The sequence below is a fragment of the Phocoena phocoena genome, chromosome 1, assembly GCF_963924675.1.
Source record: "Phocoena phocoena chromosome 1, mPhoPho1.1, whole genome shotgun sequence".
Lineage (NCBI taxonomy): Eukaryota > Metazoa > Chordata > Mammalia > Artiodactyla > Phocoenidae > Phocoena > Phocoena phocoena.
The window spans coordinates 107,736,892-107,876,254 of record NC_089219.1 but is presented as its reverse complement, the minus strand read 5'-3'; the positions used below and the strand labels follow the sequence as shown (position 1 = coordinate 107,876,254).

At 44.2% G+C, this 139,363-nt stretch overlaps 7 protein-coding genes and 1 pseudogene across 10 annotated transcripts; 5 read left to right on the top strand and 3 right to left on the bottom strand.

Moving 5' to 3' along the window:
• LOC136137061 (gonadotropin-releasing hormone II receptor-like) overlaps positions 1-3,445 on the bottom strand; it is a 4,654-nt pseudogene extending 1,209 nt beyond the window's left edge.
• A 690-nt stretch (positions 3,446-4,135) lies between these two features.
• On the top strand, positions 4,136-9,013 carry PEX11B (peroxisomal biogenesis factor 11 beta). 2 transcript variants are annotated; one of them, XM_065890959.1, is made up of 4 exons: positions 4,136-4,191; positions 5,009-5,124; positions 5,530-5,731; positions 8,608-9,013. In XM_065890959.1, exons 1-4 carry the CDS (start codon positions 4,136-4,138, stop codon positions 9,011-9,013), a joined length of 780 nt encoding a protein of 259 aa, XP_065747031.1. The 2 variants fall into 2 exon arrangements, with proteins under 2 accessions (XP_065747031.1, XP_065747041.1); XM_065890969.1 differs by lacking the exon at positions 4,136-4,191 and adding an exon at positions 4,367-4,380.
• A 1,754-nt stretch (positions 9,014-10,767) lies between these two features.
• ITGA10 (integrin subunit alpha 10) lies at positions 10,768-26,571 on the top strand. Of its 2 annotated transcripts, XM_065876428.1 has the most exons (30): positions 10,768-10,819; positions 12,334-12,445; positions 12,645-12,754; positions 13,350-13,441; positions 13,668-13,782; positions 14,496-14,623; positions 14,795-14,943; positions 15,595-15,745; positions 15,949-16,114; positions 16,253-16,326; positions 16,558-16,702; positions 16,931-17,079; positions 17,302-17,445; positions 17,582-17,785; positions 18,088-18,218; positions 18,952-19,118; positions 19,215-19,357; positions 19,794-19,907; positions 20,104-20,189; positions 20,344-20,485; positions 20,635-20,727; positions 20,878-20,954; positions 21,117-21,206; positions 21,645-21,729; positions 21,900-22,013; positions 22,274-22,354; positions 22,502-22,615; positions 24,175-24,270; positions 24,547-24,660; positions 24,958-26,571. In XM_065876428.1, the coding sequence occupies exons 1-30, from the start codon at positions 10,768-10,770 to the stop codon at positions 25,021-25,023; spliced, it is 3,504 nt and encodes a 1,167-aa protein (XP_065732500.1). In that variant the 3' UTR covers positions 25,024-26,571. The 2 variants fall into 2 exon arrangements, with proteins under 2 accessions (XP_065732500.1, XP_065732507.1); XM_065876435.1 differs by lacking the exons at positions 12,334-12,445; positions 12,645-12,754; positions 13,350-13,441; positions 13,668-13,782 and having other exon boundaries at positions 24,958-25,023.
• Positions 26,572-28,960: 2,389 nt separating this feature from the next.
• ANKRD35 (ankyrin repeat domain 35) lies at positions 28,961-44,648 on the top strand. Of its 2 annotated transcripts, XM_065883529.1 has the most exons (15): positions 28,961-28,999; positions 34,368-34,498; positions 35,279-35,367; positions 35,739-35,803; positions 36,625-36,682; positions 36,875-36,945; positions 37,287-37,393; positions 38,030-38,214; positions 38,841-38,878; positions 39,044-40,261; positions 40,340-41,137; positions 42,824-42,913; positions 43,163-43,228; positions 43,809-43,909; positions 44,450-44,648. In XM_065883529.1, the coding sequence occupies exons 1-14, from the start codon at positions 28,961-28,963 to the stop codon at positions 43,869-43,871; spliced, it is 3,018 nt and encodes a 1,005-aa protein (XP_065739601.1). In that variant the 3' UTR covers positions 43,872-43,909; positions 44,450-44,648. The 2 variants fall into 2 exon arrangements, with proteins under 2 accessions (XP_065739601.1, XP_065739610.1); XM_065883538.1 differs by lacking the exons at positions 34,368-34,498; positions 35,279-35,367; positions 44,450-44,648 and having other exon boundaries at positions 28,961-28,993; positions 35,777-35,803; positions 43,809-43,871.
• Positions 44,649-49,431: 4,783 nt separating this feature from the next.
• Positions 49,432-58,268, top strand: PIAS3 (protein inhibitor of activated STAT 3). The gene is made up of 14 exons (XM_065893882.1): positions 49,432-49,455; positions 51,397-51,814; positions 51,974-52,058; positions 52,295-52,345; positions 52,573-52,663; positions 53,166-53,300; positions 53,520-53,625; positions 54,199-54,272; positions 54,407-54,567; positions 55,551-55,684; positions 55,765-55,933; positions 56,082-56,215; positions 56,474-56,511; positions 57,077-58,268. Exons 1-14 carry the CDS (start codon positions 49,432-49,434, stop codon positions 57,341-57,343), a joined length of 1,887 nt encoding a protein of 628 aa, XP_065749954.1. The 3' UTR covers positions 57,344-58,268.
• Positions 58,269-58,301: 33 nt separating this feature from the next.
• On the bottom strand, positions 58,302-60,822 carry NUDT17 (nudix hydrolase 17). The gene is made up of 8 exons (XM_065894055.1): positions 60,634-60,822; positions 60,250-60,433; positions 59,981-60,006; positions 59,751-59,843; positions 59,417-59,515; positions 59,052-59,188; positions 58,531-58,683; positions 58,302-58,419 (listed from the first exon to the last, which is right to left on the bottom strand). The coding sequence occupies exons 1-8, from the start codon at positions 60,820-60,822 to the stop codon at positions 58,302-58,304; spliced, it is 999 nt and encodes a 332-aa protein (XP_065750127.1).
• A 2,120-nt stretch (positions 60,823-62,942) lies between these two features.
• POLR3C (RNA polymerase III subunit C) lies at positions 62,943-77,726 on the bottom strand. The gene is made up of 15 exons (XM_065878792.1): positions 77,216-77,726; positions 76,042-76,208; positions 74,851-75,106; positions 74,555-74,740; positions 73,422-73,510; positions 69,930-70,034; positions 69,708-69,800; positions 67,488-67,568; positions 67,198-67,249; positions 66,783-66,843; positions 66,194-66,344; positions 65,341-65,442; positions 65,177-65,226; positions 64,597-64,746; positions 62,943-63,104 (listed from the first exon to the last, which is right to left on the bottom strand). Exons 2-15 carry the CDS (start codon positions 76,186-76,188, stop codon positions 63,023-63,025), a joined length of 1,605 nt encoding a protein of 534 aa, XP_065734864.1. The 5' UTR covers positions 76,189-76,208; positions 77,216-77,726; the 3' UTR covers positions 62,943-63,022.
• RNF115 (ring finger protein 115) lies at positions 77,726-136,992 on the top strand. Its single transcript, XM_065878805.1, has 9 exons — positions 77,726-77,827; positions 97,368-97,426; positions 101,317-101,359; positions 109,821-110,032; positions 130,685-130,735; positions 131,912-131,984; positions 132,915-133,008; positions 135,542-135,657; positions 136,861-136,992. Exons 1-9 carry the CDS (start codon positions 77,726-77,728, stop codon positions 136,990-136,992), a joined length of 882 nt encoding a protein of 293 aa, XP_065734877.1.
• Positions 136,993-139,363: the final 2,371 nt, after the last annotated feature.

Below are 139,363 nucleotides of genomic sequence, written 5' to 3'. Positions count from 1 at the left end.
TTTTTAATGAGATTGTTGAGAAAACTTGGGAGTTAATACAGTGCATAATTCCAATTTGTTCTTAATTTCCTGCAGTGCTGAGTAATGGTACATCCATGGTGCCATATTTAAAAGGTTAGGAATGTATCTTGAAAATGCCTATCTTCCTCTTAGGCTATGTTTGTTAAATCTGGGACTTAAAGAACCCTGTCTTCTCAAGTACTGTTCTAACATTGCATTTTATCAAAGGATATCTCTACCACCTCACCAACATTTTTTTGTTTTCCTCACCAACATTTTAAGCTGAACTTATTTTCCTGATGTGTCTGTGATTCTGTGGAAAAAAGAAATCTTGTGTAAAATGGGTGCTGCTAAAATTTCAGGCCATTTTGCAGTCACTGTAAAGTGACCTGTAGTAATAGTCATGTGTACAACTATAACGGTGAAACAGCGTTAAATAATAAAATGTAACATTTTCCAAGTGCTGTTGGCTGCCCTTTCTCCTTTTTGGTAAACTGGGTTTTTGGTTTGAATCAGTAATGAGTATTTTTCAGTTGAGAGCTTCAGGGTTAGTACCTGAGTTTCAGGTAAAGTAGATTAAGTCACTACTAGTTTGATAAAAGGCAAGCTTAGTAGGTATCAAATTTCTAGATACAAGGAAGGTATTTGGAAAGTGATTTCAGCAGGCATGAGGGACTTTTAGGAAAGGTGAATAGTATGAGCCACAGACATACAATTTTATGAACTGCTTGGAGTTATGATCAGGCTATTCTGAGCTAGTTGGGAAGTGGTCTTCCCTCTTCCCCTATCTTTTTTTTTTTTTTTTTTTTTTGCGGTAGGCGGGCCTGTCACTGTTGGTGCCTCTACCGTTTTCCCCTATCTTGAGTCCATATGTTTCTGGCCGTTTTCTTGGGGGCTGGGGGCAAGATTTTGCACCATGCCTAGAAATACTTGACAGGTTGTGAGAAGGGGTTTAAAAATAGACAGGACTTCCCTGGTGGCGTAGAAGACTCCACGCTCCCAGTGCAGGGGGCAGGGTTCGATCCCTGGTCAGGCAACTAGATCCCACATGCATGCCACAATTAAGAGTTCGAATGCCACAACTAAGGGGCCCGCCTGCCGCTACTAAGACCTGGCACAACCTGATTAATTAATTAATTAATTTAAAAAATAGGCAAGTCTCCTGGACTTATGTTTTGGTCCATAGCCCTACCTCTGACTCTCCTTTCCCTATTTTATGTGCAATTTACCTGCTGTAGAAGTCTTTACCTCTGATACTTGAAAACTTGAGTCTACAAAAATAATTTCTAACTACACCAATATTCCCTTTACCATACTAACAATTTTTTATTGACACTAATATTTTAAATGCAACATATGGGCAATGCAGAATTTATACAAGAGGTCGCTAATTTAGAGCCCAAAATAACACCTTTCGCACCTGAATCATGTTACCGTCAGTTTGCTATTGAAGCAAATAGAGATTGCATTGTTGTCGTTGGATTGTCAGGCTCTAAGAAAGGATGAAATGCATCTCCTATTCCATAATCTTGTGGCCTATATGTTTCAAGTGATTTATCCAAAGTCATCCAGCTAGTTAGTGGTAGAGCCTAGACTCAGGAAAAACAGAGCAAAGTAATACAAACGAACAAAAAAAGCAATCCTAATTCTAATTCCCAGTCCACATCTAAAATTTGCTTCATATAAACCCAACTAATTCCTTTTGCACTGAGGCAACATGCTGCTTTTTAAAACTTTGGGTAGCAGAGGTCCTGTTTGCAACATATTGTTGGAAGCAATATTTTTTTGTTTGTCTTAGAAGTGCAGTCAGACTAAACTGTTTTAACTTATATTTCTAATATTTGAGGATTTAAGGATCAAATCTTAAATCTGACTCTGTAATGCATTATTCCAGAGACTGAAATTTTAGCCCTCTCCCTGACAATCCTAACCCTAGACTCAGAGATGCTGCTTTACACCCTCCTCCCAGATGGTGGTAGTGGTTTTGGGTTTTTTTTGAAGAAATTGCTTAGCTTTTTTTTTCTAGATTTCTAGTTCATTTTCAATATTGAGATTTGATTACTTGGTACTCAAGTTCAGATCCTCCCTTTTGTTCCAGTTTTGACACCCACAATAAAGCCAGAGTAAAAAATACAAATCTGATTATATCATTCTCCACCTTTTACTTTGGTGTCTCTCCACTGCCCTCAGGATAAAGTACAAGCTTAATATTTGTGATCTGGTTCTTCCTTCCCCTCCAGGCTCATTACTCACCATTTTCTAGTCCTCAACTTTAGCTGCAGCTTCTTTGAGATCATCCACCCTCCACCTTCTCCAGCATTCCTCCTGCTGTAATTTGTCTTAACACCTATCTTTCAAGAATCAAATTGTAACATCTCTGGGAAGTCAGGACGCTTTCCCTGACTGTCCAAGAGTGGGTCTTGGACAGTTCTTTAGCTCCTTATGCTTACCTTTAGCATAATGCTTAACTGCACGCTGTATTGTAATTGCGTACTAATTTGACTCTGCACTAGTCTATAAATTTCTTGAAGGCAGGACTTTGTTGCTCTATCCTTGATAGAGCATTTGAACGCACCTGGGGGATGCACATTAGTTTCTGAATTGATGAATGAATGTACCACAAAGTTTTACCCAAAGCCCCTGATTTCACTGTCTTCTTAATGTCTTCCCGTATATGTTTCCACCATGCCCTAGAGTTTTTCTGCAATAATCTGAAGAAGGTGGGACTCGGAGGAGGCAAAGAGGTGGAAGCCAAGTGTAGTAAAAACAAAGGCTCTTAACAGAAGTACAAATTAACATGCAATGATCTTAACTTGCAAGAGAGATAGCAGAGGCCCCACGCTGAGGATTAACGGTGACCACGGCCAAGCACACCCCTTGAATCCGAAGGCTCCTGTTGTGTACCCAAATTCTTGTCCAGTCTAGCCCTGAGTTCCGACAAGTCACTCACCTTCCAGGCAAGCGGGAAAACGAGTACCCAGGCTGCTCCCAGAAGTTTCCTTCCAGTTGAGCGGGGTTCAAGCGGGTGGAGTACGGCTTCCTGGCGGTCGAGCCCAATGACCACAGGCAGGAAAGCTGCGGCATACATGGCCGTTAGTTCAGGAACATGAGTGTCCGACACGCGATGTCCCCGGCCAGCCATTGAACAGTGATATTCCTGGTGGCATAACTATATCTATGGTCATAACCACAAAAGTGACCAGTAAGTCGGCAGCTGCTAAATGGGCAAAGAGTCGTCTTACCGGAGAGGGGCGGAGCTGGCTGGGTTGCGGCCGTGTCACTGACAACAGCACGGCCAGGTTCCTCCAGCCGAAGAAACAAACAGCGCAACACTCACTCCCACTCGGACCTTGGCGGCAGCTGAGAAGGTGAGCAGCTCTGCGCCCTCCACCTCTACTCCTGATCCCGCTGCTGACCCCCAAGGGGTGCCGTTGCCTGCCGACATGGTGACCTGGAAGGGAAAGGGGTAGGGGGATGAAGTGTGGGTTTGAAGAGGTTAGCTGCGTCCACTGTTTCTTCTCTCTCCTTTTAAGGATATGAGTTGGGTATTTTGCGAATTTCGTCCACTAAAGCCTCTGTCTCTGGAGACTCTCCGTCTGTATTCTGGAGGTCACCTGTTCAACTGTCAGGGTCCTGCAGGGAACAGGGATCTGGTGCTGGCTTCTACTTCCATAGACTTCTTTAGCCCCTAGAGCCCTGGATTCGGTCGTAGCGTGCGAGTGAGTGTGTGTGTGTTGGGGGTGTTCTGCTGGAAACACCCCAGGGTTGGGGGCAACCCTATCCTAGCGGCCCTGGCGGGAGCACTGCAGCGCAGTCTCGCTACGCCCGGACTCCTGCAAGCCCCGCCCTTGGTCCAGAATATTTAAAGAAGAATGTGCCTCTGGAGGTGTGCTTGGGAAACAGAGATCATCTGATTAGAGGACAAGGCGACGGAGACACGCACAAAAAACACGCAGGTGTAGGCCCAGAGACAAGGGCTTCTCGTTCTGAAGTTCCGCTTCAGGGACCGGCTCCACTCCCTTTATTTTCGGACGATGTTTGTCCCTCGCGCGGCACCGTTGGGTCGTCCAGGAGGCGTGACTAGGGGCGGGAAGTGGGGCGGGAGCGAAGCTGTGGAGTCGGGGCTGCCGCTGTCATGGACGCCTGGGTCCGCTTCAGCGCTCAGAGCCAGGCCCGGGAGCGGCTGTGTAGGTGCGGCCCAAATAGGAATGGGGGGAGGGCGGGCAGAGGAAGACCTTCTTGAGGCGAGGTCAGTTCACACTACGGGGGTCATAAAGGGTCAGATCGGGCTACGGGGGCCCGGACGGACCGAGGGGCTGATTTGAGCCGGCCGTGAGGCCATGGTTCGTTTCTGCTCGCGGGAAAGATGGGGAAACTGAGGCACGAGTGGGCCGGCGGGGAGGCCAATCAGGGTTGCGTGTTCACGTAAGACCAGCACTTTCCTCACTGGGCGATGGTGGAATGAGGAGCGTTCGCCCCGTGGCAGATAGCGACCTGGACTCTTCCCAGAGCGGAGGAGGCACTCCGAAGTTCCCGTGTCCCCTCACCCTACTGTCACCCGCTAGCTCCTCTGCCTCCGCCTTGCCTTCTAGTCTCGATTCATCTCAAGGGTCTGGAAAATCTCTTAGTTCACCTATTTTGAAGAATAACCTGTCCTCCAACTCTCCACCACTCCCTCACATATCACATACATGCTCACACTGTTGCGCTTGTGATGGACCCCCTGCCGCCTTCATTGTTCTCTTCAGGCCTTACATTATCAGATCTCTTATTTCCTGAATTCGAAGTAGTGCTTCCCAACCCCTTCTAGGCTCCTTTTTATTCTTACGCCTGTCTCTTCCCCTGGCCTGGAGGAGAAACAGTGAGATATGGCCATGAAGAGGAGGAAAGGGAATGGTCTCAAACAGGGGAAGGGGGAGTCCATACTTGCCTTTTGAAGTACATTTTTGAGGGGGAGAGGAGGGAGGTCTCCACCTTACCTTACCTCTCTCTCCTCTCTCTCCTCCAGGGCCGCCCAGTATGCTTGCTCCCTTCTTGGCCATGCACTGCAGAAACATGGGGCCAGTTCTGAGTTACAGAAACAGATTCGACAACTGGAGGGTCATCTGAGCCTAGGGAGAAAGCGTAAGTAATTGTGCCTTTCCTTTTATTACCTCAACACTTCCTCCATCCCCAGCTATTCTTCCTTAGTCCCTCCTTGTTTTTGACCTTCTCTGCCGATTCTCCCTCATTTGCCTCTACCCGTATCCTCTGCAAGCCTCCCGGTTGAGGTGAGAGAGCAGGTGTAAGAGTAATGAAGGATTGGAAAGAATGAGGCAAATTTGAGAAAACTAAACTGGGACACAAATTAATAAAAATTGGACGTAAAAAAAATTGAACTATTTCTACTCTTTTTTAAAAAAATTGTTCATTATTGTTCCTGTTACTTGCTCGACTTTCACTCTCTTGCTTTCTCTCTTTTTCTGTGTCTTGCTCTCTGTTTGCCTCTCTACTTTCAAATCCTTCCTTTTCTTTGCTAATCCCCACAAGTTCTACGCCTCGGTAACTCAGCAGATGCCCTTGAGTCAGCCAAACGAGCTGTGCACCTATCAGATGTTGTCCTGAGATTCTGCATCACTGTTAGTCACCTCAATAGAGCCTTGTACTTCGCCTGTGACAATGTCCTGTGGGCTGGAAAGTCTGGACTTGCTCCCCGTGTGGATCAGGAGAAGTGGGCCCAGCGTTCATTCAGGTTTGATATCCTTTTATCCTACAAGACCTATCATATTCTCCATACTGCATAGCTTGCCTTTCATGAGAGAATGATCTTTTAGGGCCTTCCCATAATATACACATCCTAATCACTTGGCTTCTAACCTTCATTTAGATCTTAAACCATCAGAGAATAATGAATGGGGGCAGATGGAAGACAGATGCTCTTTCATGATGAATGACTAAGATTGGACAAGACTAGATATTCATTACATTGCTTTAATTCCGCTTTTGTCTATACCACAGGTTTATGCCCCTCACTGCTTACTCGTTCATTCATTCATTCTAAAAATACTTAGTAGCTGCTTACTATGAGCCAGGGAATAAAGCAAAGAGCCAAAGAGCTATGATTCCTGCTCTCATGAAGCTTCTAGTCTAGTAGGGGAGTCAGATATTAAAACAAATAATCGCCAAACCAAATATTTGTGGGAAGTACAGGGTGTTATGAGATACATAACAGGGGAAGCTAATTTAGATCGAAAGGTCAGAGAAGAACTCTTAGAGAAAATTAAATTTTATTTCAGACCTGATGTCTGAGTAGAAGTTATACAAAGCAAACAGTAGCAGAGAAGACCATTCCAAACAGAAAATAGCTCATTCTAAGGCTTTGAACCAAGAAAAACTTCATGGAATTAGAGCAGTAGAAAGAAAGCCAGTGTGGTGGATGGTATTGAGTAAGGGCATAAGTTCAAACTGGACAGGTAGACATGGGCCAGATCATTCATGCAAGGACTTCTCGGTAATGGTAGGATTTTTTTCATTTAGTTTTGTTTAAATTTTATCCTAAGTACAATGGGTTCTAAGTAGGGGTGTGACATGATTCAAATTGCATTTAAAGAAGATCCCTCTGGCTGTAGTGCGGAAAATGGATTGCAGTAATGCTAAAGAGGAGAAGATGCCCTAATATGGCCAAGAAATGATGTTGGCTTGGACTAAGGAGCAGGCTGTAATGAAGGTGGAAAGGAATATGATTTGGGAATAAAATGATCTCTATACATATTATTTGTTTCCCTATGATTTGCTTTGTTATTTTATATTAGCATCTTTCCATCTCCACTTATGTCTCTCTTTTCTTTTCATCTTTCTCAGTGATTACAGTTATAACAAGACTTATGGTGTATGAAGGGTGGGGGCAGAGGCATGGCTGGAGTGGTATGGAAAAGCAACTCCCTAGAAGAGTTTATATGCCATGTTTATACTTTTATTCAGTAAATATTTATTCGGAAAAAAAAAATTTATTCGGCTCTTACTATGTGCTAGGCACTGGTCTAGACAAAGGGATACAGTGGTAAAGACAAACAACATCCCTGCTCCTATGGAGCTTACATTGTAATTGGAGGGGACAACGAAACAATAAATAAGAAAAACATCAGAGAGTGGTAAGTGCTGTGCAGGAAATTAAAATAGGGTCATGTGATAGACAGTAAATGGTTTGCTACTTTAGAATTGAGGGTCAGAGAAGTCTTCTCTGAAGAGGTGACATGTAAGCTCTGACCTAAAGTGCAAGGAAGAGCCAGCCATTTGAAGATTTTGGAGAGAGATTATTCCAGGTTGAGGGATGAGGTAGTGTAAAGGTCCTAAAGCAGGAACAAGCTTAATGGGATCAAAATATAGAAAGAAACCAGTGTGGCTGGAGCATAGTGATTGAAGGAAAGAATGGTACAAGATGGAATTAGAGAGGCAGGATCAGATGTTGAGTTCTGTAAGCCTGTCTAAGGTATTTTATTCTAAATGTGATAGGAAGGAAACCATGGAGAGTTTTAAGAAAGGGTATAATGTGATTTACGTTTATGCCAGCTACTATATGAAACTAGATTCTTGGGGGTGGGGGACAAGAGTGGCAGTGGAGAAACCAGTTAAAAGACTAAAGTAGTAGTTCAAGCAAGATATGATGGTAGCTTAGACTGTGGTGGTGGAGTACAATAGATGTGGATTCAGGATATGTATTAGAGGTAGGACAGTTATATTGAATACAGACCACTGTTGTCAGAATGGATTAAAAATCAAAAAACGTAGACTGTTCTTAAGGAATTTATAATCTAACACATTTGGCAAGCTTGGTGTCGTTTTTTTATTTGTTTTCTTTTAACAAAAGTATTGGATTTAAATGGTCTATGTGTTTGAGTCTTTGAAACAACTGAAGGTGTTTTTTTTAATATAAATTTATTTATTTTATTATTTTATTTTATTTATTTATTGTTTCTGGCTGCGTTGGGTCTTCATTGCTGTGTGCGGGATTTTCTCTGGTTGGGGCGAGTGGGGGCTACTCTTCATTGCGGTTCACGGGCTTCTCATTGCTGTGGCTTCTCTTGTTGCAGAACACGGGCTCTAGGCGCGCAGGCTTCAGTAGTTGTGGCATGTGGGCTCAGTAGTTGTGGCTCGAGGGCTCTAGAGCACAGGCTCAGTAGTTGTGGCACACGGGCTTAGTTACTCCGCGCATGTGGGATCTTCCCGGATCAGGGATTGAACCTGTGTCCCCTGCACTGGCAGGCGGATTCTCAACCACGGCATCACCAGGGAAGTCCTGAAGGTGTTGTTTTAAAAAATTTTGCATTATTGTAGTTCAAGTTGAATGTGTGTATGCTAATGGGTTGCCAAGTGGAAAAGTGAAATATGAGGTTGATCTTGGAATATTTCGTGATGCTCATTATTGTAAGCCAGAATCTTAAGGTACACATAAACTCATTAGTTACAGAAAGGTGGAAGGACATTTCTAATAGTGGGTGATAACATTCACTTCTGGTATTCTAATATGTAATCCTTTTGCACTATGGGGGAAAGAAGTTTAAATATTCTGTTGGATATGCTAAGTGGGTATATGTATCTGTACTGACCTTTCTCCCCTGTGTATCCCAGGTACTATCTGTTTTCCCTCATCATGAACTTGAGTCGTGATGCTTATGAGATTCGCCTACTGATGGAACAAGAGTCTTCAGCTTGTAGTCGACGACTGAAGGGTTCTGGAGGAGGAGTCCCAGGAGGAATTGAAACTGGGGGACCTGGGGGTCCAGGGGCTCCAGGAGGAGGTCTGCCTCAGGTGGCTCTGAAGCTTCGGCTCCGAGTCTTGCTCCTGGCTCGGGTCCTTCGAGGTCATCCCCCTCTCCTGCTGGATGTGGTCAGAAATGCCTGTGATCTCTTCATTCCACTGGACAAACTAGGCCTCTGGCGCTGTGGTCCTGGAATTGTGGGACTTTGTGGCCTCGTGTCCTCCATCCTGTCTATTCTCACCCTAATCTGCCCTTGGCTCCGACTCAAGCCCTGATATTCTGGTACAGGATAAGGAGGGGATCTGAATTGGTGAGATGGAATTTTAGATTGTCCCCGTGTACCGGCCTCATTCTAACTCCACTCCTTGGTTAAAGCTAAAATCCAGAGATTTGGGAGTAAGAGGGAGGAGCTTTGGGGAAGATGAGGTGAGGAGAGGTGACTTGTGAAGTCACTTGGATGATTCACATGTTCAGATCTGCTGGAGCTTTTGTTCTTTTCCTCCTTCATTGCATTGTCTGTGTCTCTCTTGACTCTTTTTACTGTCTCTTAAGTCTATTTAAGATTCTGTCTCTGTATCTCTTTTGTACCTTCTCAGTCCCCTGTCATAGGAATTTAATCAGCAGGATTACTTTTTGGTTTGGGAGGTAGAAGGTATGGTCTATAAGGTTCTAACTGCCTTCTTCTTTTTCCTCACAAAGGTGACTTGTGGCTGTTATTTTCCCCTTCAGACATGGGTTTTAAGATTATTACTAGTCAGGTATATTCCTAGGCGTTGAATATGGGGTGTTGAGTCCATTTCATTGAGCAAGGAGATTTAATTAAATCCAGATTTAATTTTGAAGGCTTGATGTCCCAGTGGACTCTTCCCACATGCACCAGAAGTAGTTTCATGCTTCCTTTTCCTCTCTCATGTCTACCTCACCAAGCTTTCTCATGATTTGCCCTTACCTTTCCCTCCACTCACACCTGCAGGTTTCTGCTTACACTTTGATTTCAGGGCCTTGTTCTAGCCTTTCCATACCCCTTCTTTGCCTATCCAGAATGATGCTATGTTTAGCATCTTGTTGTAAATACTGTATAGTGATTCTGTGTAAATAGCTGAGGCCCAAGCCCATGATGGATAGCAAAGCCTTCCAGGTTAGCAAATTAAAGATCAATTTGCTCATTGATGTTTGGTCTGGTCCCATGTGTTCTGGTCATCTGAGGCCCCTGTTTCTGTCACTATGGTTTGGGTTTTCCATAGGATTAGCCACTGGCATCATTACCCACAGACTTTTATTGAGCATCTACAGTATGTAGGGCATAATACTAAGTGGTAGAGATACAGAAAGCTAAGAGGCTCCATGGTCCCAACTTCAGAAGTTTATAGCTTAGCTGAGGAGATGGGGGTCTAATGTTAAAGTAATAATACTGGTTCCACAAAGCATACCCCATACCAGTTCATGGTTTATAGTTCCTCCAAAAACTATAATGCCATAAGGCAGCATAGGCTAAGAGTCACAAACAGAACTAAGTGGAATGGAGATGGTAAGTCTTGGTTTGTGGGTGGGCTGTGTCTTCACATGTTGGGACTCTGAGTAGGTGGGGAAATGATATCACTGTTATCAGCTCTTTCATTTTCCATATTCCAGGTTGAGATAAATAAGGTTAGGAGGTAAAAAGAATCTATCTCCCGCTCCTACCTTCTATTCCAAACCTGAGGAAAGCATTATTGCTAGGCAACAACAAAGGATAGAAAAAAGAGGAAGAGAAAGAAAGGACAGAAAGTCAAGAATTGTGTTCTTCGGATACTGAGATGATGCCTCCAGGGGGCAGCACCAAGGCAGAGAAATACACTAAAATCGCTCATTCCTCCTTTCCTTGGTCTGGGGCTCCCCACACTTCCCCACCATTACTCCTCCCATTCCTTCCAACTTTATTTTTAGCTGCCAGTGGGAGGGGGCAGGATAGGAGGGAAAGTACAGAAAACAGAGAAGGAGAGGGACAGAGGCACAGAGGACTTCTCACGCAGACAGAGAACATCCAGACATGGAGTTCCCCCTCATCCCCCACCTGTTCTTGCCTCTGATGTTCCTGACAGGTGAGGGAGGTTAACTTCTTGGTTTCTGGTGGGAACGAAAGATATATGGATTGTTTAGCATTGGGATCTTTATGGTTAAAATTCTTTGGGAGTTAGGTTAAGAGGTTAACTGATTCTATGTTTCGCGTGTGTGTGTGTGTGTGTGTGTGTGTGTGTGTGTGTGGTGTGTGCGTACACATCCGCATGGGTTTGCATTCTTTTGCCCACACATATGACTGCCTGGCAAGGGCTGAAGCTGTCCAGTGCCTTGTGTAATATTTGTGTCCAATTAAATAAAACCTTGTCCTAAGCCCTGGAAGACTGAGACAACCAAAAAGAAACATGATGTGAACTTCCACATGGCTAGTCTGATTACTATTATCCCCCTCCCTACTTCTCCCTGCCCTTGGTGGTCTCTGGGTTCCTGAGACATAACTGACTAACTGTGTGGTCAGAACTCTGGGTTTATCTAACCAACGTGCTACAGTTCCTGGTCATACAGCCTTGCCAGTTTCCTGGATGCAAAAAGGCTCACATACAAAACACTTTCCTGAAAATGAGCTTGGTTTGAGACAGAGCTATAGCCATTGGTGAAAGTGGTGGTGGGGTGGCCTGAGTGGGGGTTACTTGAAGGAACAAGTCACAGGGAAAGAACCATGGGAGGGACAAGAGGCCTGGAATTTTTCCTCATCAGTGCCCTGTAATCTTCGTTTCCTAAAATACCAGCTCTGATTTTAAACAGATTGGGGTTGGGAGGGAAGAGTCAGCAAGAACATGATTGAGGGGGTCTTTAGAGTGGGCTGAGAGTTAAGGAAGAAATGCAAGTAGGCAGGGGGCAGTTGGGAGGGGGGATGAATTACAAAGGAAGTAGATCGTGAGAAACTTTGGGAGTGATGGGACCCTTGGAAAGGATGTATGGCAAACCATGGATGTAGGCAAGTGGCTCCACCCAGTTAATTACCACTGAGGTTTCCAGGGCTGGAATCAGCCAGAGACCTAGACATTGGAGAAAGAGAGTGAGAGTGTAACAATGATACTGGGAGTCAAGAAGAGACAGGAAGAGAAGAAGAGACCCAGACATGCAGTGTTCACTAACCTCTTGTTTTCCCTATGGTCCTGGGTTTGGGGAGAATTTGTAAGGAATAGTTGTTCTGGGGCTGCAGAAAGGCCTTCTCCCTCTTTTGACCCTCAACGCTTGGAGAGGAGGATGTGTAGGAGGAATGATGTAGAAAAGGGGAACTTGACCCTTCCAGACATGTCTGTAAATGAAATTTGGGGGATAGGAATGGAAATACATCTGTGCAACAGCATGGCAGAGGGCCACAGGTTAGACATCTGGACCCAAACACAGGAAGAAAACCATCCTTGCTTGGAGTATATGACATTCACAGAGTCCAGGGCAGCTTATGAGTAAAAAGAAGGGAGATAGGCTGAGATCAAAAAGTTCCCTCCACGGTTTCTCTCTGGTTGTACCTCTGGGCATTCATTAGGTTCTCTGGCTGATTCCTGCTAACCTTATGATCCTGGCCCCCCAGGTCTCTGCTCCCCCTTTAACCTGGACGTGCATCACCCACGCCTATTTCCAGGGCCACCGGAGGCTGAATTTGGATACAGTGTCTTACAACATGTTGGGGGTGGACGCCGATGGTGAGGAGGAAACCAGGGGGCCGTGGGATTGGGACTGTGATAGAGCTGTTAAAGGGGAGGCAAGGTAGATGGAAATACAAACTAATCTGGTTCTTTGGAAATGGCTGGGGCTCTAGACTTGCCGTCACCATGCCCTTTCCCTCTGGCCTATCTCAAGTGTCATATTTACGCTATGCTTGTATTCATTTCCTCCTCCCAGGATGTTGGTGGGTGCGCCCTGGGATGGGCCTTCAGGCGACCGAAGGGGGGATGTTTATCGCTGCCCTGTAGGGGGCTCCCACAATGCCCCATGTGCCAAGGGCCACTTGGGTAAGAAGACTCCTCACTCTTCCACTCCTAACCCCTAACCTTGATACACTAGTAGCTTTGACCCCTTACACGTCACTTTTTTTTTGTTTTTAAGTTTTTTGGAGCATAGTTGATTTACAATGTTGTGTTAGTTTCAGGTGTACAGCAAAGTGATTTAGTTATACATATACATATATTCATTCTTTTTCAGATTCTTTTCCCATATAGGTTATTATAGAATACTGAGTAGAGTTCCCTGTGCTATACAGTAGGTCCTTGTTGATTATCTATTTTATATATAGTAGGGTGTCTATGTTAATCCCAAGCTCCTAATTTATCCCTCCCCGCTCCATGTTTCCCCTTTGGTAGCCATAAGTTTGTTTTCAAAATCTGTGAGTCTGTTTCTGTTTTGTAAATAAGTTCATAGATAACATTAAAAAAAATTAGACTCCACATATGAGTGATATCACACCTTACTTCTTTACCTCCATATCCCACGTACTCCTCTTCCTGACTTGATCCGGACCTCTTCTCATCCTCTTCCAAAATCATCCTGAACTCAGTCACCCCATCTGTGACCCCATGATCTCATGCTCTTCCACTCCACTCCAACCAGGTGACTATCCACTGGGAAATTCATCTCGTCCTGCTGTGAATATGCACCTGGGGATGTCTCTACTGGAGACAGTTGGTGATGGGGGATTCATGGTAAGCTGAGGAAAGGGTGGTGGCGGGGTATCTGACGGTTTGTGGTAGAGAAAAGGGTGGTATGATAAGGGAAACTGGTCTATGTGGAGGGGTCAAGGAGTTAAAAACCCTAGAAAGCAAGGAGGGGGGTCTTGGGGAGTGGTCTCAATGCCTCTTTTGACAAAGAGCATGTTCTGAGGGTGCCCTCCCAAGCCTGGGAGTAACTCTTTCCTCTACCCATCCCCAGGCTTGTGCCCCTCTCTGGTCTCGTGCTTGTGGCTCATCTGTCTTCAGTTCTGGGATATGTGCCCGTGTAGATGCTTCGTTCCGGCCCCAGGGAAGCCTGGCACCCACTGTACAACGTGAGCCAGGAGAAGGGCCTGAGGACTCAGTCCCTAGAACGGGGTGCAGGGTGGGAAAAAGATGGGGCCACAGGGTATGATGCTTGACAGGGGAACTGCATGGCTTATCCTCACTGCTACGTAACATGTCCACAAAAGCTCCATGTTTCCTAACAGATGAGAATTCAGACTCTTTACCAGGTCGTCAAGACTCCATGAACTGATTTAATCAACTTCAAAAACTCAGCTCTCACTATATCCCTTCATACCCTGCACCTTGGCTATAGCCTTCACCTCACCATTCTCCTATGTGTCATCTATTTTTATACCTCCATCTCTTTTTGTTTAAAGTGTTCTCCACCCAAATGCCTTCCTGTTTTGTCTCCTCTCCTCAAACATCTCCAGTCTTCAGTATCTTCTCAGTCCCTGGCTCCTTTGATTCTCCACCATCAGGACTGACCCTCCTTTTTTCTCTCACATCATAGAGTGGTGCTATGTTTCTACTAGCGCTTGATTCCTTCTTCTTTGTTTTTTTAGTCAATTGTATATATGCCCATCTTCTCTTTTATTCATTTTTATATTTACCCAGGACCTGGCACACTATCTTCCTTATATGTAAAAGTGCCTAATAAATGTTTGAATTAAGTGTGCCCTCCTGTGACCTCTTCCCTTGTTGTCCCCATGCCCAATGTCCTTTACCCCTCTGTTCCCCATCACCATACCCCTCCTCCTAGGCTGTCCCACATACATGGATGTCGTCATTGTGTTGGATGGCTCCAACAGCATCTACCCCTGGTCTGAAGTTCAGACCTTCCTGCGAAGACTAGTAGGGAGATTATTTATTGACCCGGAGCAGATACAGGTAAGAGAAGGCAACATGGATGGGCTTGGAGGGGGAGAGACAGGGAGAGAGGAGATAAATGTAGGTAGCATCTTCAGTAGTATCCAGGTGCTTGTCTCCCCTCCCTCGCATACCTTCTCCACCCCCCACCCCCATACACACACTCCATTAGAGTGCACACTTTATTCTCAGGTGGGACTGGTACAGTATGGGGAGAGCTCTGTACACGAGTGGTCCCTGGGAGATTTCCGAACCAAAGAAGAAGTGGTGAGAGCAGCAAGGAACCTGAGCCGGCGGGAGGGACGAGAAACAAAGACTGCTCAAGCAATAATGATGGCCTGGTGAGGCACTGGGAAGGGGGGTGTGGGAAGCCAGAAGGGTTAGGGGAGGCTTTGGAGTGCAGTGTGTACATCCCAAGATGTCTTGCCAGCTTATTTTTTTTTTGCACGCTAATGTAGGTGGGGGAAGGCTAAATTGGCTGTCATCGCACTCATTGCATTTCTACAAATTGTCTGTGTCTGTGTCTCTCCATGCTTCTGCTTTATTTATCTCTGCAGACAGAATTCTGTCTGTCTATATACCTCCACTCCCACTTTGCTCTTGGCCCTCGGGTTTTCCACCACTCATGTCCTAGCCCATTTTCCAAATGTGACAAAACTCATCTCTGGGAAGACTCCTCTGACCTGACCATTCTCCTTTATTCTATGTTCCCTTAATATTTGTCCTCCTAAATACAATATTTGCTGAATGAATCTATGAGTGAATGGATTTTATACTTACTTGCATTGATGATATGCTGCTCTATATGTTCTATGACATTCAGACATTTGAGCTCTTACTGTATGCCAGTCTCTACGCTAGACAGTTGGGGAGATGGGCTAAAAGGCAGGAGGCCTGGCGTCGGTGAACTGCCGACAGTGTTAAGTACTGTGTGTATGTGTATCTATCTGCACACATCTGATCACACCTCACTCCTTTCTCTCTCTTCTCAGCACAGAAGGATTCAGTCAGTCCCATGGGGGCCGACCAGAGGCTGCCAGGCTACTGGTGGTTGTCACTGATGGAGAGTCACATGATGGAGAGGAACTTCCTACAGCACTAAAGGCCTGCGAAGCTGGCAGAGTGACACGCTATGGGATTGCGGTGAGAACAGCTCTGGATCTGGAATGATAGAAGGGATTGGGGAGGGTGACACTGAGGACTGGGAACTTAAGGAAAACGGGCATTGACCACTTCCCAGACATCAGCCGTATTCCCTTTCTTCTCTTTAGTTGGCTGTGTCCTGTACAGCTTTACCATCTCACAGCACACAGCTAGCAGACCCCACCTTTATCTCCTGACCCCAGGTCCTTGGTCACTACCTCCGGCGGCAGCGAGACCCCAGCGCTTTCCTGCGGGAAATCAGAGCTATTGCCAGTGATCCAGACGAGAGATTCTTCTTCAATGTCACAGATGAAGCAGCACTGACTGACATTGTGGATGCATTAGGGGACCGGATTTTTGGCCTTGAGGGTAATGATTACCCTGGAGAAACAGAAGACAGGGTAGGGGGAATTCTGGGGTATAGGTGGGCTTCTGGAATAAGTTCAGAAGGTCAAAGGGGAAACCGTCTTCCCTTATATTGCCTTATGATGTTTTCTCACACTCAAGGGTCCCACGGAGAAAATGAAAGCTCCTTTGGGCTGGAAATGTCTCAGATTGGTTTCTCTACTCATCGGCTAAAGGTTGGACAGACTCTGACCCCTCTCAACATCTGACTCCTTCCAGCCTCTAACTCAGACAGCTTCAACCCCAGGGCTCTTCTGGATTCCTCCTTTAACCAATGTCCATGCTGACCTTCCTATACCTCACCAACTGACCCCAGCATGCCCTCAGTGACCCTCTCACTCCTGGAGAGCTTTTTCTTCTTATTCCCCACTGTCTTTTCAGCGACCCCATCTGGTTCTGCCCTACAGGATGGGATTCTCTTCGGGATGGTAGGGGCTTATGACTGGGGGGGCTCAGTGTTATGGCTTGAAGAAGGTCGCCGCCTCTTCCCGCCACGGACGGCCCTGGAAGATGAGTTCCCCCCTGCGTTGCAGAACCATGCAGCCTACCTGGGTGAGTAGCAGAGAGCTGCAAAGGATTAGACGGTGGAGGGGGAAAAAAAAATGCTTCCTCAGTGGGGGGGTGGGATGGAGGGTATAAGGTACTCACTCTTAACTCATGCAGTTTCTCACTGATCTCCTGCTACCTTCCTTTGGGACCCCCTTCTGTGCCTTTAGGGAAACCTCCTACTCTGACCCCATATTCTTTCCCTTTCACCCCCGATTCCTTGTCCACTTCTAGGTTACTCAGTTTCCTCCATGCTTTTGCGGGGTGGACGCCGCCTCTTTCTCTCAGGAGCTCCTCGGTTTAGACATCGAGGAAAGGTCATCGCCTTCCAGCTTAAGAAAGATGGGGCTGTGAGGGTCGCCCAGAGCCTCCACGGGGAGCAGGTAGGGCATCCAAGGGAGGGTGAGACCCTTGGCTCCTGAGGGACCTTCAAGCTGTGGGGGGAAGAGAGTGAAGGGACAAGAGAGGGGCCTTAAAAGTCTGTGTTGAGTTCTGGTTGGCAGAGTCTGTCAGGGATGTGAGGACCAGATTGGCAGGTGCTTCCCACTTGTCCATAATCTTGCCTTCCCTTCCCTCTGGGGTCACCACTACCCACTGCTCTCCAGATTGGCTCGTACTTTGGCAGTGAGCTCTGCCCATTGGATACGGATGGGGATGGAACAACTGACGTCTTGCTTGTGGCTGCCCCCATGTTCCTGGGGCCCCAGAACAAGGAGACAGGACGTGTTTATGTGTATCTGGTGGGCCAGGTGAGACTTGCTGGGATACCCTAGAACTTGTCTGTGGGGGGCAAAGGGAGTGAGGGAAGGCACACACATTTGAGGGCTGGCTGAGAGGTTGGGACTGTCAAATCAGCATCTTCTGCCTTCTCCTCACCTCCACCAGCAGTCCTTGCTGACACTCCAGGGAACACTTCAGCCAGAACCCCCGCAGGATGCTCGGTTTGGCTTTGCCATGGCTGCCCTTCCTGATCTGAACCAAGATGGTTTTGCTGATGTGGCTATGGGAGCGCCCCTGGAGGATGGGCACCGTGGAGCACTGTACCTCTATCACGGGACCCAGAGTGGAGTCAAGCCCTGTCCTGCCCAGGTCAGGAGTGCCCCGACGAGGCAGGGGCATGGTGGGAGGAAGGGGAAAGGAGGTGCACCCTTTGGTTATCATTGCTCCCCTGGGCTTGAGACCCAAACTGAACAAGTGCCTTTTTTATCAGTAGTCAAAAAGGTGAGGCGGTGGGGTAGGAAACATGTTGCTGTATACTAGAGACTCCTGAACACAGGCAAGTTTCTCTCATTCCTCCTCATGCCTGAGGGGAGAATTAGAAAAAGCCAGGTGGGAGGCCTGGGAAACCAGTTGTGTGAGTCTCTGCTCAGTGTCTCCTCTCTCCCTCTCAGCGGATTGCTGCTGTCTCCATGCCACAGGCCCTCAGCTACTTTGGCCGAAGTGTGGATGGCCGGTTAGATCTGGATGGAGATGACCTGGTAGATGTTGCTGTGGGTGCCCAAGGGGCAGCCATCCTGCTCAGGTGAGTGGCCCCAGCTCAGGTAGCAGTAGACAGCATGGCATAGCTGTTAAAAGCAAGGGCTTTGGAATCACAAAGTTACATTTGGCTTTCTTGATCAACTTACTCTGTGCCTCCGTTTCCTAGTTTATAAAATGGGAATAATAATCGTACCTGCCTTAGAGGTTTGTTGTGAGGATTAAACGCTATAATCTGTGAAAAGATCTAAACACAGTGCCTAGCACACGGCAAGTGCTGATTAAATGTTAGCTATTGGGACTTGCCTGGTGGTGCAGTGGTTAAGAATCCGCCTGCCAATGCAGGGGACAAGGGTTCGATCCCTGGTACAGGAGGATCCCACATGCCGCGGAGCAACTAAGCCCATGCACCACAACTACTGAGCCCGCGTACCACAACTACCGAAACCCACACACCTAGAACCCATGCTCCGCAATGGGAGAGGCCACCGCAATGAGAAGCCCATGCACCAAGGCCAAGAGTAGTCCCTGCTCGCCGCAGCTAGAGAGAAAGGCCACACGCAGCAGTGAAGACCCAGGCAGCCAAAAATAAAAATAAATTAATTTAAAAAAATGTTAGCTGTTATCTTACTTCTGTCAGAAGGTTCAGGGGAGGCGGACACATGTGTCCCCTAGCTCCTTATTCTTTCCTTTGACCTCAGGGAGGCAGACACTGGGGACTGCCTTTCTCAAAGGGTTTTCTTCCCTCTGCTAGACTTTCTTTCCCACCCTGTTCCCAGCTCCCGGCCCATTGTCCACCTGGCCCCTTCACTGGATGTGACCCCGCCGGCCATCAGTGTGGTTCAGAGGGACTGCAAGCGACGCAGCCAGGAGGCAGCCTGCCTATCCGCAGCCCTTTGCTTCCAAGTGACCTCCCGCACTCCCGGTCGCTGGGATCGCCAATTCCGTGAGTGACTCGAGTGCATGCTAGGCAGCTCTCAACCCCTTGCCTGCCATGGTCTTGGGACCCCGCTCCACCTACACTCTTGCCTGCCCCATTCAGATGTGCGGTTCACAGCATCGCTGGATGAGTGGACAGCTGGGGCCCGTGCAGCGTTTGACGGCTCTGGCCAGAGGCTGTCCCCTCGGCGGCTCCGGCTCAGTGTGGGGACTATCACTTGTGAGCCGCTGCACTTCCATGTGCTGGTGAGGAGGGGGCAGGAACTGCTTTGCATCAGGGCCTGGGAGTGAGAAGAAGGCTGGATCAGAGGGAGGACGTTCTGCTGGATCGGCAAGAAAGCCAGAGTCAGCAAAGTGAGAAAGATCAGACTGTGGAGTCAGGCTGATCTGGGTTTGAATCCTGCTCTGCCGTTTACCACCTGTGAATTCTGGGAACTCATGTAACCTGCAAACCTTAGTTTCCTTGCCTGAAAAGGGGGGATGATAATAACAACTACAAAATAGGAGTTAGGAGTTAGCTGTCTTAGAATTAAATGTAATAGTATTGATAAAACCTTAGGACAGTGCCCAGCGCACAGAAAGTGCTCAGTAAATATCACCATAATTATCACATTCTGCTAGGATTCCTGGGTCGTATCCCTAATCCTGGCTCCCCATGATCCTTGACTCTGGTTTCTCTTAGGATACATCAGATTACCTCCGGCCAGTGGCCTTGACTGTGACCTTTGCTTTGGACAACACCACAAAGCCAGGGCCTGTGCTGGATGAGGGCTCACCTACCTCCATACGAAAGCTGGTCAGAAGTGCCAAGCCCTGCCCTGCCCTGGGTCCCAACACTGCCCTTCTCAGTGAATTCAAGAGAAAGCGGAGGGAGGAGACATGAGATCACAGTGAAATCTAACTTGGGCACCCACTCTTTTCACTTTTCCCTCAATCCCATTCCTTTCTCCCACACCTTCCTCTCAGCCCTCAGCCCCTTCTCTCTCCTCTAGGTCCCCTTCTCGAAGGACTGTGGCCCTGACAATGAATGTGTCACAGATCTGGTACTTCGAGCTAATATGAACATCAGAGGCTCCAGGTGGGATGGACATGAACTGGCCAAATGGGGGTGACCCGAGACAGATCAGAAGGGACTTGAAGGGAGATGGAGGGTTGTTTCTTGCCCAGGAAGACAGAAGTGAGGCTTCTGGCGCTCCTTCAACTCTGGTCTCTCTTTTATCCACGACTCCTAGGAAGGATCCATTCGTGGTTCGAGGTGGTCGGCGGAAAGTGCTGGTGTCAGCAACTCTGAAGAACAGGAAGGAAAATGCCTACAACACTAGCCTGAGTCTCAACTTCTCCAGAAACCTTCACCTATCCAGTTTTACTCCTCAGGTGCCCTTGGGGGAGGGAATTTGGGAGGAGGACAGTTGGGGTATTGTCTGTGAGGGGCCCTAGGGAAAGGCTTGCTGTGTTTAGAGGCTGCAGGCAAGAGGGCAGTTGCAGCCCCACCCTAGCCTCCACCCCGCTTCCTCTGCTCTCAGGGGGACGGCCCAGTGAAGGTGGAGTGTGCAGCCCCTTCCCCTCATGCCCGCCTCTGCAGCGTGGGGCATCCTGTCTTCCAGGCTGGAGCCAAGGTGAGCTGGGGCCCAGGATGAGAAAGGGCCTCTGAGAGATCAGGGGCTGGAATCTGCAGGGCCTGGGAGTTTAGGAAAGGAGGCACACAAGGGCTCCTGTTCCTCTGTATTGTCCCATGAGGAGAAATCTACCATGTCCCTCTCCCCCAGGTGACCTTTCTGCTAGAGTTTGAGTTTAGCTGCTCCTTCCTCCTGAGCCAGGTCCTTGTGAGTCTGACTGCCACCAGGTGAGAACAATGGGCATTTCCTCCCAGGCCTCTCCTGTTGGGTCTTGGTGGTGGTGGTGGTGTGTGGGTGGGAGCAGGGGTGGAAACAGCGTGACTCCTTTACTCTAGAGAGGGGTGTCTGAGACAGGGCTGGGATGCGAGCCTCTTCCCCTGACCCTACAGCAATAGCCTGGAGAGAAATGGCACGCTTCATGATAACACAGCCCAGACCTCAGCCTACATCCAGTATGAGCCTCACCTCCTATTCTCTAGGTATGGCTCAGCCCCCCACTGAGACCCCATTCTGACCCCAGACTCATACTCTTTATGTTTCCCCCCTCTCCCTCCATGTGCTTCAGTGTTCCCAAACACCAAACCCTTAGGGCTGCTCTATCTTTTTGCCCTCAGTCCCACTCATGCTGAAGCTTCTCTTAAGCATCTTTCTTTCTTAGGTATAGTACTTATGCATCCTAGTTGTAGGGCTTTGCTGGGCCCTGGGGGTTGGAGCTGGTGTGATGGGATATGGGGTGTGGCCATAAAGTTTGTACCAAGTCTATGTCATGTCTCATTTCTGTCTTCTCTATGTACCCCCATCTCTTTATCCATGTGCTGGCCCTACCTTCCCTGAATCCATGTCTGTGTGCTGATCATGTGCCCCTGTGTCTGTGTCATGGCTGTGACCATGTGCTTCCTGACTTGGTGTCCACGCAGTGAGTCCACTCTGCACCGCTATGAGGTTCACCCATATGGGACCCTCCCAGTGGGCCCTGGCCCTGAATTCAAAACCACTCTTAGGGTGAGAAGCTGGAGGGACCTTGGCATAAGCAGAGGGAGGGGGAGGAGTTCCTGGGAAAAGGATGGGAGGAGTCTCTCTTAGATTTCTGTGGTATTGAGGGTAAAGGGGAACAGATGAGGAAGAGTCTTTCTCTGTCTCTCACCTCTTCCCATTTCCAATCCTCCTTTTAGGTTCAGAACCTTGGCTGCTATGTGGTCAGTGGCCTCATCATCTCAGCCCTCCTTCCAGCTGTGGCCCATGGGGGCAATTACTTCCTGTCACTGTCTCAAGTCATCACTAACAATGTGAGTCTGGGCTAGGGGCGTATGGAACCCTGCCATCTTGATTTGGTGGACTCACCCAGCTCCCAGCATCCTGGGTCACTGCTCTCAGGGCTCCTCCCTCCCTGGGGGCGCCTTTCTTTCACATATGTCGCTTCGTTGAGAAGAAAGAAAGGGATCACCCAGGGAAGAACTACAAGAGTGTGGGTGGTGTGCTCCTGCTCAGCCTGGAGTGGCCGGCCTCTCACCATCAAGAGGGTCCCTCAAGTTGGATCTTCCTCTAGGCAAGCTGCACAGTGCAGAACCTGACTGAGCCCCCAGAGCCCCCTGTGCGTCCAGAGGAGCTTCAGCACACAAGCTGGCTGGTATGAGTCACAAGAGGGTGAAGAAGGTGTACAGAGTGGGAATGCAGGGGGGGAGCAGTAGAGTTTGGAGCCTTGGGCTGGAGAGTAGAGTGGGGAGTGAGGGATATTTCCGCCCCAGCGTCCTGATGTGTCTCTCTCTTCTGGTAGAATGGGAACAACTCCCGGTGTCAGGTCATGAGGTGCCACCTTGGGCGACTGGCAAAGGGGACTGAGGTCTCTGTTGGACTACTGAGGCTGGTTCACAATGAATTTTTCCGAAGGGTAAACTTTTCCTTTTCCACTGCTTTCCCCTGCTGCTCCTATCTGGGACTTTAGCATAGCCTTTTCCGGTAGACAGACTCGTGTTCAAGTTCGAGCTTTGCCTCCTACTCACAAAGTTATTTAATTTTTCTAAGTTTCTTTCTCCCCATCTCTAAAATGGGGAAGAAAAGACCTACTTCATAGATAGGGTTGTTGTAAAGACTAAGTGAATAATGAGATGAACTCACTAGAAGCTAGTTACTATTCTTGTATTTTCTTCCATTTATCATCTCTTAGTGTTATATCAATAATCAACCGACATTATGCGGGCCTCTCTCTGTTGTGGCCTCTCCCGTTGCTGAGCACAGGCTCCGGACGCGCAGGCTCAGCGGCCATGGCTCACGGGCCCGGCTGCTCCGCGGCATGTGGGATCTTCCCGGACTGGGGCACGAACCCGTGTCCCCTGCATCGGCAGGTGGACTCTCAACCACTGCGCCACCAGGGAAGCCCCAACCAACATTTATAGGATACCTAAATTCAATCAACCCATCAAATGCCTGCTATATAAAAAGCCCTCTATTAGGTAGACACTGAGGAGAATATCCCCAACATTTAGCACCATGCCTAACTCATTGTAGTGATTTAATACATTTTTATTAAATGAATGAGTAAATAGTTGATATTACATGCAGGGTAAGCATGGAGGGTAGTGGGAAGTGATATTGTATAGTGAAAGAGATCTAGATTATCAAAGATCTTTAAAGCCAGGAAGATGAAATAGAACCTAATATGACAGGCAGTCAGGAGTCATGTGAGTTCCTGAGCAGGGAAATGACCTCTTAATTATAACAGCTGTTTAGTACTAGGGGTTTATATTGTGCTTTCCCATGTTCCGTATACTTTGAATTACACAAGATCCCTGGGATGTAGGCATCTTTCAGGGAAGTTAAGTCTGACAGGCCATCCTTCCCTAACTCTGGTTCTCTCCTTATCTCTCTTTGGTATCCTTTTTTCATTCATTTATTTATTCTTTTAACAAAGATTTCTTGAGAAACTAGGGAAACATAAATTACTAACACACAACCCTTGACCTCAAGGATCTTATAGTTCAGAGGTGAAAGACAGAGAAGTAAACAATATTATAACCTGATCCAGGGTGATGGGGGTTAGGAGGGAACACTTTCCTACTTCCCAGAGGGGATGACATCTAAAGGAAGGGTAGGAGTTAGCCAAAGAAAGAGGAGTTGAATGCATTTCAGGTAGAGCAAACAGAGTATATGAAGGGCCATAGGCTTTCCATCTGTTACCCTTCTTTTCTTTCCCCATCAGTCTCCAACCTTTTCCTCTGGTTTTGAACATCCTGGAAGTTGTGCCCCTCAGCCTCATCTTTGCCATTAGGGTTCTGAGAGCCTTATCACCACCTGATGATGGCTCACTTTATTTTTTTTTAATTTTTTTTGAATTTTATTTATTTTTTTATACAGCAGATTCTTATTAGTTATCCTTTTTATACATATATTAATCAATCCCAATCTCCCAGTTCAGATGATGGCTCACTTTAAATGTCTTTCCATTCACAGGCCAAATTCAAGTCTCTGACAGTGGTCAGCACCTTCGAGCTGGGAACTGAGGAGGGCAGTGTCCTACAGCTGACTGAAGCCTCCCGTTGGAGTGAGGTGGGGCTGGAGACTGAGTCTGAGAACTGTGGAACTAGTAAGAGTGGCAGTGGCCTAAGGGCACCTGTGAGATTTTTCAGAACAGAGGTGTCTTCATTTGGCAGCAGTCAGGGAGTCAGAAGTGATAAATCAGAATGGTGGGGTCCCACTGCCTCCATTCCTACCTCAGTCTCTTTCCTTTTAGTCTTCTATTTTGCGGCTGGCTTTGCTACAATGTTGGGTGAGGCTAGCTGGGCAAAACGGTGCAAATAAAAAACAACTCTCCTTCCTATGCAGAGCCTCCTGGAGGTAATTCAGTCCCGCCCTGTCCTCATCTCCCTGTGGATCCTCATTGGCAGTGTCCTGGGAGGGCTGCTTCTGCTTGCTCTCCTTGTCTTCTGCCTTTGGAAGGTAAGCACTGCTGTCGTGGGGAGTACGGGGCATGGTGCTCACAAATTAAGGAATCCTTGATTATAGCCGGGAGAACCGGATTTGTGCTGGGCAGCTAAGCAGGCTGTGGGTGTCATGCCCAGATCTCCTTCACTCTCCTCCACAAACGTTGGTTGAATTAAACTAAGCCAAATAAAATAAATTTGAATCTCAGTTTTGGAAGCAGAACAAAATTGAAGACTTCAGATACATCTGAGGGCTGTTGGCCGGGTCCCCAGGCAGGGCATTTGGTGAAGACTCTTATCTCTTTCCCTACAGCTTGGCTTCTTTGCCCGTAAGAAAATCCCTGAGGAAGAAAAAAGAGAAGAGAAATTGGAGCAATGAATGTAGAATAAAGCCCTAGAAAGTCCTCCCTGGCAGCTTCTCCAAAAGACTTGCATAACAGCAGAGGTTTGGGGGCTCAGATGGGACAGGAAGAAGCCTCTGGACGATCTCCCCAGACCTGCAGCCTGACTTGACCTTTGAGTCATGAGGATGCTGCTGGCAAGGGATGAGGCCTTACCTCAGACGAGAAGGGCTGGCACTAAACACTCCCACCCTGTGCTTCCCTCCTTACCATCCTGGTTCCAGAGCCAACACTGGGACCTTAGTGTAGGGTCCTTTTTTCCCCATCCCCAGGAATTAAGAATTTTTTGCCTAGGTCCCTGACTTCTTTCAGTTTCCCTCTACATCCTCCCTCACAATTTGGAAAGGACGAGGGTTATCTTCCTCCATTTCCCACCTCTCACCTTCCTGCCTTCTCCCCACTCCACAGGAGAGAGCTGACGTTGGCTTGAACGAAGTAAAGTCAACATCTGCTGCTTTCCTGTGGAGTCTGGTGATTCAGAGGGCCGGATGGGGAGAGTCAACAGGAAAAAAGGAGGGAGGAGGAAAAGCCACAAGAGACATTCTGTACAATTCCAAGGAACAGAGAAGCCTTTAGACAGGCAACTGCCATCCCCCTGAAACCTGAGACTTTCGTGGTGCACTCGCCCGCCCTCAGGTGCTGGTGAAACGGAGCTGCCCCAGGCCTTCTGGGCAAGGGTTTCCCAACTCTCCAGCCTTCCCTGGGAGCAAAGCCAGAGCTGGGTGCCCGATTCTCTGGAGCCAGGGGCCCCCACGTGGCTAGAGCTGGAATAACAGAGAAGACTGGATACCCTAGGCAGTCTTCTCCTCTCTCAGGCCTCACACACTCATGAGCACTCCTTGGAGCCTCCTTACAGAAACTAGAGAGAAGGGAGAGAAGGGAGTTGATGGTGGGAAACCCTTTCACCTTACTAGATTTGGGGAGCAGCAGCCCCATGGGGTCTGAATTAAGGAAGAAGCTCAAGTAGGTTGCAAGAGGTCTCTGGGAAGCAAGCCCTTACTTACTTGGCACTGTTTATATAGCACAAATAGCTCCTAGGAAATGTTTCTGGGGCATCTCCTGTCATGCCTTGTAGGGCTTCTCTGGTACAATCAGTTGGACAAGCCCTTGCTTGATGTTTACTGGAAATTCTCAAGTTAGTTTCTATCTCTGGACCACCCCACCACCTGACTCCCATTTTTTGGTCATGGCCAGTAAAGAGAAGTGGATTCTCATTGACAACTGGGTAACATACAGTTCTCTGTAATCAAGACTTTGGACACCAAAGTTAGTTACTGGTCTCCAGAGGGCAGCTCTGACAGCCATTTGAAGAATCAGCACCCATTCAGAGCTGAGAAGAGAGGGGACCCGATTGGGCAGTTGACTAGCCGCCACAGACTCTGTCCTCCAGGGCTGTTCTTGAGATCTGGTCACAGTGTTTATTTTGGCATGTCTCTGGCCTTTTGCAGACAGCATTGTCTCTGTTTCCTAGCAGGGTAGACAGTATATCAGATGGTCAGAACAAATAAAGTTCAGTGTCAAATGACTTCTGGCTCTCTTTGAGTTCCCTGGGATATAGACTGCTCACAAACGGTGAGAGGTGGAGTCTCGGTTTACCTTGAGACCTTATACAATTGAGTCCCTGGAAGGCAAGGTTATGAAGTATTTGAAATGTTTTCTGTGACTCTCCCACTGGAGATGTACTCTAGCCTCCTGCAATCCTCACCTACTTAAATGAGCGTAGAGTGTAAAATGTGTAGGTTTGGTAAACACATAGGCCTATACTGAAATCCCAGGTCTGCCATTTATGAGCTAAGTGGCTTTGGGCAAGTCATAACTACCCTGAGGCTCAGATAAAAAGCTGTGTAGAGCAGTGGTTAAGAATGAAGACAGACTTGGGTTTAAATCTAAGCTCTACCACTTAAATCCTGCTTGACCTTGAACAGATTCAACTTCTCAATGTCTTGACTTTCTTGACTTTAAACTTATTAGGGTTGTGAGGACTAAATGAGATGATTCAAGTAAAGTGAACATATAGTAAGTACTTAAAAAATGGTAACTATTGTTATAGTTACCTGGCCTATTAGGCTGGGACAACCATTCTGTGCCAAGCTGGTGAGTTATTTTGTGGCAGGAGGATCCATGGTGGCCCTTAGTACAATTCATATAGGCTATAGTTTGATCAACATTTATGCAGCACACTTGTTTCTGGGGCAAGGGCTGAGGCCATGGTTATGTTGACAGATTTCCCCTCTTTATCCCCAGTCAGCCTGCAAAGGGAGATGGGTATCCTTGAGGACTGGTTCATCTAATTCTCTCTCCACATGATTAAAAAAGCACTTTTAATATTTTTCTCCACCTAGAGATCCCTGTCTTCTCTCTTCCTCAGCGCCAGAATGGGACTTTCTCTAACCCCAACCTGTTCTTCAAAAAGCCTGTTACCTCTTTCTTCCTTTGAAGCAGAGCCAGTTTGAGAAGCAACTGTAGAAACACCAGGCTCTCCTCAGACACACAGGTGTTGCTTTCTTCTCATCGTTGCTCCTTTGTTCCTTTATTCATTCTTTTGTTCATTCACTCATCAGACATTAAGCACCTAATATGTGCTAGGTAATTTGAATAATATAAAATGCAACTCCTACCATCAAAGAGCCCAGTCTAGTAGGGGAAACAAACATGTAAACATATAATGGAAAATACAGAGAGCTGGTTGCTAGACGACATATCAGTATTAGAAATGTGTCGCACACAAGAGGCACACTTTTTTAGGTGAGGTTGGAGGGACTTTAAAAGTTTACAGAAAAAAAAAAAAAGTCTTGAGGGGCCACCAAGTGTGAGAGGAGGCATTCCAGGGAGGATTAATCACCAGTCGGGAAGGGAACTGTAGTAGATTGGAGCAGCCTGAGCATTAGACTGTGAAAGTAGTGAGAGATGAGACTTGAACAGGCAGAGTGCAGCTCCTGATGAGCCTAGTAAGCTAAGTTAAGAACTCTGACCTTTATCCTGTAGGCTTTCATATGCATTTGAGTGTGCTCTCTCTGGCTGAAGGGAGGAGAAAAGAGAGACGGGTAGACTGACTGTTCAAGCACGAATTGCTGAGAATCTGAATTTAAAGGGCAGTGGAAATAATGAAGACGGTTTTGTGCGTATTTTTGTGGAAGGGAATGCTTAGAATAAAAAAAGTCGCTCCTCTCCCTGTGCCCTTTACTAACGTAGAGGTGCGTTGGGATATCAGGCCTGGTCCCCTTTCTCCACGTTGCGGTGGGTCGTGCATCATCCACGCTCGGTCCTTTGCTCGGCACTACAATCTCCTCCCGTTTCCAAACTGCTCTCTTCAAATCCTTCTTTGTGCCCGGGTTTTTGGCCGCGGAATGGGGGGAGGAAGCAGAGGTAACTAAGTCGGCAAATATCTCTGGATAGAATCAAATCTTCGTCACCAGTGATTAAATGCGACAGTTTCTAAGAGGCGTGCACACCGGGAGACTCCTGCGGCTGCGCTCCGGGGGACGGGGCTGAGGCGGGGCTGAGGCGGGGCTTGGGGTGGAGCCGCAGCCTGGAACTGCGGGGAGGGGCGGGGCGGGGCAGGGGGAGGAGTTTTAGCCGGATCCCGGGTCTGGGGACCTGAGGTCCCTTTTACGATTGAGCAGGTCGGAGCTGGGGGCGGGTTCGGTTTGGGAGGGTGAGGTTTGAGACCAAGCCTAGGCGGAGACTGTAGGATTTTTGTCTCCGCAACGGCGGAGTGAGGCTGGGCCAGGGGCGGAGTGTTAAGACCAGCCCTCGGATTCTTGCCTCTGATTGAACGGGGTGGCCCCCCCTGGGGCGGGTCCCGGTTTGCTTTTGACAGCTCTCTTACACAGCTGCAGACGAGTCCGGTGGGTTCAGGAACCTGTGACCCCGCTCTCCGCGCGTCCCCGTCCCCCCGTGGCCCCGGCCCCGGCTATGAAGCGCATCTTCTCCTGCTCCAGCTCACAGGTGGCGGTATGTGCTACAATGTCTGGGAGGATGGGCATGGGGCTGGGGTCCAAGCCCTGTGGTGACAGAAGTCCTGAGTCCCATCTCCACGCACCGTCGCCTTTTCTCTTTATCGGTCTTTCTAGCTCTTCCGCTCCCGCAGTGCAGCCCTCCCGCCCTGCCTTCCTCGAGACCCTGTCTCCCACAAGGTCCTTTCCCTTGGCCCTTTCTTGTCCTCCAAGCATCTACACCCCCAACTAATGATATGTTTCCGGCAGCCCCTGCCCCCTCCCAAAGGCTATGTTCTCTACTTCTTCTCTGTTTCCCATAACTGAACTACCTTCAAGTATCTGTCCTATCCCCAGCCCCTGCTCAGCCCCAAGCCCCTTTCTGTCTCCCAAGTACTGCCCCACGCCCCATTTACCAGCCCTGCCTTGTCCTCACAAGCCTGCCCTCCTATATGGCCTAATCCTTGCTCTCAGTCCAGCAAGTACTTCCAGCCCCGTGCCTTCCCCTAGCACTTCCTCATAGAGTCTTCTCTGTCCTTGCCCCCATCTCACCCCATGCCACTTCCACTTCCATTCTCTCATCACCACCACTGGCTCTCAGACATCACTCCAAACCTCTTTCCAGTCGGTGCTCTGACAGCAGCAGCCTTCTCCTGTTCTCCCCTTCAAGCTCTGCTCCTCTCTGTCCAGTGGCTGTTCAACTCCCCGACCTCCTTCTGCCTGCTCTCTGCAGGTTAATCTTGCAGTCCGGCCTGGCCGGCCCAACAGGCACTGCCAGAGGAGGACAGTTGCCTGGCTGCTCCCCAAGGAATGGGTAAATTGCCTGCAGAATCCACTCTGGCCAGTTCACTGCAGTGCCTGGTCATCATACTGGTTCTTGGGCCACTCAAGGCCTTCTGCCTGCTTCTCCCCACAATCTTCCTTCATTCTAGACCCTCACCCAGTTGTTTAGGGCCTATATACTCTCTGCTTCCTTTGACTGAGCTGGGGAACGGTAATGGTGAGAGGCGAAGAGGATAAAATGGATTCACTCTGAGAGTTCCCAGTAGAAGTCACTGTCCTCCCCATGTTCTCCCAGAACAAAACACAGGGAGGAAGACTACAGAAGGGAGTGGCTAAGGGAGGGTATAGCTTCTTCTTCTCTGAAGATCTCTTACAGAGAGACCCCCTATCTAGGGATGAAATTTTGTGTGGAGACTGGGATGACAGTTCATTTTGAAGTGAAGTAGCCAACTACCTGTAGTAATATTGCTTAGCCTAACTTGACGTTGTGGTGTCATTCATTGAGCAAACGTGAGAAATGCTCAGCTCACCCTGCACGGGCAGGCCACAGAAGCCTGGAAGTGACCTACGAGGCAAGAGTAGGAACTCTGTTGAGGCCTGTTCTCATCCCACTTAATGTTTGCTTCCGCACTTAGTTTCCACACATTAATCAACCAGTCAAAAGGCATTTACCGAATGACTACTAAAGGTACCAGAAACTGAGGCTATCTGGAATGTCTTAACTCAGGATTTTCTTATTCATATGGACTCTTTCTTAGTTACTGAAAGTCCTCCACATTGCCCTGCCCTTTCAGGTTTGTGGAGTCTGCTTGCTCCTTAGGAATCGGGAAACTATCTCATTCATCCTGATTCTCCAATTGTTGGTCAATACCTACTTTCCAGGATGCTGGGATGAACAATGGGCTGAATGTTGGAATTCTAAAGCATTCCTCTGTCCTTCTTCATCCCAGCTCTACAGAGGTTGGCCATGAAGAATTTCTACCCATTCTAAACTCTTCTTAGTACAAGATTATAGGTAGTAAATTAGGTGAATTTAGAACTACTTAGCTGGAAAGAAAAGTGTTTCCTCAGTCAGGGTATGGATCCAACGAGATTGAAAATAGACCAGTTTAAGCTGTAAATTGTTCCCTCTTGAAACTTCCCCACACTTCTCATGATAAATTCCTCCACTCCCTGGGTGGCTAACCGCTCTGAACCAGTTTGTCAGAGAAATAGTGTGACAGCCTTCCTGACCGCCCCCAAAGCCTGGCTTCCCAGTCATGGCAGAAGATTGCCCCTTTCCATCCCCGCTCCCACCCCTGGATCCAGATTGCACCCTCAGATTGAGATAAGGACTGAAGGATCTGTGACCATTTAAAAATTAATCTAAGTCATCCAGAATACGTATAGGAAGTTTAAGAAACAAAAAAACAAAAGCCAGCTCCTATAATCTCATTTTGATCTAGTCAAGTAGAGGATACCTTTGAGGGTGCCTTACATAGGCAGCTTACTCTGCGTATGTAGGAAGTAAGTCAGAAAATAGCTTTAAACAGTAGGCACTGGATCAGCTTAGAGGAATGTCAATTGCATTTTAAAAATTGAGAGACAGCTCCTGGTTCCTCCAGGGCAGCATTTCCATTTCCATTCACCTGTCCTACAGAGGTACCCACTCTCTCTGCTGTTTCTCTCTCTACTGTTGGTGTGTTCCACCTTGATAGGATGGTAATAGACACATGGCCAGAGATAAGGAGAGGCTGCAATTACTTCTACAAAGCCACCCTCCCACCCCCCACCCGACCCCCGCCAATCCTACGGGAGATACAAAGCTTATCCTTGTTTTGAGTCTGCTGATTAATTTGGTGATTGCTCCCTTGAGGCTGTGATGGTTATCCTCTTTCCCAAGGTGCTGGGGTGAACAATAGACTGGATCTTGAGATTCGGAAGCATCCCTCTGTTCTTTTTTTTTTTTTTTTTTTTTGTACTTGCCATGTGGCCATGCGGGATCTTAGTTCCCCTACCAGGGATCGAACCCGTGCCCCCTGCATTGGGAGTGTAGAGTTTTAACCACTGGACTGCCAGGGAAGTTCCCCTCTGTTCTTCTTCACCCTAGCTCTGCAGAGGTTTGGCTGTGAAGAATTTCTACCTATTCTAAATTCTTCTTGGTATAACAAGATTATAGGAAGTAAATTGGGTGGATTTAGAACTATCTAGCTGGAAAGAGAATTATCTACCTTGCTAAGAAGCACCTTTACCATCTATACAGCTTGAGTGTCATACATTACCCGATATGATCAAGATCCCTTCCTCCCACTCCCCTGGATGGAGAATTCTGAGCCCAGGAACACCCAAAATGTGCCGAGCAAGGCTAGGAAGGATGGGGATTAGGGCTGACATTTATTGTGTACCTACTACGTGACAGACAGTTCTAGGTGCTTTATATAGTGTTACTTTATTAGCAAACTGAGGTTCAAAAAAGTTTTACATGCCTCAATTCACAAGGATAGAAAGTGTTAGAATCTGGATTTTAAATAGAGAACTTCAGATTGAGGTCAGCTGATGGTGGCGTCCTGTGGTGGAGGTGTAGTTCTAGCTGTCTGCTTTTTCTGAGGGTGATATGGCCCCCCATGGGGCATTGGATAACGTGTTATTACATCTCAGTCTGTTGGTATGTGGAGCAGTCATTTTGCTTATTATGTCCTTTGAGAATTAACCTGTTTGGAGACTCTTTTCCTTGTACAGAGTAGTGTCTGAAGGTGAATGGTTTTACCCTGGAGGTGGTCTTAGACTGTTTATTTGAAAATAAGTAAACCTTCCATAGCTCCGTAGTAAATGGCCTGGTGGTGAGAACTAGAGTAGGGCATCTGATGGCCTGGGTTCTAATCTCAATTTTACCACTATTTTGTGGTGTGACCCTGGACAGTTATCTAACCTCAGTGTGCTTCAGTTTCTTTTCTGTCAACTAGATAAAATAATATCAGCCCTAACTACTTTCTAGGGGTGTTGAGAGGGTAATTGAAATAGCACTTAAAAGGGCTACGAGGAATTACCTCACGAGTATTACCTCAGAATCCATCTACCTTAGATAATTTTATGGTTTAGGCATTTAAAGTCTTTCCTGTTCTTGATTAATAATTTGCCCTGGCTATGTATCTGAAAATGAGTTGGCTTCCATAGACCCCTTTTTTCCCCCACCTTCTCCTATAGCCTCTTCTTGTTGCAATTACACCTCATAAAATGCAATGTGCCGCCACCAGTCCCCCACTGCTTCCTGTTTTTTTTATAAGGATGCCATACACTTGTATAGCTTTTTACAGTTTACAGAGAGATTTTATATACGTTAGCTCATTTAATACTCACAGCATGATGAGGTAGTTATTATTTTCCTCATTTTATAGATGGGGAAACAGATTAGAGGTGTTCAATGACTTACTCTAGGTAGCTGAAGTATGTGAATTACTGAAGTAGCTGAACAAGGCCGTGAACTTAGGCCTGCTGACAAATATTCACCTAGGGCCCTTTTCACCATTCCACAGATTTTTGCATCCTTTCTTCCTTTCCTTTCCTTTCCTCTCTGGACCAAACCAGGCTTTTCCGTGCTTTCAGCTCTGGGTGTTTTTACACAGCTCTTTCATGTTCTGTGATACTTCAATTATTGTAATTACCCCACCACCTGAAAAAGTCAAGCTGGCATGGTAGAACAATGCGTGCCCAGGTATGGCTGTTGTCTGGGACAGCTGCTCCCTGCCAGGAAAATGAGGAGGGAGGGAAGGGTGGAGGAGGGGAGCTGTCTCCTCAAGCCGAGCTAGAGACCTGTCTTTGCCTTTTGGTTGTTGTTGCCGTGGAAGGGGAAAAAGGACTAGCCTCAGGGCATAGGTATGAGAAGGGAAAACGAAAACTCTGTGCCTCTGCTCCTAGTTTTGGGCCCCAAAGCCAATGGGTACAGATGCTCTGGATAGGTATTTGGACTCCTAGCTATGACCCAAAGCTAGGTGCCTTGATTTCTCAAATATCTGAGAACAAAGAAACAGAGGAGTACGGGGCTTGGGGCATTGAGAGGCAAGGTGAACCCAGTCCAGAGTGGTCAGTTTGGTTCAGTTTGCTCCAGCAAGACTTAAAGAGCAAAAGGGAAAGGAATCATGGCTACGATTGCTAGGAGGTTGTGCACCCATCAACAATAATCATAATGCTGATAAAAAGACACTTGAGGGCCGCGGAGCGGCTGGGCCCGTGAGCCATGGCCGCTGAGTCTGCGCGTCTGGAGCCTGTGCTCCGCAACGGGAGAGGCCACAACAGTTGAGAGGCCTGCGTACCGGAAAAAAAAAAAAAAGACATTTGAATTACTATGCATTCAGTCCTTAAAAATGATTTTTAATTCAGTAGTCCAAGCACCTTTTGGTCCAGGGCTGGCAAAAACGGGCAGTAGTCCCCAGTGGCATATGAGTTGGTGACTATTTAACTGGCCCACCTAGAAGGACTAAATGATCTAGACTGAGCGACTTGTGGAACATTGAAAGGATCTCAGGGATGTCCCTTTTCCCTTGCTTGGCATCCTAAACATGTTCTTCTTTTCTTTCTCCACTCTACCCCCGCCTCTTATATTCACGCAATCTGTGGCTCTGGACCAGGTGGAGAGATGGAACCGCCGTGATCAGAAGCTTCTGGAGGCAGTGCAGCGGGGGGACGTGGGATGTGTGGCTGCCCTGGCCTCCAGGAAATCTGCCCGACCCACCAAGCTAGACCCGAACGGCCAGTCCCCGTAAGTAAGCCTTCTTGATCCCCACCCTTGGTATGTGGCTCTCTTTAAAAACCCAAACCCCAGTATGATGTAAGACCAGGAAACGCCTACAACGTCAGAGCCCTTTTTTGTCTTAATTAGCAAGTATATCAATAAATCTTTGCTACATATCAAGTGCTGCAAAAGTGGGGGAAGAAGATATTGTCCCTGAGGTCCACACACCTCATGACCCACATCAACAAAATTGACCAAAAAAGGACATAAAGCCCATGAAACAAACGGAAAATTGAAACATACACTAAATAGAGTATTTCTTCATTGTACAAATAGGAGGGTGTGTATGCTTGAGAAATTAGGAGTGCAGTGGTGGCCATGAGAGTCATGTGGCTGGAAGGAGTGATTAGAACAAGAGGGATATTAGCCCTTGTCTCTTCCCAAGTCAGCCTGCAAATGTCCAGCCCTCTGCTCTGGCCCACTCTGTGACACTTCCAGTCTGCTAAGTGTCCTGTGCTGAGTTACAGGTAATTATGTGTTCCCTGGACGCCCCTGCAGTACGCTGAGATTGCTTGAGACCTGTAGCTCTTATTCCTACCTTTGCTCCCAGCCTCCTCTGAAGTTTTAACAGTAGGCCATTTATATAGGCTTCTCTTTCTCAGAAAGTCAGGCTACGGGAGCTTCCCTCTCTGCTTTTGGGATTGGCTTCGGGGTGACGGAGCTTAGTAGGCAGTGCTTATTAAGGTTCTCCCATTCCTCATCCCCTGCTCCCTTCATCCTTCTGCCTCTCGGCGTTGATTCTGGCAGGTTTCATCTGGCAGCCTCCAAAGGCCTGACAGAATGTCTGACTATACTCCTTGCGAATGGGGCTGACATCGACAGCAAGAATGAGGGTGGTGAGTTAGACTAAAGCACTGGGTCATGCTGCTTGCTTTTCCCTTTACAGCAGCAGTCGGGGGGTGGGGGGCTAGTGCTGGGCCCTGCTGGAGGTTCCAACTGTAGCCCTCCTGCTTCTCTCCTCATAAGTTCTGGCCAGTCTCCTTCCAGGGGTTCTGCTCCCTGCAAGCTGGGCCTACCTCACCCCCATTCCCACCTCCACCGCAGGTACCAGGCACTTGGGGAACAGGAATTTCTGGCCCCATGTGGCTGAGAGCCTCTCTCTCTAATCTCCCTCTGATTATATGTGCGTCTCTTGCCTTCCCTCCCTGTGAGTCATCGGTATGCTTGGGGCCACCCACCCTCCCTCTCCCCTTCTTTCGCTTCCCAGGGAGCACCGCCCTGCACTCGGCCACCATTTCCTGCCAGCCACAATGTGTCAAGGTCCTGCTGCAGGTAAGAGCAACCTCTGATACTACTCCTGTGAAAGGAAGAGGAGGACCCAGGGACGCCTTACTCTGTCTTGTGCTCACAAGCAATATTTGGTCAAATGTACCCCTCTCATTCCCAATAAGAGAGCTAGTAATCACTTATTCATTAGTTCGCCAACATTTGTTTAACACCTGCTACGTGCAGACACCCTGCTTAATGCTGCCCTTGAGGGCATGTCGTAAAGCAGCGTTGCCAGGGACTGACTGCCAGTCAGTTGATATGCATGTATTGAGCTCAGCCACTGGCAGAGGCACTGCAGAGACTAACTGCTGTGATGATGGGCTGGTGGAAGGATGGCAGAGGTGTTCACATTAAACCCAAAGCCTGCTGTCTGTTTTGAGGAGTTTGTGGTGTAGGAGTACAAAGAGAAATATACATGTGAAATGACATATGGACAATTCAGAAATAAGTCTCCCAAAGTTCAAAGGCACAGTTCAACAGGCCACTGTGCAAATGGATGTTGTGCTTTGTTCTTCCTGGCCCTTTCCAAGTTTCCCAGTTATGATCCTAAAATACCAGACATAGACTCAGTTGTCATTTTCCCTAACATGTTTATTTACCTATAATATGATTTTTCTTAGGCCCTAGGTTTATGAACCAGGGCTGAAATTCAAGGCTGCCTATCATCTGCAAGGAATAAATTGGACTTGCCTAGTAGGTAGCCAAAGTCATGGCCCTCCTGCCCCTCCCCACAGTAATGTGAAAGCTGGTGACCCAACAGGGGGTTATGGGATGAGAATGTTAACACCACGCTCCATGCTGCTTCCCTTTGTGGCTGTTTGCAGCATGGTGCCAATGAAGATGCTGTAGATGTGGAAAATCGTACTCCATTGCACTGGGCAGGTGTGTGCCAGGGGACTGGTGGGAAACAGGGCTGCAGGGACCAGAGGATGGGGAGGGAGCGGGGGATAACATTTGGTGGGAAGAGCAGGCCAGAGCTGACTGCTGAAATGGTCGGAGGGAATGCTGCGTCATGGTCTGACTAGGTGTCCTTCCTGCTTCCCCTTAACCCGATCATCCCGCAACCCTCCGTAGCCTTCTCTGGCTGTGCCTCAAGTGTGCTCCTCCTGTGTGATCACGAAGCCTTCCTGGATGTCCTGGATAATGTGAGTGTCAGCTGGGCAGCTGGGCAGGGCCCTACATGGGGAGACTGCTGCTTTCTCTGAACTTAATTATGGTCATTAATTATGGAACTTAAGCCAAGTTCCATGACCAGGGGTTGTGTAGCACCACCTCCTCTTCCTTCTCCCCATGCCCTTCCTCCTCTTCCACACAGAGAGGTTAAGGTTTATCTTCTGGAGAGCTTCTAACCCTCTGAGAAGGAGTATTTAGCCCCAGGATTGGGGCTTTTTCCTGGAGAGGTGCGGGAACAGGAGAGTTGGTTGCATTGTGTCAAAGCCCTGGTTCCCCCGGTTCCTCGTGAACCCCCTTCCCACAATCTGTGCAGGATGGACGTACACCCCTGATGATTGCATCGCTGGGTGGTCACGCAGCTATCTGCTCACAGCTACTGCAGAGAGGCGCCCGGGTTAATGTCACTGACAAGAATGACAAGTGAGCCTTCCCCGTCTTCCCACCCCAAATCCCAACCCTGACCAATCTAGAAAGGAGCCACTGGGCAAAGTGTGTGTGTGTGTGTGTGTGTGTGTGTGTGTGTGTGTATTGGGGAAGAAGGCAGGTTGGTCTCTGTTTTCTTGGGAACCTCTCTGCTTCTCAGTGGTGGTTCAGAAGAGCACTGCTTGTTGCTTCACTCTTTTCCTCTTGGTGAGTTGAGAACGTTTTCCTTATACTTTCCTATTCTGTTGCTGACACTGCCATCTTCCTAGCATAGGTGACTCTGGAAGTAGAATCAATACCTCTGGATCCACTAGTTTAATTTACTGGTTTTCGAACTATCTTCTAAGCAATGGAATACTTTTTCCCCCGTAAAGAATTTATGCAGAACCTCAATCTATAAAGCAGATGGAAGTGGAGCCCTTCCAACTGGCCCCCTGCTTTCTGATGCTACAGCTCCAAGGAATGACATTTGAAAAGTTCTGGTCTGGCCTCATGCTTTGTCACTGGCTGGTGTTGGTCTGTGGTGCTCCTGACCACACTGAGTGAGAGCTGACCTTGTGAGTGGATTTTTTGAAACCGGGACTCCTGGGTTCCATGAGAAAAGCTTATGCTCAGATTTGTCCCAACCCATAGATCGGCTCTGATCCTGGCCTGTGAAAAAGGCAGCACTGAGGTGGCTGAACTGCTCCTGAGCTATGGAGCAGATGCAGGGGTGGTGGACAGCACAGGGCATGATGCTTTGCGTTATGCTCTACGCACACAAGACAAGATGCTGTGGAGGCTGCTGCAGCGGGCCCTGAACCGGCAGGGGCTGGGAGGTAAAGCCAATACCCTTTTGTAACTTCAAGATGCTCCTCGATAGCCTTAGAATCAGAGAAGCGTCTTAGAATCCCCTTTGTTTCCATGGCAATAATAATTGTCACTTTAGTTGAGAGTTTACTTATTTACTGCTGCTGCTATGAGATGACTCCAAATTCCCAAAAGCACGGTCACAAAGTTCTTCAAAGCAGCCTTGTCTTTCACTGAAGGTAACTCTGGCTAGTACTGTTGCTAGCATTTATGAGTTGCAGTTGTACATCTATTTATGTGATTTGATGGTCAATCTCTCTCTCTCCCCTACTAGACGGTAACCCCCTCAGATGACAGGCCATCTCTGTTTCGCTCACCATTGAGGTCCTGGCGCCTATAACAGTGCCTGGCACAGTGTCCAATAAATAAGTGAGTGAATGAAATGAATGAGCTGGCATATCTCTGAGATAGGAAACGAAGGTTGCTGGACAGCTAGGGAGTCATCAAATAGGGGTGGCTTTCCCTATTCGACATGTGTGGTAAAGGATTAACACTGAGGGGCCACTCCTTTCAGAGAAAGTCTGAAGGCAGAGTGTGGGCTAGAAGCACGTGGGCCCTGTCTCCTCTCTCATTTTCCCCATGTCTTTTCATGTAGGTCAGGGGTTAGTTCAACACCCAGATCTTGCATCCCAGGTAAGACCCTAAGCGCCTTCTCCTTTTGCTTCTGACCCACCCCAGGCTTTCCCGCTGGGATATCTCCCGGGCAGTGATCACCGGGGCATCGAGACAGTCTAAGAGAAGAAAGGCCCTCTTGGACTAGCTGCCTGGGTATACTTCACTGTTCCTTTTTCTCCATAGGCCTCTCCATCTGAGCCTCGGGTGGGTTCTCCACCTAAGAGCCCATGGAGGGCAGAGCCTGAGGAGGAGCAGGAGGAAGAAGAGGATGAAGATCCCTGTTCAGAGGAGTGGAAGTGGAAGTACGAAGAGGAGCAGAGGAAAGTTTCCCAGTTGGAGCAGGAGCTGCTGCGAAGTACGGAAGAGTGTAAGGCTCAATCTGCAGCTTATCTGGGCCTGGAGAGCCAGATTCAAGAACAGGTTCGGGAGCTGGGGATCCTCCTATCACAAGAGCCCGGAGCTCCGGGAGACCTGCGCTCTAGTCTCCGGCCTGGAGGAGATGGCATGGAGCAGGGTTGTACCCTCGACCTGCTGGCTAAGTGCATACAAGAGCTAAAGAAGCAGCAACAGGCAGCAGCCGCAGCTGCAGCAAGGCCAGTATTAGCTTCCAAGAAGGCTGAGGATTCAGCTGGAGGGATGATCCAGTATGACGCCCACGGAAGGTCCCAACCAGAAGAACAGGAGCCACCCCACAGCCCAAGGTCTGAGACCACTGGGAGATCCACAGGACAGCAACCGACCGCCAGTGGTGGGCAGGCCCTTGGCCCTGATCACACTGACCAACTGCATGCTGGCCAGAAGCCCAGGCCCCAGGCCCCAGGGGCTGAACCAACAGGCACAGTGGCTGAACCAGTGCACACAGCAGCCATGAACCAGCTCCTGCTACAGCTGAGGGAGGAACTGGCTGCGGTGTGGCGAGAAAAGGATGCAGCCCGGGGGGTTTTATCAAGACCAGACCTGGAGGGAGCTGTGGGGACGTCCCGGGCTGAGGCTGCAGCAGCAGCCTGGGAGAAGATGGAGGCCAGGTTGGAGCGGGTGCTGGTGAGGCTGGATAGGGCAAAAGCAGGATTACAGATGAAACCTGAGGTCCCTGCCCAGGAGCCCAGAGAGGGATCCCCAAAGGCCGGCCCAGGGGCCATCACCAAAGAGGGTGAAGGGAAGGAGGAAGGGGCTCCTGGGGCCTGGGGAGAGCCTCTAGGGATGCCTGGAGGGGAACAGATGCCAGGAGGAGGCCTGGCAGAGGGACAGCTGGAGAAGGAGGTGTCAGCACTGAGGCTGAGCGACAGTAACTTGCCGCAGGAGTTGGGGGAGCTGGGCCAGGAGCGGCAGTGGTTGCAGGGGGACCTGCCGTCCCTGAGCCAGCGGCTACAACGGGAGTGCGTGCCCAAGCCAGAGGCGCAGGTCCAGCTACAGCGGGAGTGCGTGCCCAAGTCAGAGGCGCTGGGCCAGCTACAGCAGGAGTGCGTGCCCAAGCCAGAGGTGCAGCTACAGCAGTTGCGGTGGAGCATGGGGCTGCTGACAGATGAACTGGCCCTGGAGAAGGAGGCCACCGAGAAGTTGCAGAAGCGCCTGGCCTCCCAGAGCAGAGGCCTCCGGGGACTCTGGGACTGCCTGCCCCCAGACTTGGTGGGCAGGGGGAGTGCACGGTGCCCAGCGGCCGATCGCCTGGAGGAGCTGCAGGCCTGCGTCAGCGCCCTGGTGGCCAGGCACCGCGAGGCCCAGCAGGTGCTGGCTCGGCTAGAAGAGGAAAACCAGCAGCTGCGGGGCTCCCCTGCCCGATGTGGGGAACCGGGCGCCTCCTCAGAGGCCTCAGCGTCCCCCCAAGTTGAAGCTCTGGAGCAAGACCTGGGGAAGCTGGAGGAAGAGCTGCGGGCGGTTCAGGCCACGATGAACGGGAAGAGCCAGGAGATCAGGAAGCTGAAGCAGCTGCTCTACCAAGCCACGGAGGAAGTGGCTGAGCTGAGGGCCCGGGAGGCGGCCGGTCTGCGGCAGCACGAGCAAACTCGGGGCTCACTGGTGGCCCAGGCCCGGGCTTGGGGCCAGGAGCTAAAGGCCCTGCTGGAAAAGTATAATACGGCCTGCCGGGAGATGGGACGGCTGCGGGAGGCGGTGGCCGAGGAGCGGCGCAGGAGCGGGGACCTGGCCGCGCGTGCGGCGGGGCAGGAGCGCCAGGCCAGCGAGCTGCGCGGGCGGTCAGAGCAGTTGGAGAAAACGGCGGAGCTGCTGAAAGAGAAGGTGGAGCATCTCATCGGGGCTGGCCGGGACAAGGAGGCCAAGGTGAGCAGACCAGGCAGCCGAAGGGAGCATCAGGGCAGGTTTCTGTGTGTTTAGGATTGGCTGACCGGAATCTATCTTTGGTTCGTCCGATTAATACCCCAAACAGAACACCAGTCATTTGCAAGGACAGCACTATGTTCTCCTGGGTCTGAGGGTGTCTGGGATTGAGATTGGAGGTGAGGTAAGTTATAAATACAAGAGAGAAGGGGGCTTAGGTATTAGAATTTGGGACGCAGGGTTCAGAAGCAGTGTGGTCAGGGCTACCACCATTGGGGTACTATGGTTTAATCGGCATTTTGACTTAGGTAATGTATTAGCCTGCGAAGATAGCGGATGCTGTGGTGAGTCGCTGTGGTTTTGCTAGGGTTCTGAGGAGGTGCCTGGTCTAGGGGTTGCTGACGGGTTAAGAGAAGTAGACTGGACTGTAGTCCCTTTCTCCCCTCCCACTTCAGTCAGAGTGGGCTCTACAAAAGATTTCCATTGGCAAAGAGGGTGCCAATGCAGAGAAAAACAGAAGTTTGAAAACCGTTGTGTTAGATACCCGAGTTTCCTAATGATTGCTCCAAAGGTGAATATAAGTCTACAGGCTTCCGACAGACATGTTTTACAAATTCAAAAACGTCAATTTACAAATGAGTTTAGTAATTGTAGAACTACCTGTGCAGTGAGTGAATTCAGACTTATCAAAGTTTGTGTACATGATCAAATTTAGAAGGATTAAAAAATATAGGGAATATATATTTTGTGGACTATAAAGGACATAAAATAGAAGGAATGTTATACAGAATAGGAATCAGTGTGGGGTGGGGCTAATTAAAGAAAGGAATTTTCTGTTGGTGTTGAAGGGGAAGATAAAAGACAAATGAGCAAAAAAAATAGTGTAGTGGGCTCCGAACTGAGGTTGTCTGCATTTGAATTTCAATTTCAAAACGAACTGATTGGGAATTCCCTGGCGGTCCAGTGGTTAGGACTCCTGGCTTCCACTGCAGAGTTTGATCCCTGGTCGGGGAACTAAGATCCCACAAGCTGCACGGTGTGGCCAAAAAAAAAAAAAAAACAAACCAAAACTGATTGATCTTGGGTGAGTTATCTAAGCCTCAGTTTTCTCATCTATAAAATGCGGATAATAACAGAGTTGTTGTGAGGATTACATTAAATAAGACATTATATTTAAAATAGGACAATTTTTGGTAAATGGCTGGTACTCAGTAGAAGTTAGCTAGTTTTATTATTCCTACTACCACTATTCCTATTACTGCTGGTTATCATTAACTGCATTTGTACCTCAGTCTCACAAACCACAGAAACTCATCTCCATTTCCCTCAGTGGTCAGTAGGCCAAAGTAGGTCAGGATCCAGTACAGAGTTAAGAGTGTGTCCCATGAATTCAAAGAGATCTTGGTTCAAATTATGATTTCTTCACTTATTAGCTGTATGATTTTGACAAATTACTTAACTCAGACACCTTATCTACAAAATGTGAATAATAATAGTTCCCTCAGAGAAGGATTGTTCGTCTCAGAACAGAAGAAGAGCTGTTTTGAGTATTAAGTGAGACAATGTGTGTAAAAGTTTCTGGCAGATATTAAATACCCAATAAAAGGAAACTCACCTTGACTTTGGGTGGTATTGGGGTGGGAAATGACTGGGGCCTCATTGGTTCCTTTTCTTTCCTTTTGACCTCAGATCAAGGAATTGTTGAAGAAGCTGGAGCAGCTTTCAGAGGAGATTCTAGCCGTTCGGGGAGAAAATGCTCACCTTGCCCGACAGCTGCAGGTATGTCTGGCCCTCGGGGGAATGGACACTGCTAGAGAAGAGGGTGCACAGTGGAAGTGATGTACCTGTGGGAGAGATTCTGGGGATTCCAGAGGCCTGGCTAGGCAGTGGTCTAGGCTGAGCCAGTGATGGGCCAAGGGAGCCTACCTGGCACAGCTGAGCACTTCACTTCATTGTTCCTCATGCTTGGGGGATGAGGGTGAGTGTGAGAGGCTGGGCACATGACCTCCCATTGATGCTCACTCCCAGGATTCCCAGAAGAACCACAAAGAGATCATCTCCACCTATAGGAATCATCTGCTGAATGCTGCTCAGGTGAGCCTGGGGGCAGGTAGAGGCAGAGAGCTGGCCAGGGGCCATTGCATTTGGCATCCCTTCTCTTACCTGCACAGACTCGTCTCTCAGGAAGCTGGACTTTAGATGTCCCAGTACCAGGTTTCCGGATATCATTAGGCAGATTGAGAGAAGTTATGTATGAATGTGAGGGGGAGAGGTGTTTGCCCCTCCTTTTCAATTCCCTGATTGACTGTAAGGCTTTTTCCTGTCCCCTGCGCCACTTCTCAGTGTCCTCCTGAGCCAGCTTATCCCTCGCCGAGGAAGAAGAGGTGGGTGGCTCGCTCCTTTATTAGGAATAATAATAACTACAAAGAATCGAACACTTACTGTGTACCCGGTGCTTTGCTCCATATTCACAGTTGTAACCTTCACAGCAGTTCTAAAAAGTCGGCATGATTATCTTCCTTGTGAAGATTAGGAAACAGCTGTTGAGAAGTTAAGTAGTATAAGTGAGGGCACTGAGTAAGTAGCATCCTACTCTACCATAGAAACTCTCCCTTTCCTGTCTCTCTCATTTCCTTTTCTTCATCTCCTTTTGTTTCTTTCATGCTGCCTCCAGGGCTACATGGAACAGGATGTGTACAATATCCTAGTGCGAATCCTCAGCATCCAGGAGGAGTGAGGCATCCTGTGCCCTGGTGAATATGGGATCTCTCTGTTGTGAGTTGTGGTCTGAGGGTGATGAGGGAAGGAGCTTGGGAGAAAGGAGGCTTAAGGATAGAAATTGGAGTCTCCTTTTGCCCCATGTGGTAGCTGACACCAGGGAGTCCTGTGGGGCATAGAGCGTTTGAGGTGAGGTCAATTGAGAAGACATGATATGGGGAATCACTGGGTGGAGTCAGAAATCAGTGAGCAGGTAGACTGAAGGGGTCTGACTTACGAGATGGAGACAGAAAAGAGGAGTTGAATGACTCTCCTAAGGTCTGGGGTAGAGAGATGCCGGTGAAAGATGAGTGATGGTGGGATAGCGGTGCACAGTTGTTTCCTAGTGTGGGACTCTACAGATTCCAGAATCTCTCCTTCACTCCCACACCACTCATTCAAAGTGTAGTCATCCTCCATCCTTCTCCCTGCCCCTATGCAGGCAGCCATCTTCTCCAGTCCAGATAGATGAGGATCATCTTTAGCATCTTGGCATGGGTGGGAGGAGACTGAGGGTATAGAAGTGTGTGCGTTTCATCCTTGAATTTCTTCTTTCAGGGAATAGAGCATCCCTGGTTGCCAGAGCCTCCAACAGGCTGTGGTGGGTGGTGGGTTGGCCACTACGGGTGTGTGGGTGGGGCTTCACCTGATGTTATGGACCCCAGACCTGAGAACCTGAACCCTGGACTCAGCATGGATGAGATCAGAGGAGGTGTGGATGGAAGCCAGCTCTGTGGAGAATAAAGCAGGAGGCAGGATGATGTCGGGTGTTGTTTTTTCTGCCTAAAGGGGCATGGGGGAAGGAATCTTTTTCATTCCTTTTTGATCACAAATGGCCCCATAAGTTAGCTGCTTTCAAACTTTGATTATGATCCATAGTAACAAATACATTTTACATCCTGTGTGTACATACCTGAAATAATATTTACCCTATTCTGTTCTATATTCCATCAAAAAATATTGGTTACAATACATCCACTAATGGGTCAAGACCCAGTTTGAAAAACAGCCCTCTGTAAAAATGGAGATTGACATTCTTCCTTTCTCTTTCTCAAATCTGCTTCTTACTGACTGACACACCTCTAATCTTTTTTCTCTACCTTGGGACTCCTCAGTCCACTACCTTTTTTAAGAAGGATAGATGGAGAGACCTAGATTTTCTTCAAGATGTACAATCTAAAATATTCTATCGGGCTTCCCTGGTGGCGTAGTGGTTGAGAGTCCGCCTGCCGATGCAGGTTCGTGCCCCGGTCCGGGAGGATCCCACATGCCGCAGAGCGGCTGGGCCCGTGAGCCATGGCCGCTGAGCCTGCGTCCAGAGCCTGTGCTCCACAACGGGAGAGGCCACAACAGTGAGAGGCCCGTGTACCGCAAAAAAAAAAAAAAAAAAAATTATATCGTGTGTTAAACCATGTGTCTAGATTTGAGGTGCATGGTCTTCTGTAGTCAGTGTTCTTTGCCCCAGGTGCAAAGAGGGATGAAAAGTCTGATCCCTGGAAGAGGGAAGAAAGGGATACTCAGCTTTGGCTTCTTCCCCCCAGTTCTGTTCTCAGACTGAAAAAGTGTATCTCTCTGGTCCACTTCCCCTGGGTCTCCTCCCCTTCCTGCCCCTTCACCAGCCAGATTGCTAGGTGAGAGTGAGGCAAGTGAGTTCCTCCAAAATCTGGAATTGCTGTTTGGTGGCCGCCACACTGATCCCTCCCAGTTCCTTCTCGCAGCCCACCCCCTGCTGGGTTATGCTGGGTCAGGCAGCAGCGGTTTGGCAGTGGAGACTGACTGGGCTGAGAGAAGAGTGGGGAGGGGCCGTCGTGGAAGGCAGGGGGCCACTGGAGAGCTGCAGAGCCTCGCTCCAGGGTCTGGCCAGGAAAAGAGCAGCTATGTAGATTAGGTCCTAAAGAAGATGAGGGTCAGCTTCGGGGTTTATGTGGATGGGCACAAGACTGCTTTAAGGTTGGGAGAATGAAGAGAGGAGGAATTGATGGGGACAAAGAAGGGTGCGGCTGCCAGAAGAGCATCAAAATGTCCAAGTCGTTTCTATTAAGGGGAAAAGAACCTCTCTTTTCCTTTCTACCCTTAGAGTTACCAAAGAATAGAAAAGGACTGTTACATTCCTTATTATATATGCAGTGTGGGGTGGGAAGAATGAAGAAACTGCTGAGAGAAGGGTCCAGAGAGGGGGAGATCATTTTGCTAAGTTCAAGTATGAGTCAGGAAACAGCTCTGGTAATGGAAGCCAGGCCCTTGGCTTCCTCTGGAGCTCCTGGAAGCTGATCCCAGGATGGCTGAGCTGTGGGAATGGTCAGTGATGTTAATGATAACACAGAAGTGGAACCTTCTTCAGCCCCTGGTCTTCCTAAACAATCTCCCTCTATACAACCCCATAAACTGTTACCCCAACACCCCCAAGCCCTGAAATTTTCCTTGATTTCATAAATAAATCTTTCTTTCTCAAAGTAACGCTAGTCTTCATGTTCCCCTCTTTCCTCCTGGGCTGTGTCTTCAAGTCGGACCTCAGTAGGGACTTACTACTCCTGCTTCACTTCCCCTTCATGCTCCAGCCTTCAGATGTGAGTGCCTGCGTGAGAGTAGGTGAAGCTCGGTGAGCCATGATGCAGTTCAGACCATGTTTTTGAATGCCCTCGATCTGAAACTTGGTTCTGATTTGCAGGTTCCCTCCTTTGTCTGGCAACATTACTTTATTAAACTGATATTTAAAGGGCCTACTAAGTGCCAGGCACTGGGGATAGAGAGAGCTTGCAGGCAGGATCAGACTCAGGCGCCCTGGTTGCTAGTTTTATGTTATCCTGTAGGGATGCTAGAACTTATAACTGCAATTAACTCTTTTTTTATTTTCCTTGTGAATTTGTTTTTATTGGGATATAGGGGATGGGTTGCGAAATATCTCCATGGGTTATGCCCCATCAGAGAAATGTCCATTCTAATCTCCCTGGAATAGCTTTTGGAACTTTTTCTTGGAGCTTCTGCTCTTGCTATCAGCAGCCTCTTTAGGTCCACTGCTGAGCGGCTCCTCCTTGGAAGAGAATTTCCTCTTTTTCTTGGGGACTCAAATTAACTATTAAAGGAGATCCCTCCTTTATGAAGTCACTAGGAATCAAGGTGAGGTTGATTTTTTTTTCTTTACATTTTTACAGCTTTATTTGGGTATAACTGACATACAATAAGCTGCATGTAAAGGGTACAGTTTGATAAATTTTGACATATGTATACACCCATAAAACCATCACACCATCAAGATGATGAACATATCCATCACTCCCACAGAGTTCCCCCATCTCTCTCTTTTTTTTAAATCCTCCCTCTTCTCCTTCCCCTGAAAATTCTAGAAGATACAAACTAGTCCATAGTAACTTTTGATATAGAGGACTTAACAGAACAAAAAATGAGCTCAGGGGGCTTCCCTGGTGGCACAGTGGTTGAGAGTCCGCCTCCCGATGCAGGGGACGCGGGTTCGTGCCCTGGTCCCGGAAGATCCCACATGCCGTGGAGCGGCTGGGTCCGTGAGCCATGGCCGCTGAGTCTGCGCGTCCGGAGCCTGTGCTCCTCAACAGGAGAGGCCACAACAGTGAGAGGCCCGCGTACCGCAAAAAAAAAAAAAAAGAGCTCAGGGCCTGATGAAGATTCAAGTGTTGGAGGGAGCAGTTGGGATTTAGAACCAAATACTGGAGCTTGAGGTTCCACCATTGCTGGCAGCAGAGCAGCAAGGAAAGAACCTGAGTGTCGGGAGAGGGCAGACATCCTCCCTAGGGACAAAATCCACATAGTTGGGTATGGTCCAGTTCAACAGGTACCTGGGGATGTTGGTATGCTGGCACCTTCGGTCTTACAGCCGTGGGGTCTCATGGGAAGGATTATACTGAAGGTTTAAGCTAAATGAGAGGATTACTCATATAATTTATTAAAGCACTCTTTTTGTATGCCAATTATTGGTTTAACCATCTTGCTGCTGCTAGACTGAGAACTCCTGCAAGGATTTTATGTCCTCACCACCTAACAATCTTTGAACAGCATTCAAATATTTATTGAACAAATGACATTATCACTTAGGTCCCAGCCGACTAAGTATAAAATGCTATGAATTTTTCCAGTACCTAGTTTGGGTAAACTGCTCTCACGTTGGTACTTTCAAGGGACCTGCCTGCGAGTGATTAGCTTAGTTGAGAATGGGGCCTCTGGAAGGTCTACAGCTTTGGAGGAAGGAGAGCAGGCAGTTCAGAGTGGCAGAAGGGTGCCCTTTTGGGGTGAGAAAACCTCCACTCTGTTCACTTTCAGCTACTTCAAAGCTGTGGGGTCTCTGGTGACAGTGCATTTGAGGTAGGGGGTAGGGGACCACAGGCAAAGTTAGGGTTTAGGTACACTTTGGATTTTAGCAGCTCATGCTTTCTTACCCTTAGGGAGAGAGACTGTAAGTAGGAACCTCTTTATGCGATCAGATTCCAGTTCCACACCATCTTATTTGCAGCATTCTTCCACCTCAAGCGCATACGCGACTTTGCAAGGGTCACAGCGGTAGTGAGAATGGGAGATAAAAGAACTTCTCTCCTGATCCACTCACTAGAGGAGTTAATCCCTCCCGGCCGGGCTCTGAGTCCCTGCCCCTCCCGTCTCAGGCTCCGCCCCCTCCCCACTTCTCCCGCGGTCCTGGCGGGCTTACCCAGGAGGGGGGCGGCCCCAGCCCCAGCGCTGGGCCGGGCGGAGCTCCCGCCCAGGCGGAGCTGCGGCTGCAGCGTCCAGCTGCCGGACCGACCTCCAGCCGGGCAGACTGCGGGAGCGGCGCCAGGCCCCCTCCCCCCACCTCTCCAGCCCACCCTCTGAGCCTCCCGAGCCCCCTCCCCGCTCCCTGCAACTGTGCTGGTAAGTCCCACTCTCCGCACCAAACTTTTTTGCTGCCGAGTTTGAGTCCTACCGCCGGACCACGAGATACAATGTAATTGGGGGGGGAGGGGGTGAATTGAGAATAGAATGAACTCTTCACGACACCATAGCGTCTCTAAAATGGATCAGATCTCCCCCATTTCCCGAATTGGTAGAACTCTTGAATTTAGATGGTTAAACTTGTAGATAAGGAGCTGAGGGTATTTCCTCCAACTTCGCTACCCCCTCCCCCCTTTCTCTGAGATTTAGCCCTTCCCGATACTTTCTCTCCATATTCCAAGTATCTTTGGCTCCCTAAAAGCTCATCCCTTCTCAACTCCGGCGTGGCAAAGCCCCCTCCCCCAGGTGCTTCGGGTCCACCTCCTTTCCCATTCCCCCTGGGACCCCGCGATCCTTCGGGCGGTACACTCCCTCCGGGTCTACCGGTCTGGCACACCGGCCAAAGACGTGCAGGGGCTGGGTTCGGCTGTGGAGGGAGGGGCTGAGGCTGGGTCCAAAACCCGGCGGGCGGGGCCGGGAAGGGGAGGTGTAGGGGGCCGGACTGGGCGGAGCAGGCGGCATTTGCGGCCGGCGCCGGGGTGGAGAGTTGTGCGCCGGTCCCTGGGCCTGAGCTCGGGCTCGGGCTCGGGCGCCTGCGATGTCTCAAGATGGCGGAGCTGGGCGAATTAAAGGTACCGGCCCCCTCCCCCATCCCCATCTGGACTGAGCCCGGCTGTACGCCGAGTCCGGGAAGCGACCGAGACTGGGTGCTGAGGGCTCGGGTGGGGGCCGGAGACGTGGCGGGGACTGCCTGCCGGGGTTGGTGAGAAGTGCCTGTGGGCGACGAAGGGGCTGCGGCGGGGCTCTGGGGGCGGGGCCGCGGGGCAGATATAGGGGTGGGGCCGAGGGGAATTGCAGCAGTTGGGGGCCGAGGCGCAGGGGGCGGGGACGCGGGGTAGAAGTCGGATTTGGTAGTAGGGGCAGATGTAGGAGTAGGGCCAGGAGGAAAAGCTGCTGTAGAGGCAAAGGGGGCGAGTCGATCAAGGGCCAGAGATGCGACAGTAGGGGGCAGATGTTGGATGTGACTGGGGGGCAGATTACGGGTAGGCTCCTCGGGGGAAAGGCGCTGAGAGGATAGAGGCTTTGGGGCTGCTATTGGGATCTGAGCCTTGGGAAGTACCAGTAGGCGGCTGAGATCTAGGGGGCGGGGCTGTGCGGGGCTAGATCGAGGGGTGGGGCAGAAGCATCCTGGAGGCTGAGAGGAAGGTCCTGCCTTAGTGAGCTGGTATCTTTGGGCAGAGGAGTGAAACTATGGGATAGAAAGGGAGAAGTTCTTGACAAAGCTAATGGAGAAATAAAGGCAGGACGGAGGAAATTAGGATGGGGAGAAAGGTAGAGGAGCAAGTTTTTAATCATATTCCTCAAAAGGGGCCCAAAGCCATAATGTCTCCTGTGAGGGGAAGAATTGTGGAGGGCTAGGAAGGCCTGCCCGTGGCAGGGTCTCCTAGAGATTCATAGAAGTGAGTCCTTTAAAGAGAGAGCTTACCACTACCAGAGACTTGAGGATAACCATATCCGAGGACATCTCACAGAACCTTTAAAAACCATGGGGTTCATCCCCCTGTCTCCTGGCTTTATTCTGCCTTTTGAAATGGAGCCATTTTCTTGGGAGGGCCTGAGGTCTAGTTACTGGGTCTAGCTGCCTAGGAGAGCATGGAATTCTGCACCCTGGCTCAGGGGCTGCTCACCTTCTCCTCACCCTCCCAGGGCCTCTGTTTAGAGCTTCCCTCTTCTCTCTTCCACCCCTGTGGAGGAGGGGGAGGATCACTTATTTTCTCTGGGTAGGAGAGAAGCAGGATATTAGTTCCTGGCAGATGGAGTAAACGGGTAAACAGGAAGGATACCTGGATTTCACAATTCGCTGTTAACCTCTCACCCCAAGTTTTGGTCCTGTTTCTCTCCCACAGAAATAGGACTGAGGGGTGGGTGGTTATGTAAATGACACTGAGAAAGGATTTGGGGGAGTTATGAGCATTGAACCCTGACCTGAAAACCCTGGCCACAAAAGCTTCAGAGGCTTGGGGAAAATAGCTGAGGTAGATCGAGGTGTTGGGAGGGGTGGGCCGTGGGGCACAATCCTCCAGCCACCTGGCCCCTTTCTTCTCTATGGGGCTGTCTGGCCTGAATCCTCTTCTCCCCCCTCCTTCTCCCTGTCTCCTATCCTCTTCCCAGGAGCTGGGATGGATCTGAGTGTCTGAGAAAGAGCAGGAGAGGAGATAAGCAGCTTACAGGAGGGTCCAGGCTCACCGCAGGGATGGGGGGAAAAGGCTGTAGTGGACTGAGAGGTGTGCTTTGGGGTGGCATGCTGTCTGCACCCTGCCCTCACCTGTTAAACTGCCAGGCACAGGGAGATAGGGCTGCTCAAGCCTGAGGTGATCTGAGGGTTGCTAAAATGGGACCTAGATGTCCGTTTGGCCAGCTTCGCTGTCTGGCAGTAATCCACTGGCTGCAAAGCACCTTTCTGATTAGCGCTGGAGGGAAAGTGCATTGCCCACCTACTAGCTCAGCCCCAGTGTCTTTGGCAGGACAGCCCTGTGCAAGGTAGGATTCTCATGCTTCTCTGGTCTCCACAGCACATGGTGATGAGTTTCCGGGTGTCTGAGCTCCAGGTGCTCCTCGGCTTCGCTGGCCGGAACAAGAGTGGACGGAAGCACGAGCTCCTGGCCAAGGCCCTGCACCTCCTCAAGTCCAGCTGCGCCCCCAGCGTCCAGATGAAGATCAAAGAGCTTTACCGCCGACGCTTTCCCCGGAAGACCCTGGGGCCTTCCGATCTTTCTCTGCTCTCTCTGCCCCCTGGCACCCCTCCTGTAGGCTCTCCTGGTCCTCTAGCTCCCATCCCCCCAGCCCTCTTGGCCCCTGGCACCCTGCTGGGCCCCAAGCGTGAAGTGGACATGCACCCCCCTCTGCCCCAGCCTGTGCACCCTGATGTCACCATGAAACCATTGCCCTTCTATGAAATCTACGGGGAGCTCATCCGGCCCACCACCCTCGGTATGGCTCTTTGTGATCCCTGGGTCTTCCTGGACTCCATGCCTCTTTCCCAAGCCTTTCTTAGGCTTTAGTCCTGTGGGATCAGCACCCTGGAATAGGGGCAACTTCTGTGGCTGCCTGTGCATGGGCTTGGGAATAACTGCCCCTTTGTGTCCTCAGCATCCACTTCTAGCCAGCGGTTTGAGGAAGCGCACTTCACCTTTGCCCTCACTCCCCAGCAAGTGCAGCAGATTCTCACATCCAGGTACATCTCTTTCAGTCGTCCTGCCTCATCCTTGGGTGGTTATCCTTAGACTCTGCTCTCTGACTTTCTCCTCTTCTGCCCTGCCCTCCTTCCTCTCCATCCTCCTGCACCTGCTTTGTCCCTCATTCTCTTGTATGTCCCTTCTCTATTCTCTGGACATCTAACTTTCTGTGTCTCTTTTCACCCCCGCCCTTCAGGGGCCACATACTGACATCTCTCCTCCCTCCCTCTTCCAGAGAGGTTCTGCCAGGAGCGAAATGTGATTATACCATACAGGTGCAGCTAAGGTGAGTTGACTCTCCCTCCCCTCAGGGCTCCCACTGAGGGTGGGAAGGAAGTAAGGGTATGACGGTTACTCTTAGGAGATACCCTGCTCTGCCATGTCCACCCCAGCCCTAGGATTCTTGTTTGGAAGCTGAAGGCTACAGATATCCATGACTGATTTTCTGAGGTTGCCTGCCTCTCTCTGCAAGAACTGCCTCCCACCCTTTCATCTTCTCTCATCTCTTACCAGGTTCTGTCTCTGTGAGACCAGCTGCCCCCAAGAGGATTACTTCCCCCCCAACCTCTTTGTCAAGGTCAATGGGAAACTGTGCCCCCTGCCGGTAAATGCTCTTCCCTTCTTCTGGCAGTAACCCCTTCCCTGTTTTAGTTCCTAAATGTTACATCTTTTACGAAAGAGACATGCCTGACATAGTAGGTGCTCACTTTACTGACGGAATCAATATAATCTAGAGAGTACCAAGATAGGGCTGAACAAGGGTTCTCTCAGAACCCAGAGGGGGGATATTAGTTCAACTCAAAGGTTCAGGAAAGATTCTCAGAAGTGATGACCCTAGAGCTGAGGGTTGGAAGAAGTGGGGTATCCCTACTCTTCCTCTTCAAGAACTCAGTGAGCAGGTTCCTATTTATCTGGTCAGTGAGTAAGTTCTCCTTTTTCCCCAGGAATGAACCCTGCTGCCAACCCTAGAGAGTGCCCCAGTTTTTTGAGTCACTGAATGGGCCCCCGTCTCACTCATCTCAGTGAGTGAGCTGACCTTCTCTCCAGAAAGCGAGTGGCCTAAGACAAGGTGTCTTAACCAGGCCCTCCCTCCCTCCCTCCCCCAGGGTTACCTTCCCCCTACCAAGAATGGGGCTGAGCCCAAGAGGCCCAGCCGCCCCATCAACATCACACCCCTGGCTCGACTCTCGGCCACTGTTCCCAACACCATCGTGGTCAACTGGTCGTCTGAGTTTGGACGGGTGAGCGTGGCTGAGGCTGGGGGCCTGGAGAAGCCTGCAGGGAGTGAGAGGGAATCATCTAGTGCATTGGGCTGGGGAAACATCTTTCTCTTCATGGGTCTCTCTGCATTAACTTGCTGTCTCTGGCCCTCACGTGACAAGGTGGGGGGCTGCTGGTGGTGGTGGTGGTCGTGGTGTACGAAGCAGAGGCTGATTGTCTCCCCCCGCACCTCCAAGTAGAATTACTCCTTGTCTGTGTACCTGGTGAGGCAGCTGACTGCAGGAACCCTTCTACAAAAACTCAGAGCAAAGGGCATCCGGAACCCAGACCATTCCCGGGCACTGAGTGAGTAACATCCCGTCCCTCTTCTCTCTGACCAGTATCCAATTCTTCCTGGCCCTCAAGCCTTTACAGTTAAAACTCATACCCCTCTTATGACAACTTACTTCACCTCTCACATGAACCCCAACCCGTGCCGTACCCCTGTCACCAATCTTTGTGGTTGAAAAGTGGGGCCACTTCAGGCATTGACACCCTTGCATTCCCAATTATACATCTGCTTTGCACCTCGCAGACCCTAACTCCAGCCCTGTTGGAATTTGGGTTCTCCAGACTGGAAAGTGTCTTTAAGTATCATCAACACTAACCCTCTTGTGATGCTTCAATTCCCTCTAGGTCATCTCTGCCAAAGTGTCACCCAGCTGTATTTAAGCATCTTCAGGGATGGGGAAATCTCTCCCCGCCACCTAGCCTTCGTAATGCAGATCCCAGACCACCCCCATGTGACATCCCATTGGCCCCCAAAGGCGCTCTACCCAGCCGCCTCTCAGCCAGAGCCATCTGCTTCTGGCCTCACCACCTCCCGGGCTTCTCTCCAGCCTTGCTGACCCCATGGCTCTGGCCCCACTCTTGTTTCAGTCAAGGAGAAGCTGACCGCTGACCCGGACAGTGAGGTGGCCACTACAAGTCTCCGGGTGTCACTCATGTGCCCGGTGGGTACAAGGGAGAAGAGAAGGGGGAGGAGTGGTGGGTTAAACCTCTAGACTCAGATGAGGGCTCCTAGGGCTAATAGAGTGAGGCTCTCTGGGACACGGGGACTCTGACCAGAGAACTTGTCTCTCCTCAGCTAGGGAAGATGCGCTTGACTGTCCCTTGTCGGGCCCTCACCTGCGCCCACCTGCAGAGCTTCGATGCTGCCCTTTATCTACAGATGAATGAGAAGAAGCCAACGTGGACATGTCCTGTGTGTGATAAGAAGGCTCCCTATGAATCTCTTATCATTGATGGGTAGGGCTGTTCTGCATTCAGCTTCCTTTTACCTAGGACATCCACTAGGACTGGCCCCTGCCCCCATATATAAATATATATCTGTAACTTACTTCCCCTCCCAACTCTTAACATATCTGTCTCTTTTATATAAATATTACCTATCTATTTATCTATCTCTCCCTCCAACATTGAGGACTTCACTACACACCGTACTAAGTACTTTGCATGCCTTATCTCATTGAGTCCTATGAGGTGCCAGTAATCCTGTGAGAGATAGGTACGGTCATTACAGGTGAGGAAGCTGAGACCTAGAGAGACCGAGTATCTTGCTCAAAGTTAGTGTTAGTAAGTGGCAGAGCCAGTGTATCAAACTGTTACATCAAACAATTACCTGACCTCTTACTGAACATAGCAATAAAGTTCTTTTGATCTAGCGACTCCTAACCTGCTTCCAGAGCCTACATTATGGTTCTTGTTCCCAGTGCCTCTTTTTTTTTTTTTGCGGTACGTGGGCCTCTCACTGCTGTGGCCTCTCCTGTTGCGGAGCACAGGCTCTGGAAGTGCAGGCTTAGCGGCCATGGCTCACGGGCCCAGCCGCTCCGTGGCATGTGGGATCTTCCCGGACTGGGGCACGAACTCGTGTCCCCTGCATCAGCAGGTGGACTCTCAACCACTGCGCCACCAGGGAAGCCCCCAGTGCCTCTTTTTGAGGTAGCTTATAGAGTTCTGTTATCTCTGCTCCTTCTGTTTTGTTCCTAGTACTACATGGAACACGTGCTTAGAATGTACTTATTTTAAAACTCAGCATTTAAAAATTTCAGAGCTCTTTTATGCACCTTACTTTATTTGATTCCAACAACTCAGAGAGGTCAGGAGGGTGGATAACATCCCTAATTTACAGGTGAGGAAACTGTGGTTCAGGAAGGTGAGTCCCAGAACTCCCTGGCTACTGTTGCAGCCATCTCCCAGCCACATGAATTCCTCTCTCTCCCCTCCCCTAGTTTATTCATGGAGATTCTTAATTCCTGCTCGGATTGTGATGAGATCCAGTTCATGGAAGATGGATCCTGGTGCCCAATGAAACCCAAGAAGGAGGCATCTGAGGTTTGCCCCCCGCCAGGGTATGGGCTGGATGGTGAGTGACCCCCTGTCCCCCAGTTGAGCTAAGTCTTGTATGTCCTCTTCTCTGAGACACAGTCTTCTTACCAACCACAGGCCTCCAGTATAGCCCAGTCCAAGAGGGCAATCCATCAGAGAATAAGAAGAAGGTTGAAGTTATTGACTTGACAATAGAAAGCTCATCAGACGAGGAGGACCTGCCCCCGACGAAGAAGCACTGTCCTGTCACTTCAGCTGCTATCCCAGCTCTACCTGGAAGCAAAGGGTATGAAGAAATAGGCTGAATCTATAGCAGAAGGGAGAGGAAGAAGTCAGGAACGCTTTCTGATCACTGGGCAAACTCGGGAGCAGAGAGGGGACTTGAGAGGCTGAGCTGGGTGAGGACATCTGTGATTCCTTCTGTCTCCTCACAGAGTCCTGACATCTGGTCACCAGCCATCTTCGGTGCTACGGAGCCCTGCTATGGGCACGCTGGGCGGGGATTTCCTGTCCAGTCTCCCACTACATGAGTACCCACCTGCCTTCCCACTGGGGGCTGATATACAAGGTATGACACTGATCACAAGGTGGGGCCGTGCACTGCCATATCCTCCCCCAAACCAGCTCACAACCCTTGCTCCTTTTCAGAGCTTTTTGGCTGTTTTGCAAAGGGCCACAATCCAAGGAACTTTGATATTGTGTGTGTGTGGGTGTGTGTGTGTGGGTGTGCGCGCACGCGTGTGTGGGTGTGCGCGCGTGTGTGGATGTGTGTGTGTGGTGAAGGGGTCAGACAGGAGGTTGATTTTAATTTTTCTTCTCCTACCAGGTTTAGATTTATTTTCTTTCCTTCAGACTGAGAGTCAGGTAAGTGGTCCCTTCTCCATCTCAGATCGCTGAAGCCTCCTTTCTAGGCACTGATGGGCCCCCTTACTCTCTCATTTTCCCCGGGGACCTTAATGTGCTTCTCCATGAAGGAAGGAAACTGGGGTACAGGCAGTTTATTTCCCTCCTAGGCCCCACTGGGATTTCTTCGGATTCTCACCCATGTCTTCCTCTGTCCTCTGTTACTTACTGTTCTGTCTGCATAGTTTTTAGTGTAGTTCTGTGCCTGTCTGCTCACCCCTCCCCACCCCCCCAAACCCATGTGCACTTGAGCACCATGACTGCCCCAGCCGGACATTCCACACATTTCAGACACCCACAGGGCCGAGAATCTAGCAAGCTGGTGGGGCTGTCTCCAGGCAGGGAAGAGGGGTGGGGTGTGGGGAAGTAGGGGAAGGAGTCAGAGGGAGGCTCTCCTGCTTCTCAGAGAATACTTTGGGATCCTGAGGGGTTTATTTATCCCATATGATATTTCTGAGATGAGTGACTGGGAGGCGGTTTGTAAAGTCAGGATAAAATCTTAAACCATGCTCTTGATTCCTCCCAGCACTATGGTCCGTCCGTCATCACCTCGCTAGACGAACAGGATGCCCTGGGCCACTTCTTCCAGTACCGAGGGACCCCTTCCCACTTCCTGGGCCCGCTAGGCCCCACGTTGGGGAGCTCTCACCGCAGCACCACTCCGGCACCCCCTCCTGGCCGTGTCAGTAGCATTGTGGCCCCTGGGGGAAACTTAAGGGAGGGGCATGGAGGACCCCTGCCCTCAGGTCCCTCTTTGACTGGCTGCCGGTCAGACATCATTTCCCTGGACTGAGTCCCCTGGATTGTGGAGCCTTCACCGCCTCGCAACACTGAGCAAGTATGCTGTGGAGTCTGGAACCCTGGCCCCTCTGACCCATCAGAAGGGCTTTGGTCAAGGCCAGAAAGATCTTCATGGACACCTGTTTTTGGCCTTATCTCCGCCTGACAAGGCTAGCACCCAAAGGGTTAATATTTAACCTCTTTTAAAGGACATTTGGGGTCTGTTTTTGGAAATGTTCTTTGATGTCCAGCCCATTCCTTTGGGTCTGTTAACCTAGGCAGTGGGAGGCAAATGGGATGGGATGTGAGTTGGGGAGAGGGCTGAATCCTCAGCCTTGACTGTCTAAAGCCTCGTGGGGAAGGGGCCCTTCTCGTGTCCCCCAGATGCCCTCTCTTCCCATTCCCCAAAGCCGGCTGTGTTCCTTCCCCATATCCATTGTCTCTTCACGTCCATTCCGTTCTCTTTGGCCAAACAGACAGCTGGAGTAACTGAGATAGGCAGACACGTGGACAGAGAACTCTATTTTGGGTTGCATATTTTTTGTGTGTAAACAAGAAAAACCAAAATACTCCAAAGATGACTTTCCCTGCCTCCTGCTTCCCAGTGTGACTGAGGAGGAGATAAGGCCTTAGCCCTGATCCCCAGGGGTTTGGGAGAAGGGCCTGGCCAATCGCCTGGGTCTCTCTATTTATATATTTAAGTAAGTTCACAATGATGCTTATGCTGACCAGCCTGGAGCCTGAGCTTCTAAAGGCCCATGGCCCTGTGGTTAGGTCTGGCTCATTCTGCACCTTTCCTGGGAGGTGGGAGCACCCATGTGCTCTCTCCAGTCTCCCTTTTCAGGCTCCTCTAGGGCCTAGGATCTATGTTGTAATTTTACTTTCTATTCCCACAGTTGTAGCAAAGTTCTTACCCATAATAAAGGTTGTGGATGTTCTGTGAGTGTCACGGAGGTGGGCTGGGGAGGGGATTAAGCACTTTGCTTTCCAGATCCTGGTTTGTGGGGGGTGGGATGGGCCACGTTCTGTTCTTCCCTTGCAGGCTCTGGGTCCGAGTGAGCTCCACTTCCACATGGTAGGGGTGTCACACTGAGGATTTCCAAGGGCAGTTCTTTCTTCCTTTCTTTCCCCCACACCCATAAAAACACTAGACCATTCAGCCCAACACTGTGGAGTCCTTAAGTCCTTCCTCATCCTTACCTGCCCAGATGCTGTAGCCAGAGCCTGAGGGCAAACTTGGTCCCCGTGCTGACCCTCTCTTTGCTATCTGCCGTGGCTGGTGTCGTCCGCAGCAGTGTGGACGTGGGCAAGACCAGAGGTCGAGCTCCTCCATTCTCTTCTAGTTCCACCGCACTGCAGAATGACAGCTCCTGTCTGGGCTGTGCCTTGTGGCTTAGCCCACTTCTGTATCCATAAGGTCATCTGATCCTCCCAACCACCACAGGAGAGGGGTGGGTGGGTGTTAACCTCATTTTACAGAAAGGAGGGTTAAATGACTTGCCCCCATGAGACAGTAGGACTGAAACCCAGGTCTTCAGTGCTAGCCAGTTGGACAGGAACCCTTGGAGTATCATGGGCAATATCTTTAATCTCATGTGCTCTCTTCATTATCAGTTGACCCACTCCCTCCCTAAATCTCCCCCACAGCACAAAATTTCCTCTGAACTTCTCAGTGTGTATGTGTTGGTGTGTTGGAGGGTTAGGGAGAAGCTCCTACTTACAGGACAGAAGGCGGTAGGTCCTGGGGAAGATGTCTGGGTGTCTCTGTCCCATCCTCTGTGGCAGCCACCGCAGCTGCTACATCTGGTCGCAGCCACATGAGGGCGTTCACCTCTCTTGGGTTTGGTTGGATCCGGGCCTGGAGCCAGACATGTTGATCCCTTAGTCATGGCCTCTCTCAGAAGACCTGTTCTGGATCACAGCCTACCCACAGGTGGAGTGGAGAGACTTGGGGCAGGGACAAGGGGAGAGGCTACTGGATTTCTTGGTTATCTCTGACCTTCCCTCTCCCCCTCCTTAGTCATAGTCGGAACCAGTCTGTTTGGTTCTCCTAAGCCGCATTTCCTTCCTCTACTGCCAGCCCTACCTGTAGCTGCTGCTGTGACTCCTGGGAAATGACAAGTAGATAGAGAATGATGTGATGGTATTTGGGGAGACCCCAGCTCAGCCTAGGGGGGTAGGCAGACTAAGAGAGAAGAAAACAAAAATGAGAACTTCCTGTCCCTTTTTGGGGCTTTGTAAATGCAGCTGAGGAAGTGGAGAGTAGAAGTGGTGGAGGAGGGACATGGGTAAGGGTCGTGGGCTTGGGAACTCCAGACCACCCACACTCCATCGGGTCCCATGTGGTCAAGGCAAGTGTGGCTGTTCTCTGGGCTTTGGTGGGTTAGAAGCTGTTAAGGGCTCCCAGGTCCCTGTCTCACCTCCCATAACCCCAGAGGGACCCAAAAGAACTGGCCCTGGGGCAGCTGTAGTCCACTCTCCTCCCAAAGCTCTCGAAGTCCTCCGTCCAGCAGCTGGGAGTGAGGGGGCAGGAGGTCAGAGAGGCCACCGCCTGACTTCTCCAAGTCCTGTGTTTGCCCTTCCCTCAGCCCACACCCAAGGTGGTCCCTCCTTCAGGGCAGGGTGCAGGTTGGGTCAGTGGATTGGCTACCTCTTCATCAGGTTCCACGTGCCCACCTGCAACAACAGTGGGACCAGCAGGTGAATGGTGGTGTTCCTGGTCAGGGACGCTCACTCACTGTTTACACTGCCCCCTCCTCCAGTGGGCACAGATGCAGTTGTAGCCCCTTGTGATTATGGGACCTGTTGATACCACATTTCTGGGCCCACTTCTCTGTCTTTCTGAGACTGGGAATAGCACTGTTGGGTAAAGGGCAGATTTCTTTCCTGGACTTAGGGCCTTGCCCTCAGACCGCTCACCTGGGGGTACCCAGAGGTTGGGGGAAACGTTGAGAGTGCGTGTCCTTCGGGTCAGCAAGACAGTCTGATCGCTGGACTGCAGAACGACCGCCACAGCCAGATCCACACCTCGATTCGTGGGCAGCTCGGCCCCAGGAGCCCTGGGCTGCTGATCCAGGGCCGAAAAAGGGCAGAAAGGGGGTCGCTGGGGGGAGGGATCCGCTGGGGTTAATATCTCAGAAGCGAGGCGTGGCTTTCAAAAACTGGGCGACACCCAGATGGGGAAAGAGGCCACAGCAGGCGACTGGCCCCCAGGCCTCTCGCCTCCGGCCCCCACCCGATCCCAGTCCCTACCTTCGGCCCTTCACCCCCCGCCCCCGCCCCGTGCGCCCCCCGTCTCCGGACCTGGAGCGGAAGCCTGGCGGAGGCGCCTTGGAACGGCCTGTCTGAGAGGACGAGTTGTCCCCGCTTGAGGCCGCAGTACGTGGGCCACGGCCCGAGCCCCGGCCCGGCGCCCAGGAGGCCACACACGCTCTGCGCGAAGCTCACCGACTCTGGCCGTCCAGACAGGAGAAGCACCCTCGCCGCCGCCATAACGCGGCTCTGGGGTCTCTGCGGCCCACTCCGCGCCCTCTAGTGGCCCAGCGGGCTTCCCCTCGGAGCCTTCCGCCGGGTGGGAAGGAAGCCCGGCTTCCGGGAGTTCCCCCGGGAAATTTAGGCAGGACACTTGGGGATGAACCAGGGGTGTGATAGGTAAATGACAAAGGGGAACACCTCTAAATCCTCAGCTCCTCTTTTCCTCCCATGTTCTGTTTAGGAAAATGATCCCCAGACGGAGTGATTTCTGGATTCACGTGTCATCTCCCACCAGCCATGGGCGGAACGATAAGCACCCCTCCATGGCACTCTGCACACCTATCTGGTATAGCAGGTAACACCTCCAATTAGTGAATTACATCTGTCTCTTAGCCAGACACCCAAGAAACATTTTTGACACCTTCCCTTTTTTTTTTCTCGTTTAATTTATTTCTGGTTGTGTGGGGTCTTAGTTGCAGCATGTGGGATCTTTTGTTGCCGCCTGTGGGCTTCTCTATAGTTGTGGCATGCAGGTTCCTGAGCGCCAGGGGCCTAGTTGCCCCAGCATGTGGGATCTTAGTTCCCCAACCAGGGATGGAGCTGGGCGTCCCCTGCATCGGAAGGCGGATTCTTAACAACTGAACACCAGGGAAGTCCCACCTTCCCTTTCTTTCTTTTCACTCAAATGGCAACCAAGTGCAGCACATCTACTTCCTTAAACTTTCTCAAATCCATGTCTTAATCTCCAGCCACCGGTGCCCAGTTCAAGCCTTCCTCATATTCTGCCTGAGATACTATTACAAGTCTTTAAACAGTCCTGCCTCCACCAGTTCATTCTCTACAGTGCGGCCAGAGTGATCTTTCTAAAATACAGATCTGCTCACTTTGCTTCCCACTGCTCTCAGGATAAGATAAGCTACTTAACACAGCATCCTTGCTACACACCCACCAGTCCTTGCCCCTGCCTGTCAAGTCTGGCAGGACATAGGCCCTGTTTTTCAGTCACGTGTTATTCCCTGTTCCCCCAAGAAACAGGCTGTGCTTCCCCTCTGGGATCCTTTTTCCCTTCCACCTGGCAAATCCCCATCTTTCAAAATACGGATTGTGTCACCTTCTCTATGCTCCCTTTCCTGCCTGACCCTTTTCCCCTTTGCCTCTGTACGATACTTTCCCACTATAGCCGCCCCCCCCCCCCCCCAACACTTCCTTGTACTTACCTCTCCCTCCACTAGGCTGTATGCTCAAGGCTATTCATCTTTGCATCCCCAAGGCCTGGGGACATACCGGGCACATAACTGGTGCTCAGTAAATGATGGTAAGTGCCTTGAAGGCAGAGATGGTATTGTATTTATCTTTGTATATTATACCTAGTATAGTGGCTGGCAATTAATTGGCATTCAAATGTTTAATGAATTAGAACTAACACTGGTAAGAGGAAACTGAAGAGATTATAAAACAACACCTGCTTTAAATGAAACTGAAGCTGCTGGGACAAATTATGTCAACTAGATTGGTCATCTGTCCATGGTACTAGAAGAGAGAAGTTAGAATTGCCAGTTTTTAGGAACCATGGTGAAGAGGAAGGCAGTGATTTATTGAGTGCTTACCACATGCCAGGCATTGTGCTAAGTGTTTCACATACATAATTTCAGACGTGTTAGAAGCCCGGAGCTGGCAAATGTAACTTTTATCCATAGATTCTAGTGTGAATAGAATCCACCTGCTAGCCCTGAAAATAGCTTTTATCCCCCCTCTGTGGTAGTCTTTCACATTCCCTACATTGTGTGTGTGTGTGTGTGTGTGTGTGTGTTTTTAAGATTACAGTTTAACAAAGTAAAGAACAGGTGTAGCCTTTTGAAAATGGAACGAACAGCTTTGGGAGAAGTTTTTCTCACTGTCAGGGATGTTCAAACACAGCCTTAGCTGACTTCTTGGTGGGAGCTGATGCATGTGATAGACGATTAATCTAGTTGATTTAAGGTTCTTTCCTCTGCCAAGATTTGATGAGGGTAGAATATAGTGATGATTCCTAAACAGGATCAGCAAACTTAAAAAAATATGTCAAACTCTTTCTGGTGTATTCTGGGTGGTAGGGATAGAGAGAAGGTTTCAGTACAAGAATCTGGAACTTATCCTACTGCAAAGAATGCATCTAGGCACCTCCTTTATTCCTCCTTCCAATCCCCTCAGATCTTCTGAGGAAGACTCTTCTTCTGGGTCATTGTCTCTTCACGGTGCTCTCGATGTATGACTCCAGCAGGAAGATGGTTTCATCCACCTGGATCTCACAGGCATCCAACCTGAGTGAAAAAGTGAAAGCATTTGCCCACACTGAACATTCATTAGCATATTTAAGATTAGAGGCTGGAGTGGGTGTGGTCATGGAGAATTGCTTGGTTACTCCTGAAAGTACTGGGCGGAAAGCAAGAGAACCAATAGATCATTCCTCCTACTTACTGAGCATCTCTTATGTGCCAGGTACTGTGGAAATTGCTGAGGATTCAAAAGATAAGGCCTCTGTCCCAGGAGAAGTTACATTCTAACTTGCAATGAGGAGGAAGATAGCACATGTTAAAGGCGCAGGTGTAAAAGGACCTAGTGTGTTTTAAAATAGAAACTGAGAGTGGCTAAGGCTTAAAGTGATTAGGAATAGAAGGGAACACTTCATCAACCTGATAAAAGCCATCTATGAAAAACCCACACCTAGCATCATACTTCGTGGTGAAAGACAAAGCTTCCCTCCTGTGATCAGGAACAAGACAGGATGTCTGCTTTTACTTCCATTCAACATTTTACTGGAAGTTCTAGTCTGGAAATTAGACAAGAAACACAAATAAAAGGCATCCAGATTGAAAAGGAAGAAGTAAAGCTATTTCTAATTCACAGATGACATGATCTTATATACAGAAAAAGCTCAAAGGATCCACAGAAAAACCTACCACAGCTAATAAATGAATTTAGCAAAATTATAGGATATAAAATCAAAACACAAAAATCAGTTCTATTTCTATACACGGGCAATGAAAAATTCAAAAATGAAGTTTAAGAAAACACTAAAACAATTGCTTAGGAATAAATCTAACAAAAAAGTGCAAGACAAATACCAGAAACGACAAAACTCATTGAAAGAGACAAAGGAAGATCTAAGTAAATGGAAAGACCTTCCATGTTCATGAGTTGGAAGATTTAGTATCATTAAGAAAGCAATACTCCACAGAGTGATCTACAGATTCAAAGCAAAATCCCTATGAAGGTCAATGGTGAGCAGTGAAAGGAAATGAGGATGAAGATATAGGCTGTTATGAGACTGTGAAAGGCCTTATATGTTATGCCAAGGAGTCTGGTCTTTATACTGTAAACGAGGAGTCAATATAGCATTTAAAGCAGAAGAGTGATATTGTCAATCACTTTAAAGATACTAACTGTGAAAGCATTATAAGAAATGGTTTGAAGCAGGAGGTGATTTGCAAAGGTCTGGCAAAGAGGTGAGGAGGGCCTGCATGGGAAGCAAGATGAAAGGCCAGATTTGGGACACACTGAAGTAAAATCAGCAGCTTTGGTGAATGAGAGTGTGTGTGTGGGTGGGGGGCGGCTGGTGAGCGAGGAGAAGCTGAACATGTCTTCAGAGTTTTTAGCTTAGGGAAATAGGTGGATTAAATTCTGTTAATTGAGGTGGGGAAGAAGAGCGTGAGTTTCGGTTTCCTCACCTTAAGTTGGAGGGGTAGCAGGATATTAAGATGGATTTGTCTGCAAGGTATTTTGAAACATACGTCTGAAGTTTATGATGCTTACTTGTTGACATTACGTTTCAGGGTCTCTAGCTGCTGGCGTTCAGGGGCTGTGATCATCTCCTCTATTTCCTGTAGCTGTGCCTCCTCTGCACCTGTAGCCTGCATAGATGCAATGATGGCTTCTACCCTCTGAGACTTTTCCAGTAGACGCCTGTCAGACAAACGCAACTCTGAGGCATGTCCTCTAGCCTTGGAGATTCTTTTATCCCACAGCCCTGGGGCATAGCTCCCCCTTTTACCATGTTCCTGGTCAAAGTGGATAATGTCACTCTCTAAGGAAGGACATTCTCTACAAGCTTAATTAGAAACGTGACTTCACTCCTGAAACTCTTGCTGCCTCTCATTTGTACTTAAAGTTTGGTGCCAGTTTATACATTGCTCATAAATTTAATCTGCAAAATTATTTCACTGGGGACATACAAGAAAAGTGTATACTAATGCATCTTTATGCCAACGTAAGCCAATAATTCAGTGCAACCAGACTGGTCATTGTCTCTGTTGGTTTCCACTTCTACAGGAAATTTCCCCATAAGCCTTTTGGCCTTGTAAAATGTAATTACTCAACTGAAAATGTTACTCACTTGTTTTCTTTGGTTTCAAATTGCCTCCTTTCTATCAAGTTGGCTACACTCTGAGGGAAGAAAAGACAAGAAATGCACACAGTTCTATTTAAGCAGCTCAGGCAAAATGGCTAAAGGGGGCATGAGGGTGAGACATCTCTGTGGATGGACTGGGGAGGAGTTACCTTGTAGCATCTGTGCAGCAACATTCGGGCAGCTGACAGGATGTTCACAGTATATAAATAGAAGGTCCTGGATGGGGCATGGTCTGGTGTTTTGGGAATTTCCTATTTGTCCATAGAAAGAAAAATAAGACACTATACTTTTCTTCAGAACTGGCAAAGTAAACACCTGTCCCGTCTGGAGCTACTCAGCCCTCTCTTTCACTTATACTTTCACTCTTCCCCAGTCATACAGCATCTGTGTTTATGGTACAATCAGCCACATGGAGGGTTGGGCTGCCCTGTTTTTTCCATTTGACTGTCAACATCCTGAGTGGAGAAGAAAGAGAAGGCACTTAACATTTACTAAGCAACTCCTATGTGCCAGGTAGATTGTATCTGATCTTATAACAAGCCATATTGTCTCTGTTACCACCATCCATCACCATTTTGTAGATGGGAAAAAAGATGGTAGGTAATTTGCTCAGTGTAACTGGGTAAGAGGCAGAGCTGTGATTCTGACTCCAAAATCCATTCTATCTGTTTTCTCATAGGGTATACTACATGGGTCTGCATGTAGTGATGACCCGATAGATTTAATCTACAATAAACTTAAGGCTCGAGGAAAGGACAAATCACACGGACTAGGAGCTAAAGAAAAAAGGGTAGGGTGATTCTGGGGTAATTTCTTGGCTATGCCTCTTTCTTACTAGGCCAGTTAAAGCTCCACAGTTATCTTTCAAGTGCTTGCTATGTCTTTGTTAATCTTTTTTTTTTCTGTCTCAGAGCTGGATACAGTTTGTTTGGGGTTCAGAATGTTTGCTTCAGGAGTTCCTCTCATCCTAGGTCAGCTCTGTTGGTTGGTGATTACTGTTACCTGGAGTGATATGAAATTTTCTGAGAGCATTTTATAAAGCATATCCTTTGCCTCCTTTGCTGGAATCATTGCAAAGTCTTCTACCTGTTTCTGCTCCAGGTGTTTCTTTTGTAAAACTAAACGGAATATTCTGGCACAGCGAGACCCAAATCTGTAAAGGAATAAAGAAAGCAAATGGCATGCCGACGTAGATTAGCTTTAGCGCTTGTTCGGTTTCCATGTGTGGAGACAGGACCAGAGAGGAACAGCAATCAGAGAATTCCTTCATAACTCCACAGACTGATGACAATACTGCTAATCATAAGAGTCACCAACTGCTGACTCACTTGAATGCCTCAGTTCATGCATTTGTAAGTAAAGGCTTTAGGAAGGATGGTTAATTGGCATCACTGGGAATTAAGCATCAGGGTATTTAGGGTAAAGAGCTGTAGTAGGTGGGATCCATAGCAGTCCAGCGGAAAATGGGGCAAGATGTGCCAAGGTGTGTCTATATTGGTTACTGACATAATGACCAAGTCACTTGTTCAAATGGGGTGTGGAAAGGAAGTATCTATCTGACCCCCAACCCCAATCAGGGTGACCCCCTTACCTCTCTTGTATGACCGACTCCAGAGTGGCTGTGGCTAGAGATCCTAGAGCCTTATGTAGGTCTTTATGTAGAGGGTTAAGGTTACTCCGTAATGTTTTGGCCTGGTCATTGTGATCTTAGTTTTATCCCTGAGTCTTTAATTTAAAACTTAAATACTATTTTGTTTTTCACACTAGTCTCATTTGTGGTATGTAAGTATTTCGAAACCTTAATTAACTAAGGTGCTTAAGTCAGAGTTTTGCTTAACTAAAATTTGGTTCGTTAAAAGTCCCTTTCACTTCTTTATCATCAATGTTTTAGTTCAATTTTCTAACTTACTTAGTATACTAAATATCATCAAATCTTTTCTAAGTCACCATTCTGTTTCATAGTTCACGCTGCCTGACTGTAAGGAAATAACCACCCATAAGGATACTGATGACATACATTCCTCCACCACTGTCGCCAGACTTTCCAACAAACTCAAGCTATTAAAAAAAAGGAAAAAAAAAAAAAAGAGAGAGCTTGTGTTATTTGAATGGAAAGTCCAGTGATCCTGTTTCCAAAAGAGCAAATCTGGCCAAGAGTCTGCAGCAGGAAGCCCTCCTATCAGATGATGGTAGAGAAATTGTCTGAGCTGGCTAGGTAGAGAATGAGGCTACAGAAGACTGATAGCAGGCAAAAATTAATCGTAAATACAGCAGAAAAAAGAAAGAAAAGACTTACTGGATCATCTGCCAGCAGAGTGAGATACTGATCAAGAACTTGCTTAGAGATGTTATAGCCAACAGGTAGGGATCTGAATATCTGTGGAGCAAAAGATACAGTGAAAATGGGCCTGGGAACTTAGAACTGCTGACATTGCTGAAATAAAGATGTTCTAATTTTAGATATCACAAGTATAACAATGTCCAAAAGCACAGCAGCATTGTTGGTAAGAGTAAAAAACTAGAAACAATTCTCATGTCCAGTAATAAGGAATTCATTAAAATAAAGTACATCATGGCCATTAAGTGGAATATGATACAGCCATTATAAAGAATGAGGCAGATCTAAAAATACTGACATGAAAAGAAAGTTTACATATACTGTCATATGAAAGAAGCTAGTTTAGAACAGTACATAGAGTATAACCCCATATTTTTTTGTTGTTAAAAAATACAGGGCTTCCCTGGTGGCGCAGTGGTTGAGAATCTGCCTGCCAATGCAGGGGACACGGGTTTGAGCCCTGGTCTGGGAAGATCCCACGTACTGCGGAGCAACTGGGCCTGTGAGCCACAACTACTGAGCCTGCGCGTCTGGAGCCTGTGCTCCACAACAAGAGAGGCTGAGATAGTGAGAGGCCTGCGCACCGCGATGAAGAGTGGCCCCTGCTTGCCACAACTAGAGAAAGCCCTCGCACAGAAACGAAGACCCAACACAGCAAAAATAAATAAATCAATCTACATTTATGTGAGACTATACATATAAAAAAGTCTGAATAAAGATATGTACCAAACTACTGACAAGGATCTCTGGGGCTGGGATTATGCAAAACTATATATTTATTTAAACTGGGGTATGTTACATACAAGAAGCACAGATTTTAAGGGTACAGTTTGATGAGTATTGACAATTGTATATACCCACATAACTACCATCTGCAAGATACAGAACATGCCTGGCATTCCTGAAAGTTTGGGGAACTACAAGTTTAAAAAAATTATACATTTCTATGCTGTTTGAATACAGGTCATGTAATTACTTTTGTCATCAGAAAAATACTTGTATTTAAATTTTGTTATATAGTAAGTTAAAAAAATTTTAAATAATATAACTATATTTAATGTGGATAAATATTAGTATAATTACAAAAAATTAGTATAATTACAAATAAAACACTTGAAATATTAAATATTCAATAAATAAAACAATGAACAAAGCATTTAAAACAAATTTAAAATATACAAAATATATTGAAAAAAACAAATATAAGGGGCCATATAATGTCCTGAGTACCAAGGCTCAGATTCCAAACAGTAGATTCTTGGAACAATTATGAATAACTTATACTATATATATGTGTGTATATATACACACATATATATATATATATATATATATATATATATATATATATATATATATATATTGTATATATATATTGTATATATATATTGTATATATATATATATACAATATATATACAATATATATATTGTATATATATATATATACAATATATATATACAATATATATATTGTATATATATATTGTATATATATATATATATATATATATACAATGAAATACTACTCAGCCATGGATGGACCTTGAGATTATCATACTAAATGAAGTCAGAAAGACGAATACCACACAGTATCACTTCTATGTGGAATCTAAAATATGACACAAATGAACTTATCTACAAAATAGAAACAGACTCATAGACATAGAGAACACACTTGTGGTTGCCAAGGGGGAGGTGGGTGGGGGAAGAATGGATTGGGATTTTGGGATTAGCAGATGTAAACTATTATATATAGAATGGATAAACAACAAGGTCCTACTGTATAGCACATGGAACTATATTCAATATCCTGTGATAAACCATAATGGAAAAGAATATGGAAAAGAATGTATATATGTATAACTGAATTACTTTGTTATACAGCAGAAATTAACACAACACTGTAAATCAACTATACTTCAATAAAATAAATTAAAAATAAAAAAAAGAATTACTTATACTTTGACAAAGGTAATGGTTTAGGTTTTTAAAGGTTGAATTCCCAAGAGACCAAATATTTCAGTACCTACCACCTGAGAATAATCCCCATCCCTCCTCAAATAGCAAAAACCCTTCCTTTCAAGGTTCAGACCTCAACCTAATCTCAGGCTCTATGTATAATAATTATTATATCCAAGAGCCTGTCAGAAAACTAGTACAAGAACATGAAGCTCACCTCGTTGGAAGACAATGGCTGGGTGAAGGGGGCACTAGAGGAAGTGGTAATCTCACTCATCCGGAGCATGGTCCGCACGATCTCGCTGCTTGTCTGGGTTTGAAAAGTGAACTGGAAATCAGAATTCACTCTGCTGTGCTGGCTCTGGCTATATGCCAATGGCCACATCTGCAAATAAGTGAATATTCCTGATAGCCACTGTCCCACCCACTTAGATATCACCTGGTCCATCCTGTTGGCAACTGCACTGACAATGCCTTGGTCACGGAAGTGCTGGTGGAATCTGTCAAGGTTGGCCTGCCAATAAATCCCATCATCTGGAATGGGCTGAGGAGGAGAAAAAGATGAGAGAGAAACATTTAGATACAAGGAAGCATTTTCTAGTGAGAAGCTTGGATTTAACTGTTCACCGTTTCTTTTCCTATATAGTAGCAACTAAATTGGTTGGAGGTAAAAACCATTCAACCATGTGGATTTAGTGCCTCCACAATGACAAATTCACAACCCCCAACTTCAAACAGATTTTCTTTGCTTACCTCGAATCTTTGTCTATTTTAACTCTTTTCCAGTATTCTCAAATCTCCCATTTGCCCCTCCCTTCTCTCTCAGCAGATGACCTTGCTTCTTATTTCAGAGAGCAAATAGAAGCCATTAGGCCAGAACTCATTCAGTGTGGTGCACACATCCCCACCACATTTCTTTATTTAAAAAAAAATTTGAGCTTCTCAAAGAGTTGGTCATCCCAGCTGTATCCCCATCCACAGATTTATTCAACCTATTTCCACCGTTACACTGAAATGCCAAAGTTCCTGAGGAACCTGTTGCTAAGTTCAAAGAATACTGTCCAGTTCCAATCTTATTTGATCTTTCTAAAGCATATGACATGGTTGGACATTTTCTCCTTAACTCTATGTGGCCCCTTAGACTTTATGACACCATTCTTTCTTGGTGCTCCTTCTAACCACTCTGGCTACCCTTCCTCAGCCCCCACAGATTCCTTTTCCAGATCCCATCTATAAATACTGGTGTTCCCCAGGGTTCTGTCCACAGCCCTCTTTTCTTTTCACTCTACATATTCTACTTAGGTGATTTAATCTGCTCTCAAGGTTTCAACTGTTCCAAGTCTATTACTTAATTCTAGAACTCTCTATTAAGTTCCAGGTGCATAGACTCAACTGCCTACTTCCATCTGTGACTTAAAACTTTCAAGTTTTCAGCTAACTACACTACAACCAACCCAGTTTCTTAAGCTAGAGACTTGAATACCATCCCTAACCCCTTGCTCTCTCTCATCTACTATCCAATTACCCAGTTCTATCTATTCTTTTTTTAAAAATTTATTTTATTTATTTATTTTTGGCTGTGTGGGGTCTTTGTTGCTGCAAGTGGGCTTTCTCTAGCTGCGGTGAGTGGGGGCTACTCTTTGTTGCAGTGTGCGGGCTTCTCATTGCGGTGGCTTCTCTCGTTGCAGAGCACGGGCTCTAAGCGCGTGGGCTTCAGTAGTTGTGGCTCGCAGGCTCTAGAGTGCAGGCTCAGTAGTTGTGGTGCATGGGCTTATTTGCTCCGTGGCATGTGGGATCTTCCAGGACCAGGGCTTGAACCCATGTCCCCTGCACTGGCAGGCGGATTCTTAACCACTGCGCCACCAGGGAAGCCCCCTATCTATTCTTTATATTAATCAGAAGTCTACTTTTCTTTATCCTGACTGTCATTACCTTACTTCAGGCTCTACTCTTGACTCACCTGGTTACTACAGTAGCCTAACTGGTTTTCATTTTTCTTTTTCATATAGTGGACACTATAAAAAAGGGCAACTGGGTTTTCTGCATTTAATCTTGTTCCTTTTGCATCGTTCTCCCCATTTCTCATAGAGCAGTGCTTCTTTTTACCTTTTGGGCTCACAGTTCCCCTGAAGAAAGCTATGGAGTGCTCTATAGAAAAATGCACATAGTACAGGTGGACTCTCTGAAACGCATCCATGGAGTTGTACAAGTTATAAACCACTGTACTATAGTAATATTTCTAAAATGTAAATCTAGCCACTTCATTCACCTGCCTAAAATTCATCAATGACTCCCCATTGTCTTCAGGTTGAAGTCCAAACTTCTTAGTTAGTCAATCAAGAAATATTTATTGATGTCTTGCGAGTATTCCAGGTGCCAGGGACAAGACACTGTCCTTGAAGAGTTTATAGACTATTGGGAGTACAGAGACAAACACTTGTACAAATAATAAGTAATTTCAGCTACTTATAAATGCTGTGAAGATGAAATGCGAAAATGTGGTAGAGACTGGAGTAGAGGGTGGGCAATGGTGCTTGAGCTCTAAGAAAGTAGCATTTGAGCTGAGATCAGAATGATGAAAAAGAGGCAACTACATGAAGATCTGAGGGAAAAGTATTTGAAGCAGAAGAAATCCTAAGGGCAAAAGCCTGAAGACTAGAAAGAGTATGATACATTTGAAGGACGGAAAAAATGATAGAAGCTGGAACATAATGAATGACAGAGTAGGAAGAGCTGAGGTTGGAGAGCCTTGTCTCCAGCAGATCATGTAAAGACCCAGCTCGGGCTTCCTTGGTGGTGCAGTGGTTGAGAATCTGCCTGCCAATGCAGGGGACACGGGTTCGAGCCCTGGTCCGGGAAAATCCTACATGCCATGGAGCAACTAAGCCCGCGCACCACTGCTACTGAGCCTGCGCGTCTGGAGCCGGTGCTCCGCAACAAGAGAAGGCCACAACAGTGAGAGGCCCGCGCACCGCGATGAAGGGTGGCCCCCGCTCACCGCAACTAGAGAAAGCCCTCGCACAGAAACGAAGACCCAACACGGCCAAAAATAAATAAATAAATTCATTAAAAAAAAAAAAAAAAAAGACCCAGCTCATGTAAGGCTTCATAATCCACAGTAAAGAACTGGATTTCTTCTAAGAGTAATGGGAAGCTATTAAAGGAGTCAAAAATCAGTGATGTGTTGGGATTTTTTAAAAAGAACAATTTAGAAAGTCATTTTGGCTCTTAAGTAGGTATGAAAGCAGGTAGGGAGACCACTTAGGAGAGTGTTGGCAAAGTCTTGACTACAGTGATAATGGTTTGGACTAGGGTGATGGCAGTGGAAACGATAAGAAATAGTTGGATTTCAATTATTTTTAGAAATTGGATTGACAGGTTTTACTGTGAGATCAGATGGCTCCTAGGACTTTGGACTAAGCAAATGGTGTCCTGGGTGGTTGGCCTTGGTGGTGTCCCTAACTAAGATGAGGAAAGCTTAGGAGGGAGTAGATATCTGGGAGCAGGAAATCAATTACTCTGTTTTAGCCATACTACTTTTGAGATGCTTATCAGATGTTTTTACAGGGATGCTGAGAAGGCATTTGAATATAACAGCTCAGGTCTATACGTATCTTTCTAAACTCATTTATCACCACTCATCCCCATGGGTCTCTATGGTCCAGCCATACTGACCAATTTAAACTTTTTCTAGGCGCTTTTTCTGCCTAATCTATTACCTCTGTCCAATGACTGAAGTAAGTTAAGCCTCAGAAGGGACACAGCAACAGAGTTCACTCTTTGTTAGTCTATCCCTGGCCAATATTTAATGAAGTTCATAATCCTACTACTTCTCGATCCAAGAACGTTTAAGCTCTTTTGGGGCTTGTCATCTTAGTGCTCTTTCTGGCTTGCCTCAGGGTAAGGACTCCTAACCAAGAAGCCTCATTACCTCTTTGTTATCTGTGGTATGTTTTGGTCTCTTGGCCTTGGGCTCCCCAGTTGCATCTTCGTCAGATGATCTCCTCCTTTTACCTTTCCCTGCCAAACAAAACAGTTACACAGTTAGGCTACATCTCATATGATAACAGGAAATGACCGAAGGTGAAAGCAGGTGTCTCTATCCCAAAGACATCTGTAGCTACCTCTAGGTTAGAGATGTTGAGGAGACTAAGGAACTACAAGAAATTCAAGTTAATGATGAAGTCATCTGAAACTCAACAAGTTCAAAAAGAAATTCATAGTCTTTCTCCCTCAAACTGGTCCTGCTCCAATGCTTCCTTTCACAGTGAACGGTTCCATCATCCTCCCACATACTCAAGCCAGACACACAGATGTCAATCTTGATTTCTGTCTTCCTCACCCTTCCTATGTCTAATTTTTCACTGGTTTGTGAAAAATTGCCCCATCCTTTCTACAGACAGAAACATATTTAAAAAATGCAAATTAGATCATGTTACTTCCTTTAAAATCCTTTAGTAGTTTTCCTTTGCTCTTAGGATAAAGAACAGGTGCTTTACGAGGTCTTGCATGATCTAGCCCCTAACTGTCTGTCTAACCTTAACTTATGGCTCTCTTTCCTTTCCTCACTGTACTTTAACTATACTGATCTTCTTTTACTTTCTCAAATTCCTATTTTTTTCCTCACTACATACTATTCCTTTTGCCAAAAATGCTTATCCTCTGTACCCCTTCATACCTTACTTCACTGGTTGGCTCCTACTTCTGCTTCAAATCTTAGTTCAAATGCCACTTTCTCCAAGAAGCATGTGCCCAAGTCCCCAGGTAAATCTGGTCCCCTGTTATATATTTTCATAACATCCCATATTTTACCTTCATAGTACTTATCGCAGTTTGTTAGTTATATATCCATCAGGCTATTTGATTAATGTAAGCCTCCTATACTAGACTTAAGCCCCATACGGGCAGGGACCATAATGGTTTTTTCATCTCTTTATACCACAGTATCTGGCATAGAGTAAATCCTTGGTAACTGCTTAATTGATTGAGTCATTCATTTAACAATCATTAAGGAAGAATCTACAATTAGGTCAAATCACAGATCTAGGGGCCAAAATTCCTTACCTATCAAGCTCAGTTTAGGAACCAGGTACATATCCTTTTCACTGATGACAAGAGTGGGGGCAGGTGGCGGTGGCCCAGGGTCTGAATTCTCAGTGGCAGGCACCAAGGGGCAACGCTGCACGAAGTGTGTGTCTGCTAGTCGCACAAATGTGTTTGAGACCTCAGCATAGTCCATGGTCTTGCCATCTGTATGACAGGAGGAAAGAGGCAAGTGAGATGGCCTCAGATAGCTAAGGGTCCTCTCCTGCAGCCAGCCAATCTATGCTTTTGCGAACAGCTGTGGATACAGTACTGACCCTCCATAGTCTCTGTGAGCCGATCTGCTACTTTCTTCACGACAGCTGACATTGCCATCTTGCCATTCAACAGGAGCTCCTCAACAATCAGCTCGCCAGTGTCACTGTACAATGTTTTGGCAGTATAGATGTACCGGGGATACCTAAGCATTCGCAACACCCGGCTGCACTGGGCTTCATACTCTACCACACCACGTTTGTGCACCTGATATATCACCAGGTTATGCTGGATGAGGACACAAAGGGCTTTTTTTACCTAGAGAAAACACAGAAGAAAGAGAAGAAAAATCTGAAGATGCAGCTCATTATTGCTGGCAATTTTTGTCCAACAGTTTCCTAAACATCAGGAGATGGCCGGAATCTCTGTGTGTCTTCCCTCTCTCCATTGGAATAGCTAATAAGAAGCGAATGTCAATGGAAGAAGTCAGGAAGAGTCCTTGCTATGATGCTCATATTTCCTCTGATCTTTATCTTTCAAAGTACAATTTACTTCCCCTCTGTTATTCTTTTTTTTTTTAAATAAATAAATAAATAAATTTTTGGCTGCATTTGGGTCTTCCTGCTGCACGTGGGCATTCTCTAGTTGCAGTGAGTGGGGGCTACTCTTCGTTGTGGTGTGCGGGCTTCTCATTGTGGTGGCTTCTTTAGTTGCGGGGTGCGGGCTTTAGGCTCATGGGCTTCAGTGGTTGCGGCACGCGGGCTCGGCAGTTGTGGCTCGCGGGGACTAGAGCACAGGCTCAGTAGTTGTGGCGCACAGGCTTTGTTGCTCCGCGGCATGTGGGATCTTCCCGGATCAGGGCTCGAACCCATGTCCCCAGCATCAGCAGGCAGATTCTTAACCACTGCACCACCAGGGAAGTCCCATTCCCTCTATTATTCTTTTTTTTTTTTTTCCCTCTATTATTCTTATTCCTTAAACACAGTACTGAAATTAATAGACTCATGAATAAATGAAGTATGGCATATGGCAGAGGAGGAGCAAGATTTGCCTCAGAAGCCATGATGAGCCGCTTTGAGAAGCAGAACCCTGGGCACTATGTCTCATCATCTTTCCCCTCCCAAATAACACTATTCTGATCCTAGCACAGAGTTTGCTTTCTTTTCCATTTTGTGGGGTGGGGAGTAACAATATTCAAAGGTAGGTTAAAGAAATTAATGAAATGGAAGCAAATTACTGTGATCCAAACATACCTGATCCAATGATGTTCCTGTGTCATGGGCAATAACTCTTAGTGGCTGGCTGCCAGTTCTGATTAGGTGGACTCCAATTTTTTCTACGATCTCTCCAAAATGCTCTTGCAGCAACAAAGAACACAGTTTAATTTCTGCTTGAGTCATTGTGCTGAGGAGTCTCAGAGCTAGGAAAAAAAGAAAAAGAGGGTATGATGGGAAGTTTTTCTTTTATGTTGGGAGTAGAGCCGCTGAGTGTAAATTCATGTACTTTCTGGAGAGCAATTTGACAGCAGATATATCAAAAGCCTTAAAATCTTGCATATCTTTGACCTAATACTTTTGTTTTGGATATTCTGTTCCGAGGGAATAATAAAAACATGTCACTTTAGAATACTGATATTCTGGAAACAATCTCATAAGTGATTATTTCAATAAATTATGGTATACTCATATAATGGAATACTATGCCAACATTCACAATAAAGTATAATATGTATTAGTGTAGAAAATTGTTCATTACAAAGCAAAATGTAGAGGAAAGTTCAATTACTGTGGAAATAGCCCCACATGTATGCATGAAAAAAAAAGACTGGAAGACTATATATCAAGTTTATCTTTATGGGATCATGTGTGATTCTAGTTTTCTTTAAAGATCGGATGTAGATGGTTTTGCGATCTGTCACAGACCTCACATTCTATACTTCATTGTTTGGAAGAATTAAGACCACTATTCACAGACTATTGGGACTGAACAGGCAATGACAACTTTGCAAAATAAACTAAGAGGTAAATGAGAGCTTCTCAACAGGGTGTTTCAAATAGGGGATGAAGTATGTTGTTGGCAGGGCAGTATTTAATTCTGAAATTTCTATTCCTTGACAAAGTATACACAAAGAGAAACAGACATAGTCCACTGTATAATCACTTCCTTATTATCACAAGTGCTATCAAACACTGGTTTGTTCACTTATTTCTCCCAATTCCTCAGAAGCCAAGACTCTGCCTTTCAGTCTCACTATCCCCATCCACAGGTCTTTGGGGAAGCATCCCCAGACCCTCTGCCATCCCCGGAAAGTATTTCCAAGGAGTCCGGCTCCTGGCTCTTCACTTCTTTACCGCAGGTTCTTGTTCCGGACTGGGTCCCTGGGTCCAGAGACAGGGCCACCTCGTTCAGACCGCATTTTCCACTAACCTCTGGGTCAATGCCACGTAACGCCACCGACTTCCCCACTGCAGCTTCGTACAGCGCCCGCTAGCCGCCCGGGCAGAGGGGGAGCCCAAGGTCCTTTCGCGCAGGTGCACGGCCACCGAGGAGGACCGGCAAAGAGGCAAAACGTGTGCCGCTCTACCCCAGCGTTTCGGTGGTTTCCGGGGACGCTCTTTCTTTCTTCTCGCTGGGAGATTGGAGGACCGGCGAGGGGCTGTTTGAGGAGCCGGCGGGCGGGCCGCGGCTGGCGGACTCTCCTTCCTGCACCTCTTTGGTGCTGGGAGGCGGGCCTCGGGGTCGCTCTTTGCGCCGCCGCCTCTGTGGGCCGGGCGAACTCACGTGACCCGCGCTGGCTCTGAAGCGGCTGGCAGCACTAAGGAAGCGGCAGCGGCGGCGGCGGCGGCGGCGGCAGAGGCGGCGACAGCAGCTGGGAGGTAGCGACCTGGAGAGCGACCGGCCGGCTGCCCTCTCGGACGGCCGCGGCGAAAGAGAAAAATGGCGGAGGCCTCGGCGGCCGGGGCCGGCGCGGGCGCCGCGGTTGCCGCGCACCGGTTTTTCTGCCACTTTTGCAAGGGCGAGGTCAGCCCCAAACTACCGGTAAGAGCTCTGTGTCCTCTGCGCTCGGGCATCGGCCTGGATTCCTCTCCCCGATATCCCGGAACGGGTCTTAAGCTTCCCGCCCATCCCCGACTCCCCTGACATCGGTCTCCTAAGTACTTGCTGCCTCCCAGTCGCTGGCCCCAAACCCCGGGCGTCCCGGTCCTGGCTCCGTAACTCCCGCTCGCATGCTCCACCTGCCCCTCGCTCTCTCTCCCCTCTTGACCGGCCCTCCCCCTCCATTTTTTTTTTTTTTTTTTTGGTCTTCTTCAGCAAGTTCTCTACTGACATCCCCTCAGTTTTCTTGCACTCTTCTTCACCTTGTCTCCTTCCCACGATGACCTCTCTTTTTCTCCCACTCGATACTCTTTCCGCTGTTGCTTCTCACCTTTCTCTATTTCCTTTTCCACTTTTCACCAGATCCTCCCCTCCCCCATCCTTATTGAAGCAAAATAGCGGATTGCTGAGGATTGTCCTTATTCGGTTGTCTCTAGGGAAGAAAGGAGGAAGAAAGCACGGAAAGAAAGAGAGGGTTGGAAGGTAACTGGGATGGAGAGGGGGATTTTGCTATTCAGGGGTTTCCAGCGTTCTTGTGAAAGTGAAAACAGCAGTGAACTAATGACTTGCAGACTGTCTGCGCTCCCTATCACTGTTGAAGGAAATGGCTTTAGGAAGAAGGCAGAACATACTGTTTCAACTTGCTTATTTTAGTTGTCATGCTGCCAGTGTCTTTAGCACCACCTGCCTTACCCACCCCTCCTCCCCCGTTCTATCTCTTCACTTAATAGAAGAGATCTAGGACAGAATGCTGGGGACCGCATCATCTGATGTAAAATTGGTTTTCACCACTATCTGCCAGACTGTGTTAGCCCCTAGAGAGGTAGTGCTATGGCTGTGACAAAAAGTGCTTCTGCAGCGTGCTAGCCAGCTACAGCACGCCAGTCGCACAGGCTGCTTGGGGTTGGGTTATAGCTACCACAGGGAGACCCACCAGGGTGAGTGTTAATCCTACCTTTGGCCACATCTTTAGAACTAGTTATGTTTGTTCTTTTCCTTAGAAGTATCTGTGTTCAGCCTTAACACAGGGTGCCTGTCTAACAACTTGCCTCAGTGTTTATAGTGGCTCATACAATCTGTAAGAAAGCCTGCTAAAGTGTGTCTGTATGTCTTATTTCTTGGAAACACAAACGGAGTCCAGTGAAAAGTGCCTAAAAGTTATTTTAGCCTTTTCCACCTAAAGGTTGTGCGTTTTCAGGCTTTTACAGCATTTTCTTTTCTTCTCTTTTTGCCTGACCGCCAACTTCATAGTTGCAGTGTCATCTACATGCTGTTGTAGTTTTGCTTGCTGATTCGGCTGTGTTTGTGTCTGTGCTTTTTGCCATGCTTCAGTGCTGAGAAGAGCAGGTGCCTTGTTGTTTTTGTCAGCGGACATCAGAGCCTCCAGAATGCTCCCTTACTACTGAGAAGGAGTCTGGAATTCAGCCAGTATGTGTGTGACCAGTGACATGTTGAATGTGATGTCCTATTGAACAGTGTGGCCTCAGCTCTTCTGATCTTTAAGTTGCTGTTCACTGTTTGCCTTTAGGAGTGAGAAAACAGTCTAACTTTCCGCAACTTTTTATATCTTTTCTTCTTACCATCTCAAGTCCTCACTTCAAAGTGCTCTTGAAAAGGGATCATTTGAAAGACATTTTAGGTGTTTTTCTAAGCCTTAGTTTGATACATGGAGGGGCAGTTGTTGATTTTTTTTTTTTTTTTTTTTTTATGCGTTACGCGGGCCTCTCACTGTTGTGGCCTCTCCCGTTGCGGAGGACAGGCTCCGGACGCGCAGGCCCAGCGGCCATGGCTCACGGGCCCAGCCGCTCCGCGGCATGTGGGATCCTCCCAGACCGGGGCACGAACCCGCGTCCCCTGCATCGGCAGGCGGACTCTCAACCACTGTGCCACCAGGGAAGCCCCAGTTGTTGATCTTTTTAGACTGATTTATTATCTGTCATGCCTGATTTGTAAATTGAGGCCTAACACTATTAAGTGCAACTGAATACTTCCTGCAGACATACCAGGTTCTCTCAGCTGAATGTCCTGGAGGTGATACTGAGGAGTACGTGGTTCCTGCCCTTAAGCACCTCACAGTTTTGTTGGAAAAAGTAACAGCTAAGGTGAATGAGGATGGATAATAATGTGCTTTAGAATTCAGAGAGGGGGAGACATGGTAGCATTGGTGATGTGAGGTCGGGGAAGACAGATGAGATGGGATTTAAATTGAGTTTTGAAGGGTAGGTAGAGTTCAGACTGAGGAGACAGCATAGACTGAGGTAGAAAAGGAAGAGTGAGTTGAGGAAGAAGGGAGAAACATTTAGTAAATCATTGTTGCTATGCATTTTTAGGAAAGGTGCAGTGAGGTTAGGAATATAGTTTTGATTTGTGGATGAGCCAGTGAGTTTCATGTTTCATGGCCATTTCTGTATCCTTAACCCTAGACTGTCATCTTGAAAATGTTGATTGTAAGAATGACCAGGTTGGTAAGTGGCTGATTCAGTACAAATCAATCTCTGCTACTGAAAAACCAATTCAGCACTGGTTAGTCAGTAATATTATCATATATATTGGACAACATTGAAGTTTTTTAAAAATAATTTTTTATATAAACTTGGGATTCCCTCACTGTAAGTACTCAGCATTCATTAGGCATGCATTGTTTCTTGAACTGGATCAATGTTGTGGTAAACCTGAATGTCTTTCTGCAGATAGCCAGAATAAAGTTTTTCTTTGTCTGGGGTTAATTTACATCTCAAGAGGGTACTTTGGTGGTAGTTGGATCACAAGATCCCTTACCCAGGAGTGTCGCTCTCTCTGAACACCAGAGGCTGGTATTGAGATTTACATCAGCCTTTAGTGAGCTATTGCTAGGGAGGTTTCTTCACCCAGTCAGTGGGAGGAACTGCTTCAGAGCCATCTCATCTCTTGCCAGTTTATTCACCACATAAAGTCATAATTTTGTTCAGTGGGACTAGGTTGCAAGGTTTTACAATTCTTTATTTCTTTTCCCTTCCCCAGTCTTTAGGTTACAGCACTTCATGATACATTTGGAAGTATACAGGCAATAGCAATAGCTTGCTCAATGTCCATCCCTGAAACTACCCTTAGGTTTTTATTGTTTTTCTTGTCAGTCCTGCTACTCTGAAAGATTCACAGGCCCAGCTAACTTCAATGGCTGTTTTAAAAGTTTTTTTTTTTTTTTTTTTGCTTATAACTTCTGAGAGAGATTGGAGTGTGACTAATGCTATGTAGGTTAAGCCACATTTGGTTGAATTAATTTAATTTGATGAAATAACCTCCTTACTCCTAATCCTGATCTGTCCATCTCAGCTTTGTGTGTTTTTGATGTGGATCCTCCCAGATAAGAAGACAAAAGTTTCTTTTAGAAAGAAGATACTAAGAAATGAGGGGGAAATCATGAAGGGAATTTTAGAATGAAAATACATTCAGTGGTATTGTTATCATTAGGTTTCTAAAAAGCCTTTATTCTAGAAGTGAGTAATGATTTAGGAATTTATTTTTTAATTAACAGTGTTTTCCTATTTACAGTGGAAATGGTTTTAGTAAAATTTAGTGAATGTTAAACTTGGATTTTAAAATAAGAGATTTTGATTATATGGTCTGAAGCCCTAGTCTTTCAAGTTTGTATATATAACTGGGTAAAATGGCATTGTATATTTTTTGGTCATCAGATGACAAAGGAAACACTTAAGTAACTTAAAGTTATTTTGAAAATAAAGCAGAAGCTTCTACCTCACCTGACTATCCCATTGAGATAGCCAAGACTGATGGAGTTAACTATGTGACACTTAGGGATGACTGGGTAGTGCCACAGAGGGCTGTGTCATGGAATGTAAAGGTGTCATTCCATCTCCATAGTACCTTCCCCCACTTTCAAATCAAGGTCAGGGAATATTACCTTATGAGATTAAATCCTGTAGCGTCATTAAGCAGGTGAGATAAATCATATGCAGAGTAAACTACTTTTGGTACTGATGAAACTAGGGTGATTCTTAAGTGTTTTATGGAGATCAGAGTATCCAAAGCCAGAGAAGAGACCAGTGTAATTAAGGACTGCAAGCGTATTGCTCACCTCTGAGGCTTTGTCTGAAGGAAGTAGCTGGCTTCTCTCCCTCTCACATCTCCTTATTATATCACCTTTGATCTAATGAAATGTCATCCTTATCAATAAGTAATATTGGTTTGGTTCTTTACCATGTGCTATACAAGTCATTGTCATTGTGCTGTACTTGTAATGACTCTAATACAGGAAAACTTTCTAACCACCCCATAAGAGTAGGTAAAAAGTAGACTCCCTAAAGACTTTGTGATTCTTAAAACTCTAAGCTCACTGACCTTGCTTTTTAAAGTTGCATGATTCTTAGAAAGATCTTAGAACGGTGTCTAAGTAATGTTAGTAGTTTTGTTGAGCTGAGGGAACAAATTAGTGATTTGAGCTGGGTTTTATAGGTTTTAATAATTAGATTTCTTTTTTTAAAAATAAATTTATTTAATTTATTTATTTTTGGCTGCGTTGGGTCTTCATTGCTGCGCGCGGGCTTTCTCTAGTTGCGGCGAGCGAGGGCTACTCTTTGTTGTGGTGCATGGGCTTCTCATTGGCGGTGGCTTCTCTTGTTGCAGAGCACAGGCTCTAGGGCACATGGGCTTCAGTAGTTGTGGGGCATGGGGTTAGTTTCTCCGTGGCCTGTGGGATCTTCCTGGACCAGGGCTTGAACTCATGTCCCCTGCATTGGCAGGCAGATTCTTAACCACTGCGCCATCAGGGAAGTCCCAATAATTAGATTTCTTAAATTCTGCTATTGGTGACTTCAGTTAAAAAGTGTGCTTGATTATCTAGCATCTTTCTGGTGCTATATAGCAATTGCTTATTAAAAGTCTCTTGAATGATAGTCTCTTGACCCCGTAGTTACATTTAAAAAGTAGTGGTGTTAGTGGTATGAGATCTTTATCTAAAAGGCTTCAGTGGAAGAAAATGCAGGTACTACCATGTGAAGTTTGAACATATAGTGTCAGTAAGTATATTCCCTGCAAAGATCTAGAAATAAGGAATAGGTATTCTTACAGGTAGAATGCTAGTTCTGGTCTTGAAATTCTACTGATAAATAGACATGTATATCTTGGGTAAATCTGTGGGGTTTTTTTTTCAGTATGAGGAAGAACAAGAATCTTTAAACTCACTGCAGATGAAATTCCTTATATTTTTTGGGGAAGTACCAGCTGATTGCTAACACTTTGTGTTTCTTTATGTTTACTTGGCTTTTTATGACCTTTGCTTACGTCCAGGGAGAGGATGCTAAGGTCTTTCAGACAGCCATCTTATTAGAAGAGGAAAAAAAAAAGTGGATTGTTTCTTATTCTCTGTAGTCAAATTAGAAGGGGTCTGAGAATAAGAAGCCTTTGGATACTGACTTATTTTTATGTCTCCACAGCTTAATATTGATAAATAAAGGAGATAATGTAGAGTAGTGGCTCTCAACTGGGGGCAGTTTTGCGTTTTAGGAGGAAATTCGGCAACATCTGTAGACATTTTCTACAACTGGGTTGTTGTCACTAATGGGGGAAGGGAAGGGTTGTTTCTGGCATCTATTGGATAGAGGCCAAGGATGCTGCTAAACATGCTTCAATGGGCAGGACAGCCCCCCACAACGAAGAATTATCGGGCCCAAAATGTCTAGAGCGCTGAGGTTCAGGAGCCCTGGGTATAGAAGGATAAAGGGATAGTCATTGGCTTCTCGTGTCAGTCGTGCTTAAGGTTTTGTCCTGGGTTAGTTTTGATTTCGAATTTTGGGATCCTGTTGAGAATTTTCAGGAAGATAATTGAGACCATATAATTTTAGCCAAAGCCCTGATGGTTGGGATTGTTTAGAACAGGAGTTAAGTGGCTGCTATTCCATTATAGCAGTATCTCTTGGGGTCACTTTCTTTCCTTGTGGTTACTGAGACCAGAGCAACTGGATCACTCCTCTCAAGTTACACACTGTGGGGCAACTTCTAAAAGAAAAGTATCCAAATTTTTTGTCAGTTGGGAATTGAGGTGGTAACACCACATGTAACTTAGTACGACATCTGGAAATTCCAGTTTGAAAACAAAGCAAAAAGCAGACAAGTCTAACTTAGTTTTTCTGTAGCTCATCTTAGCATTAATCAAGTTTTACTTTCTGTGTTTCTTGCTCTTGAAAGTTTTCCTGAGCTTAGGAGATGTTGTGCTTAAACGTTGTTTCTTCAACCTCTCGGTCGAGTGGGTGAATTAAAGTTATCAATTCTTGTTCTAATACTAATTCTTCAAAGGGCTGGAGTTGAGTCATCTGACCCTCTCAGTTTATCTTAGTATATCCCACTGTAAAATACTACTGAGGTGTGCCTATTGAAAGCTTGAGTGGGTATTCGGAGAAATGGAGCTATGTAATCTTTGATTGAAAGGTTGTGTAGGAATGAGCAGTCCTTATTTCTAGAGAAATAAGGCCTTTACCATAGGAGAAACATTTTAGGTAGTTCTTATAGTTTCACATAAAGAAGTTTAGGTTAGATTCTGAAGGATTTTTAAAAAAATCTTTTAAGTTCAATTGTTAGCAGTTCAAGGTTCCTTAGAAGTCTCCAATGCATATATATAACAAATAGAAGTGGTGATTTTAAACTAGGCACACTTTTCTTGTATGTTAAATAGATTGCCCAGCTTCTTTTCCCAAAATAGGCCAGTTAGTTTTGTTTTCCTTGAAGAGCTGTTAAATTAGATAATCTCTCTCCTTGATGATTTCAATGGTGTCACAAGGAAGTTCTTAGTAGGCAAGGTATCCTATATTCACCTCTTTGCCACTTACTTTCATGTTGTGCAGATTTGAATAGACTTAAACCTAGAGGACCGTCTTCCAATAAAGGTTTTATTGTGTTCACTTTTCAGCATGCTTAGAATTTACATTCTCAGAAGAAAGAAAAAATCCCATAGTTATGTGTCCTTTCTTTTCTTTTTCTGGATTGACTAAAACCTATAGGTATCCTACAGTGATGCTGATCTTCTAGCCCGGTAGTTCTCATACCTGTCAGACCCAGTGCCCTCTTTTTATAATAAACATTTTGAAACACTACCTTTAATGAAATGAAATTCTTAGGTAATACAACTTCCTTACATATACATTTAAAAAATTCTCTAGATGTAAGATAAAGGATAAATAAAAAGAAAGTAACTCATGACAAAATAATATGCATTTCAATGTGTAAATACTCAGAAGTCCATTATAGGAAGATATATATAATGTAGTAGATATTGGCACCAAACACAGACATAACAGCTACCCAAGGAGATTAGCTATAAGGGTAATTATGCCTTAAATAGCCTGAGTGGTAAGCCCCCAGAATGGTGAACAATTCTTGATAAAGGTACAAATAAAGTATAATTTTCTCTTGTTTTATTCAGTAGTTGTTTTTCTGGACATACAGTGCATGGTGTTTATATGTATAATGGAGTTAGGTTCTAGACTTTGGTAATTATAAAGATATTTTTTATCTACTCAACTATCCATAGGAAGTTTAAGAATAGAGACATTTCTTTGTGCTGGAGTTTCTTATGCTTATGGACTCTGCCCACTAAATTAAGTAGCATTTCTTAATTGCTGTGGCAACACTTCAGTAGATGTCCAAAATGTCCCACAGATGATTGTATTATCCTCATTGAGAATGACTGCTAGTCACAGGAAAACATTTTCCTGTTTTATCACTCTTCTTTTCTCTTGCTTATTGTTCACTACTTTAGTGTAGTACTTTTAACATATTGCAAGATTCAGTCTTTGTCATTTAGACTTGATTTACTTTTCCTTTAGACAATTTCTCCTATATGCCTTTAAATTTCTCATTTCCTCACCACTCTTGTCATCATTTTTGACTAACTTGTTGACTGGAACTTAGCTGCTTCTAGTGAATCTTCTGTAATTTAAGTGGTAGTCAGAGGTACTTTATTCTCAAATGAACTTATGAAGCTGTTGATTCCCTGATTTTATTTTATAGTACCAGTTATTAGGTTCTGATCTTGTAATACAGTCACTGCTGAATGGTTAGAGGCATTCGTATTCCTAGTTAAGACAAGTTAGGTTGAGGAATGGAAATTTTGTACCTTAAGCCTGTTGGTTTGAAAAAAAAAATTACTGTTATTTTGATAGTTGATGTAGTGTGAAAACAATTTATAATGGTACATTTACTTTTTGTTTAATAATATGTAAAAGGCAAATTCAGCAAATTAGCTTTCACTGCTCTTCTTAATTTGCATGTTTTAGATTAAAAAGTGTTTGGAAGTAATATGAACAAGTGAGAATAAGGAAAGTATTTAATTCCCTAAAATTTTCAACTTTGTTTTCCTGATCACTAAAATTATTGGTTTATTATTCTGTGCCAAGTGTAGGTGCTGATTCAGTTAGGGAGTCCTGTTTTAATAATATACTAGCATTCTGGTTCTTTGGTTTTTTAAAATTAATTAATTTATTTTTATTTTTTGGCTGTGTTGGGTCTTCGTTTCTGTGCGAGGGCTTTCTCTAGTTGTGGCAAGCGGGGGCCACTCTTCATCATGGTGCGCGGGCCTCTCACTATGGCGGCCTCTCTTGTTGCTGAGCACAGGCTCCAGACGCGCAGGCTCAGTTGTTGTGGCTCACGGGCCTAGTTGCTCCACGGCATGTGGGATCCTCCCAGACCAGGGCTCGAACCCATGTCCCCTGCATTGGCAGGCAGATTCTCAACCACTGCGCCACCAGGGAAGCCCCTGGTTCTTTGTTTTTGAAATGCAAAATTTTATTTGAGCCAAATTGAGGATTATAATCCTGGAACAGACTCTCAGAAAGCTCTGAGAACTGTTCCCTACTAGCATTCTGTTTTAACATACAATCAGTATTAGATGAGCAGATTCAGAGTTCCCAAGGTTTTTAATAAGGTCAGTAGTGTAACATACGTCTTTCTCATCTTGCAACACTAGTGTTGTAAAAGGGTTCCAGAAGTATGTCTGTTTCTAATCCTGAGTGTGAATTATTTCTCTGAACTCAAATCTTTAGGGATTGTTCCCCTGGCTGTTAATCAGGAAGAAAACCAGTTTACAAAAACAAACAAAAAAAAACACCATTAGGCCACAGTTTTATACAAAGATACCTATATAATTTAAATATTGTTTGGAGAGCTGTGATTCAGTTCCAGGCCAATAGAACTGCCTTTATTTATGGTCTCACTCCCTAAGAATAGTAACATTCACAACCATCATCATTTTGTTCCTTCATTCCAGGCCGTGATTGAACATTGACATTATCAGGGACTCCAAATAGGAATGTATAATCAACCAACCTTCTTTAGTTCATTGTGTAACAAGGCAGAAAATCAGGTCACGAGACAAAGCGTTACTTGATATAAGCTTGATCAGATGGACAAGAAGCCAAATTTTCTAAGAAAAAAAAAAAGACTAAACTATAAGAATTATCAGAGAAAAAGTTAACACAGCATAGCCAGAAAAGATTTAGTTACAGTGTTCTTTGCTTGCTTACACTAAAGGCAGCAAAGAGGAGAACAACTCAGGGGCATAGATATAAAATGGTAAATGATACGAAAAGTTTGCCCTTAGTTCTGTTGTGTACCATCATAGTTTGGAGGAAAATTTTGTCTTACGTTCAGTTTAGGCTGATAGAATCTTCTTACATAAGCTGACAACATTCATTCAGCAAATATATTCTAAGCTCAAATTCCAAGCATTGTGCAGAAAGAAAAGCATGCTTGGTGGGGAAAGAAAAATAACCTGGGATTAAAAGTCACTGAAATCATGTACAAAGTTTATGTTGTAATAATAAAATCACACTTAGGGAAGTAAAGGCACATAAAACAAACTTCTGTGAATATCCTGATCTTAAGTACTTATCCTCAAAAGAAGAATTGAATGAGTGAGACTTCTTGTTTTCCTGAAGGAGAGTTAGGGGAGACAAGTAAATGAGGACAGCATTTGTGTTCTAGTTTCACAGATGGAGAAACAGGTCTTCCCAAAGACCATGAACTGGTGGAACTGGGAATAGAGCTCAGAAATTCTGTTACTGACCTGGGTCCTTTGACTTTTTAATCAATAGAAATTGATAAATTTCTATTTATCAGACGAGAAATTCAGGCAAGGCTTTATTGGGACTCCAGCATGAGAGAGTGAAAATAAGAAAACAGGTGCCCTTGCTCGCTTTCTGAGGTGGGGCCTAGCTGGTTCCTTAAATGAGGTGAGGGTAGGGGCGGGTTGGTCTGCCCACAGGTGGTGCCCTGTGTAGGGATCATGTGCTTTTTGTACCCAGCACCTCCAAAGAGTCAGTTGGTTTGTGGCCTTTTTGTATCTTACTGTTGATAATTGCCCCAACTGTGCCTCTGTGCAGTTATTTTTAGTTCCTTAGTTTGTCCAGGTGCAAGCACTCCAGTAGGGGGTTCCAGGTCACAGGTCCCAGCCTATCTCAGTTCTGTTATCTTTGTTTGGGGGCTCACTTGATGCTTTTGAAAAGGGAGGAAGTGCAGCCTGGCTTGTAAAGGGATGATCATAGGGGATTATGGAAAAAGTCTCTAGAAAAAAGTAGTGTCTTTGATGTTAGAGATGTGAGTTGGCATGAAATTCATGGTGTGGTGGGTTCTAGCCTAGGTAGGAACTGTGATGTATTTCACACAGTTTGTGTTCCTAATCCTTCTCGTTAGGAGTTTCTGAACAGTTTTGCCTTGTGATACTCAAAGAGAATGTGAACAATAGAACATGACTGACTTAATATTGTGATCTTAGATTTTGACTCTGTCAAATGACACAGGAAATAGGCTTCTCTTTTAGATAAAATAAAAAAAATAGACTTTGATCGTGACTGTATAGAAAAGCAAAGCTGTGGAATTAGGAAATAAATAGTAAGCCTTTATATTTCATATTCTGAATAAACATTGGATATAAATTTGTATAAAGTTCAAGGGTATGTAAATTTCACAGCATGGGACTTCACATAAATAAGTCCTGGCTTACAGGTCATTGCTCTACCAAGACCTCACATTTTGTGATAATTGATCCCTTGAAATATAAGAAGGAAAAGAAAATAATGCATTAAAACCACCCTTTCCCTTTCTCTCTTGTATTCCAAGTGCTTTGTGTCCTCCAGTTCTGTTCTTCTAAGTTGGTAAGCATCAGGGCTAAGCTGTACTTAGGGAGTTGTCCCTGATTCAGACTATTAATGGTGAAAGATATTTCTGCCTGTGGGTATTTTTAGGTGAAATAGACAGTGGAACATCTGAAGTAGTTCATTCAAGTGTACCTGCTACTGAGTGTCCTCACTTAGGTTGTATATAGTAAACATTCAGACCCTAGAGGAAAGCAGCTTAGTTTAGTGGAAACAACTGGGTTCCTGTTTCCAGTGATTCTGGGTAAGTAACTTAGGGTTGTTATACTTCTCTTTTACAGATAGGATGATAGAAATGACCTAATGAAATTTTTTGATAAGACTTAGTGATTGTGGGGACTACATACATTGGCAGTATTTGGGGGGAGGGGTTGGTGTGAAGATTTGATATATTCATGTTTAAGTAAAGGAGAGATATCCATAGTGCCAGACATATAATGGGCCCTTAATTCACTCTTATCCTTGGTTTTTCCCTCCCCCCCAACCTATATTATGCTTAAAATTTAAAACTCTGTTACCTCAACAGATGAATGGATAAAGAAGATGTGGCACATATATACAATGGAATATCACTCAGCCATAAAAAGAAACGAAATTGAGTTATTTGTAGTGAGGTGGATGGACCTAGAGACTGTCATACAGAGTGAAGTAAGTCAGAAAGAGAAAAACAAATACCATATGCTAACCCATATATATGGAATCTAAAAAAAAAAAAAAAGGTTCTGAAGAACCTAGGGGCAGGACAGGAATAAAGATGCAGACGTAGAGAATGGACTTGAGGACACGGGGAGGGGGAAGGGTAAGCTTGGACGAAGTGAGAGAGTGGCATGGACGTATATATACTACCAAATGTAAAATAGATAGCTAGTGGGAAGCAGCCGCATAGCACAGGGAGATCAGCTGGGTGCTTTGTGTGACCACCTAGAGGGGTGGGATAGGGAAGGTGGTAGGGAGATGCAAGAGGGAGGAGATAATGGGGATATATGTATATGTATAGCTGATTCACTTTGTTATACAGCAGAAACTAACACACCATTGTAAAGCAATTATACTCCAATAAAGATATTTAAAAAAACCAAACAAAACTCTGTTATATGAATATATGAGGATGATTCTAAGGCCAAGGCCTGGGTGTGGGAGGAGTGTAGAGTCAGAGAGAGACTGTGTTTGGTTCTGGTTTGATCTTCTTACAAATTCTCCTTAATTCATGGATGTTCACCCAAATTGAAGTTAATAGTACCTCTGAAGAAAAATTAGGAGAAATTGAAATGCCAAGTTAGCCATCTTTAGAAGTGATCCAAGAGATAAATACTTAAAATCCAATCTTAAAATCCAGTCCAGTCTGGTTGTAATCTCAGTGTAGGGCAGGACTAAATTGTGATTGTAAGTAAGAAAATACAGCCAAGTAATTGTATTATATTCTAACAGGAGAAAGAATTTGTCTATTAGAAGAGGGTGTGGGAATTGTGGGTCAACAGTGAAAGAACAGAAAAGGAGTCAGAGGCAAACATATGCTGTGTTCTTCTTGCCCAGAGGGAGAGGAAACCCAGGTCATTGATTTTTGAGGATGTGGTTTATGTTCATAGTGGGAATGGATATATTAGGCTATCCTAGCATGATGACACAAGCTATATATCCAGTTGCCTAGTGCTCTGATTCTCTGCTTATTTAGCAGGTGATTATAATCTGGAATAACTATAATAGCTATATTTATTAATTAAATGTCTACTATCTAATGTGGCAGTCACTGAGTTAAGTATTTTGCAAACATCTTAAACTTTACAGTAATACAGCATCAAAGCAAGCATCTCCATTTTACAGATGAGAAAATTGAGTCTCAGAAATGTAATGTGACTCTCCCAAGACTTCATATCTAATAAATAGAGACCTGAGATTAGAATTCAGGTCTCTGATTCCAAAAATCTTTCCTCTATGCGTATGCCTCTTTCCTCTATTTAGGTGGATTTATTTATTGAGGAAGACTGTGCTGAATTGTAAAAGTAAATGGGCCACTTGATAACTCTTTTTCATTGAAATTAAATGGGCATTCTGAGATGGCCTCTGAATTTGGTTTTATGTGACTCTTCCTCTAAGAGACAGATCTTCTCTAGGTGCTAAATTATATTTCTGAGCTTGTAAGATTGAAGGTTTCAGACCCAGGATGGTATGTTCATCAGGGTACTGCTCCCCTGTAAGGGAAGGAGGGGGCTGAAAGGCTGCTGAACCTCCCAAGTCCTTGTTTGGCCTTGACATAAACGTTTCCATTCAATCCTCAGCAAATTATAGTTCCTGTTCCCTTCTCTAAAAGAATAGTTATTTTCAATCAATGAAGTGTAATGAAAAGAATATGGAGTTTTGAATTCAAGAAAGACCAAGATTCAAAGCTCTTCTTCATCCTTTGGGCAATTTTCTGGTTTTCTGTTGCTGCCTAAAAAATCACCCCAAAATTTAGTGGCTTAAAACAGTATTATCTTTCATGTTCCTCTGGATTTACAGAGTTCAGCTGGTCAGTTCTCACTTGAGATCTTTCATGCATTTGTAGTCATACAGAACCTGGAGAGGGAGCCATCTGAAGACTCTATTGGGATGGACCTTCAAGATAGTTTTTCCCTTTTACAATCCAATCCTTCTCTGATGTCTTAGTGCTCCTCTACGCCAACAGAGTAGCCCAGACTTTTGTGGCTGCTCAGGGCTTTAAGAGTCAGGAAGCAGAAACTGTTAGGCAGTTAAGAGCATTGTCTGGAATTGACTCAGTATTCTACAGGTAAAGAAGTCACAGGGCCCTCCCGATTCAAAGAGGGTGGAGTGGAGAGTTACATTGCAGAACAGCATGCGGGTTGGGAGATTTTGTTGGCGCCATCTTTGGAAAATCAGATCTGCCACGGACAACTTCTTTCTTTCTTTCTTACAACTTCATGTTCTTATTTGTGTAGTAGAAATAACAGTGTTTTCCTCACAGAGTGGTTAACAGGAATAGCACAATGTCAAGCACGTAGGTGTTTCATAAATCTAAGTACCCTTTCCCCTTAATTCTCTAACATAATAGATTATTTCTAATCTACTTTTACTTTACACAGTTTTTTTGTGTGTGTGTGTGGTACACGGGCTTCTTACTGTTGTGGCCTCTCCCGTTGCGGAGCACAGGCTCCGGACACGCAGGCTCAGCGGCCATGGCTCACGGGCCCAGCCGCTCTGCGGCACGTGGGATCTTCCTGGACTGGGGCACGAACGCGTGTCCCCTGCAACGGCAGGCGGACTCTCAACCACTGCGCCACCAGGGAAGCCCCTTTACACAGTTGGTTAACACTTTCTTGACCTGTGTTTCTCAGACTGATGTAACTTAAAACAAAAGAAACCTTTTTCATGGAAAATTTCTAACATATTAAAAGTAGAGAGAGGGACTTCCCTGGTGGCACAGTGGTTAAGAATCTGCCTGCCAGTGCAGGGGACACGGGTTCAAGCCCTGGTCCAGGAAGTTCCCACATGCCACGGAGCAATGAAACTCATGTGCCACAACTACTGAGCCTGCGCTCTAGAGCCCGCGAGCCACAACGACTGAGCCCTCATGCCACAACTACCGAAGCCCATGCGCCTAGAGCCCAGGCTCCACAACAAGAGAAGCCACCACAATGAGAAGCCTGCGCATCACAATGAAGAGCAGCCCCCGCTTCCCGAAACTAGAGGAAGCCCGTGCACAACAATGAAGACCCAACGCAGCCAAAAATAAATAAATAAATTTATTTATTTATTTATTTATTTATTTATTTTTTTACTTTTTTTTTTTTTTTTTTTTTTTTTTTGCGGTACTTGGGCCTCTCGCAGTTGTGGCCTCTCCCGTTGCAGAGAACAGGCTCCAGACGCGCAGGCCCAGCGGCCATGGCTCACGGGCCCAGCCACTCCGCGGCATGTGGGATCCTCCCGGACCGGGGCACGAACCCGTGTCCCCTGCATCGGCAGGCGGACTCTCAACCACTGCGCCACCAGGGAAGCCCAATAAATTTATTTTTTAAAAAAAGTAGAATAGTATAAGAAGCCCACATGTACCTAGGTTCAGTAATTATCAACTCATGGCCAATATTCTTCATTCACCTCCACCCTTACATAACATCTCATCTCCAGATTAGTTTGAAGCAGTTGCTGGAAATCAGGGGGAAATTAGTGTGATTTCAGAAGAAAATGGCGGTAGTAAATACAATGCTATCAGGCCTTTAAAAAGAAAATCTAGAAACTGGAACTATAGTATCTTCAGAATGTTATTTTTGGGTTTTTAGGCTTCCAAGAGAATGGTTTTCTCAGACCAGACCTTTGTTCTGAGATCAGACTACTGAAGTATGTAGGAGACAAGTATGCATTTTTTACTCTGATAATTAGAGAATGACAGGCTTGTGAATTCTGAAAAGTTCTCCGTATTTCCTGTAATGTTGATTTTAGGAGGAATAGTTCATGGCTGAGAGGTTGGTTTGTTCTATAATAAGCTACTTTTATCAAGAATAATTCACAGAGCATTTGGAAGGAATTTTGGTTCTCTTCCCTGTAATCAAAATAGAATTACCTAGAAAGGTTTGATTGTGCTAGTAAATGGAAGGAGTACCTAGTGGCAGGAAGTAGCCACTAGGTACTCCTGTAATTATAGTACTTCTGTGATTTGGTTTATGCCTCTGAAGTGTCCTGTTCTGTGAAGGAGCTATCTATGATGGCTGACAGCCTGATTCCTAGAACCATGACTGGGATCATGAAGAGAGGATTTGTACATTTCTCTACTCTAAATCAGTGTGATTCTTGCTTCAAGTCTTTTTTGTCTTCCCAATTGTAGTATTTGCCTTTTGAAATTATTTTCTCTCTATCACAGCTCTAAACATTATTGGAAGTTTAGTATCAGTGTAGACCACCCTTTAAGTCTGAAGACCTTCATACCTACTCCACTTTAGCCAGCTACCCCCATAGCTGTATCTTGGACTTTGTGATCATCCAGAACATTGCTACTTCTGAAATCTTAGGCTTCACTCTCCATGAGCAGGCCACAACTTCTTAAGCTTCCAGCTCTTTTCTTTACTTCCACTCCAACCGTCCTCTAATTGTATTAGATTCTGGTACTTTGACTCCTAGTTGTGAGGTGTGTGGCAAGTAATTTCATGTTTGTTTATTCAATAAATATTTATTGAACACTTTTCTGTCCTAGGGATATAATGGTAAACAAAACTGACCTGGACCCTGCCTTTATGAAACTTAAAACTTATTGAATGGTGACAGACATTAAAAAAGCATTAAACAAATGTCTAATTACAAATTGTGATAAGTGCTATAAAGGAATGTAGTGGAATAACTGAGGACATGGAAAGGAGACGTGACCCATGAGCCGCCCCCCGCAGCAAACTGGGGGCTGGCGAATAAGCCAGAACTGCAAACAGTCCTGAATGCTTTGAGCCTCCCCCCCCCCCCCCCCCCCGCCAACCCCCGGCAAACCAGGGGCCTGCGAATAAGCATTGAGTGCTTTGGGCACTGATCCATGAGATGTCCTCAGTATAATCAGAGTGGTGGGAACACAAGGAAATGTCCTTGTGCTACTTTAGTATAATCAAAATAATGGTGGGAACCTTGTGCTGCTTTTGCGCTCAGGGACGAAGCACGGCATGTTTTCAAGAAAGCCCATTATTGCTTGTATAATCAATAGAAGCATATGTTGCTGCTTTGGCACTTCTGGAATGTTAAGAAAATAAGTCTTAAAATGTAAACATAGATAATGCTTTAATAAAAGCTACCACAGCAGGACAGACACCGCTGTTTTGCCTGAGCGAGCGGCAGCCCTCTACTGCTGTGCTTCGGCACAATTCATCTCGTGTGATGAGCTTACTTTGAGCCCTGTCATAAGATAAACTACAACAAAGGAATGAACAGGGTGCTATAGGAGAAAATAATAAGAGGAAACCACTTTAGATTGGATGATGAAAGAGGGACTTTCTGACATGACCTTAAAATGGAGACCTAAAGGACTAGAAGTCCCTTGCCATGCAAAAAGTTAGGGGAAGAGTGTTTCAGTCGTAGGAGCAGAATGTATGAAAGCTTGAGGTAGGAATGAGCTTGATGAGTTAGAAGAACTGAAAGGAGGTCCTTGTAGCTGGAATTCACTGAGGGAGGGTAGCCTGAAATGAGGTTGGCAAGTTAAACAGAGACCAGCTGAATTAGGGCTGTGTAAGGCATGTTTAAGAGTTTGATTTTATTCTAAGTGTTTTTGGAAATAGTTGAAAGGTTTTAAGATGGGAAATGATATATGGTCCATTTTATGTTTTAAAAAGATCATTCTGACTTCTTCATGCAGAACAGATGAGAAAAGACTAGAAGAGAAGCAGGACAACACTTAAGAGGGAAGTTATTCATTGTCTAGAGCCAGTGTTGCCTTGGGTTAAGATAGTAAGGCAGTGGGGCAAGGAGTAGGTTTGAGAAATGTGTTCATGGTAGGAGTGTCAGGATTTGATGGTTGTCTGTGGAAGGCAAGAGGGAGGTGTTAGGAACGACTCCCAGTTTTCTGGTATGAACAAACTGATAATGCCGCCTCTTGAGAGAGAGAGAGAGAGAGAGAGAGAGAGAGAGAGTGAGTGTGTGTGTGTGTGTGTGTGTGTAAGAGAGAGAAAGAGCATGAGAGAAAATACGTATGAGGATAAATGAATCTGGAATTCAGAAGAGTGGCCTGGGTTAGAGAGAGACATTTGGGAGTTGTTTCACATATGGGATATTTATTTATTTATTTTTATTTTTAATTTTTTTCATACAGGGGATTTTAAAGCAGTGGGAATGAGTGAGAGAGGAAGAGAAAAGAAAGACGAGGGCCTGGCACTGGGATGGTGACAAATCACATTTTGTAATTGGTATTTTTTTCTTTTTAACTTTAGAATAGATTTAAGGTTAGCCTTCTAAAGTCAATCTCACTTCCTTTCAGATAAACTTTCTTAGTGGGAGAGAAAGGAATGTAGTTACTGCTGCCTGGGAGGGTGGGGGATGAAGGAGTAGAGGGAGGGCCTCAGGGATTCATATCGTCTCCAGATTATTTCATTTCTGGAGTAGTTCACAGTATGCCCATTATGAGTGTTTCTCGTCTTTCATGTGTATAGAGGAGAGAAAAGGTTGAGAGATTTCTAATCCACAGGGAAAAGTTCATGGTAATGTGAAGTTTTCCACAGTCTGGTTCCAGCCTGCCCATTCATACTCATCATACCATTCCCCTCCAACCTCCATGCATGCTGTATTCTGTTGTTACAGTTTTTAACCCATAATTTCCTTTTTTATTGAGCAAACAGAGTACTGTTTTAAGTCTCTGTTTCAGATAAAGCCTTCCCTGATTCCATCAGGCAGACTTCGGTATTTGTTTATATTCCCAGTGTGCACTGATTAAAGAAAGTCTTTTATTAAATTTTACTGTTTCTTGCATTGACTGTCTCCTCACCAAACTAATCTCCTTGACAGAAGGGATTGGTCTTTTTTCTTTATATCTCTTTTAAGAAAGCATTTGAATATTTGAGTTACCATTCTGACTGTCTTTCTTTGAGTAGGCAAATACAGCTTACATTTCCTTCTGATAAGACAAACTTTCAGGTTTAGAAAATATAGAGAGCAAGAAAATAGTTGAAAATGTCTTTCCCAGATCTATTTTAATAGGTAGTTAAAATATACTTTTTTAAAACTATGGTAAGGCAGTCTCTAAATTATATTCTTTCTTATCAGCCCCAAAGCTTGATATTTAAAAGAAATATTTACTTATTTAAAAGAAAGAGTCATGGTAGTTAAGGAAATAGAAGCTGATCTAATGGGATTGTTCTGGTTATTTAAATGATCATTTCTATAGAATACCTGAGAACATTGTTTTATTTGGAACCACTGATAATCAAAAAGCAGATCAGAAATATTGTAAAACTTCACTGTAAATTCCTAGTCTACAAATTGATTTATTCTGTGATTCAGTTTATGTCTCCTGTATGTACATAGTAAAAAAAATACAGCAATTTCTGTACCCATGAATATTATAATCTTCTACTGCTCTGATATATGTAGTGGAACTTTTTCAGTAGATTTGAATAGAAAATTAGATAATGAATTCATTCCAGTTTAAAAAAAAAATAAAAAACTTTGACATTCTTCTTTTAGTTCTCAGTGGGAACTGCTTGTGAAGCCATTCTGTAGACATCTCATGGAATTCTTTATTTGCCAGAGTATAACAGAAAAAACTGTCCTGGGCGTCAGCAAGTACATACAACATTTCACAGCATCAGCTTGTGTACTGCATATTATTCTGAAACTATATGCTTAGCTTTCTGATGAACGACTTTTATTTGTCTTCCTTTCTTTTATAGGAATATATTTGTCCCAGATGTGAATCAGGCTTTATTGAAGAAATGACAGATGATTCCAGGTATTGTACAAGCTCATGAATAAATCAGGCATTCTGTTATCAGAATTGTTTTTCTCAGCATCAACTTAATGAATAGAAGGGAATTTGTTTTATAACATACTCTTTTGAGAGAGAGAGAAGAGAAGTGGCAGAGCGAAGGGGAAGAAAAATGGGAAGATTTGGAAAATGATGTGATAGTGGGTGTGATGAGATCTACTGTGGCATTCCTTGGAAACCTCTGTATCCATATCATAGTAAATCTGGTAAGTTTTCATATATTTTCTAAGAGTTTGGGGATCTCTTGGATTATTGGTTGGTTTTTAGTGACCACTCTGTGGCCTGAAGGTAAATTTCTGTTATACCTCTTTGGTGGGCTGGTGAGTGACTTCTGGCAAAGATATCTAGTAAGATAAACAGGCTGTTCTAGCCAGGGAAACCGAGTTGTTATTCTTGCGGAAGCCTTGGGTCCCTTGTCCTTATTAGGATTATTGCGGTCAAACTTATGCCATCTTGCCACTGTAATATCAGTTTGTTGGTAATGATTGATATTGGCTCTTGTTGCTTTTACTAATGGTATAAAACCTATAAAAAGGGGACATTATTTCTGAAAGTGACAGTGTTAAGTATTCCTTCTTGGTCAATATGATTAAAACTATGAAAGCTTAACAAAAAGTAGAATAGTGTTGATAGGAGGGCCTTTTTGGGGTAAATGTAATAATGCATTTGTTCTTTTTTGGCTATCTGGTTAAACATTGGTTGGACAACTGAAGAAATACTGACTGGGTAAAAAGAATCTGTAATCTGAAGCTTCTTTTAATCTTGGGATGACTTTGGGGCAGTAAAAAATAATGGCAGTAAATAATTCCTTTACTGTTGCTGTTGGCAGAATATAAAGTTGAAGGTCCCTTCCACAACCAGGAAAAACTACACATTTTACAGTATGTACAATTAGTTTAACTTTATTAATGATCAGTGATTATATATGTATAAATGAACTGGAGCTTCTAAGGCAATATATGGCATGGGATCTAGTTTGGTACAAACACTTAAGTGTTGATATAATAATCTTGGTTTTAAATAACACAATACCAATTCTAAATCTATAAAGATTAGCTTGATAGCAAAATCAGCAATTTTGTGTGGATGGCATGCTAACTTGGGATATCTCTTTATTTGTGCTATTATAATTGCATCTAATACTTATTTCAAGCAGGTATTCTCTGCATGCATTGAATGAAGAGCATATTGGTTGTTAGGGGGCGATTTTTTCAAAGTTTTTAAATACTAATCCTGCTTTCTTTAGCCCTGTATACAAAGTATGGTTATAAATGAGGTTTGTGAGTAACTGCAGGATGAATCTTTTCTAGCGGGGAACTATGAATTCTATGGATCCTGATCTCATTTGACTTAATTCTTTTCTTTGTGCCTTTGTAAGTCAAAGGTTGTCCCGTACAGGTGCTATTGGTACCAGACACTCAAATGCAAAGATTATGTCTTTTGAAATATCAGTGTTTTAAATAGTTGAAGAAATCTTTGTCTTAGAATCAGTCTTAGAGGTAGCATGGTATTCCCTTCTATAAAGTTCATAAACATTTGCTTATTTGAATACTTAGCAATTACAGTAGTAAGTAGTGGATGGTAAAAATTAATGAGAGCAAGTCCTTATGTAAATATTGGATAATGGGTTCCATTTGCTATTAGACTTTTCAGCTAGAGGGGCATCTTGTAAGTTTTCTTAAGCTTTGTAACATTTCTCAGAATGTTGTGGTTGTTATTATCCCTTCTCTATGATTAGCCTTATCATTCTTAAAATGCAAAGGAATTTTAAGGAAAGGGAATGCTGAGGGAGTTTCAGGGGGAGAAGAAGCCCAAAAGATAGAGTTGATAGCTTTAATTACCAAAGATGTTTGAATTCTTGAAACTATATGGTAAAGTCAGGAAAGAGCCCTGGAAGCCTATCTAGGTTTGAGTAATAAAATGGATACATAGTGGTAGTTCAATTATTTATTTAGCATAGATGTACTGGTACTTTTGGGCTTGTTCTACATTTGAAGTGTTTTTTACAAAAGATATTTTAACTTCTGAAGCAAATACAGTTGTTAAATGGTTTCTAATTAGAGAATAAGGCCTGAGAATGATGACATAGAGAATGGCGTTAGCCTCGTTGTTTCACTTTTGGTTGCAGACTAACTGGAGTGTGTTTGTTTCTTCAATGAGCTGAGTGCAGTGCCTGGATTGGTATTGTAATTCTGAAAATGAAAGTTATTTATAATAGTTTGTGGGCTTTATTTCATTGGGGTGAGTGTGTGCATGCTTGTGTGCTAGTGTGTGTACTTTGGTCCACATGTGTGTGTCTCTTGAAGTAAAAGTGATATCCAGCAGTTCTTGTGATACTTTCCATCCCGTTTCCGCCAAAGTGTGCTAGCCAGTTTCCTCTCTTCTTTGCAGATTTCATGGGGACAGTGGGATCAAATATTTTTCCCCAGTCTTTGGGAATAGGTTTATACATGTGATATTAATTCAACAACTTTTACTTTCCAGTTATCAATATAGGATATGGTAAAGCAGGGTTTTCACAAGTGGTGAGTGTTCTGTATAATGGCTGATACATAATAAACACATATATTTGTGGTATTAATAAAATACAGTCTTTACCCTCTGAATTTATGTTTATGAAAGGAGGGGAACAAGTAGAAATGGATGAGGAAAATTCTAGATATTTTATTTTTTATTTTTTTTTGCGGTATGTGGGCCTCTCACTGCTGTGGCCTCTCCCGTTGTGGAGCACAGGCTCCGGACGCGCAGGCTCAGCGGCCATGGCTCACGGGCCCAGCCGCTCCGCGACATGTGGGATCTTCCCGGACCGGGGCACGAATCCGTGTCCCCTGCATCAGCAGGCGGACTCTCAACCACTGCGCCACCAGGGAAGCCCTAGATATTTATAATACAAGGTTGAATTTAGAATCAAAGTCAGTGCAGAGGAGTGTGGAGGAGTCTTGTTTGGTTGGTGAGTTTAGAAAAGACTTAATGGAGGATGGGCCCTGAAGGATGGGTAGGATAATCATAGAATAGGATAAGCTATCAGAAGAAGAAAAAATATTTATTGAGCCCTTTTGTAAGGTGCTAAATATAGTACCAGACCCCTTGCATTACTACATTTAATCATTCCCAGTAGTTTCAAATGTTGTTTTCATCGGTTAAATGCTTTTTTAATGAAATATTATTTTGAGAATCTTGTTTTATTTCTTAGCTTCTGAGAATAGATGTTTTTCTTACTTTGCTCAGATTTGAGCTGCATTGCTGGCTATGGATCCTTCTTCCTTCTCTGTGATAGTCTCTCTCCCCAATTTTTTAAAAATTTATTTATCTTATTTATTGATTTTTGGCTGGTTGGGTCTTCGTTGCTGTGTGCGGGCTTTCTGTAGTTGCAGCGAGCGGCGGCTACTCTTCCTTGTGGTGTGCGGGCTTCTCATTGCGGTGTCTTCTCTTGTTGCGGAGCATAGGCTCTAGGCGCGCAGGCTTCAGTAGTTGTGGCTCGCGGGCTCTAGAGTGCTGGCTCAGTAGTTGTGGCGCACGGGCTTAGTTGCTCTGCGGCATGTGGGATCTTCCTGGACCAGGGCTCGAACCTGTGTCCCCTGCATTGGCAGGCAGATTTCTAACCACTGCACCACCAGGGAAGCCCTCTCCCCAATTTTTCATTTGGCTTACCCTTGATTTTGTAGTTTGTTATAATATTTTTCATAGATTAATCCACATGCCAGTTCTTCATAATTTCCTTTGAGGGTGTCATGTTGGGATGAGTTATTTTTCCTTATTGGGATTTGCTCTCATTGTACCATTCTATATTTAGCTTCCAGGAGGGAAGCATGTTCCTGGGAATAGAATCACTACTCATCGCTTTTTCTCTTCAGTTTTTTAGGTGGTGGCAGCAGCACATCAACACATTTTGCAGAGGTAAGTTTTCCGTTGGCTGTATGGATTCTTTAGATAGTGGGTGGGTGTTGAAACCATGACAGATTTTCACTTCCCAGTGCAGCAAAACATCAGAATGTATAAGAAAAATATGGGCAAGAGTAGTCTTAGAAAGATTTGTGTTCAATAGTTGGGGCTTTGGCATGTTACCTTTAGTAAACCTTTGATTAGGAGAGAGCTGTGCTATATTTGAAACCTGGTGGTGTTTTCAGTTCTGTTTTCTGCTTCTATATTGTGTATATGGTGTGAGAATAAAAAGCTTGTATTGTTTTCTAAATAACAGTGTTGCAGACTCTTAATGGTCTGACAGTCAAGTAAAGAACAGGCCAGGATGAGTTGTAATTGAAGTCACAATGAGGCATAGTCTGTGATTTTACACAGAGGTACTGGTTTCTAGAGATTACCTTTAATGAATGTGGTAGTTTGTAATTGGAATTTCAGGGCTAGATTAAGGATAAGATATTTGCTTGCCTTCCAGGTCTCAAGATGGGACCTACAATTAATTTCCAGTTCTTTATATAATGCGACATCCGTATTTTTCGGGAAAAATAATCTTAACTAGGATTTGAAAATAAGACATTAATCTGTATCCTTGAATACCATTTTAAATTAAATGCAGTCATTTTCTTTTTCATTTAATCCATTGACTTAAAATCTGGTTGTTTTGGACCATTTTAACCATTTTTAAGTGTACAATTTAAGTGTACAATTTTAAGTGGCATTAAGTACTCTTTGTTTATTAGCATTTATAGACTGTTACCTCACAAGGGACAGACCAGCTCTGCCTACAAAAAACACTGGTTTGCTTTTGCTCCTATTGCCGCACAGCTTGGTTAGCTCTAGAAAGCTAACAGATGCTAAAAGAAAAAAAGCCCCTTAAATCCCATAATTAGAATTTCTTTGTGTTTCAGGATCACATTAGCCTTTTTTGGAGATAGTTTAAGTACCTGAAGAACTAGCAAAACTTTTTGGTAGTTATTTGTGTATAAATTAAAACTGTGTTTGCAGTGTATTTGAAAACTGGGATTCAGTAAGAAACCCATAAAACCCTAAGCTTCTCTCCTTTATCCTCTGAAAATTATCTTAAGACCTGTAGCTCCCAGGTTTTAAAAAAAATTTTTTTGGACTTGCTGCTCAGCTTGCTGGATCTTAGTTCATCAACCAGGGATTGAACCTGGGCCCTGGCAGTGAAAGCGCCAAGTCCTAACCACTGGACCGCCAGGGAATTCCCAGCTCCCCAGATTCTTCTGTTGTTAGATTTATAGTCAAGAAACTTAATGAAATGTTTGGGTAACAGTCCTGTTTTATTAAGGTATTTTCTTTTACTTATGGTCTGTGGTGCTTTTTTTTTTTTTTTTTGTGATACGCAGGCCTCTCCCTGTTGTGGCCTGTCCCGTTGCGGAGCACAGGCTTCGGACGCGCAGGCCCAGCGGCCATGGTTCACGGGCCCAGCCGCTCCGCGGCATGTGGGATCTTCCCAGACCGGGGCACGAACCCGAGTCCCCTGCATCGGCAGGCGGACTCTCGACCACCGCGCCACCAGGGAAGCCCCTGTGGTACTTCTTAATATCCAGCATTCAGCTTTTTGCTTAACTCTGAACTGCCTTGGTACATGGGTTGATTAGTGTGATTCAAGACAGATTATGTCTTTGAACTCCCACTTTCTCATTTTGGTGGATGGAAAAATATTACTTAAAATTGATTCTGCTAGCCAGGCCTGGAAGCCTTTCCGGTTTTAGTAATTTTTTTCCTTGTGTATGCTATTCCTGATTACACAGATTTTCACTTACTGGTTATGCATATGCATCAGAAGAGACTTCATCTCATTTCCCTTAAGTGTTAGTTCTCTTTTAGGAGATGGAAATACATTGGTCTGTCAGTTTTATAGATATGACTCACCAGGAGGAGATGCATTCAGAAGAAAAATAAATATATATAGTCAGTTTCCTAACTTTAGTAATGCTAAATCTGACACTGACTGCATAAGTTATCCTTCAGGTGTTGAAGTAATTTTCTTAGTCATAGCCTGTGACTTCATGTTCTTAAGGGTTTGTAGCAAGGGCATGATTATGCCCAGTTTTCCCTTGTCATCATGCCTGAATATTTCAGTTTTCTCCTTCTTAAACGATATTTTGCACTTAAAATAAGAAGTATATGTTTAGTGCACTTCCAGCACTCTGCTAGAAGTAGGGGCAAGAAGCAAATGTTATGGTTGCCTTGCCAGCAAGGAACTTATAATTTATTTTGGGGACAAGTGCAAACATGAAACAGATATGAAAACAAGTGTGTACAGAGAGTATAATAAACTTATTATGGGGATGTAACAAGTACAGTAGAAGGGAGGTTAGGTGGGCTGCAGTCTTTGGGAAGACTAAAATCTTTAGGAAAGAGGTCAAATGACATAGTGATATGCACGGATCCAGACTGCCTGAGTTTAAACCCTGGGTCTACTGCTTACTGACTAGGTGACCTGGGCAAAATTACTTAGAATTTCTCTGTGCCTCTGTGTTCTCCTTTATAAGTTGGGGAAAATAATCATACCTACCTCAGAGGGTTGTCATGAGGATTAGGTGAGTTGATACATGCCAGGTGTGTGGGCCAGTGTGCCTGCCATATAGTGAGCGCTTAATAAATTTTAGCCATTATTAAGACTTCATGGAGAAGGTAAAACTCCTTCATGGAGAAGGTAAAACAAGGCTTCAAGTACTAGAGCCTTAAAGGGTATGTGGAATTTAGATAAGCAAAGAGGTGAGAAACGCTATCTCAAGATAGTATTCATAGGCCATAAAGTCTTATACCCATGTCCCTGGAGGAAAAACTTAGAAAATTATGTGTGGAGAGGGCTTCCCTGGTGGCACAGTGGTTAAGAATCCGCCTGCCAATGCAGGGGACATGGCTTCGAGCCCTGGTCCAGGAAGATCCCACATGCCGCAGAGCAACTAAGCCCGTGCGCTACAACTACCGAGCCTGCGCTCTAGAGCCCGTGAGCCACAACTACTGAGTCCGTGTGCCAGAACTACTGAAGCCCGCGCGCCTATAGCCCGTGCTCTGTAACAAGAGAAGCCACCGCAATAAGAAGCCCGCGCACCGCAACGAAGAGTAGCCCCCACTCACCGCAACTAGAAAAAGTCCATGCGCAGCAGTGAAGACCCAATGCAGCCAAAAATCAGTCAATCAATCAATCAATAAAAAGAAAATTATGTGTGGAAACGAAAGCTATTTTTCTTTTCTATATTTCAGTTGGTAATTTCGGCAAAGGCTTATGCTCAGTTTTGCTCTGTTTTTCTTCAGCCAGAGTTGCTTGTACAATGAAGAGGTTATTTTCTTAATTAGCATTTACTAATAGCTGAATTCTTAAAATACTAGATATATCAGAAGAGGCTTAGTCCAAGCAAAATTTCTAATATAATTGGTATTGATTTTTTTTTCTGAATTGGGTCTGGGGTGGGGGAGATAGGGAGGGTGTATGAGGATGGAGGAGTGTTGCCAGTTAAATGGGAACTATGAGTGATGTGTGAGGGTCAGTGGAGAGTGAATCTAGAAATGTTGCTAGCAGTTTGTATATAGAGAGGACATAGCTATACTGAGGTTCCTGTTGATAACCTGGGGAATGGAGCCCATGGCTATCTGAGGGGTTTCATTGACTACTTGAAAGCTTCTGACCATGACCTGGTGCCAGTGAGACATCTGATCGGAAGGTCTCAACTTACCTCAGTTTTATCACTTCAGTGCAAGAGCGGCTGTAGCTGCTGCCTCAGATTAGCAGAAAATAAGATAGATGGCTTTCTAGAAAAAGAACTCCCAGGTATGCAAGAAGGCAGGGTACTCTGAGCAGTCCGATTTATATTTATTTAAATAAAGTTTGTTTTGCTACATATGCAGCATTACAATGGGCAATAAAAAAGGTATTAAAAAGCATCTGGAGTCCCACTATTTTAAGAGCCCCCTTTCGCCGTACATTTCCTTTCAGGTTTTGTCTTGAGGCATAGATATTGAAAAATATTGTAACAGCATTAAGAAGATTTTTTAAAAATGAAAAATCTTCCATATTCTCATTACCTTATTTTTGCTTTATTTGTTTGTTTGTTTATTTATTTTTAATACTTCCCATTTCTCACATTCATGCTTCATAACTTTTCAGATATAATCATAGGATATACTGTATTGTATTTCTGATTTTTAAAATTTACTTAGGATTATGTCATAAATCTTTTTTCTTATCTCTTCATAGTTATAAGAATTATATATTTTATGACTTCAGATTATTTCATGCCTGTGCTATATTAAACTGTTATCCTGTGTTAAAACCTGTCTGGTTATATGTGATGGTTGATAATTGATCATACCTCTTCCCTCCATCTGAGCGTCTAGAACATACTGAGAAATAAAACATACACGCCAGGCAGATGGAAATAAAGATTTAGTTTTTATTCAGCCAAATTGGAGAGCACAGTTGATCTGTGGCCAAATGGACATCCTAAGTCTGCACAGGATGACCCACTTGAGAATTAGAGGCTGCTGAGCAGGCACAAATACTCAGAACCACTTCTTTTGCATTTGTGCAGCCTCCTTATAAATGAACTCCATCCATTGGAGAAATGCGAATTAGCAAAACTTTTGCTCATTAGCAAAACCTTTTGCCACTCACCAATCAGATGCATCACTCCTCTGGTAGGGAAGAGTAATGAGGAATGAATGAAGAGGTCAGAGGTGAACATGAAAGCTCTGATTCCTCCCTCCTCCCCTTTGGGTTTAGTAATTTAAGTCTATAGTTAGCAGGGGATTGGGACTAGTACCTCTGGTAGTTAGGGGAGGAGATCAGTAGGCTTTGAGGGCAGTTTTACTTCCACCTTCATGAAGGCTCTCTCCATTACCAGCTCATGCTCTTTTGTGTGTGCTCCTGGGACCTGTGGAGAAAGCTCTGAGATAATGAAGAACAACATAAAGTTAAATTAAATTGAACTACAATAAATAAAAGTGTTGATATTCTACTGTTTTTGACCTACAAAGATGGTAATTTTAAATGATTAAACCTAGTGAAGGGCTTCCCTGGTGGCGCAGTGGTTGAGAGTCCGCCTGCCGATGCAGGGGACACGGGTTCGTGCCCCGGTCCGGGAAGATCCCACATGCCGCGGAGCGGCTAGGCCCGTGAGCCATGGCCGCTGAGCCTGCGCGTCCGGAGCCTGTGTTCCGCAACGGGAGAGGCCACAACAGTGAGAGGCCTGCATACTGCAAAAAAAAAAAAAAAACCTAGTGAAAAGAAGTTAAAGATTTCAAACCTTTAACTTTCCTTTACCAAGTAAATCATCCTTTACCTGTTTGCTGTTCTTCCCAGTCTCAGCCAGAGGGCTTGTACTCAAATGCCAGGTAGAGTTTGGGTTCTTTGAGCAGCTGCAGCCTGGATGGGATCTTAAAGGTTGAATTAACTCAACCAAATCTTTCATCTGTCTCACTTTTTAGTATGAAGGGTTAAAATAGCTCATTTCACAGTGCTGCCTACCTCACATCCAGTCCATTTGGAAATATCAAGTAAAACTCCTGAGCTCTTCAACAGTTGTTTAAAGAATAACTATGTTTATGTCCTTCGTGACTAAGTTCACACCAGTAATACTGTTGCCAAGCAAAGACCATAACATAAACTCAATGGTAGCTGAAGGAAGAAGAGTGAAACAGAAAACAGTCTTGGTGTCAGCCTTGCCAGTTTTTTGTTCAGTGACTGCCAGTTGACCAGAGTCCATAGCCTCTAAATTTAAACTCATTTGGGAAAAGGTGCCTTCCAAGAGATTGTTTATGGCAGAGTGTTTACATTTTGGGGGGTGGGTGGGCATTGGACATCGTATTTTTTTCTTTGTGAATGATATTTTAATACTCTATTTTTATAAAATTTAGGAATTTGCCATAGTCACCCATAGTCTTTTATAAAAAAATTTATTTAATTTATTTTTGGCTGCGTTGGGTCTTCGTTGCTGTGCGTGGGCTTTCTCTAGTGGCTGCGAGTGGAGGCTACTCTTGGTGGCAGTGCGCGGGCTTCTCATTGCTGTGGCTTCTCTTGTTGCGGAGCATGGGCTCTAGGTGTGTGCGGGCTTCAGTAGTTGTGGCACATGGGCTCAGTAGTTGTGGCTCGCGGGCTCTAGTGCGTAGGCTCAGTAGTTGTGGCACATGGGCTTAGTTGCTTTGCAGCCTGAGGGATCTTCCTGGACCAGGTCTTGAACCCGGGTCCCCTGCATTGGCAGGCGGATTCTCAACCACCATGCCACCAGGGAAACCCCTCACCCATAGTCTTGAGATTTGTTTTGAGAGTCCTTTCTTTCCCAGCCAGCATATTATAAACCTCTTAATTTCCTTTTATTTTTGAGCCTTATATTCCAGGCATCCCTGAGCTGATTTGAGGATGAGCACTGTTTTTATTTTTCTTTCAGTATCCACTGCTCCTGGTAGTCATTCTAGTGCTTCTTATTCTTTTTAAAAAACTATTCTAGGGGCTTCCCTGGTGGTGCAGTGGTTGAGAGTCCGCCTGCCGATGCAGGGGACATGGGTTCGTGCCCTGGTCCGGGAAGATCCCACATGCTGCAGAGCAGCTAGGCGCGTGAGCCATGGCCGCTGAACCTGCGCGTCCAGAGCCTGTTGCTCCGCAACGGGAGAGGCCACAACAGTGAGAGGTCCTCGTACAGCAAAAAGAAAAAAAAAAAAAAAAAAACTATTCTAATTTTCCTTAATTTATTGAACAAATAAATTTATTTTCTAGAGACCCAGTGCAGCCAAAAATAAAATGAATAAATAAATAAATAAATTTATTTTTTTTAAAAAAAACTTGTATCCAGGCTATGTAGAGACCTTTTAAAATGGAATCATGAGAAAACAACCCAGTTTCAGAAAATGGCAAAAGATTTGAACAATCTACTTCACCAAAGAAGATATATAGATGGCAAAAAAAAAAAAGCTCAACATCATTAGTCATTAGGGAATTGCAAATTAAAACCACAATGAGGGAATTCTTTGGTGGTCCAGTGGTTAGGACTCAGCTTCCACTGCAGAGGGCATGGGTTCAGTCCCTGGTTGGGGAACTAATATCCCACATGCCGCGTGGCATGGCCAAAAAATAAAAACCACCAAAATGAAATACCACTATACCACTTACAGCATGGTTAAAATTTAAGACTGACAATATTAACTTTTGGTGAGGCTATGGAGCAACTGAAATTGAATGTAAAAATGGTACAACCACTTTAGAAAACAGGCTAGCTGTTTTTTAAAAAAGATAAAAATACATCAGCCATATGATTCAGCCATTCCACTCCTCTAAGATATGTACATAATTGTTCATAGCAACTATTTGTAATAATAAAAAATTAGAAACAACCCAAATGCCTGTCAACAGGTGGATGGATAAACAGATAAATAAAATTTAAATTATTTCAGAGGTAATTTGTTTTTTTTCCATTTACTCTTTGTTTAGTGATTCCTTGGCCAAACCCAACAAACACTCCCCCCACCAAGACCCTTTTAGTAAAAAGCGTGTACAATAGAATGGTCTTATCAGGCATTCTTACACTGCTTTGTCACAGCTTTGCCACAGCTTTCTGGTGAACCTTCTATAAGTTAAGTATTTTATAGACACCTGTCTTCACTTTGTGGTGATGCTGCCTTTTTTGTACAAGTGTATAAATACATCCATTTTGTTTAATCTTTATTCTGTGGTGGAAATGTGGATGTCATTGTTACAAAACACAAAGTTGTAATGTTGATCTAGATGGTTGACTATGCTTAGGACAGAAGTTCATGATCACCTTTGGCTCAAGTTTTTATTTTTAGTATGGGAAACTGGTCAGAGGCATGTGGATCTGAGCTCAGTGTTAAGGTCCAGACATTGGCTTGTTTCTTTTTTTGTTTTTAAATTAATTAATTTATTTTTGGCAGCGTTGGGTCTTCATTGCTGCGTTGTGGGCTTTATCTAGTTGCGGTGAGCGGCAGATACTCTTCGGTGCAGTGCGTGGGCTTCTCATTGCAGTGGCTTCTCTTGTTGCGCAGCACAGGCTCTAGGCACACGGGCTTCAGTAGTTGCAGCATGCAGGCTCAGTAGTTGTGGCTCCTGGGCTTAGTTGCTCCGTGGCATGTGGGATCTTCCCGGAGCAGGGCTCGAACCCGTGTCCCCTGCGTTTGCAGGCGATTCTTAACCACTGCGCCACCAGGGAAGTCCTGGCTTGTTTCTATATGAAGGAAATAGTTTCTTGGTATATAAATTTTTCCCCCTGTGCATATACTTGAAAGACTTCTCTTTTCTCCTCCATGAAATTGGAGAAGTATACATTTCTTTAATTCGGAACTGCTGAATTTTGAAGTGTTAAACGTGAATCCTCTCTTTTTTCAGTATTTCTTCTTCCTGTTTCCTCTTTCTCCTTTTCTTAAAATCAGTAACATGTGCTTTATTTCTGGTTTTTACTAGTTCTGGGACCATTTGGACCCCACGATGTTTTTCCAAGATTTTAGACCCTTTCTAAGTAGCAGTCTATTGGACCAAGATAATAGAGCCAATGAGAGGGGTCACCAAACTCACACTGACTTCTGGGGACCAAGTCGGCCGCCACGGCTGTCAGTGACTCAAAGATACAGATCTCGAGGAAGTACTCGTCCTGATAGATCCCCTGCTTTTGAAAGGTGAGTGCAAAGTTGTTATTTAAGTTCTTTTAAAGGATAGTTTCAATGAAGGACGTATTGACATAATCTAATCTTTATAAGGTTTTCATACTTATTACCTTTGTGGACAAGATGGGGATATATATACAGAATGAAAATGAAGCTAAATTGAGTGTCTGTACTCAACTAGTATAATTTACTGATGATGATAAACTGACGGATGATAAAACTAATGATATAGGTCTCTGGTTAATATTTTTATTAATATTTCAGATTAATATATCAGTGATATGTTTGTCAAAACTTCAGAAGATACTGGAAGGGATAGCAGATATATTGGATGACATTAGGATTCAAAAAGACCTCAATAGATTAGAGCAATGGACTTAATATGAAATTTAATAATGATATAGTCTTCTGCAAAACATTCACGCAACAAATATTTATTGAGTGTCTTTTATGCTGGGACACTTGTACTGGATACTGGGGATATAATGGTGAGCAAAACAGGTGGTGGTACTTGATCTCATGGATCCCATTTAGCAGGAATAATAAACACTAATTTTTCTAAAGTGTTTGCTGTATGCGTAGGATCGTGCTTCATGCTTTTTCTGCTTATCTCATTTAATCCATATAAAATGGTAGGTATTGTTGCTATTCTCATTTTATATAAGAATAAACTAAGACTCAGAGAAGTAAGGTAACTTGGATCAATGGTGAATCTAGGACTTGAACCCAGGGATATATGCATCTTGTGCTGCACTGAGATAGCAGCTGCTAGCCACATGTAGTTATATCAATTTAAATTAATTAAAAGTTAAAAAGACTCAAAATTCCTCAGTCACACTCGCCACTTTTCAAGTGCTCAGTAGCCACAGATATCGAGTAGACACCACATTTCACAGCACAGCTTATAAACATTTCCATCATCTCAGAAAGTCCTATTGGACACTGCTGTTCTAGAGTCTACACTCCCCTCCCCTCCACACACCTAGATTTTACTATTAATATTTTACTATACTTACATTATCACATATCTATCCATTGATTTGTCCATTAGTTCGTCTTATATTTTGTAAATTTCAAAGTTAGTTGCAGACAGTCTTTCTTAGGACAATTATAGACTATGGGAAGTCTGATTTAATGGGATTGTCTAGGACAAAAGCCAATGATATCTTAGACTTTTAATAACTTACGGTGCTCAGAGGTAAATCCATCATTTCCTGTGCCAGTTAAACTGTATCTATATTACTTTCCCTTTACTACCTGGCTTGGACCCTGTTGTTGAACTCCTCAACTACAGTTCATCTAAACTTTTACATCCTGTGCTTTTTCTCCCACCCGCTAAACTGCCAGTCAGTGCTGTGGTCCACTTTTCCATGCTCCTTTACTTGACGATGGATAAGTACTGCTGGAGGAAAATCATATAAATGTGCCCACTGGTGCCCCTGCAGCTGGTAAAGGGCATTTAATCTCCATTAAACTGTCAGTGCTTTTAATTTGCATTTCCCTCTGCAAATATTTTGAACGATCACTACATTTCAGTCTCTGAATTTCCTATCTAGTAGGTGGTTCTCAGCAGCTTATTTGTATTCTTCATTATAAAAATTAGGACTTCAGGCATGAACCCCCCAAATCCCTGTGCCCAATTTCTTTGACATCAGTATTTATTTTTCCTTCCAGTCTCCTGAGATGAGGTATCCTTTCTTTTTGCCAAAGCAACTCCATCAGCCCATGTACCTATTTCCTTTGGGATTTTGTTTCATTCATTTTCTTCTCCCTGTTCTCTTTTCCCCCTTTACTGCTCCCTGCCCCATTCCCTTATACCCCTCCCTCCTCCTTTAGCTCTGTGGTTTTCAATTTTGGCTATACATTAGTGTCACTGAGGATATTTTTTAGAATACAGATACCTGGGCCCTACCCCCAGGGATTCTGATTTAATTATTCTGGGTGAGGTCCAAGCATTTGTAATTTTTAAAAGCTCCTTCGGTTATTCTGATTGTAGCCAGCGTTGAGAACCACTGCTTTAGTTACTGCCTAATCTTATTTCCTTCCCCTTTGAATAAGATTTCTTAAGGGGAGCCTATGTTTATTTTGTGTACTTTCTCATCTCTTATTATGCTTCTGCTACTATAGTCTGGCCCTTTTTTCACTAAAATCCCTGGTGACCTTCTATTCTGGTTACATACCCAGTGGATACTTTAAAATTTTTATCGTATGGGTCCAATTCACTGAATTCAACATTTTTGGTCTTTTTCTTCCCTCTAGAAATTCTCTACTTCTGTGACTTCCATGATAGTATATTTTCTTGACTTACCTATTTTCTGACTTCTCCTTCTTGTGGTTAGTATTTCTATATATTTGTTTTCCTAAGGTGTTTCCTTCATTTTGGTTTTCTTCTTACCCTTCAACAAGGTTGCTTAACTTTGGGACTATTGACATTTTGGCTGGATAATTTTGTTCTGTAGGGCTCTCCTGTATGTTGTAGGATTTTTAGCAGCATCCCTCGCCTCTACCTACTACATGCAGTAACCAACCCCCCCCCCAAAGTTATGACAACCAAAAATGTCTCCAGATATTGCCAGATGTTCCCCTGGGGGAGCAAAATTGTCTCTAGTTGAGAATACTGCTCTGTAAGCATTTTCTGGCCATTATTAGGTTCTCTCACAGTTCTAATAATTACCTGTATACAAACACTCCCAAATCTATATTTCTTTTTGACCTTTCTCCCTAACTTAAGATTTGAATGTATAACCTCTTGTTAGATATTTCTATTTGGATGTTCCATAGGTACTACAAACTCACAAAAATGGAAACTAAACTCTTTTCTTCCAGACCTGATCCTTTTTCTTTATTTCTGATTTTGATTGGAAGTACCACTCTCTACCTAGGCATTAATCTAGAATCTTTTCTTTGTCTCATCCAGCTCATATACACATCCAATCAAACATTAAGTCTTTCTGATTTTTTTTCCTATTTCTCAACTCCCATTTTGTCCAGCCATTTCCCCCCTAGTTCATATCTACATCTTTTCTTGTTTGCCTGCACTATTGCATTAGCCTCCTTCAAAGCTTTATCATTCTTAAATTTACTCCCATATTACCCTTGCAGGATTATGTGCCTCAATTTTCAGATCTGTATCACTTCCTGCCTAAAAATCCGTTGTCATGGGGTCTATAACTTCATATACAAGGCCCTCTTTATAGAGGTTTTGAACTCTCCCGACTTCTGTAGCCTTGTTTCTGGTCATTTCTTGCTTTTTTTTATTCTACCAATACGAAACTTGTAGTTTTCTACATATTCCATACTGTTTCATGCTTCTATATGTGTTCTTAATCTGTTTTCTCTGGCAGAAGTACCTCTACTGCTTTTTTAACCCAATTAATCAGTCCTTCACTGAATTTAGGAAGCCTCCCATGACCCCCAGGACTGTATCAAACGCTCTTCTTTTGTGCTTCCCCAAAGCACCTTATGCATTCTTCTATTCATACTTCTAACTACACAAATTGAAGTTATTATAATACTAGGTAGCATTCATGAAGAATACATACTGTGCCAGGCTTGACATTCATTAGCCCATTTAATGTTCCCAGTAACCCTAATGAGGTAGGTATTATTGAGGAAAATTGAGATTCTGCCTTAGTAGAGCCTCTGTTAGTTATCTATTATTGCATAACAAATTACTCTAAAACTTAAAACAGTAATAATCATGTATTCTCTCTCACAGTTTCTTTGGGTCAGTTGTTTGGATAGGGTATGGGGAAATAGTTTGTCTTTGCTATATGATGTCTGGGACCACAGCTAGAAGACTTAACGCTGAAGACTTGACTGGAATTTGCAGGCTTATTTGCTTACATGTCTGGTGGTTAATGCTTGCTCGTGGCTGGGGGTCTAGTTCGTGCTGCCAGCTGGAAAACCCACACATGACCTTCCTTAGTTTGAAGAGTCAAGACAAGTTTTTTGTTTTTTGGGGTTTTTGCAAGATGTTCATTAATTTGGATTTGTCTGGTTGTTTCTTCATTCAGATTAAATATCTGAGCAAGAATACAAAATAAATGATGTATCCTTCTCGGTGTATCACAACAGAGGGTGCACATGATGTCAGCTTGACCCATCATGGGTTATGTTAAGTTTGACCATTTGGTTAAGGCAGTGCCTGCCAAATTTTTCTTATAAAGGTGCCCTTTCTCTTTTGTAATTAATATATAATCTGAGGTGATACTTGGAGATTGAGTAAATATCTGGTTCTCTAATAGCTTTTTACCTAATGATATTAGACTCCATTGATGATTCTTGCCTGAATTATTACTATAATGGTTATACAATAATGATTTTCTATTTCTTTGATTCTTTCTACAGCTATTACACAATCTGTTGTTAAAAAAAAAAAAGTTTTTCTCTCTCCTTGCCCTACCTTATCTGTCTACTTATTTTAGCCCAGACTCATGCATTTTGTTTTAATCATTATTCATTTTGTTGATCAAATAATCTCAGTTTGGCCAGAGAAATTGGATCTAAGCATTTTAGGTAGCAGCCCTTGTTCACAGCCCTTAAATTAATAAGAGAGTTGGGACATCTAAGTAAAGTGATCATCTTGTGTTTCTCTGATTATTAGCTGATAATTTCTTGCCAGTTGGACAAATGGAGCTTCTGCTGCGTTTCCTTTTAATGGAAATAAAATCTTTCAAGAAGATTTTTTTTTTAGTTGTCAAATAAGAACAGGGAGATTTACCCTAATTTGTCAGTTCTACCGTATGAATGCTTAAAAACAATATGAATGCCGTTAGGCAGCCATATATCCTGTCTGCAATCTACTAGAGACGTAGGTGACTAGCATTTACCAAATGCCTAGGATTTTTTAGGCACTAGGCTGTATACTCTCTTCTCACAGAGCCGTTGAGCTGGGCCATGTACAGTTAAAGAAGACGGGTCAAATTTTAAAATGTTTTGCTCAAAAATTCCTTGCCAGATTAATAAAATATCAATGTGAAGATATTAGCTTGAATCAGTTCTCCTTGGTTGCTTTGCCTCTTTATACCATAGGAAATTGTGGTCTGTTCTGCTACTACATTGTCTCTTTAACTGATAGTAAGAGTGGGAGAAAGACATGAGCTTCCTTTTCTCACATGTCCTTTACTGATAATCATATTACCTTAGTAACATGCAAGCAACAAATAACCTGATTTAATGATGGCTCAAACAAGCTTTTTTTTTCTTACACATAACAAGTCTGTAGGTAGGTCACAGCAAATTAGTTCAGTGTGTCAACCGTGTTAGGGTTGGATCTCTGATTCTCTTGATCTTTCCCTCATGCTTACTGCCTTAGGACTTCAGGAAGGAAGAAAGGGGAAAGGGATAGCACCAGTTTATTTGTCCCATATTTTGAAGGAAAGGAAAATCTTTTTCACTGCTCCACTTCCACCTCTTCACTTCCTGCCTGGAAAATTCTATTCCCTGGGCACTTTGTCACATGCTCCCCACACTCAGCTGTAAAGAAAGCTAGGAGAGCATGGATTTAGCTTTTCTGTCCTTTGTCGTAGGAGGTGGCAAGGGAGAAGGCTGTTGAGAATGGATGTGGGGTCAGCCTGTCAGTGTCTGCTAATTAGCTATTTTATTAGCTACTTCAGCTAATAGAATAAGTGGCATGTTATTTCATTATTTTATATTAAACGATGTTATAGCAATCTTCTGAAGATTTTAATCCTATTGCTTGTAAAATATATTAACCATGGGCACCCCTCCCTGACCCCTTTTTTGTGGATGTCATGAACTCAGTGATTTTGGCTCTAAATCAGTGTTTTCTGCGTTTTAGTCATTTAAGTACTGTATTGATGAATTTTTTCCTCTCTGTCATCATCATTATTATTATTTAATGTTTTCTTTAAATGGACCTACATTTTTCTTTTACCTATGTTACCAAACTCAGGTTCAGCTGCTTGCCTTTCAAAAGCCAGTACTTGAGAGACCAGTGTTGGTAGGAAGGGAAAGGTTGCTTTATTTAGGAGGCTGGCAACCTGGGGAGAAGGCAGACTTGTGTCCAAAGGTCAACTCCCCTGCTTCTGATCAGGGGGCAAGAGCTGTGAAAGGGGAGTTTCAGGGGTGTATAGGTGGAGGGAGGGGGCTATGTGCAGAACAGCACAGTCAGCTCCAACAGTCATTTTGAAGTTGGTCATGCGGTGGTCTGACCAGCATCATGATTGTTTTAAGTACAGTTAATCTTCAGTTCCAGGGTTGGTTTGTTCCCATTTCCTTAAGGGCAGTTCTCAGAATTGTTAAGATGGAGCAGCTTATGTCATGGCTACAGTCTGGTCATCATGTAGTTAACTTCTTCCACCTGGTATGGGTTTCAGTATCTGCAAAACAGCTCAAAAGCTATGGCTCAGAATATTATCTGTAGCCCTTGAAGAGGAACTAAAGGTCCTTGACTTTGTTTAAAAGACTAAACTATTGTTTGGTTTTGTTTGACTGCTTTCCTTTGCTTCTGTATTTTCCCATTTCTCTGATTAATTTTATTCTAAAGTTTTTCTAGAGACAAGAGACAGGCAGAGGACATGGTGGGGTCTGTCCCAGGAAGGCCCCATAGGGTCCTTCTGTTACACTTATTTAGATGTGCTGTGAAAAGAAACTTCACAGTATTATCTGTGTAAACATTATTGACTGTATAGTCATTAGCTGTTTGTTTGGGGTTTTTTTTTTCCACTTAAGTAGAGACTACTTCCTGCTGTAGGATCAGAAAATGCCAGATATTACATTTTCATTCTAAGTACACACTTAGGAAGAAAATAGCCAACCATTAGAGATGTGTAAAAATGGATTTTGCTGTGTTTATATGGAAAATAAAAAATCCAATTTACGTACCCGTTTATACCTGTTGTAGTTTTTTCTCACTGCTCCACGGGGGTAGGGACAATATCTAATTAGGTATCTTTATTATCTAATTTTCTTCACATAGCAGGATATTTTGTCGAGCTTCCATGTCGTTACTTATAGACCTGCCAGATCTGTCACATTTAAACACATGAATAGAATTCCATCTTATGAATGTATGGTAATTAATTTAGACAATTCCCTAATGATGAACATTGGAGAGCTTTTAGATTTTCTTTTTTCATCATTATAAACTATAGTGCATTGAACACTCCTTCTTGTTTATATATTTTTGTATGTTTATGAGAATCTGTCTTTCCGTATTTTTAATTCTTTTTTTCTCTGTACTTCATTTTGGGTATTTTCTATTGACCCACCTTCAGTATCATTAGTCTTATCTTCTGCTGTTTTTGATCTACTGTTAAACCTATCAGAGGAATTACTTATTTCAGATATGATGATTTTCATTTCTAAAATTTCAATTTGATTGCTGTATGGATTCAGATTCTTTGGTGATATCCTCCATCTTTATTTGAACATACTAGTCATAGTTAATTTAAAGCCCGTTTTCGGTAACTTCAGTATCTGGATCACCTCTGTGTCTATTTTTTTTTTAACATCTTTATTGGAGTATAATTGCTTTACAATAGTGTGTTAGTTTCTGCTTTATAACAAAGTGAATCAGCTATACATATACATATATCCCCATATCTCCTCCCTTTTGCGTCTCCCTCCCACCCTCCCTACCCCACCCCTCTAGGTGGTCACAAAGCACCCAGCTGATCTCCCTGTGCTATGCGGCTGCTTCCCACTAGCTATCTGTTTTACATTTGGTAGTGTGTATATGTCCATGCCACTCTCTTCGTCCCAGCTTACCCTTCCCAATCCCCGTGTCCTCAATTCCATTCTCTAGGTCTGCATCTTTATTCCTGTCCTGCCCCTAGGTTCTTCAGAACCTTTTTTTCTTTTTTAGATTCCATATATATGTGTTAACCTACTGTATTTGTTTTTCTCTTTCTGACTTACTTCACTCTGTATGACAGACTCTAGGTCCATCCACCTCACTACAAATAACTCAATTTCGTTTCTTTTTATGGCTGAGTAATATGCCATTGTATATATGTGCCGCATCTTCTTTATCCATTCATCTGTTGATAGACACTTAGGTTGCTTCCATGTCCTGGCTATTGTAAATAGAGGTGCAATGAACATATTTGTACATGACTCTTTTTGAATTATGGTTTTCTCAGGGTATATGCCCAGTACTGGGATTGCTGGGTCATATGGTAGTTCTATTTGTAGTTTTTTAAGGAACCTCCATACTGTTCTCCATAGTGGCTGTATCAATTTACATTCCCACTAACAGTGCAAGAGGGTTCCCTTTTCTCCAGATCCTCTCCAGCATTTATTGTTTGTAGATTTTTTGGTGATGGCCATTCTGACTGGTGTGAGATGATACTTCATTGTAGTTTTGATTTGCAACGAAGAGTAGCCACCGCTCGCCACTCGCTGCAACTAGAGAAAGCCCACGCACAGCAACGAAGACCCAGTGCAGCCATAAATAAATAAATAAATTAATTAATTAATTCAGGATATATTAAAACCAAGTTGGAAATACTTTGTGTAAAATGGAGTTGAGTTTAGGCTCAGTTAATTATAGACAGATGTTCCCCAAGTGAACGTCCAGGCAGGAAGTTTAAAAATTTTGCATGCTGGAGGACAGTTCCTTTTTGGTCCTGGCTTTCCTCCCATTTCTTGCAGGGTGACTAGCACTGCTCTTTCCTTGCTACTAAATACGAATGGTACTACCCTATTTACTGTAACTAGCAAAACCATCTCCTTGGATTCCTAAGTTGCTGTGTAGGGACAATATTAAGAACCACAGATGTAAATTAGATGTTCTTAGATGGATCTAGGTGGTCAATCAGTATGTTACCTTCATCTGTTTCTCTCTTTGTTGGCATCATTATTAAATAGCTCTCCTGTGTAAAATGAAAGATAGCTAATGGTAGTTCCAAGTTTATAAGAATATTAGAGCATTCATCCCAGAGGATATGTGCATCTATCAACTCCCAGGGAGGATCTCTGGCTTGGCTTGTGTTTTGTGCCCACACGTCTGGTGGTGAGTGTATTATTCTTGTGTATTTTTTGAGTTAAGGGTCTGTTCCCTCTCATTTATTGAATAATCCACCTGATTCGAAATGTTACCTTTGTTATATATAGAGTTTCATATTCATCTCTATCTGGATTCTCTGTTATGGTCTGATCTTTATTTGTGTACTCCTGTGCCTATGTCTTACTGATTTACTTTCTATAATTTTATAGTATGATTTGATAGCTAGTAGTGAAAGTCCACTTCGTTATTGTTCCTTTGCAAAAACTTTTGGATGCTTCTCTTACATTTACTCTTTCAAATGAATTTTAAATGCAATTTGTCAATCTCTGACCTCTCTCCCATCCCATTGGGGTTTTGATTGGAAGTTCATATTAATTTGGGGACAGTTGGTACTTTTTATAATATTGAAACTTCTCATCTAGGCCCATGGCTCATATCTCAATTTGTTTGGTTTTTTTTTTTATGTTATTCAGTAAAGTTTTATGGTTTCACTTAATTTTAAACTGATTATTAGATAGATTGTTACCCAGCCCTGTGCTACTTAATTGAATTCTCTTATTAGCTCTAATAGTTTTTCATTTTGTTCTCTAAGGTTTCTAGATTAGCAGGTGTATCAATTGATTGATACAAATATTGCTTGTATTTTTCCCCTATGTTTATGCCTCATTATTTTTTCTTATCTGTTGCATTAACTATATTATCAAAACAAAGTTGTCTAAGTGTAGCCATCTTTATCTTCTTCCTGACTTAAATGAGAGTGAATTAGTGTTTCTTTATTAAGCATATTCACTTTTGGTTCCTAATATGGTTCCTATCACATTAAGAAAGGTTTATTTTATTCCTAATTTATTATGAGCTTTTAATTGAGGATGACTAGTGATTTTATCAAATGACCTTTGCAGTCCTATGAAAATGACCCTTATAGTTTTTCTTCTTTAAACAATTAATGCATTTTATTAACTAATAGATTTTATCACGTTGAACCAACAGTTTGAATTCAACAGGCTTCGAATAAAAACTACTTTGTCAAGGAGTGTTAATCTTTTAATACACTATTGGAGTTGATTTCTTCCTAATCTTTTTTAGGATTTTTGCATTGATTCATAAGGGAGCTGGTAATTTTCTTGTGTTATCTTTGTCAAGTTTGGGTATCAGGGTTGTATTAGTTTGATAAAATGAACTGGGAAATCTTGCTTTGTTCTTAGGCTTGGGAATAGTTTAAATAAGGAATTATCTATTCCTTAAAGGTTTGGTAAAAGTTACCTGTAATTTCATCTGGACCTAGAATCTTTTGGGGGACCAGATCTGTTACAGCCTTTTCAGTTACTTCTAGGGTTAATGGTCTAGGGTGGAATTTCATTCATTTTTGTATTCCCAGCTTCTAGGTAGTGTCTGTTTTATAGTGGACATTGTATATACTTGTGTTGAATGAATGGTTAATTGTAATTATGTTGCTAAGAGGTATGTATGGAACATATGAATTAGTAGTTATAATAGCTAAGAGTTTGTGCCAGGTACTAGTCTGAGTGCTTTTCAGGTATTTATTTAATCTTCACTATAACTCTCTGGAGAAGTTACTGTGAATATCTCTGTTCTACAGTAGAAACTGAGGCACAGAGAAGTTAGGTAAATTGCCTAAGGGTATGAAGCCAGTTAAATATTGGAGCCAGGATATGGCAAAAATGATGATATTTGTATTTGGTGGGATTATGAATGTTTCAAAATAATTGAAAAATTTTAACAGTATCTTATAGTCTTTCCAATTAAAAAAAAAAAGAAGCATTTTCCTAACTTTCTCAGAAATTTTTCTTCCAAGAGACACATACTAGTGTGTCAGTAAGTAGAACTTGGGAAGTTTTAAATTCAATTTATTTTCTCTTTTCTTTCACGTAAGTGTAAATGGAACACAACACATCTTTGGGGCATATTACTACTCTGCCTGATTAGCAGGTCTACTCAGATTGTTCTGCATGATTGTTATTACTTTGCAGTAGTTGTCATTATAATGTCACCCAGTGTTTTGAAAACACTTTACAATTTTGTATTTTATGGGTTTTTTTTATTGATTAAATCCTGGCTTGGCTTCTTCCTGATAACAGTTTGTCCTGTTGATTTGAGAAGTAGTATAACTTTTTATCCTGTTCGTCGGGTTCTCAGCTAGTGGTTTCCATGGACTACATCTCAGGCTTCTGATCATTCCACCCATTTTACTGTAGACAGAGTACTTTGTCATTTAAGAAATCAGATGTCAGGGATTAGCCTTTGTGGGATTATTAATGTGCTCCTCACACAAATTTAAGGAGCTCTCCTGAAATGAGATGTATTTTCTTTGGCTTTTTCATTGACATGAGTGAAGCCTTTTTTGCTCATATAAAGAAGGGTAAGTCTTCAATTGTTCATCCATTCTGCAAATATTTATTGAGTGTGCCTAAAGTCCTCTAATCTGCAGCTTTCAAATGATAGTTTATCTGGGTGTAATCAGGTCATCTTATCTAACCTTAAATAATTATCTGACCTGTGCCAGAAGAGTAATTTATTAATTTACAACTCGGGGAATTCTACTTCAGTGACTGGAAAACTCATTGCTGCTTATTAGCTTAATAATGTCTTTGAATTTCCTAGATATCAAGAAATGAAAAGCAATCAGATGGTTGCTTGGTGTGTATAGAGTCAGCAAAGGAAATTGTATAGTCTTTTGGAGAAATTTCATTTGGATTGTGATAAGCCTAAGGAATTATTCATATTTCATCTTTTTTAAAAAATTAATTTTATCTTTGACTGCATTCGGTCTTCATTGCTGTGCGCAGGCTTTCTTTAGTTGTGGCGAGCAGGGGCTACTCTTCGTTGTGGTACGCAGACTTCTCATTGTGGTGGCTTGTTGCAGAGCATGGGCTCTAGGTGCGCGGGCTTCAGTAGTTGTGGCACGTGGGCTCAGTGGTTGTGGCTCATGGGCTCTAGAGCTCAAGCTCAGTAGTTGTGGCACATGGGCTTAGTTACTCCACGGCACGTGGGATCTTCCTGGACCAGGGCTCGAACTCGTGTCCCCTGCATTGGCAGGTGGATTCTTAACCACTGCACCACCAGGGAAGTCCTCATATTTCATCTTAATGATTTTTTTTTTAGGATGGAAAAGTATTTATGTTTGTCATTTGTTCCTTTCCTTTGTATTAGATCAACCCTAATACATTCATATTTTCCTGGCTTCATAGAGATTACCACCCTTTAGTTTGCACTTATTACATTAAAACCTATCTTTTGTTTCAGTATGGTACTCTTTTTTTTGTTTGTTTGTTTTTGGCGGTATGCGGGCCTCTCACTGTTGTGGCCTCTCTCGTTGTGGAGTATAGGCTCCGGACATGCAGGCTCAGTGGGCATGGCTCACGGGCCTAGCCGCTCCACGGCATGTGGAATCTTCCCGGACCAGGGCACGAACCCATGTCCCCTGCATCGCCAGGCAGACTCTCAACTACTGTGCCACCAGGGAAGCCCATCAGTGTGGTACTCTTAACATTTAAGGTTTCCTTCCTTAAGAATATGTTTTCCTGAAGTTAACCCCAGGTTCTGGGACTTAACATTTTCTGACCACTGATCACAACTCAGATTTTGAGAAATGACTTCTTTTTGGTTGTTAACTTTTTTTGTTGCTATTTAAAAGTAATAGGTTTGTTTTGTTTTTTGGCATGGATTAAAAAAATAACATTACCCAGAAATAGCCACAGTTATTATACCTTGATACATAATTATGTAGACCTTTTCCCATATATATGAGATGTCTACATCTATATAATTGAAATGGAATCATACTATACCTATTTTATAATCTCCTTTTTTTATCTTAATAGATTATATATGTCTCTCAATGTCCATCTGATTGGGCCCCATCTTGGGGTCTCTTAAGTCATTCAGTAAACATTTGTGTATTACTATGCCAGGTGCTATTCAGGATGTTGGGCATACAGTAGTGAACAAAACAGTAAAAAATGATTGCCCTTGTGGAATTTACGTAGTAATGGGGGATGACAGACAAGCAAAATAAATTAAATCGATAGAACGTTAAGCAGTAGTAAATGCTTTGGGGAAAAAAAGGCAGGGAAGGGAGTTAGGGAGTGTGGGAGAAGTGATGTTTCAAAAAGTATAGTCAGCAAAGGCCTTGTTGAGAAGGTTTTTGAATAGACATAAAGGAAGTGAGGGAATGAGCCAAGAATGTGCCAACAAGGAGAGTCTAGTGTGGAGCAGAGTAAGAGAGAGGAAGAGTAGGAGATGAGGTCACAGAGCAGTTGTTGGGGCTGGGGCTGGGTAGCTGAGTATGAGATCCTGTAGAGACTGGTAGCCCGTTATACAGGCTTTTATTCTGAGTGCAGTGGAAATCCAGTAGGAAGTTTAGGGCAGAAGAATGACATGGTCTAACTTATGTCTTAAAATGATCATTCTAACTGCTGTGTTGATAATAGAATGGCCAGGGGTATGTGTGTGTACAAGAGGCACAGGGGCAAAGACAGAAGCAGAGAAACTATTTAAGAGGCTGTTGCATTAATCTAAGTTAGAGATACTAGTGGCTTGGATGAGGGTTAGTGCAAAAAAATGGTTGGATTCTAGATAAAGTTTGATAATGGGCATGATAGGATTTGCTGGCAGATTGGATATGAGGTATAACAGAAAGAAGAGTTAAGGATGACAAAAAGGTTTTTGGTTTGAACAACTAGAAAAGTGGAGCCACCATCAGCTGAAATGCGGAATACTAGGGGGAACAGGTTTGGGGGAGAAGACTAAGAGTTCAGTTTTGGACATAACAAGGTTGAGGTGCTTATTACACATTCAAGTGGTGATGTTGAGTAGGCAGAGGTCTTGGCTAGAGATAAAATCTGGAAGTTGTTGCCTCTTTATGATACTTAAAATTATAAACCTGGATGAAATTGCCAAAAGAGTCAAGATAGAAAATAGAAGAGCTCAGAGAATTGAGCTCTGGGCCCTCATTGATTAGAAGTTTGGAAGATAGGAGGAATAAGTAGAGGAGTCTGAGAAGGGAGCTAGGAGGAAAACCTAGAGAGATTACAGCTTTGGAGACTACGTGAATACTCTTATCTGGTCTTAGCATACCCCTCCAGACCCTGTGGATTGATTTTTCTCTTCTGTGGGTTGCTAAAATTAGATACATACACCTCTTCCCCTACCCCTTTTAGCTACCTAGTACTTTAACAAGAAAAAGTTTTTGTTTAAAAAAAAATTCAGTGTAAATACTGTATGTATCAAGTGAAGATAATCTCCTAACAACAGCTCATACACTTACTGGGGTCACCCTGAGCGGTCTCTCTCTGTCACTGCTGAGGTGGAACCAACATCTCATTTCCAGAGGGTAAGCAGCCGATAAAGGGGAAATCAGCACCTGATCCATTGAGATGTCCCTGGCAATTCCAAGTATTTGTATAGGGTCAGCTTTAGAGCTTCAAGGAACTAGGCTCTCTCTCAAACTTGATTATTACCATTTACTTATTGGTTAGTTCAAGCATGTGATAAACTGTTCTTCTAATTAGTCATCCCTCAGTATCCATCGGGAGCATTGGTTTCAGGACCCCCCTCCCCACCGCCCCCGTGGATACCAAAATCTGAGGATTCTTACCCCTGATATAAAATGGTGTAGTGTTTGCAAACAACCTATGTACATCCTCCTGTATACTTTAAATCATCTTTAGAATACTTGTAACACTTAATACAATGCTATGCAAATAGTTATAAATACAATGTAAATGCTATATAAATAGTTGGTGGTGCACGGCAAATTTAAGTTCTGCTTTTTGGAACTTTCTGGAGTTTTTTTTCCCCCCCAGTATTTTCAGTCTTTGGTTGATTAAGTTCGTAGATGCAGAACCCGTGGATACAGAGGGCCGATGTACAGCACACCCCATTTTATTGCACTTCACTTTACTGCACCTAGCAGATAGTGCGTTTTTTACAAATTGAAGGTTTGTGACAACCCTGCGTCTAGAAAGTCTGTCGGTGCCATTTTTCCAACTGCATTTGCTCACTTCATGTCTCTGTGTCACATTTTCATAATTCTTGTAATATTTTAAACTTTTTCATTATTGTATTTGTTATGGTGAGCTGTGATCAGTGATCTTTGATGTTACTACTACAACTTGCTGAAGGTTCAGATGATGGTTAGCATTTTTAGCAATAAAGTATTTTTAAATTAAGGTTATGTACAATGTTTTAGACATAATGCTATTGCACACTTAGTAGACTACAGTGTAGTGTAAACATAACTTTTATATGCACTGGGAAACCAAAAAATTTGTTTATTGCAGTGGTCTGGAACCAAACCTGTGATATCTCTGAGGTATATCTGTACTAGCAAGCAGGGAGGGTATATTAGTTACTTATTGCTGGGTAAACAGGTTATCCCAGAATTTAGCAGCTTATAACAACAGACATTTATCATCTCACAGTTTCTGAGGATCAGGAATTTTGGAGCAGCTTAGCTAGGTGTTTTTGGTAAAGGTTTTCATGAGGTTATAATCAGAATGTCTGCTGTGGCTGCAGTCATCTGAACCCTAAACTGGGGCTGGAAGATCCACTTCCAAGATGGGTCAACTAACATTGCTGTTGGCAGGACGCCTCAGTTCCTCACTGTGTGGACGTCTCCATAGGACTTCTTTGGTGTCTTCATGACTTGGCAGCTGGCTTCCCCTAGAGTAAGTGATCCAAGAGAGAGAAAGGAAGAAGGGAAAAACCGTAAAGCCTTTTTATATCCTGATCTTGGAAGCCAAGCACTGTCCTTCCAGCCACACTTTATCTGTAAGAAGTGAGTCACTAAGTCCAGTCCACATTCAAGGGGAGGAGAATTAAGCTCTGCCTCTTAAAGGGGAGGAGTATTAAAGAATTTGTGGACAGATTTGAAAACTACCACAGTTTGACCTTTGGCCAGAAATTACTTATATTTCCCCCATGTGCAAAATACATTCACCTCCTCCCAAGACCCACCAAAAGTCTTGTCCCTGTACAGCATCAACTTGAAATCCAGGTGGTTGTCATTTACTTAAGTCCAAGTGTGGATGAGGCTCTTTGCGTGTAGTTCCTCAGACATAATTCCTTTTGATGTGGAGATCTATAAACCAAAGAGGCAAGTTTTCTACCCCTCATATATACCCAACATGTAGTGATGGGACAGGCATATAATAAACAGGTATAGAGATTTCTGTTTAAAAAGGGAGAAGATGAAAGGCACAAAGAAGTCACTGATGCGTAGCAATTTTAATGTTTGTCTGGATAAGTGTTGGACGTTCCTTGATTAGGACTTAGTTCTACTTCTACCCAGGAATGCTTCTCTGTAGCTCTTGTTTCCTCCTTCCTGGCTCTTGATTCCACCCTATGAGTCATTCTTTTCCATAAAAAGTAGTCCAGATTTGCAACTTCATAGTTTTCTTAGCCTGCTTCTTGCCAGTAGAATTTTGAGGGCCCAAAGGGTCTCTTTTCATTTTGTACTGCCTCTGTACCTTTCAGTTTAAGCTGGCAGTGTTTCTTTTTACTATTACTGAGATTCATGCCATTAACAAAACTTATGCCCACAAATCTTTTTTATATAATCTCTTTTTTACCTTGGGCTTCTGCTGGGATTGCTGAAGGACAATACTTGTAGTGGGATAGAATTATATCCCCCCCACCCCCAAAGAAATGTTCAAGTCCTAACTTCCAGTACCTGTGAATGTGACCTTATTTGGAAATAAGATCTTTTATACATGTAATCAAAATAAGATGAGATCATATTGGGTTAGAGTGGCCCCTAATCCAATGGTGTTTTTATAAGAAGAGAGAAATTTGGATACAGAAGACACAGAGAAGAAAGTCGTATGACAACCGAGGCAGAGATTGGAATAATGTGTCGCCAAGCTAAGAAACAGCAAGGATTGCTGGAAACCACCAGAAGCTGGGAGAGAGGCATGGAATAGATTCTCTCTTAGAGACTCCAGAAGGAACTAACCCTAACAGCATCTCAGTTTCAGATTTCTGACTTCCCAAACTGTGAGAGAATAAATTCCTGTTGTTTTAAGCTACCCAGTTTGTGGGAATTTGTTACGGCAGCCCTAGGAAACTAATACAACACATTTAAGCTTCTTAGAAGCTCAGTTGTTTAACTGAATAGCTCTCTAGGCACTATGTGAACTTTCTGAGGTCTTTTCTTTTTTTTTTTTAATTTATTTTTGGCTGCATTGGGTCTTCGTTGCTGCACACGGACTTTCTATAGTTGCGGCAAGTGGGGGCTACTCTTTGTTGCCGTGCGCAGGCTTCTCAGTGCAGTGGCTTCTCTTGTTGCGGAGCACAGGCTCTAGGCACACGGGCTTCAGTAGTCGTGGCGTGCGGGCTCAGTAGTTGTGGCTTGCGGTCTCTAGAGCACAGGCTCAGTGGTTGTGGCGCACGGACTTAGTTGCTCTGCGGCACGTGGGATCTTCCCGGACCAGGGATCGAACCCGTGTTCCCTGCATTGGCAGGCGGATTCTCAACCACTGCGCCACCAGGGAAGCCCCTCTTTCTGAGGTCTTAACAAAGAATTTTTATAGCCATACTCTTGGCTTCCTCTTTAACCATTTTCTTGGCAATGCCCATGGTTTGATCTTTGCTCAGAAACCATTTCTTTCTTTTTTTTTAAAGCCATTTCTTGATTTTAGTATCATTTGCCATCTGGAGAGGCCAGGAATTTTCAGAATTATCTAGTCTTAACTCCTTTTTAACTATTCTTCCTTTAATTTATTCCTCTTCTCTTGCATTTTAATACAGCAAGAAGAAGTCAAAAGGAACCTTCAACACTCCTGTCTGGAAATCTTGTTAGCTACATTATCACCCCATTCATGAGCCACAACTTCTACTTTCCATGTTATGTCAGGCAACAGCTTTTGTCACTACATAACAAGGATCCCTTTCCCTCCCATTTCCAAAAAGATTTTTCTCACTTTCCCTTAAGTACTCACCTATAACTTCCTCAAAAGCCGTCATGCTTCTACAAGTTCTTAAAGGCTCTTCAAACTTTTACTCACTCTCTCCTCAAAGTCCTTCCAACTCTGCCCTCTGCTGTGTTCCAAAGCTACTCCCACATTTTAGGATTTTGTTACAGCAGTACTCACTTCTAGGTATCAGAATCTGTATTAGTTATCTATTGCTGTATAACAGATTACCCCAGAACTTAGAGGCTTAAACAACAGATATTTATTATCTCATAGGTTCAGTGGGCCAGGAATTTGGGAGCAGCTTAGCTGGGTGGTTCTGGCCCAGGGTCTCATGAGCTTACAGTCAAGACATTGGCCATTGCTGTAGTTATCTGAAGAATCAACTGGGAGTTACTCAACGTCTGGCAGGTTTGTTCTGGCTCTTGTCAGGAGGCCTCAGTTCTTTATCATGTCGTCCTTTGCACGGGACTGCTTGATATGGCACTGTCCCAGAGAAAGTAATCCAAGAGAGGCTGCAAGGAGGAAGCCACAGTGCCTTTTATGAACTAGCCTTGGAAGTCACAGTTATCCCACCATATTCTATTGTTAAGAAGTAAGTCACAGTATGGTACTGGCATAAAAACAGACACCTAAATCAATGGAATAGAATAGAGGGTCCAGAAATAAACCTTTGCATATATGGTCAATTAATTTATGACAAAGGAGCCAAGATTATACAGTGGAGAAAGGATAGTCTCTTTAATAAACGGTGTTGGAAAAACTGGACAGCCACAGGCAAAAGAATGAAATTGGACCACTGTCTTACACTATACACAAAAATTAACTCAAAATGGATTAAAGAAGAAAAAAATGGATTAAAGACTTGAACATAAGACCTGAAACCATAAAATCCCTATAAGAAAACAGGCAGTAAACTCTAAGACATCAGTCTTGGTCATGATTTTTTGGGATGACTCCAGAAGCAAAGGCAAGGAAAGTAAAAATGAACAAGTGGGACTACATCAAACCATAAAAAGCTTCTGCATGGCAAAGGAAATCAGAGTGAAAAGGAAACCTACTGAATGGGAGGAGATATTTGCAAATGCTGTATCCAACAAGCGGTTAATATCCAAAATATACAAAGAACTCATGCAACTCAATAGCAACAAAAACAAACAACCCAGTTTAAAAATGTGCAGAGGACTTGAATAGACATTTTTCCAAAGAAGACATTACAGTTGGCCAACAGGCACATGAAAAAATGCTCAACATCACTAATCATCAGAGAAATATAAATCAAAACCACAATGAGATATCACCTCATACCTGTTAGAATGGCTGTTATCAAAAAGCAAGAAATAACAAGTGTTGATAAGGATGTGGAGAAAAGGGAATGAACCCTTGTTCACTGTTGGTAGGAATGTAAATTGGTGTAGCCACTATGGAAAACAATATGGAGGTTCCTCAAAAAATTAAAAATAGAACTACCTTATGATCCAGCAATTCCACTTCTGGGTATTCATCTGAAGAAAACAAAAACACAAATTTGAAAAGATATATGCATCCCCCTGTTCATTGCAGCATTGTTTACCATAGCCAAGACATGGAAACAACATAAGGGTCCACTGATGGATGAATGGGTGAAGAAATTGTGGTACATATATACAGTGGAATGTTATTCAGCCGTGAAAAAGAATGAAATCTTGCCATTTGCAACAACGTGGATGGACCTTGAGGGCATTATGCTAAGTGAAATAGATGAGACAAAGAGAAAGACAAATACTGTATGATCTTATATGTGGAATCTAAAAAAAGAATTCAGTAACTGAGTTCACAGATATAGAGAATAGATTGGTGAATTGCCAGAGGCAGGGGTTGGGGGGTGGGTGAAATGGGTGAAAGGGGTCAAAAGGGACAAATTTTCAGTTATAAAATAAATAATGGGGATATAATGTATAGCACGGTGACTGTATCATCAGGGAAATGCAAATCAAACCCACAATGAGATACTATAGTTCATTACAGTATTATCATTTTAATACTGTATTGCATATTTGAAAGTTACTAAGAGAGTAGATCTTAAAAGTTCTCATCACAAGAAAGTAAAATTTTATAACTATGTGTGGTAATGAATGCTAATTAGTCTTATTGTGGTGATCCTTTGCATTATATACAGACATCAAATCATTGTGTTGTACACCTGAAAAAGAATCATATAATGTTATATGTCAGTTATACCTCAGGAAAAAAAAAAGTAAGTCATTAAGTCCAACCTACACCCAGAGGAGGAGTATAAAATAACTTGTGAACATATTTTAAAACAAACACATAATATAGTTAGCTATTGTCGAACTTTTACAAAAGGGCCCTTTCAATAGTATCTTGCACAAGGTGCGTAACACATAAAAATGGAACTACCCTTGTTGTAGGGAGGTGGGTCCAGAATCTCCCTGGCTTAGCATCCCTTTCAGCCTCTCATTTTGCTGCCAAGTATCCAAGAATCATAGTTTGAAAACTAACCATACAATAAGATTCCTTTCCAGCTTAATTCATAAAAATCTATTAATACATAAAGTAGCAGAGCTCAGGAAGACGGCCATAATAGCAGAGTAGCACTCTACCATGTAGTGGACTGATTTCTGGTGCTCTCTATTGTATAATAGTCAATGAAAAGCCATTGTGTTTTGGGGAAGGAGTTGGTGATTAGTCAGCCATGGATATCTATAGAGTACTTTCATTAGTCTGTTCTCTTATCTAATTTTTTCCCTTCAACAGAGTACTACAACAAATCATTGCAGGATTCATTCCTGGATCCCCGTTTTCTTGGTAAGTAATTAATTGCCTTCTGTCTTACTCTCCTGCAGTAGCATCATTTTAGGTATGGTAGTATCTGTGCCATAGTGAGAAAGAAAGAGCTGCATAGGTGAGTATATAGGTGTAATTGGCAGGCTGTTAAAGACTGCCATTGTCTGCTGAGCCCAAACTTAATCAGAACTGATTCATTATAATTCAGGCTCATGAGGGCTATCCTGGTCCCACAGGATGTCTGGGTACTGGTTGTGTCTGATTCCATTCATATTCAGGTGTGAGGGTTGTGTTGAGGTGGGGAATGAGATGGTCCCTACCAGGCTTGGTATCTGATTTGTGTGTTTCTCCTGTAGATCATATGGGAAGATTTTATTCCTTAAGAATTTCTGAAATTGAAAAGATACTGCTTAACTTCCTTTTTTTTTAAGTAAGAAGGTTTTTCAGAAGAAATAAGAGTATCAGAGTGACACGTACGGTACGGGTTAAAGATGGAATTTCCTCTTGTCTGGACAGTTATTTGCCATTTCTGACTCTGCCCCAGAAGGCTTCTTTGCTCAAAGGGACCTCAGTCCTTCCACACAGTTACCCTATTTTCCAGCCTCTAGTTTCTTTAAACGTGTTCCAGCCAGAGTCTGGATATCTGTCATCCAGGCTAGTACACCAACAGCTCCAGAAAGAGGTGCTGCCAAGTCCCTTTTGTGATTCCTCTAAGTTGTGATTCAGAGACACTGCTGTGGCTGCTTCTCTACGTGAAAGCTCCTCATTGTCCAGGACCAAAGGCCGAGTCTTAGAATGAGGGAAGTCTGCTGTTGATTTTCGCTGATCACGAAGGGAAAACTCTCCTTAAAAAGCAGCTCCATCTATGTTTAAGTTAAATGGGCACAGAGAAGACAAACTTTTCTTAACCAACAGGCAATGAGTCACTCTTTTTGCTCTGGTTTGTCATGTGGTATTTTAGGTAGCTTCACATTTTATATTGTATACAGTTAAGCAAAAATTCCTAGAGAATGAGAGACTGCCTCTGGATAATCTGTTTGACCTTGAAATTATTGAGAAATTCTTTGCCACTTGAATCTAGAGAACTGGTGAGTTTCCAGCTCTGAGAGAGAACAGGATTCCTCTGCCAATCTTTCTGTGGTGTAAGGCGGAGCCTGGTCACACCATCTAATGCTCTGTGTCTCATCTCATGTATAGGAGCGGGATGCTGCACTCCAACCCTGGGGACTATGCCTGGGGTCAGACAGGGCTTGATGCCATTGTAACTCAGGTGAGGAGCTGCCTTTTGAGGGTGTCTGTTCAGTGTGTCTCATGGTTCCACAGGCTTCCTGCTTTCCTTCTGCTACTTTCTGAAACGGCAGTCACTCTGCTTTCCCTAATAGTTTGAGCTTGTGGGTTTCCATTTTACTAAAGGGATAGATGGTTTATGGGTTTAGCTCAGCATCCATGTACTTTCTTGGTCCTAGGGACTTTCTAGAAGATAGCTTCAACTCCAAAGGAAGAAAAGACTTCTGTAACAAACAATATATTTTTGGCCTCTTGTTCAGTCCTATGAGGATCCTATTAACAAGTACTTCACAAAAAAGAAGGGTCTGCTCATATGTTGAAGCAGGGATTTCTGCTAGATGGAACAAAGTAGGGGAAGGAAGCAGAGAAAAAGGTATTCCCATGCTGTGTATAATTGCTTCCACTTGTTTATGTTTATTTTAATTTAATTGGTTTTTCATTTCCCTTGTGGATTGCTGAGAATAGAAAGCATGTTGTTTATATCTAAGTCTTCTTGTAGGCAGTAATTTACCTATTTCTTGGCTTACCTTGTGCTATTTTCCATACTCTGACCCTTTTTTTCCTTTCAGCAAAATGAAGTTTTTGAACTGGTTAAGTATTATGTTTTGTTACGCTGTAGTTTTATTCGTGACATCACAGCCCTTTTGCTGTCTCCGAAGTTGCTTTATGCCCAGAGGTGGGCCCTGCAATGATGGATCTGTCTGTGGGCTTATACTAATGTCACTCTGAAATTGTAAAGCAATCATGAGTGTTCTGGCAGCAGGGAAGGGAAAACCCAAGCCTCTCATAGCCTTGCAGAAGTAAGAGCAACTAACATTTTTAATATCTGCACTGTTCTCAGCTGGAACAGCTCCCTCCCTAGGGATAGTTAGATGTCTACCACTTCTTCTTTTTCTTTTTTCTTTTTTTGTAGCTTTTAGGACAACTGGAAAACACAGGGCCTCCCCCAGCTGACAAGGAAAAGATCACATCTCTTCCAACAGTGACAGTAACTCGGGAACAAGTTGGTAGGTTCATTTTCATACGTATTTTGTCATCTTATTATCTCTGTTCAGAATCTGAGCCATTTCCTATACTAAAGATCTTCAAGTGAAGCTGTAGCACTCCTAAAATTTATACCTGGGTGCCAGGTATGGAAGGTACCTACCCCTTCATTAGGGTTAGTCAACAGGTAATTCCTGAGCAATTACCATGTTGGTTTTCTAGATGCCAGGCAGGAAATAAAGAGGTACAAAGGTATAGAAGACTTGATTTCTTGAAGAACTTACCAGGGGAAGCAAAACTTACCAAATGATTAGACAGTAGTTTAAAAAGTGGTTGAGCAGATGATACTGACTTTGGGAGAAAAGGAAGAGAAAAAATGGGAGCCTAGGCATTTGTTTCACATCTACCCTGTACTCAGGTACATTAGACATAGACATTATTTTATTTATAAGCACTAAAAGAACTTAGTGATAAGGGACATTATTTTGGACTGGGAGTTTCTTTCCCCATAAATTCCAGTTTAGAGTCAGAAGATTTTAAAGACAGGATGGGCCATATTAGAGAGATTATTCTATATACGGAAAAGTATGAACCAGGGAAGAATGTCAGCATGGACATGGTGTCTGGATCAGGTATAAGGAGTGTAACCTCATTAGACCTGAAATAGAATCTGATTTGGGGAGTAGTGAGAGGTATGACTGGATAGGAAGGGTGGGGCCTTGTTGTAGAGGACCCTGAAACTGGCAGAGTAGTTAGGGCTGGATAGTTTAGGTAGTAGGTAAGTTTTGTAGGTCCCCAAATGGAGGAATGAGGGAATTTAAGTGGTCTTTCGGGAAGATTAGTTTGGAGGGTAGTGTCTAAAATAGATGGGAAGGGACTTCCCTGGTGGCGCAGCGGTTAAGAATCCGCCTGCCAGTGCAGGGGACACAGGTTCGAGCCCTGGTCTGGGAAGATCCCACATGCTGCGGAACAACTAAGCCCGTGTGCCACAACTACTGAGCCTGCACTCTAGAGCCCGCAAGCCACAACTACTGAGCCTGCACTCTAGAGCCTGTGAGCCACAACTACTGAGCCCATGTGCTGCAACTACTGAAGCCTGTGGCTAGAGCCCGTGCTCTGCAACAGTAGAAGACACCGCAATGACAAGCCCACAAATTGCAGCAAAGAGTAGCTCCCACTCAGTGCAACTAGAGAAAGCCCACGTGCAGCAACGAAGACCCAACACAGCCAAAAGTAGATAAATAAATAAATTTAAAAAGCAATCATTAAAAAAAAAAAAGATTGAAAGAGGGAGGAAGCAGAAACAGAGATTTAAGGGGCTGTTGCAGCATCCTGATGGGGTTCAGGTGACGGTGGCAATGCTAACAGAAAGGGAGGGGTAGACTCAGATCGAACAAAGCCTTTTATCACTGATTGCATAATGGGATAAAGGAGGGGAAAGGGTGAAAGATGATTCTAAGATGTTGCAACTCTATAACCACAGAGGTGGTGCTGACATCAGGGATGGGGGAATTGTAAGCCGGCCCTAGTTTGGGTAAGGAGGTGATGTGATGTTTTTAATTTTGAATTTGTTGATTTTGAGGTACCAGCTGAGAATCCAAGTGAAGATGAGCTGGGAATTGCTATGAAGCTGATATTAGGGAGAATTAGCTGGTAGCAAAATATAGGATATATCTGGAAGGCCTGGAGTCAGGGATGCTACATGGGAGGCTGTTACAGTAGAGTAGGCATGAGAAGTAGAAGCTAAAATTAGGGCTCAGGTGATGGGAATGGAGAGGAAGGAGTGAATCTGTTAAGTGGTATTTTACTCCAAATGCCTTGAGTACTGTGGAGCATGTAACATACATAGCCCAGCTACTGAAGAGATAGACTAGCTGGTATTACTAGCCAAACTTGGGAAACTTGGAATTTACTGCCTGGTATCCCCTGTTCAGTTTGTAGCCATTTTCTCTGAGAAGAGGGCTTCCTGTCTCTGGACTTAGAGCCTGAGCTACCCTTGGGCCTTGCAGTTCTGTAGCACTATCTCCTGGTACAGCTTCTAATGAACAGCTTGTAAAAGAGGCTTTAGGGTAACCATGATGAAATAGGATGTGTAATGTAGAAAGTAGTAGGGTAAAAGTGGCTTGAGACACTGAATGGGAACAGCCAAGATTGCTGAGATGAGTTCCTTGGTTGTGGTGGACAGATTGCCAGTGTTTCCTAAGTAGAAACTGCCAGAAGGCTTTCACACACTTGGGAAGATATTTTTCCTGTTTCACTTAAAAGATAATCTAAGCCCCAGTTCTTCCAACTCTTTACATTGAAAAGTAGGCCTTATGTAGTTCCTGTCTGGGCCTTATTGGAACAGGCCCATTAATCAGTCCTCCTTCTCATACCCCTGTCTACTACCACCTCTATCCCCAGTTTGAAATAAAATTCATGCTTCCTATCTGCCTCCACCTTGGGTGCACTTTGTCTTTACTTTGTGTATTCCTTTGGCTGTTAAAGACATTGGGCTAGTTTTTTTCTTCCTTCTTTTTGCTTGTTTATTTTAAAAGGCGTTTCCTCCTCCAACAGATAAGGGTTTAGAGTGTCCAGTATGCAAAGAGGATTACACAGTTGAGGAGGAAGTCCGGCAGTTACCCTGCAACCACTTCTTTCACAGCAGTTGTATTGTGCCGTGGTTAGAACTGGTAAGTACAGACAGCTCTCATCTGTGATGGGGCAACTGTGCCAGTCATGTCTTCTTGGGGGGATGGTTCACAGTAAGGATGTAGTTAACAGTTAATTGGTACATATATACAATGGAATATTACTCAGCAATAAAAAGGAACGAAATTGGGTCATTTGTACAGACGGACATAGAGTCTGTCACACAGAGTGAAGTAAGTCAGAAAGAGAAAAACAAATATCGTGTATTAACGCATATATGTGGAATCTGAAAAAATTGGTATAGACGATCTTATTTACAAAGCAAAAATAGAGGCACAGACGCAGAGAACAAATGTAAGGATACCAAGGGGGAAAGGGAGGGGTAGGATGAATTGGTAGATTGGGATTGACATGTATACACTATTGATACTATGTATAAAATAGATAACTAATGAGAACCTACCGTATAGCACAGGTAACTCTCCTCGGTGCTCTGCGGTGACCTAAACGTGAAGGAAATCCAAAAAAGGAGATATATGTATACGTGTAGCTGATTCACTTTGCTGTACGGTAGAAACTAACATAACATTGTAAAACAACTATACTCCAATAAAAATTTTTTAAAAAAACAAACAAAAAAACCAAACAGTTAATAGAGAGCCAGGCAGATCAGATTTTAGTCCCTGGCTAACTCCTAGTAGCACCATTCCTGTGTTTTAGATTATTAATCTGTTTGGAACTTCTTTGACCAGGGGTTAGCAGACTACAGCCTGCAGGTCCCTGTGGCCTGCCACCTATTTTTGTAAATGCAGTTTTATTGGAACACAGCCATGCCCATTTGTTTACAAATTGTCTATGGCTACTTTTGTGCTACATCAGCAGAGTTGAGTAGTTGCAACATAGGTGGTGTGGCCTGCAACGACTAAAATATTTACTACCTTTTCCTTTACAGGAAAAGTTTGCTGACCCCTGCTCTAGACCATCTCAGGTCATTGTTTCTAGTTAGTTCTGCTTGGTGATATGTGTTAACTATTGTAAAGTTGCTGCCTAGAATTCTCTGTCAATTCTGTTGAAATTCTGTTTGGGCGATGTCCTGGTGTTACACATAGAGCCCAGCGTGCACTATGTGAGAATTCATGCCCTTTTGGTTTTTCTACCTGCTAACTCTCAGGGTTTCTTAAGTGTTTAGTTCTTCCAGCTTTCGGGTCAGGCTGTTCATGTAGACTGATATCTTTCTGTTTCAGCACGACGCATGTCCTGTATGTAGGAAGAGCTTAAATGGTGAGGACTCTACTCAGCAAACCCAGACCTCTGGGTCCTCTGCAAGCAACAGATTTAGCAGTGACAGCCAGCTACATGACCGATGGACTTTCTGAAACTAAAGACCGCCTCTGAGCCAGGGCTATGGTAGACCTCTTACCACAGCTGTTAGTTGTATCAAAACAAAAAAGTCATAGGTGAATTTAGGAATCACCTAAGAAACCCAAACCCATAACATTAATTCATTGAGTGTTTTTCTTCTCTAAATTTAAAGTTAGTATCTACAGATGGAATTGTATCTACAACCAAATGCCTCTCATTCTTGAATTCAGAGCGATAATTTTGTAAGTGCGAAACTTAATTATGTGGATTTCCCCTGCCAGAATAGAATCAGTTCCTTAAAGTCTAGCTAGGGTCCTGCTATCTGTCATGTTACCTTGTGATGGATGTTTCCACCTCTTTCTCCAACCTCCACCCTATCATAAGTGTACTTTACACTAAATACAGTGGAACCAGAGCCCTAAAGTCCTGCTGATATAAAGTCCTTCTGTTATAGTTGTACAAAAGCATCTACTTTTGGCCACATTAGCCATGAAGTGAGATCAGATTAATTCAAGAATCTGAGACACTAACGATTCTTGTTTTTTATTAAATTTTCAGAGAGCAAATCAAAGAAAAATTATAGTGGGAAGGAGAAAGTGGCTTATCATTGTATTCTTTGGTTTTCTCATTTTTATTTTTAAAGACTACTTCACAGGATGCAGCTTCTGCAGAAACCAACCTGACATGTCTTAGGAGTCTTATGTTGGGAGGAATCTGATTCTGGTTCCTTTTTGGGAATGAGTTGGGCAGCATACAGGCACAGAAGGACAGATGTTTGAAATCTTTGGTTCCGAGGTTTTTTAGTGATCCTCAACTCATTGTTTATCCTGGGGACCTTAAAATAATTTCCCTCACAGAAATAGAATTACTTCATTACTGCTTCTACAGCTAAGTCATTGTTTTTTGTAATTCACTGGTCTTCAGGAATTGAGATTTTATGTTGTCCCATTTTAATTTTTTAAGCCCATTTATCATCTCTGAAACCTTTCTGTTTGCTTGGCTCTGTCTGTATTTGGAGTCATACTGATTATTGTGATCATGCCCAAACAACTTGGCCTAGGAGACGTAGGCCTTCTTTTTTCAGCCTAACAGTGTCCCATGCACATGCACATGCTCTTTGGCGCATTTAAGTGTTTAAAGTTGAATAAATGAAGAAGATTAAGAATGTTGTTGGAACTTCAAAGTCTCAAAAATAAATGATGGGGACATGTAACCACTGTTGGTGCACCAAAAAGGGTGACAGAGGGGCAACAATGGTATGGTCATATCAGCCCTTCATAGTTTGGAATGATCAGAACAAGAAGGCTGCTCTTTGGTGAGTCTCTCTTGGCTAGGAGTCTTTCCTCGGTTTTTGTTGACTTATTGTACACTGGTTTTGGGGGTGAGGGATGGGGTTAGAGATATCTTTGTAATTTAGTAGAGGACAGAGGAGTAGGAGAGGGAAGAGAGAAAGTGGGAGAGTTTAATTTAATAGCCTACCTCTAAAAATTGTGACCATAAGTTATGATTCAGGTTGGGCCCAGAGAGAATAAAAGATGTTTTCTCATATGCCTTATGTTATCCTATGTAGAGATCGTTTCTTTGGAGAATGTGAACTATTTACTATGGCTATTGAAATGTAGCCCAGAAACACACACTGGTTTTGAATGGTGAGGGGTGAAGAGGCTGAGGGGACATGGGAGGTATATTGTGAATATTTAATGGCCATTACTTAGATGGAGAAGGGCTAGGCTGAAGTTGGAGCACATTGTAGTTTTCAAGTGGAACAATATCAGCTGTCTCAGAAAAATGATGCCAGCCTGGCAGTTTTTGTCTGCTTGTTAGTGTCTGGAGATGCCAGACCAGGCAGGTGTATTTTTACTTAACACTAGAGAACTAGAAAGAATCTGAGTAGCTTTACAAAAGGATGCAAACAAAGTGCTGGACAGGGATTTAACTTTTCAATATACGGAAGAGCAAATCGCATCAGTCTTAAGTTATCTGAAATTTTCTTCACTTTTTTTGTGCTTTTAGACAGAGTGCATAAATCCGTTTGCTGTTTCTGAGACCCCTCCTACTTAATGAATCTGTAGTGTTTCTTCCTAGAATAGGAGGCATCTCAGACTTCCAGGTTAATTTAGGTAGTGTATTAGTCAGGGTTCTCCAGAGAAACAGAAGCAGTAAGGGGTGTGTGTGTGTGTGTGTGTGTGTGTGTGTGTGTGTGTGTGTGTGTGTGTGTGTGTGTGTAGAGATTTATTATAAGGAATTGGCTCACATGATTATGGAGCCAAACGCAGTTTGATATAGTTCCCAAGGCAGAGGACTACATAACCCAGACTTCTCAGGTGTTCATTCGTTTACAACTGGAAGGCTTACAGACTCAGGAAACTGGAGCCTTACTAGGAG

Bases quoted from the DNA above. Each gene is read 5' to 3' on its own strand.
- PEX11B (XM_065890959.1), top strand. From the start codon at position 4,136: ATGGACGCCTGGGTCCGCTTCAGCGCTCAGAGCCAGGCCCGGGAGCGG. The intron at 5,125-5,529 runs GTAAGTAATTGT...AATCCCCACAAG, and splicing joins TCTGAGCCTAGGGAGAAAGC to TTCTACGCCTCGGTAACTCA. The intron at 5,732-8,607 runs GTTTGATATCCT...TGTGTATCCCAG, and splicing joins TGGGCCCAGCGTTCATTCAG to GTACTATCTGTTTTCCCTCA.
- ITGA10 (XM_065876428.1), top strand. From the start codon at position 10,768: ATGGAGTTCCCCCTCATCCCCCACCTGTTCTTGCCTCTGATGTTCCTG. The intron at 16,327-16,557 runs GTTGGACAGACT...TCTGCCCTACAG, and splicing joins TCTCTACTCATCGGCTAAAG to GATGGGATTCTCTTCGGGAT. The intron at 20,728-20,877 runs GTGAGCTGGGGC...CCTCTCCCCCAG, and splicing joins TCTTCCAGGCTGGAGCCAAG to GTGACCTTTCTGCTAGAGTT.
- ANKRD35 (XM_065883529.1), top strand. From the start codon at position 28,961: ATGAAGCGCATCTTCTCCTGCTCCAGCTCACAGGTGGCG. The intron at 35,368-35,738 runs GTGAGTTAGACT...TTCGCTTCCCAG, and splicing joins CGACAGCAAGAATGAGGGTG to GGAGCACCGCCCTGCACTCG. The intron at 36,683-36,874 runs GTGTGTGCCAGG...AACCCTCCGTAG, and splicing joins TACTCCATTGCACTGGGCAG to CCTTCTCTGGCTGTGCCTCA.
- PIAS3 (XM_065893882.1), top strand. From the start codon at position 49,432: ATGGCGGAGCTGGGCGAATTAAAG. The intron at 52,346-52,572 runs GTGAGTTGACTC...ATCTCTTACCAG, and splicing joins ACCATACAGGTGCAGCTAAG to GTTCTGTCTCTGTGAGACCA. The intron at 56,512-57,076 runs GTAAGTGGTCCC...GATTCCTCCCAG, and splicing joins TCCTTCAGACTGAGAGTCAG to CACTATGGTCCGTCCGTCAT.
- NUDT17 (XM_065894055.1), bottom strand. From the start codon at position 60,822: ATGGCGGCGGCGAGGGTGCTTCTCCTGTCTGGACGGCCAGAGTCGGTG. The intron at 59,844-59,980 runs GTAGCCAATCCA...CCTCACTCCCAG, and splicing joins ACGTGGAACCTGATGAAGAG to CTGCTGGACGGAGGACTTCG. The intron at 59,516-59,750 runs GTGAGACAGGGA...CTTCTCTCTTAG, and splicing joins TCCCTCTGGGGTTATGGGAG to TCTGCCTACCCCCCTAGGCT.
- POLR3C (XM_065878792.1), bottom strand. From the start codon at position 76,188: ATGACTCAAGCAGAAATTAAACTGTGTTCTTTGTTGCTGCAAGAGCAT. The intron at 74,741-74,850 runs GTCAGTACTGTA...CCTGTCATACAG, and splicing joins GCTCACAGAGACTATGGAGG to ATGGCAAGACCATGGACTAT. The intron at 64,747-65,176 runs GTGAGTAACATT...TTTGTCTGACAG, and splicing joins TTTGAAACCAAAGAAAACAA to GCGTCTACTGGAAAAGTCTC.
- RNF115 (XM_065878805.1), top strand. From the start codon at position 77,726: ATGGCGGAGGCCTCGGCGGCCGGGGCCGGCGCGGGCGCCGCGGTTGCC. The intron at 133,009-135,541 runs GTAGGTTCATTT...CTCCTCCAACAG, and splicing joins AGTAACTCGGGAACAAGTTG to ATAAGGGTTTAGAGTGTCCA. The intron at 135,658-136,860 runs GTAAGTACAGAC...TTTCTGTTTCAG, and splicing joins TTGTGCCGTGGTTAGAACTG to CACGACGCATGTCCTGTATG.